A 144,179-nucleotide genomic window follows, 5' to 3' on the forward strand; every position below is an offset into this window, starting at 1 on the left:
AATGAATGAATGAATGAATGAACAGGAAGAAGGCAATGGCAACCATTGTAACTATGATGGGTAAAAATATCTCAGTGAGAGGAAGTGCCTAACACACAACTTCATATTCACAACACAATTGAAAGGTTTGGAGTTAGAACAAGCACTTATCAAGGGAAAACGACTTACCTTAAGTAAACAGGATTGTCTACTCAGCACACCAACTGCCAGGATGCAGAGTCAAGAAAACAAATGAGCCTTTCCCCCCGCTGATAACAGAGGACTCCTCATTTCAGTTGTTTACCCAGACCCTGATAATCAGATACTCTCTCTGGCTAAAACAAGGATGTTGTGTACCCTGTCCTGTCAGGCCCTGGATTCCTGAGCCGGCCCCAGTGGAGGCAGGCCTGGCCTGCAGCTGGTGCCTGCAAGGTAGGAGTGAAGTCTTGAAGAGCTCCTCCTCAAATGTCTGAGATTGGAGGTGGTGGGTGGTGGAGTGTGTAAGCCATCAGGAAAGGAATTGAGAAATGCTAGATTTTCATCTGCAGGACCTGATGGTACCCCTGACAGAGCTGGGATCTTAGGAAAGAAAACTGTCATGGAAAGGAATACACTCCAGTGAGGTTTGGACTTGTTGAGTTTCAGACATTTGGAAATTGGTTGGAGAGAGAGAATGTGACAACGCTGAGAGAGGGCCACAGCATCCTGGGTCGCCTTGCCTCCCAGTGTAGAGAACTCAGAGGTGTGTCGGAAAGAAAGAAGGTGTAGAGGTGATGAAGACACGGGTAACCCTCGATGGAAGAAACACAGGATGAGAAGACACTGCTGGGAGAAGGAAAAGCAATAACTGTTGTCATACCCAGATAATCTCTACAGCTTCCCCTGACACCATGGAGGCGCAGCCCTCAGATCTCAGCTCAAGAAAGAACTTCCAGTTAGCTGACTGGCCTCCAGCTGCTTCAGCACACCCCAAGGGAAGCCAGTGTGATTCACAATCCTGCTTACTCCTCCCTTTCTTTTCTTTCTTTTTTAATTGAAGTTTAATTGACATACAATATCCTATTAGTTTCGGGTGTACATCATAGTGATTCAATATTTTCACACTTTACAAAATGATCACCATGATAAGTCTAGTTACTGTCTGGCACCATACAATGTTATTACAATATTTATTGGCTGTATCCCTATGCTGTACATTACATGCTCATCACTTATTAATTTTATAGCTGGAAGTTTGTATCTCTTAATCCCCTTCACCCATTTCACCACCCCCTCTTCCTCCCCTCGTCTGGTTACCACCAGTTTGTTCTCTGAATCTATGAGTCTGTTTCTGTTTTGTTTTGTTTGTCCATTTGTTTTGTTTTTTAGATTCAACATATAAGTGAAATCATATGGTACATGTCTTTCTCTGTCTGACTATCTCATTTAGCATAATGCCCTCTAGGTCCATCCAGGTTGTTGCAACTGGTAAGATCAAGTGGTCTTCCTCACCCAATCCTGCTTCTTCCTTTTCTAGTTTTCACAAGCGTCTCCCCCCAATAAACCTGCACTTTTAATTTTATTCCAGTGTCTGATTCTTGCAGGATCTGAACTGACACACTTCCCAAATCTCTGAGGGTGACATTTGTTTTTTAAGATGCAGAGAAAATCCTAGCGTCATGTCCTCTGGTTATCTTTAGGAAACTAGTACTCAACATTAATGGTTTATTGACTCATTCAATTAATTATTTATTTGATCAATGACTTCACTAGGTATTAATTAAGCTCCCACCATGGGCCAGAAATGGCACTGGGTCCTGGGGATACAACAGCAAGCAAGGAAGACATAGTGACAATCTTGTCTAGACAACTTGGACAATGCAAGACCAGGAGGAGTCCAGGGAGGAAAATCTCTCTCTGAGTGTGGCTGAAACTTAGAGCAATATCTCCTCTCTGCTGAAAAAACACACAAAATGATTGTCCCATCAGACTTGTCATCCTCTCTTCAAATCTACCAACCTGACCTCTGCTGCAGCTGTGCCCCACCCACAGTGTTCATGCTCAGGTACCGCCACCAGCAACCACTGAGAAGGGCAACAGCACATCCATGGCCCACTCTGTGGTGGTCTAGAGGTTGGCATTTGCCAGCTGCCTTTTTGCTTTTAGCTCCCTCTCCCCCCTACCACCATCCCACACCCAAGAGTCAGGCCAAACACCTCCACTTGGTGGAGCTACCATGAACTTGGTTTTACATAAAGTGCCCCAAAAGTCACCCCAGTTGAACAAGCTCCAGGCCAGAGAAGGAGCTGACCAGGAGCTGGTGTCCAGCAGAAGGTGAAAGGTCGTGTGGATGCCTGCCAGAATGATATCACACCTGAAGTGAGTTCACTCACCCATTGCACAGCAAGCCAATCTCTGACACTGGGTGTAGTAGAAGAAAGTAGGAATTTTATTATTGCACAGTGTTGAGGAAGGAGAGAGGGCAGCTAATGCTGAAATCCAAAACTCCCCGAAAAACTAAAAGTAAGGGTTTTTATTTGGGGTTTTAGGTAGGGGAGGGGGAGCATATGGCTTTGCTGGTCAGAGCTTTCCCACCAGCCTGTGTTTGGCCTTGAGACTACTTGCAGAGAGGAGGGAGCCCGTGACCTTGCTGGCCAGCAGCTTTCCCACCAGCCTGTAGCTCCTTGGTGGGGAGGAAGAGGAGGAGATAACTAATGCAGGTGCTTGTCCTTGGTGGTGTCTGTCTCCATGGAGGATAGTGGACTCTGGAGCCCGGAAGCCAGGGAGTAAGCAGGGAATGAGTGTTTTGGTTTTAACCCCATATATGCTGGGTTTAATGTAGGGAAACTGAGATCAGGGTTGGTATCAAGACCAGGACAAGGGAGGCCCCACAGAGCCCTGGGCCAGACCAAGAGGCTGTCCCTGTAAACTGGCTCTCCGGGGGATGTTGACTGAGTCCCACCTCCCCAGTCCCCCTGCATCTAAGTGATGCAAGGAGGCCAGAGGCCCCTGCAGCCCGAGAAGCTCTTGGAGAAGAGCAGCTGCAGAGCTAGAGGGGCATGTCTGAGGAAGCAGAGCTGTGCTTAGGGCTGTGGCGTAAGGCTGGGGCTCATGGGGAGGGTGTGGTTTGAATCCCAACTCTGCCATCCCCATCCTGTGACAAAGAGCAAGTCCTTTACCTTCTCTAGGCCTCCGTTTCCTCTGCTATAAAGGGGGGAGAACAGCTGCACCTACCTCATGGGGTTGTTGTGAGGATGAAATGAGATAATGTCTAGAAAGCACTCAGCACTGTGCAAGGCAACTCGGAAGTGCACAATGGTTGGTTATTACTATTCCTGTGTGCTTGGCTCTCGCCATTGTGCTGACTTCAATCGCCTCTAACTATGTATCATTCCACACTGACCCACTTCCTCAGAAAAACGAGACAACTAAAATATAAATTTCCTCCCATTTTCAGGAAGGGTTTTCTGAAATTACACCCATCTTGAGGATTCCAGGGCTGCTGGACTCTCTTTGTAGACACACTAGTCAAGCTCATGGAGAAAATGGCCCATGAGCCCCGGATGCCACTACAAGGGATCTCTGCTTCATCCACGCACACTGACCCTGGAAGAGGCGAGGGCCTCAGACAGAACAATAGGATGGATTGTGCCTTTTATAGGAATTCCACCTGTGGCTCTGAGTAACAGGTTTTGATCTCAGGCTGAGTGCCAGTTAGGAAGTGAAACCTTTTCTGATACAGTTGCTGTTTTGTTGGTTTTCCCCCTGGAGATCTAATGATTTTACCTAGAAAATTTTCACTGATGAGCTGTGCTCAGTACAGAGTAAACTCCTGTAAAAACTGACAAGATATTTCATGGGCTCCCTAATACTCTTCCATGTGAGGGGGGACACTGTGGCCTCCCCCAGATGACTAGACCACCCCTCCTCCATAAAGGGTCCATTTCCTGTCGTCTGAGGAACTCTGGGCTAGCCACATGGCAGCAGTAGTCACCCTGAGAGCTGTGTTGCATCAGTCTTCTTTTGTAACCCAAAGGCCTAAAGGAGAGGATGCAAAAGAAAAAAGGGCCATTGTTTCTGCTGACAGGTTTGTATTAAGAATCTGGAGAGCAAAGCTGGTTTCAGTGTGAGGGCCTCTGGGCAGGCTTGGTGCTGGGAGCAGAGGCTGAGGGAGCTTCCCAGAGCTTCCTGCATCCACCATGAGCAGGAGTGACTGTAACCCAGCAGTTCTGCAGATGGCTGCGCAGTCCTCCATGTGGTAGGGTTCTCTTGGGCAAACAGCTTATTTTGGACCCATGGAAAAACAATGGGAAATCTTTTCCCATGACCTTCATTTTGCCCTTGTTAGAAATTCCATTGTATTTGCAACTTCAGATAAGGGCATTAATTTCTGCAACTCTTCGGGGAGGACAGCTGGGCCATCTCCACGTCAGCCTCCCAATCTTTCCCCTCTTGTCAACCAGTGGTGCTGGGATCCTCAGGGCGCGTATGAGAACCAAGGAGGAACCAGTCGGCAAAGGCGGCTATAAATATTCTTCTTGGCCGCTGGCTTCCCTGGGGAGCGGCTGAGGGGCAGGGCCCTGGGAAGCACCTGCATCTCTTCAGGGCACATCCACGCTGGGCCAGGCTTCCCGCCCTCAGCCTTTGAGTGGCACTTTCCCTGGACATTTCCCAGATCTGAGGAAGCCACGTGGTAACCAGGCTCCAAGGGGCCAACTTCCTTTCAACTCAGTGTCTGAGTTTCATCTTCTCTGGGGTTGATGAAATTGAGGTTGAGATGAGGAGGGGGGAGGGGAGAAGAAAGGAAAGGAGCCTTTTCATAGAATGCTCTTCTCTTCCCAATTTCACTTGTGTGGGGAAGCATGAAACAACCACTAATCAGTCAGGCCTCTTTCCCCCTGATGAGGTGAAAGCTTGACAATTGAGAATGTTTCCCAAAAAAACTAGTGACTATTTCCTTTTGTCAGTTGTATTTATAAAGCATGAACTAAGAGATTCATTATGGGCATTTTAAATAACAGCAGCAAGTCACAACAGCTAACGGTCGGTTGTAAACGGAGTTCGGTGTGTGGTTATCATTCAAAATGAGACGGAATTTAAAAGCCACTTTGTATGTGAGATGAGGGAGAGCTTAAAAACCCTTTGGACAATGATTCTCGCACTTCAGTGAACTGAAGAATTGCCTGGAATGCTTGTTTAGAAGACACATCCCTGGTGCCCATCCCCTGTTGCCCTCATTAGAAATTCCATTGTATTTGCAACTTCAGATAAGGGCATTAATTTCTGCAACTCTTCGGGGAGGACAGCTGGGCCATCTCCACGTCAGCCTCCCAATCTTTCCCCTCTTGTCAACCAGTGGTGCTGGGATCCTCAGGGCGCGTATGAGAACCAAGGAGGAACCAGTCGGCAAAGGCGGCTATAAATATTCTTCTTGGCCGCTGGCTTCCCTGGGGCACCATCCTCATGATCTATTTGTCTGGGCCTGGGCCTCAAAATCTGCATTTGAGTCCATAAGTAATTGACTTAAATATCCTGGGTCTGACTGCACTTTGAGAAACAATGCTCTGAGACAGCAGTTTACACAGTGAGGGCCCCCAGCAGCAGCAGCAGCAGCAGCAGGAAATTTGTTAGAAATGCATATTCTCAGGCAACTCCAGACTTAATGAATCAGAAACTCTGTGGCCAGGGCCCAGTAATCTGTTTCACAAACCTCCGGGTGATTCTGAAGGTTGAGAAACACTGCCGTAGGAGGTGTCTTATCAACCAGGAGCGCAAACCCTGGAACAATGGTGTTTATAACATGCAGCCACCATTGAGAACCACTGCTCTGGGTCTATTGGAATATAAATGCTAATGTCACCTCCATAGCCCCTATTTTCTGAGCATCTACACTTTTTTTTTTTTTAAGGAAGATTAGCCCTGAGCTAACATCTCCTGCCAATCCTCCTATTTGTGCTGAGGAAGACTGGCCCTGAGTTAACATCCATGCCCATCTTCCTCTCTTTTATGGGGGACACCTGCCACAGTATGGCTTGGCAAGTGGTGTGTAGGTCCACACCTGGGATCCAAACCGGTGAACCCCAGGCCACTGAGGCAGAACATGTGACTTAACTGCTGTGCCACCATGCTGGCACCCTGAGCATCCACATTTTTGAGCCAGGTTTAGAGTCAATGACATGAAGGGGAGAGAACGTGGGCTTTATTTCAGATAGACAAGGACTCAAGTCTTGGTCCCAAAGTTAAATTCCCTGAGCCTCAACGCTTTGACCTGTGAAATGGAAGGACTCATACTGACCGTGCAGTGGTGCTGTGAGGACTGACGAGACAGTATTTGGGAGAGTGCTTAGCCAGTGTTGGGCACATTGGAGGAACTTGATTTTCCTCTGTGTCTTTTTGCAATCGTTATTTCCCTTAGTTTAATTGGGGTCTGGAATGAGATTCTTAATCTTTATAGAAATATGGCTTGAGGGTTTACTCTCCAGAGAGCATCAAAAAACTCATTTTAAAATTCATCTCTCTTATTAGTGTAAATGTATGAAGAGCTCAGTGAGCAATCCTGATTTTAAAGACTGATGGTGTGAGTTTAGAAGCAGTTCTAATGCTGCCTAACCTGATTTGACTCTGCAACCATAGTCACTTTCTTTGATCCATAAATGTTTCGGTGATGGGCAAAACCTTATAATCTTATTATTAGGTACCCTGCAAAGCATTTCACTTTCTCAGTTGATCTCCATTGCTTATAAAATGCCAGGTGAACTACCACCAGTTTGGTGACAAAGATCTGTCATCAAGTGGTGTAAAGAAATCACTTTGTGTGTGTGTGTACTGGTCAGCTTGCAATTTGATTGGTTGGAATATCAGCCAGTACTCTACACTTACAAGAAAGCAGATTCAGTAACCACTCTGGCATGAGGCTATGTTGCCTGTGTTTTTTATTTTATATAATACATAATGGTTTTATTGACCTTAAACAAATACTTCACAATGACTCTACTTCAATAGGTTCTAAAGATGAAATGCCTGCAAACCTGTCTCCCCATGAGGCAATGACTGAAGCACTTGCTTTCGGCAGTCTGAAGCCCACACAGACCACATTTGTGGGAGTGGAGAGGGAACACGTCCATGTGCCACGATCAGATGTTCTACATACCTGCATGAGGATGGAAGGTCTCGTCCATGATCAAGACCTGTGGCCGCATGCAGCACTAGATGGCCAACTAGTTTAGCTTATGGTAGAGAAACTGGAAGCCCTTAGGTTGGGGAGAAGTAGAGATACCCAAAGGTCGTTGCCAACTAGTACTTCAGTTTTAGCTGCAACAAGCATTTACTGCGGGACTGCCATGTGCTAAGCATGTTTACATACACAATCTTGTCTAAGGCTCACAAATAGTTATCACCATCCACTTTCTACAGATGAGGAAATTGAAGCATAGAGACAGAAAGGCATTTGATAAATGTCATGCAACCAGTTACTAGCAAAACCAATACATCGACCCAGGTCTTCTGTCTCCAAGACGGTGTTGTTCTACTATGCCACAGTTGTTTCCCTCCAAAAGGTAAAATGAATATTCAAACTGTCACTGATTGGGAATTTCTAAATCCATTTTACAGATGACAAAATAAAAACAAGACACAGGCTTTAAGTAAATGCATTATTATAAGCTTTTCATCCAGCCATAGGTTATTCTAACATAAAGACAAGGGAGAGACTTCGGCTGACCTGGCTCCTGATCTGGGCCCCAGTGTTAAGGGCACGATAGTTTTTGCCTTTTTCCATAGGCGTGTTTCCCCAAGAAGAGATGCTGAGAAATTGAACCTGAGCAAAGAAAAGGGATGTTGTTCTCATTTATCCTAGAAGGGATTTCTTGCTTTCCATTGCTGATTGACGTATTCATTCACTTAGTCATTCACTCATCCTGTCAGTCTTCATTCATTCATAGTTTATTACAAGGGAAGCAACTATTTTTCATTTTATTTTATTATTACTATTATTTTTATTATGGTAACATTGGTTTATAACATTATATAAATTTCAGGTGTCCATCTTTTACACTTCGCCCTCTGTGTAGATTACATCATGCTCACAACCCAAAGACTAATTACAACCCATCACCACACACATGTGGCTAATCACCCTTTTTGCCCTCTTCCTTACAGCCTTTCCCTCTGGTAACCACCAATCCAATCTCTGTCTCTATGTGTTTGTTTGTTGTTTTTATTTTCTATTTATGGGTAAGATCATAGGGTGTTGACTTTTTCCCTCTGACTTATTTCACTTAGCAGAATACCCTCCAGGTCCAGATTTCATCTTTTTTTATGGCTGAGTAGTATATATTGTGTATGTATACCACTTCTTCTTTATCCATTCATCCCTTGTTGGGCACCTTGATTTCTTCCAAATCTTGGCTATTGTGAATAATGCTGCCATGATCATAGGGGTGCATGTATCTTTACACATTTGTGTTTTCATGTTCTTTGGATAAATACCCAGCAGTGGAATAGCTGGATCATATGGTAGTTCTATTCTTAATTTTTTGAGGAATCTCTATACTGTTTTCCAAGGAGGCTACACCAGTTTGTACTCTCATCAGCAGTGTATGAGGGCTCCCTTTTCTCCATTTCCTCTACAACCCTTGTTATTTCCTGTCTTGTTAATTACAGCCATTCTGACAGGCGTGAGGTGATATCTCATTGTAGTTTTGATTTGCATTTCCCTGATAATTAGTGATCGTGAACATCTTTTCGTATGCCTGTTGGCCATCTGTATATCTTCTTTGGAGAAATGTCTGTTCAGATCTTTTGCCCAGTTTTTAACTGGCTTGTTAGTTATTTTGTTGTTAAGCTGTATGAGTTCTTTGTATATTTTGGATATTAACCCCTTATCAGATATATGGTTTGCAAATATCTCCTCCCAATTGTTAGGTTGTCTTTTCGTTTTGTGGATGGTTTCCTTGGCTGTGCAGAAGCTTTTGAGTTTGATGTAGTCCCATTTGTTCATTTTTTCTATTGTTTCTCTTGCCTGGTCAGACATGGTACTTGAAAATATGCTGCTAAAGATTGACGTCAAAGAGCAAACTGCCTATGTTTTCTTTTAGAAGTTTCATGGTTTCAGGTCTTACATTCAAGTGTGTAATCCACTTTGAGTTAATTTATGCATATAGTGTAAGATAATGGCCTACTTTCATTCTTCCACATGTGGCTGACCAGTTTTCCCAACACTATTTATTGAAGAGACTTTCCTTTCTCCATTGTATGTTTTTGGCTCTCTTGTTGAAAATTAGCTGCCCATAGATGTGTGAGTTTAATTCTGGGCTCTTGACTCAGTTCCATTGATCTGTGTGTCTGTTTCTGTGCCAGTACCATGCTGTTTTGGTTACTATGGCTTTGTAGTATATTTTGAAATCCAGGAGTGTGATAGCTTCAGCTTTCTTTTTTCTCAGGATTTCTTTGGCTATTCAGGGTCTTTTGTTGTTCCATAGAAATTTTAGGATTCTTTGTTCTATTCCTGTGAAAAATGTCATTGAAACTTTGATAGGAATTGCATTGAATCTGTAGATTGCTTTAGGAAGTAAGGACATTTTAAAAGGGCAAAAGATTTATACGATCTGAAGAGAAACCAGAGTACAGGACATATTAACTATGTTAATTCTTCCAATCCAAGAGCACAGAATATCTTTCCATTTCTTTGTGTCTTTTTCTATTTCTTTCAACATGTTTTATAGTTTCCAGTGTACAGGTCTTTCACCTCCTTGGTTAAGTTTATTCCTAGGTATTTCATTCTTTTTGTTGCAATTCTAAATGGGATTGTATTCTTAATTTCTCTTTCTGCTACTTCGTTGTTAGTATATAGGAATGCAACTGACCACTTGTATGTTGATTTTGCACCCTGCAATGCTACCATATTCATTTATTACTTCTAAAAGTATTTGGTGGATTCTTTATGGTTTCCTATATGTAAAATCATGTCAGCTGCAAATAGTGACAGTTTCACTTCTTCCTTCCTAATTTGGATCCCTTTCAATTCTTTTTGTTGCCTGATTGCTCTGGCTAGGACTTCCAATGCTATGTTAAATAAGAGCGGTGAAAGTGGGCATCCTTGTCTGGTTCCTGTTCTTAGAGAGATAGCTTTCAGTTTTTCTCTACTGAGAATGATATTAGCTTTGGGTTTGTCTTATGTGGCCTTTATTATGTTGAGGTACTTTCCTTCTATATCCACTTTATTCACACTTTTTATCATAAATGGATGCTATACCTTGTTGAATGCTTTCTCTGCATCTATTGAGATGATCATGTTTTTTCAATTCTTCATTTTATTAATGTGGTGTATCATGTTGATTGATTTGCAGATGTTGGACCATCCCTGCATCCTTGGAATAAATCACACTTGATGATGGTGTATGATCTTTTTAATGTATTGTTGTATTCAATTTGCTAGTATTTTGTTGAGGATTTTTGCATCGATGTTCCTCAGTGATATTGGCCTGTACTTTTCTTTTTTGTGTTGTCCTTCTCTGGTTTTGGTATTAGGGTAATCTTGGCTTCATAGAATGAGGTAGGAAGCTTTCCCTCCTCTTCAATTTTTTGGAAGAGTTTGAGAAGGATAGGTATTATGTCTTCTTTGAATATTTGGTAGAATTCACCAGAGAAGCCATCTGGTCCTGGACTTTTGGTTTTTGGGAGGTTTTTGATTACTGTTTTGGTCTCCTTACTGGTGATTGGTCTATTCAAATTCTCTATTTCTTCTTGATTCAGTTTTGGAAGGTTGTATGATTCTAGGAATTTATCCATTGCTTCTAGATTATCCAATTTGTTGGTGTATAGTCTTTTCTAGTATTCTCTTATAATCTTTTGTATTTCTGAGGTATCTGTTGTAATTTCTCCTTTGTCATTTCTGATTTTATTTATTTTTAAAAGTAGTCATTTTATTTTATTTTTTATTTTATTGTATTTTTTTTAAAGATTGGCACCTGAGCTAACAACTGTTGCCATCTTTCTTTTTTTTTTCTGCTTTTTCTCCCCAAGTCCCCCCAGTATATAGTTGTATATTTTAGTTGTGGGTCCTTCTAGTTGTGGTACATGGGACACTGCCTCAACGTGGCCTGATGAGTGCTGCCATGTCTGTGCCCAGGATCTGAACCAGTGAAACCCTGGGCCGCTGTAGTGGAGCACGTGAACTTAACCGCTTGGCCACAGGGCTGGCCCCATGATTTTATTTATTTGATCCTTCTCTCTTTTTGTCTTGGTGAGTTTAACTAAAAGTTTGCCAATTTTGTTTGTCTTTCAAAGAACCAGCTCTTAGTTTCACTGATTTTTTTCTATAGCTTTTTTAGTCTCTATTTCATTTATTTCTGCTCTGATTTTTATTATTTCCTTCCTTCTACTGATTTTGGGCTTCATTTATTCTTCTTTTTCCAGTTCCTTTAAGTGCACTGTTAGATTGTTTGAGAATTTTCTTGTTTGTTGAGGTAGGCCTGTATTACTATCAACTTCCCTCTTAGAACTTCTTTTGCTGTATCCCATAAATTTGGCATGTCATATTTTCATTTTCATTTGTCTCCAGGTATTTTTTTATTTATCCTTTGATTTCTTCATTGATCCAATCGTTGTTCAGTAGCATTTTGTTTAATCTCCACATATTTGTGGCTTTTCTGATTTTCTTCCTGTAGTTGATTTCTAGTGTCATACCATTGTGGTCAGAAAAGATGCTTGGTATGATTTCAATCTTCTTAAATTTACTGAGACTTGTTTTGTAGCCTAATATGTGATCTATCCTGGAGAATGTTCCATGTGCATTTGAAAAGAATGTGTACTTAGCAGTTTTTGGATGGAATGTTCTGTATGTACGTACTAAATCCATCTGGTCTAATGTGTCATTTAAGGCCAATATTTCCCTATTGATCTTCTGTTTGGATGATATATCCATTGGTGTAAGTGGAATGTTAAAGTCTCCTACTATTATTATGTTACTGTCTATTTCTCCTTTTATGTCTGTTAATAATTGCTTTATATATTTAGGTGCCCCTATGTTGGGTACATAGATATTTACAAGTGCTATATATCCTCTTGTTGGATTGTTTCCTTTATCATTGTGTATTGCCATTCTTTGTTTCTTGTTACAGTTTTTGTTTTAAAGTCTATTTTGTCTGATCTAAGTATTGCTACCCCAGCTTTCTTTTCTTTGCCATTTGCATGGAATATCTTTTTCCATCCCTTCACTTTCAGTTTGTGAGTGTCTTTAGATCTGAATTGTGTCTTTTGTATGCAGCGTATATATGGGTCTTTTTTTTATCCAATTGGCCACCCTATACCTTTTGATTGGAGCATTTAGTCCATCAACATTTAAAGTAGCTATTGATAAGAATGTACTTATGCCATTTTGTTAGTTTTTTTCTTGGTGTTTTAATAGTTCTTCTCTGTTCCTTTCTTCTTCTCTTGCTCTCTTCCTTTGTGGTTTGATGACATTCTTTAGTATTACGTTTGGACTAGTTTCTCTTAGTTTTTTGTGTATTTATTATATCTTTTTGGTTTGCGATTATCATGAGGCTCATATATAGTAATCTACATATATAGCAATCTATATTAAGTTGATGGTGTCTTTAGTTTGACTTCTTGATAAAAGTTCTACTCTTTTACTCCCCCCTCCCACATTTTATGTTTTTGATATAATATCTAACTTCTTTTTTTGTGCATGTGTATCCATTACCCTCTTATCATGGAAATAGACTATTTTAGTCCTTTTGTCTTTTGACCTTAATATTAACTTCATAGGTGGTTGATCTGCTACCTTTACTGTATATTTGCCTTTACCAGTGATTTTATTGCTTTTTTTGGATAGTTTTCTTATTCCTATTTGTTGTCTTCTCTTTTTCAGTTAAATAAAGCCCTTAAGCATTCCTTGTAAGGCTGGTTTCTTGGTGATAAACTCCTCTAGTTTTAGCTTGTCTGGGAAAGTCTTTATCTTTCCTTTCATTCTGAATGATAATCTTGCCAGGTAGAGCATTCTTGGTTGTGGGTTTCTTCCTTTCAGCACTTTAAACATATTGTGCCTCTCCCTTCTAGCCTGTAAGGTTTCTGCTGACAAGTCAGCTAATAGCCTTATGGGGTTTCTTTTGTATATAACTTGTTGCCTTTTCTTTTTTTGCAGCATTTAGGATTCTCTATCTTTAATTCTTGACATTTTAATTATAATGTGTCTTGATGTGGGCCTCTTTGGGTTTATCTTGTTTGGTGCTCTCTGTGCTTCCTGTAACTGGTTGTCTGTTTCCTTCCTTAGGTTAGGAAAGTTTTCAGCTATTATTTCTTTAAATAGATTTTCTGTCCCTTTGTCACTCTCCTCTCCTCCTGGGACACCTATAATACAGATGTTAGTGTGCTTAATGTTGTCCCACAGGTCCCTTAGACTGTCCTCATTCTTTTTAATTCTTTTTTCTTTTATCTATTCAGCTTGGGTGATTTCCTGTAGTCTTTCACCCAGCTCACTGATCTGTTCTTCTGTATCATATACTCTGCTATTGAGTCCCTCTAGTGAATTTTTCATTTCCAGTATTGTATTCTTCATTTCTGATTGGTTATTTTTTATATTTTCCAATTCTTTGTTGAGGTTCCCACTGAGCTCACCCATTCTTCTCCCAGGATCAGTGAGCATCCTTATGACTCTCAATTTGTACTCTTTGTCAGGTAGATTGTTTATCTCTATTTTATTTAGTTCTTTACTGGGGTTTTGTCCTCTTCCCTTACTTGGAACATATTCCTTTGTCTCCTCTTTTTTTTTTTTTTTAAAGATTTTATTTTTTCCTTTTTCTCCCCAAAGCCCCCCAGTACATAGTTGTATATTCTTCGTTGTGGGTCCTTCCAGTTGTGGCATGCGGGACGCTGCCTCAGCATGGCCCGATGAGCAGTGCCATGTCTGCGCCCAGGATTCGAACCAACGAAACACTGGGCCCCCTGCAGCGGAGTGCGCGAACCCAACCACTCGGCCACGGGGCCAGCCCCTCTTTGTCTCCTCATTTTGCCTCCTTCTCTATATTTATATCTATGTATGAGGTAGGTCAGGTATGTCTCCCGATCTTGGAGAGGTGACCTTACGTAAGAGATGCCTTATGAGACCCAGCAGTGTGCTTCCCTCTTGTCACCAGTTCCAAATGTTCCAGGAGTGTCCCCTGTCTGGGCTACATGTGTCCTTCTGTTGTGGCAGGGTTGCTCTTGCTGCAGGTTCCAGGGGAGGCTAGGCTGTCCCCCTGGCTGGCTGGTTGTAATGCTCAGCTGTACGTGACTGGTATGGACCCTTCAGATGCTTATTGGATATGGGAAGCCCCAGAATAGTTGGCTGCAAGGTCTAATAGCATATTCCTGTTGCAGTTTTTCTGTTAAGTGAGTAGGCTCCCAGCATGGCTGGTTGCTAGGCTCAGGTGCTTACAGCTGCTGTAGACCTCTGGCCTGAAAGGCTGCTAGTTCTCTCAGGATTGCAGCTGTGTGGGGTTGGCCCTAGGCATGGGAGCACCCAACTGTTTCAGGCTTCTTAAGGTGGGGCTGATCCCCTATGTGGCTATTTGAGAAGTACAAGTCTTCTGCAGCTGACAAGCCCCAACACCTGCAGGTCCACACAACCCATCAACACAGTTCCCCACCCCTCCCCCCACCACATGTGTGCATTGACCTACTGAAGCAAACTTAGTCACCCTACTGCAGAGGCTCCACACACTCCACCAACACAGGCCTGCCCCTTGTGTATGCCCTACCTGGCAGAGGTGGACCCACTCATCTGGCTGCAGTGGTTCCAGGCAACCCCCTGTTTAGGCCCACAAGTTGCCCAAGGGCTTGCTGTTGGGTGTCCCTAGGGCAGGCTGCTTGACCTGGCTGAGCTGGATTAAATCAGTGCTCCAGTGGATGGGGCAGACCCCTGCACCTATAGGCTAGGGGAAGAATTCCAGTGGTGTCTGCCAGTGTCTTTCTCAGCATGCCTGTACCAGGTCATGATAATGGCTGCTGCCAATGTCTCAGTCCCTGGGGAGGTCTCACCTCTTGCTGAGATGCACCCAGAGCTTACCAAGTGAGTCTCTTTCCACCAAAGGACTGTGCACCTTTCTTTCTGGTGATTTTAGTTTGCTTTCTGAAAAGGATGAATTTGTGCATGGACCCATTAAGAACAGGGGTTTTTTCCCTTTTTATGTCTGATAGCTTTTCTCAGGGTATTCTCCATTATTGTTAGTAGCCAGCAAAGCCAGATATTATGACACTTGTGCTGAGTCTAAATGTTGCCTATTATGGTAATGCTCCCTCACTCAGATCCCCAACTCCTCCAGGGAAGGCTTTGTATGTTAAGATTGCTCCCAGCTGGCCATGAGGTGCCGCAGCTCAAAGGTGGCTTTTTTCTCTCCAGTAAGGAATTTTTGCTTCTTCCACCCAAGTCAGCACTGTCCCTTGCTGTGGGGGTTCCTTTTATCCAGTTTTCAGTTCTCTCTTAGGGGTAATTGTTCCAAGAGTAGTTGTAAATTTGTTGTCTCCACGGGAGGAGGTGAGTTCAGAATCTGCTTAAACTGCCATCTTGACACCATCTCAGCAATTTTGTTTATTCATGTATCTCCTAAAACATCTTGGGAAAATTACATACCCTCTTGAACTTTTTAAAGATGAAATATAAAGTTTCTCTTTCTGTATTTAAATAGTTGCAAAGAATGTAATTCTGGTGCATAATCAATATAGACAATTTAAAACAACAATGTTATTGCATGCTTTTATATATATCCAAAGGACTGTAGATACCATAGTAAATTTATACTTATCATCACCTAAAATCTAAAAATACACAAATGATCTTTTAAGAGTAAGAACTTTTAGTGTTTCTTTTCTTCCTTGAATTCATATTTCCATTCCATTTCCCCAATTTTACCCTCTTGTAATATAGTTCATGCTTGAAAATCTCTTATTAATCACCCTAGCATAATTCTATATAAAAATAACACACTATAAATCAAAATGATTTTTTAATTTCCTATAGTCTTAAGCCTTTAGATGTTAAAATCTTTCTTCTGGATTGAGTTATTGTTAAAATTAGAACAAAATTAATGAACATAAATAAATATACTACAACTTTAGACGATGCACCATAAAATCAGGGAGAAATGAGAGGAATGCGGTTTTTTTGAAAGTGGAAGGCGAGCTTAGAAAGAAGAATATTTTTCATGGGATACCCCCGCAGGCTTGTTCTCAGACTGATCCAAACAGGAAAGAGTGCATATGGAAGTCTAGGATCTGGAAATTAATTCCCTGAAATATATCCAATCTAATATATTCCAGCTGGAAGGCTGCTCCCCTTGGAGCCAAAAGCACAGAGTCTCCTTAAGGGGCACTGGGACATATACATATCAACAACCATGACACAAGTCAGGTGTATCTGTTAGGGACCAGTCAAGAGACAAGCCCCACTAGTAATTTGAACGTGGGACATCTATTATGAAGAATTGTTAACTAGGCAAAAGACGATTAACTACTAAAAGGGATAAAAGAGACCTGTAAGGTGTTGCTGAAGTAGAAACTCAGAAGGCAGCTACCATCCCTAAGGCTGAGGGAAAAGTAAATGAGGAATTTAGAAATGTAGAGAAGGATCCCACAAGGCTAAGATGCAGACTCTTGAAGAGAGGGCATGGTTGCTGCAGCAAAGAAGAAACAGGATGCTGGCAGTGCTCACTGCAGCACCTTAGAGTTGTCACCACTGCGGTGGACACTGTTGGGAGCCTCTGCACCCCAATTTGCTAGCAACTGCACAGAAAACAGCACATGGAACAAAAGCTTCCATTCCTTCCGCTTCCACTTTGCAGCCCTCTATCGCTAGAGTGGGACATTGAGCTGGCTGTCAAAGCAGAAATCTAACAGGCAGAGTCCTGCTCCAGGGTGACAGAGCAGGACAGAAAAAGAGTGGATTTGGAGCTGAAAGTCAATTAATTAACAACTGGCACAAGCGTTGAGAGAAAATTACAGTTAAAGGATTACATGAGTCCAGAGAAAGGGGAAATGACTTTTAACCTCCTCTCTCCCCAAATCAATGGACTGATGGACTCTACAGTAGGTCCTGAGTCTTTGGTCTCAGTTATATTTGCAGTTTTTAAGGGAGAGTAACCAGAAGCTAAAAGATCCCTTGCAGTGATGCCCAGGGCTAAGAATCTTACCCCGAGCTCACAAAATCTTAGCTTTGCTTCTGTGTGTGTGCAAAGGGAGCCGGTTTTCTCACATGTTCAGGAAGCATGACCAGGATTCTCCAGGGGCGAACTGCGTGTCTGTCTCTGTGGCATTGCTCATCCTGACACCAGCCCATGGAGACTGCTTTTACTGCTGAGTTTCTTCTCCTTTGATTCCTGCCCAAGAAGAGTAGGAAGGCAGGGAGCTGGGGATCATCTATTTTGATTTCTGGTATTTCTGCTCTCTGTTTTGAAGTGAAATGATTTCATACAGCCACCAAATTGGCACCAACTTCTCCTTTTCACCAACTCCCCTGCAGTCTTTATCACTGCAGTCAAGAAGATATTATAAAAAAAATTCGTCAGTGCCAACCAACTGTGACAGGATTTTATTTCAAAATCATTCTCTGTTGGCTTTACTTGTACAAAACTCTCTGCCATATTCTATAAAACACCTCATTACTCATCTCATGTCTTTAGAAAGAAGCCCTCTGAAAAACCACATGATGGAGCAGGAAGTACACTGGTTGGGAATAGAAGGCTGAGGCATTCTATTTCCATCACTAACTAGCCGTATACACCAGAAAATCACTGGGTTTCTCATCACCTCCTCAGCTTCTCCTGCTGAGGGCTGCAGAGTTCGGGACCATATTTACCGTCATCAGCCTCCGGGGACGACTGGAGAATACCACACTCACGTTGTTGAGCATTGTTGAGGTGGAGGGGCCAAGGAACTCAGCTAGGGGAGTTCTTGTCTACACAGCTCTACACCCACAGCCCTTTTTATGACCATATCTACATTCCTTTTTAGTTTTGTTTTTGTTTTTTTTAGGAAGGTATAACAGACATACAGTAAAGTGCACAAATTGATGACTTCTTACATAAATATACACCTATGTAAATACCTTTTGTTCAAGACACAAATATTTCAAATATCCCTGCCAAATCCCTGTGCCCTTTCTTAGTCAAAGCCACTCCTGCCCCTAGAAGTAACTACTGTTCTGACTCCTGTCACCACAGAATTGTTTTGCCTCTTCTTGGACTTCGTATATATGAAATCTTACAGAATACACTCTTGCATCTGGCTTCTTTCACTCAACACTGTCTGTGAGATCCATCCACAGGTAGCTCCTTCCTTTTCCTTGCAGAGTAGTATTCCATTGTGTGAATGTACTGCAATTTACCTATCCAGTCTGCTGTTGATGGACATTTGGGTGGTTTCCAGTTTTTGGCTATTATGAATCAAACTTCTATGAACACTCTTGCACACGTCTTTTGGTGGACAGCCAGTCAGCCCTCCCTATCCACAGGCCCCACATTCATGGATTCAACCAAAGGGGGATTGAGAGGCCTACAATGGTTGCACATACTGAACACGTATTGACCTTTTTTTTTCTTATCATTATTCCCTAAACAATACAGTGTAGCAATTATTTACATAGCATTTACATTGCATTAGGTATTATAAGTAATAAGTAGTATTATAAGTAAAATTTAAAGTATACAGGCGGATGTGCATAGTTATGTGCAAACACTACCCCATTTTATAAAGGGACTTGAGCATCTGAAGATTTTGGTTTCTGCGGGGGTCCTGGAAACAATCCCCCACAGATAGTGAGGGACGACTGTATATAGTTTTCTTGGGCACCATATCAGTCCAATCAGAAGAGCAAAACCACATGATAATTTGAATAGGAAAAGTTTAATATAAAGAATATTTAACTATAATGGAAGTAACAAGGGACTGGCTAGTAAGAAGTAAAGAGAAATCTAAAGAATACAGAAAAAGCAAATATACGGAGAGGTTACCAACAGCAGGGCTGAGATAGAGCATCCCAAGAAGACCCACCCCATCCTATCCCTGCCCTCAGGGCATGGTCTGAGACACTGACCTTGTTAGGACACAGCCATGGCTCACTGAGTAGCAGAGAAGTCACTGTATTGTTGCACTGGTGGAACCTTCCAGAAACCTGCCCTGTGGAAGTTGCTGGAAACCCATCTTCCAGGATGCCAGGGAAAGCTATTCACAGGGCAGTGTCATAACTGAGGCACTTTACTACAAAACTGACTAAAGTGGTTGCTCCGGGAAGCTGCAAGCTACCAGGTACTGCTGGCCGCCATGACTGCAGGGACTCAGAACTGGAGAAGCCACATGTGCTGCAGGAGCTGGACTCCAGAGAGGCCATGTGCACTGCAGGGGAGCTGCTCATCCTGCAGCAGCTGGATGCTGGAGAAGCACATTGCAGGAGCCTGAGGAGCAGCACACTGGAACCAGGAAGCAAAAACTCTTCCTCCTGCAATTTCTCACCAGCAGCCTCTACTGACCAAGCTTCAGTACCAGCTGGCAAAACAAAAAATATTTAAAGGGCCTAGATCCATCAGAGCAGTCACAGAACCAGCTGATTGCTGAGACAGTAAATCAGGAACCGGCACAGGTATATACCTAGGAACAGAGCTGCTGGGTCATAGAGTTGCCTCAAATTTAGCTTTAGCAGATTCTGTCCCACAGTTTTCCAGAGGGTTGCACCAACAATATACAAATATACAAGTTGCAATATACAAAAATGCCAGTTGCTTCATATACTTGCCAACACTTCATATTGTTAGTCTTTCTAACCTTAGAGATTCTAGTGAGTATGAAGTGGAATTTCATTATGATTTTATTTAGGATTTCCTTGATGACTGAAGATGTTGAGCACTTTTTCATATGCTTATTGGACATTGAGAAATTCTCTTTTTGAAGAACATTCAAACGTTGCCCATTTTTTATTGTCTTTTTTCTGATTGATTTATAGGAGTATTTTTTTTTTTTTGAGGAAGATTAGCCCTGAGCTAACTGCTGCCAATCCTCCTCTTTTTGCTGAGGAAGACTGGCCCTGAGCTAACATCTGTGCCCATCTTCCTCTACTTTATATGTGGGACGCCTACGACAGCGTGGCTTGCCAAGTGGTGCCATGTCTGCACCTGGGATCCAAACCGGCGAACCCTGGGCCACTCAAGCAGAACATGTGCACTTAACCACTGCGCCACCAGGCCGGCCCCTGCAGGAGTATTTTTTATATGCTGGATATGAGTCATTTATCAGATATGTGTATTGCAAATATTTTCTCCCAATCTGTGGGTTGCCTACATTAATTTTTTCTTAATATTCATAGAGACAGAAGATCCTAATACTGAATCTTCCAATATGCTGGCTCTTTTAGGATACATATCAATGGCGAAAGAGTCATGGTGACATGCTTATATAATTGGAACAAAGTAAATTAATCTTCTGGAGTTGGTCTTTGCACTTGCCTAAAAAGACAAACATATTTTAAAGTCATCCTAATCCATTTAAATTAATTGTTCTTTTTTCCCTCTGCCAGTTCAATTGTTGAAGTCAAAGATTTCTAAAGCTGAAGAAAAGATTCAGGGTTTGAATTTATTATAGAAGCTTCTGCGAGACCAAATCAGATTGTCTTGCTCAGTTTGCAGGGGAGATATCCTGCTTACAAATCCACAGTGGAACGGTGCCCCTTGCAAGCTCCGGGGGCACCCACCCTTCCCTGTCACGGTGCCTTATAATTATGTGCTTGGCTATCCGTTTTCCTTCTCAACATTAAGTTCTTTTAAAGCAAGAATCAAACATTCTCATTCATCTGTATAACCCCAGGGCCAGCCCAGGAACTGGTGTGCCCTACACACTCAAGGAACATTCCTTGAATGTCTTGATTCAATCACAGCAATAATCTAGTCCAGATGTGGGATGAGACGCAAACTGGGTCTTTACTTATGTCCAGTTTTCACTGATGTTGGGGCTGATGGTGGCTAATAAATGGAAAGATGGGAATCTAGAAGAAAAGTCTGATTCCCTGAGCCATGAAAAATGGGAAACTGGAAGCCCCAGAACAATCCTCTGGAGATGGGGACTGACTAGAGAGCGGGCAAACACAGCCTGGTTCATACCAAGAAGGGATCAGAAGGGATCTGATGATGTGGTACCGGAAGGATGGCTGGTTGGAAGAGAAAACAGAGCTGAGGGTAGGAACCAGTAAGGAGCCCTTTGAACAGCTCGCCAAGTCCAGCTGCACGTTAGACTCACCCAGTGCTCAGGCCTCACCGCAGATCAGCTGATCAACGGAGGGTGGAGCAGGCATCTGTACTTTTAAAAAAAGTATCCCAGGTGATTCTGATGATGGAGAAGGTTGAGAACACCTGCTCTAGAGCAAAGTGAGGCTGAAGGGCTTCTCTCCAACATTGACCCTGCGGTCTGTGTTAAGAAAAGGCTGATTGGGGCCGCCCCGTGGCGTAATGGTTGAGTTTGCATGCTCCACTTTGGCGGCCCGGGGTTCACCGGTTCAGATCTGGGCACGAACCTACACATCACTCATCAGGCCATGTTGTAGCATTACCCCACATACAAAAAAAATATAGGGAGGAAGATTAGCACGGATGTAGCTCAGGGCCAATTTTCAAGGAAGGAAGGCAGAAAGGAAGGAAGAGAGGGAGGGAGGGAGAAAGGAAGGATGGAAGGAAGGAAAGAAAGGAAAAGGGCTGATTCATATAAATTCCCTTGGAAGGATCCAGAGGATCACCAATTAAAGGTTTGGGTGCTGCAAGGTGAGCAGTTTTAACCTAGATCTGAGGGCTAGACCTAGGCTTCCCGTGCTGAGGATTTCACTTCCTTTCACTGTTGAAAGAAAAGCAAAAAAGGAGTTCTGACTTTGAACTTGAGTAGAAAACAAAGTGAATTAGGAAGGAGAAAAGGTGACCACCCTAAGTAAAAAGCCACATTAGCCAATTGTATCCCTTTTTGCTATAATTACTACCTTGAGCCAATTGTATCCCTTTCGTACCCTAAGGTGCCACACACTGCAGTAAAGTTGTTTCAGTGATTAAAAGGTTGAGACTAGAGCATGGAGGGCCTTGAATGCCAAAGTAAGGAGAGTGAATGCCTTCCAGTGGTGGCACCCATCGGGCATAACTGCAGACTAGGGAATGCGTTCCTGGGGCAGGTGGCTTCACTAGTAAGTCAGTCTTAACTCCAGAAGCCTAGAATTCTAGGATAGACGGTCATCCCTTGGTATTTGGAGGGGACTGGTTCCAGGACCCCTGTGGACACCCAAATCCACACATGCTCAAGTCCCTTACATAAAATGGCAGAGTATTTGCATATAACCTGCACATCCTCTGATATACTTTAAATCATCTCTAGATTACGTATAATACCTAATACAATGGAAACACTATGTAAATAGTCGTCATACTGTATCGTTTAGAGAATAATGACAAGAAAACAAGTCTGTACATGTTCAGCACAGATGCAACTGTCGTAGGCCTTTAGACCTGCGGTTGGTTGAATGCGCGGGTGCAGAACCCATGGATAGGGTGGGCCGACTGTACATTATTGGCAAGAAGCAAAGTAAGTACTAGTTATTTTTGAATCTGAGTTTTCTTCACATATATCTTGCAAATGCCAACTTGCATTAGTAACTCTCATTTTCCATGTGAGTGCAACTGGCAGTTGCTGGTGGGGCTTAGGTCAAGCACAGAGAACTAGCAAACCTATGGGAAAGTTTTAAGCCTTGTAAATCTGAGGTTTAGAAAGAAAGTGCAAAGTCAACTGCAAGGTCCCCGCCTGCCTGTTTAATGACATGGTATTAGAAAAAGAAAGTACATGAGGTTGGAAGGCATTGTAATTATCGGGGTTGCTCTATGCTGAAATCCGGGGGTTCTGTGCCACAAAGAACAAGTTGGAGAAACCATCTCTCCAGCCATTTCCCATCCCAACCAAACTCTCACCCAGCCACACCTTTACAGCTCCTGTCAAACAAGTCCAGATGAGCCATTCCAACTGGTTGTTTGGATAAAACTTACTGCTAAGAACATTAGACAATATAATCCAGCTGAAGGAGAAAAAATTACATCGCTTGGGCAAGGGGGAGCTATACTTAGTCATTCAAGAAACATTTTCAGGTGACAACTATGTGCCAGGCACTGTGCTAGGTGCCAAAAAAACAGATGAAAAACTGTGATCCCTGTCTTCATGGAGCTGAGTGGGAACATCCTGTTTACAACCACTAAAGCCTCTCCTTGATAATAAATAATAAACCTCTTATACAACCTGAATTGAGATTAGATTGAAGAAAATTTGCACCTAAAACCACCCTCAAAGCCAAAAATAAAACAAAAAGCAAAATAAATTTTAAAAAATTAATTTTTTTAAAATACAAAAAGTTTAGTCTCAGCACCCAGATTTCCCACCACAACAGCATAATTTGGTTCAGGTAGGTGGTCTACGGAAGGTGTAGTGGTTTAGGTCCGATCAGAAGATAGAAACCACATAGCGGGTTAAACAGGGGAGTTTAATACAAAGAATTATTAGCTATGAAAAAAGACTGTAAGATATAGGAAACTCTATATGGAACCTAGGGTTGAGGGAGAAGACCCCAGGAAGGACAAACTTGGAAGGGGTTCGCTAGTGGGAGAACGAGGGTTCTGCCCACCACATAGCAGAGAAGTTTACTGTGGAGGTCTGAACTGCCAGGCAAATAATAGGCCATTGTCTGGGGTGCAGGTTGGGGGGGCCGGCCATCAGAACTGGTGGCCTCAGTGTGCGATGGTGTTCAGGTGCAGGTGGGGTTAGCGGGGTTTCCGGTTTTCGTTAGAGACAGCTGCAGAAAGGTTATTGCCAGACCGAGGCTGCAAAGTTGCAGAGGGACCATGTTCTGGGCCTAAGGCTGGGACAGGTTCCACCAGATGTCCTCTCACCCACACCACCAACCCCTGGCCCACCCAGAAACCACAGGAGAACCTCTTCCTCCTGCAGGGCCCCTCCAGTGCCTGCTACTGAAAAAGCTTAACACTTTAAGCTCACTTACTTTTAAAATTGTATTTATTATACTGTGTTTGTGTGTCTATATATATTATAAAAATATAATTTTACTTTATTGCTGACTTTAAAGGAGAAATACTTAAAGGAATCCCATTGTGTATCCCAGAGCATAATGAAGGGTGTATTTGGAGCTGAGAAGCAATAAATTGATAGCTGACACAGGCAGTCAAACATTCTAAGGGGAACTGAAAAATGTGGTCATTCTCCGGGCTGTTTTAGCTCCACTACTGAACAGCTAGCTGTGCTGGATTTCATAACGCATCCCCAGACCCTGAGAAATTGCTTAATGCTCATTCTGGGTATCAACTTGGGGCACTTGGCTAGTTTGCAGCTCTAAAGAGGGTCAGCTCAGTTTCTGCCGTGGCTTCAGTGTGACAGCTCTGTGCTCTCCTTCTTTCCTTCCAGCTGCTGTGTGCGCTGTCTGGGAAGTTCTACTCCAGCATTCGACTGACCTTCCCCAGCACACTCACAGGTCATTGTTCTGGGACACTCACATTTCCCACAGTTCCAGACCAGTGGGTTATACCACATGCTCCACTTTCCACTGTCTCTCTTTGGGGAAAAAAAAATCAGGCTCTTCCATGGTTGTTTAATTTTCTTGATGGTGCAAACAGCTTCTGTCACGAGAGATCATTTTTAGGAGACCAGGTTCTAGAATCAGACATCCCCCAGTGCCAGCATTTAGTTAAGTTGTGCATCAAGTCTTGAAACCTGTTTTCTCATCTGTAAAATGGGGATAAAGAACACCTGTTCATGTGATTGTTAGAAGCATTAAATAGGATAATCTGCGTTAAGTACGTAGAAAGTACCAGTAGCATAGTAAATAGTTGGTAATAGTTACCGTTATTATGCTGTGCAAATGGGCAAAACTCAACAGGGAAATAACTCAAAACTCCCAGAGAAATAGCCAGCTATGCTTTTCCTTCCTCAAAATGCTAAAAATTTAACAGTCATTTATATTGATCATGATTTTGAGTATCCTTATTACCCAGCTAAAAAGGAAATGAGGTTTGATGGAATGTTTTTCACTCTCCCCTGGCTTCACTCCCAGCGTGGAGAATTTGCAAGGATTTGCCTATGATTTTTCTTTTCTCTTTTTAATTCAGCTGATGCTGTTGTTCATTATCCACTTGAGGTGGTATTAGAATAAATTAATATTAAAATATTTAAATATAGAACAATGTGTTTGAAATGCCGTTAGGAAGATTTATCACCTGCAATGAGAAATCAGTGCTCCATTAGCTACAATCTCCTCTCCAGTAAGTTTGGAGACCTGCGGCTCGGATCATTACCCAGCACCTCTCTCTCCCTCTTTGTCCCCTGATGCTGTGTGGACGGCTGTTCTTGGGTTTACTAAGGGTTTGTTCTGCTGACTCGTTAGCACCTCAGACACCTGTGTCTGACTCGATGCGCTTTAATACCACCTGCCTAGACAGCAAGCTGAGGCCAATGAACAATACACGGAAAGGCAAAACGCACTTGCTCCACCAGTCGTGAAAGATAATGCAAAGTGTACTTGAGAAAAGCAGACTGACTGAGAGCCACATTTCCAACGCAGAGGACAGAGCTGTGAGAGGGAATCCCTTTGTACCTTGTGGTTGTTGAGAGAGTCGACTCTGGGGCCAAACTGCCCGGGTTCAGACCCCAGCCCTGCCACTTGCTGGTGGTGCCATCTTGAGCAGGTTACTTTACCTCTCTGTGCCTTGATGTCCTCATCTGAAAAATGAGGATGATGACAACACCTGCCTTGTAGGGTTGTTGTAAGGATTACGTGAGTTAATAAATGTAAAGGGCTTCAAACATCTGGCACGTAGTTGATGCTGTGGAAGTACTGACTGTTCTTACCTGGTCTTTGAAAAAGACTTAAGAGGAAATATAATTACAGCTTCTTCCAATCAATTAAGTACCTGCCAGCATTCCAGAAGACCCCTTATTTATAAGATCCCTTTCCTTGGCTCAGACTTGTCTCCCTTGGCCAAATTTATTCAAAAGGATAACGACCTACTTTTAAGCAGAAAACCCTGAGGAAGTCATTTTGAGAGGAAACTTCTCAGGAAATTCCCAAGTAATCTGCTGGGGAAAAAATATCAGTATGTTAAACCTGTTTAAAAGCCAGCCAGCCCCAGACTAGCCTACTGCCTCACAAGTCAGGATAGCGGGTTAGCAACGCGCTGTTTCTTAATCTGGTGCCAGGCCCCGGGTGTGCTGGCTGTGTGAAAAGGGATCCAGCTGCGCGCTTGTGCTGTGTTCACGTTTTTGCACGTATATTCAACTTCAATACAAATCTGACTTAAAACAAATACCCTACCAGGAGATAGAGTGCAAGCTCACCCGAGAACCTCTGAATCTCTTCTACCTCTTCTTCATGGGTATTTGAAAATTCCTTTGGTGAAGAGCCCTGATCCTTTTGGACCTAGGCTGAGGCATGAGAATAAGTGGCCTCTAAATGGGACCCCTAAAACATCGGAAAAATAGTTTTTTAGTATAAATATGTTCCACGTAATATTTGGGACGTATTTATACTAAAAAATACTTGTTTACCTGAAATTCAAATTTAACTGGGTGTTCTGTATTTTTATTTGCTAAATTCAAATTTTGGATAACTATTTTTTAGGGAATCTCAAATATTACATGGAATGTATTTCTACTAATAAAATATTTATCTGAAATTCAAATTTAACTAGATGTCCTGTTCTGACAACCCTATTCTGGATGCTTTACATACATTGGCTCATTCAACTCTCATACAACTGAATGAGGAACTATTACCACCTCCATTTACAGATGAGAAAACTGAGGAAAAGAGGCTAAGTAGTTTGCCTAAAAGATCCGGCAATACCAAGTACTGGCAAAGATGCAGAGCATTGGAAGTCTCATATACTGCTCGTGGAAATGCAAAATGGTAGAGTTACTTTGGAAAATCATTTGGCAGCTTCTTAAAAGTTAACAGACGCCTACTATATGACCCTACCTACAATATCACCTAACAAAACACTTTGAAAAAGTTTTGATACTGTGAAGCTAAGGTCAAAAATAACTGCACACACACACATGGTACTCTAGTGGGTAAATCTGTTTCTCATACTGTTTGTATGCTCGAGAGGAAAAAATACATATATTGCAAATAATTACTCCCAATTTCTCATTAATGGAAAAAGAAGTTACAACTAAGGAAAGTAAGAAGGCTAGAATAAACCCTCAGGTGCTGGATTGGACTCAGAAGTATCAATATTGACTCGTGTCTTAAAAGATACAAACATACAGATAAATAGACACAGAAATAAAAATAGAGGTGTACAGTATATGCTGAGTTAGTATACATACATGTCTTAGCTAATTCTATCTACTGAGACAGGCTAGAAACACCACCCACCCAGGAGCAAATGAGTACACTTACTGCCCATGGCTTGGATTCTTCTACCATTTTCTAGTCAAAGGAACCAAGGCTCCTTGGAGAACTGGTTGATTCTAGGGTTGGAGAAAAAAAAGTAAGATAAACCTAGAGTATCTTATGGTGCCAGAAAGCAAGAAGTACTAAAAAATAAAAGATGGCAGCACACCCAAGGGACACAGAAGTCACCTGAAAGAGCTCCCATAGGCCAAAGTTGGAACCACTTGAGGAACAAATAAATGACAGGATTGGATTATAACCCAAAGAATAAGATAAATATCTATGAGCCCATGAGCTGCTATAAATAAGTACCAATAAATAAATGAGGGAGAACTGACAAGTCTTCTTTACAGAAGAATCCCAATCAACAGAGGTAGGAGGAATGAGGAAAGGAGAAAATCACATTAGACCACCACAGGAACCATGGCCGAGAGCAAGATCCACCAAAGGATGCTAAAATCAGGGGGCAAGAGTTTAAGCATAAACAGGATACTTGTATGGGCTCAAAGTATCTCTCCTCAAATGTTTAATAATTATAAGAGAAAATATTAAGTTTATGGTGGAGAATCCTGACAAATACCACCTTAACCAAGCAATCAAGGTTAACATCACCAGCAACACATCAAAATTATGTACCTCACTACGATGCACCGAGAAGAGCAATCTTCTGTTGGATCCTTCCTCAAACTATATAACCTTAATCTCATCATGAGGAAACATAAGATTAACCCAGACTGAGGGACATTCTATAAAATAACTGACCAGTGCTCTTCAAAAGCATCAAGGTCATTGAAGACAAGGACAGACTGAGGAACTGTCACAGATGGGGGAAGGCTAAGGAGACATGACAACTAAATGAAACGTGGGATTCCTGGAACAGAAAAAAGAACAGTGGTGGAAAAAATGGTGAAATCCAAATAAAGTCTGCAGTTTAACTAATATTATTGTACCAAGGTTGATTTCTTAGTTTTCATAAATATTCTCTGGTTATGTAAGATGTTAACACAGTGGGGAGTGGGTGAAACATACACAGCAACTCTGTATTATTTTCGCAACTTTTCTGAGTTAAAAATTATCTAAAAATTGAAAATATTACCCAAAAAACATAGAACTCTAATTTCTCCCTGACAATCCCTTTCTCTAGTAAAAGAAAAAAAGCCATTAAAGAGCCAATTTGGGCTGCAAGAATAGGGTGAGCCTACCACATTTTGGACTATTAAATGATTTTCCTGGTCCTCCTCTCATCTCTAAATTGGGTCAGGAATCCTAAAGTGTCTATTTGTTCCCCCTCTTTCCTTCTTCGAATTTCTAAATCAGGATTTCCTACTGAATGCAGCTGGCGCTCTCCCTCTCCCACACAGCTCAGTGCCTCACATGGCGGCATGGCCCAACTGGTGGGCTGTGCCCCTCAGACTCTGCTACAGTTATGCTTTCTAAATGTGGGTTAGGGAAGATAGGTTCCCTGGAGGTGCCACTTGTAGTTAAATGTCTGCAAACCCTTCTAGAATTTTTTGAGGAAAGCAATGTAGAAAAATCTCACCCAAAGAAAGAGTTGCAAGGTCTGGTCTTAAGGATCCCCAGTTGCCTCATTTTTTGAGGAAAGTAATTCCCATCTCTGAATATATAAATAAACTATTAGTGGGTTAAAAAGTAAAAACCATCTGCCGCCATCTGAAGATGCTGCCAAACTGTGACATTTCATAGGACTGTCTACATCTTCCGTCTTTCCATAAGGCAGAGTTTTTAAAAACTTTTACCTAAAACCAGACTTTTACCTCATTTAGGTGTTAGATTTTGTATGAGAAATAGATTCGTCTCTGACTCTTCAGTTAGCTCACAGGTAAACCTACTTTGATTGATATAAAATGTTTGCATATTGATAATATGAATCTTAGAGGTAACTAAGAGGATATGTTTCCAACTAATGGAAGAAGAGGCTACCTACGAAAAAAGAAAGAAAGAAAGAAAGAAACCACTACCACCCAAAACCAGATACTCAGAGGACGCCATCGAGGAGGGAATACCTTCAATAGACTCAGGACACATTGAAACTATTTATCTTTTGAGGTTCAGGGATTATTGGGACATCTGGGATGAGAGACCCAGTGTCATTTTCCCTTTCTCCAGGTGTTAGGCCAGCCTCTTAAGACCTCAGAAGTACACACCTAAGTTCATGGTAGTTGTGAGTCCACCAACTTGATTACAGCAACTTATTAAGCAAGCATGTTCACTGGGCATGTTGGGATTTTTCTGGAAGTCTTGCAAGGAGAAACTGCAACTCAGAGCAATCCTTGGAGGGGAAAATAGAGGTGCTCTCTTTATCTCCTATTTCCAGCTGATCAATGGTTGTCTCTTCCAGTGTCTTGGTCTCTCAGAAAACCATGGTCCATGCTCCGAATGGGTTCATTTCCTCTCAACCTAGATGTACAAGGGCAACTCGGGATGGGTGAGGTGACAAACAAGAGAAGAAAGAAATAGTCAAGGGAATCTGAGAAGGTGCACGGGATTTTCATTTAGTATATTAATTTCAATGCCACTTCCACCATCCAACCTTCTTATAAATGCAGCAAAGGTGAATGAGACAACATGAAATCTGTGTCTGGAGTCCAAGGGTAGTACTGAAACAATATAAAATGTTTGTTTGGAAAAACTCAAAAACCTATCTCCTACAGTCTGACTGATGTTCATTCTGTTGCCTGGTCCCCAACCCCAAGGATAATAACTCAGTGGGTTTAGGGGGAGACTGGATTCTTCAGTTTTAAGATGGTGGGGCAAAGTCGGGGCCGAGACCACCAGTGTTAGCTCCTGCACCATTCCAGGATGGAGGTCCTGCAGTCTCTCAAGCAACCCAGGTTCTGAGTGCTGGCTGGGTGCTCTGGAAGCCCTGTCATGGCAGAGCAGTATGTAGACCAGTCCATACCATGAGTTCGAGCCTGGAATCACAATGGTGGCGATGGCAAACAGAACAAGAGGAAAGTATAGTTCTGCTCCACTGCTAAAAACCTGCCTAGGACCTACTAGAAAGTGCCCATCCCTGTGGCTGTACGTCAAGAGTTAACTCCAAAGGCAGGAGATACGTGTATAAACCCATTGGTCACCAATGAATGGTTTGCTTTATGTTAAAGCCCAAGGGGGTTGAACAGTTTGGGGATGCTAAAGTCATTGAATTCTCCGTTGATGGAGTTCTAGCCACGTGCCTAGCACAATACCTATCACTTTGAAGGGAGATATATATAATTTCTGTATCTATAGATATAAATAAATCAATCTATAGATCTCCCTTCAAAGATATATATCCCTTCAAAGTGAATATATATATATTCAAATATAAATGATGTCCAGGGATCAGTCAGCTTCAGGCCATGCTAGAGATGATGTAGAAAAGACCCTTTATTTCAGTGTTTCTCACACTTGGCTGCACCTTGGAATCACTTGAGGAGCTTAAAAAAATACGGATGTGGGGCTGGCCCTGTGGTGGAGTGGATAAGTTCGGTAAGCTCCACTTTTGCAGCCTGAGTTTGTGGGTTTGGATCCTGGGCACAGACCTAAACTACTCATCAGCCATGCTGTGGCAGTGACCCACATACAAAATAGAGGAATACTGGCACAGATGTTAGCTTGGGGCTAATCTTCCTCAAGCAAAAAAAGAGGAAGATTGGCGGCAGATGTTAGCTCAGGGTGAATCTTCCTCAGCAAAAAAAGAAACAAACAAAAAAACCTGGATGTCTGGTCTCCACCCCCAGGGATTTTGATGTTACTCATCTGATGTATGGCCAGGACATAATGTGCATCCAAGGTTGAGAATCACAGTTTTATTGGAGTCTAAAGGTCCCAATTGTAGTCCTGTTAATTTCTATGGGAAACTAATAAAAGCTAGCTTCCTGTGTGGCTAACAATGACCACTGTGGGAGCTAAGCATGGTCTATTGACAGCTAATGAAGAGAAATATCCACGAAGCTGATGTACATTGCCCTGGGACATATCAAAGATTAGCTAAAACTCCATTGTGTACAGGCTGCAGCCCTTGATGGGCTTCTGAGTGAGATGCTGGAGCAGGGCTAAGGCTTACACAGCCATGAGCTCAAATAAGATAATACAGATACCCATAGACGGCTGTAAGTTTTGTGTTACTTGTAGCACCTGGGCATCCCTCAACCTGGCTAGAGAGCTCTGAACACCTCTGCCCAATAGCTCCCCCATCTCAGTGAAGAGCATAAGTCCCAGACTGGTGGTCAGGTGAACTTCCACCCTATGAGATGACAGAGAATTTGTAATTATAGGTTTAGATTTCTGAATCCAAATTAGAAACCTCTCCTGATTGCTTAACAACTAGTCATACCTCCTTTGAATGAACTGTCATATTTGGAAGTAAGGTCAACCCCCTGTATCTGTCTCTTTGATTATCCCACACGCCTCTTGATATCCTCATCTCTTGGAGGAGGAGAATAATAATGTCTACCTGAACACCTCCAGGCTCAAAGGCAGGGGCTCATATACACCAACTCACTTCATCCACCCCTTACCTTAAGAAGAGAGTCCTATCCTGGACTGTGTGTGGCTGCTCCTAATGGGCGTCTGGCCATCTCTCTGTCAGCTTCAGCCAGTGGGTAGGTGGTGGTCAGGACATCGGCAGCTCCTGCCTTTTTTGTGTGTGTGTGTGCTGAGGAAGATTCACCCTGAGCTAACATCTGTTGCCAATCTTCTTCTTTTTGTATGGGAACCGCTGCCACAGAATGGCCACCGACAGATGAGTGGTGTAGGTCCATGTTGGGAACCGAACCCAGGCCGCTGGAGCAGAGCATGCCAAACCTAACCAGTAGGCCATGGCGGCCGGCCCAGCTCCTGCCTTTTAAACAGAATTGTTTAAAGAGTCACATCAGCCCGGAGCCAAGCATGGAGGTTCCAGTCACTCTGTTGCAAGGCAACACTGTGCCCCTGCTGCGTGCATCCATGGCAGGCCAGCCTGGGATCCTGGGCTGCTTTTCCCGTAGGGCCTTGAATCGCTGGATCTTTACGTCCTCCTTCAGGCAGCTGATGGGAATCTCTCCCCAAACTCAGTATATTCATTCTCTATTGCTACATAACATATTACCACACATGTAGTGGCTTAAGCAAAACCCATTTATGGTCTCACAGTTTCCATGGGTCAGGAGTCTGACCACAGCCTGGCTGGGTCTTCTGCTCAGGGTCTCAGAGGCTACTATCAAGGTGTCAGATGGGTTGGGTTCTCATCTGGAGACTTGACGAGGGAAGAATCTGATTCCAGGCTTATTCAAACAGTTGGCAGAACCCATCTCTTTGTGGCTGCAGGACTCAGGGTCGTGGCTTTCTGCTAGGGGCCATTCTCAGCTCCTAGAGGTCACCCACAATTCCCTGCCATGTGGTCTTCTCACAACGTGGCAGCTTACTTCTTCAAAGTGAGAGAGAGACAGAAAGAGAGAGACAGAGCCTCTTTCTCCAGTCTGCTATTACCTAACCAAGGGAGTGACATCCACCACCTTTGCCACATAATGTAACCCAATCAAGGGAGTGACATCAATAGCCTCTGTCATCTTCTATGGGTTAGAAGCAAGTTACAGGTTCCACCTGCACTCGGGAGAAGGTGATATACAAAGACATGACTCATTGGGGGTCACTGTAAGGTACGTCTGCCACACTCGTCACTTGCTTTCTGTATTTGACACTGACTATAGGATTAGATTTCCTCTTTGATCCTTCTTGCCAAGCCTGAACTTGGCCAAAGTTTTTGTTACTGATCCCTGACTGCTTCCCACTAATTCCTCCCACTCTTCCTCCCTCCAGATGCTCTTGGATGATGTCGTTGAATGTGTTGGTGGCAATCAGCCTTGACAAATAGATGCCATCCAACCTCTGAGGAAATTGATTGAGAAAGGTTAAGTGTCTTGTCCAAGGTCACACAGATTACAGTACAGATGGAATCTGAGCCTGGGTCTATTTGATTCCCAAGCCCATGACCTTCTAGTCTGCTTGGCCTACGTGGTAGTGATAATCCCACTCATGGACCAGGACCGATAAAGAAATAACGCATGGAACAGTACTTTGTAAATTGAAGAGTACTATGCAAATATTTAGTAAGAATTTCACTCATTAAAATCACGGATTTTAGCCTTCTTAACAAAATGGATTCTCGCTTGCATTTGCCCTTTCCAAACTCCACATCTAGGAAAAATTTTGTTTACATAGCTTTGTGGCACATTAACAAGAGCTAAATCTTTTTAAATGCTTCCAGTATAATCCATCGTGTAGCCTACAAAGCATAAATGGGGAAAAATTAATCAAAGGAAAAGTCTTTAATCTCTTCTTCTTAGTCTTTCTCTGTTCTTTTCTGCTTTTTCTCAGCTGGTTTCCTACTTAGACCTGTGAGTTCCATGAACGAGCCACCGATCTCGGGAGAAGCAGGGCATCTGTTCAGACGCCCTTGACACCCAGAAGCAGAGGGAAAAGCACAGACGCCTCCTTCCCACTTCACTTGGGGTCCTGCCCTGCCCGTCTGAGCCCTGAGCTCTAATTGCAGTCAGCAAGGCTTGGGAGCTGAGGCTGCTGGGAGGGCCTGGGATGGGGGCTGGGGCGGGACGCTGAGACTCAGGCCCAGACAGGTCCCTGTTATAGCACCAAACTGGTGAGACCTGAATCTGGTCACAGTTAGGCTTCCATCTATCTGCTGGATAACTGACGCTGTTCTTAAAAGCAGAGAGGTGAACAACCACACTATTGTTTGAGAAGCTTGGGCTTTATCTTCGGTTATTTAAGGCAATGAGGACAGACCACGGAGATTCCCACATCTCTCTGGCGCTGAGACTAGTAGCTAATGAGGCAAAAATGCCTGCTCTCACAGCCCGCCACTCAAAGATAAGAAGTCATTCTTTCAGTTATCGAATCCTCTCTCTCTCTGTTGTAATTGCAACGTTCTCACAGGATATTCTGAATGTTTCTTTAAGGCGGTCTTAAGATAGCCACACACTGGTGCAGAGGTGAGGACCCTTGTAAGCCCTGAGGTCTATGTGACCAGCGGTCAGAGAGACCCGGATTGAAAACCTCAACTCAGCCAGTGGGTCCCTGGTTAACCTGAAGCCTCTCTGGGCTTTCGTTCCTTCTCTCTAAAGTGATGATACTACTCCTACTCAACTCATGGGTATGCTGTAAAAACTAAATGGGCTAATGCACGTACAATCTTACCATGGGGCTTGGTCTAGACCAGCACTGACCCACAGAACTTGCTGCAATGATGGAAATGTTCTAGACATTTCCAATACAGTAGCACGAGCAATGTGCGGCTGTTGAGCACTTAAAACGTGGCTAGTTTGGGTGTTGTTCCCTGAATGTTTTCCCCCCTCAATTCCAGGAAGGAAGACAGGCCATTGCATTCTCTTACTTCAGGGGCACAAAGACCACCTCACTTTCTGTCTGTGGTTTCAGCCAAGCTGAGCTCTCTGAGGGGTCACCCTGGGCAGACAGGGGCAGCTGGGATGGAGTGGAGAGTGGAGGCCACTCTGCAGCTCCAGGATCTTTGCCTTCTCCCCTGGTTGTACCACAGGAGCGGCAGGATCTCAGAGGAGCAGCACTGAGCACCGCACCCAAGAGGCAGCCTGCCAAAATACCTGAGATTAAACTCCCGACCAGCTTGGCAATTTTGTTTAAAGAAAATAAAGACATTTCTTCACACCCAAGGGGACTAAGAATCATCCGTGCTACATTATTATATAACATCATTTCTACCGGGAAAGAATTCCTGGAGCTTCCCTGGGTGGGTCTGAATCATAGGCTGGGGTGGGGAACAGAGAGAAGGTAGATGAGTAAAAGAAGAGAGAGGGCAAAATGTGATACCCATGCAGGATGGAGGGAGTCCAATCTCCCAACCGAGAACTCTCTCTGCCTGTCCTTAATAGAATCACGTTACACTACATCTTTACAATTTGCAGCCTTGTTCACTAATAGTCTCTGAACCATAACAACCAATTCTTTCTGCTAGGCAAGTCGAAAAGACTGAAGATTTAATTCATTACATTATCATCCTTGTAGAGTAACCTCCCATGGAGTGAGCAGGCAAATAGGGAAAACCAGTGATGGCTGGCCAATATTTTATACTTAATTTGCCGACTTCAGATTCTCCTACTATTCCCTCTGCTAACTGTAAGCCTCCCGAGACTTCGATGCATAATTCTTTCTCTCTCTAGAACTTTGCTCTGCAAGACAGTAGCCACTAGCCACGTGTGGCTATTTAAGTTAAATAGATAATTGGAATTCACTAAAATTAAAAATTCTATCCTCAGCCACACAAGACACATTTCCAGTGCTCCAGAGCCACATTGGGCTACCCTCTACCCTATTGCACAGGGCAGACCTAGAACATTTCCATCATTGCAGCAGCTTCTACCAGACAGTGCTGCCCTAGAAAAGAAGATTATTGAATCCACATCTAGAACAGTGTTTTAAATGACCTTGGTTGTTATGAGTAATAATTTATTTTATACTTGAATAATGAGAACAAACCTCACCCTGTTCCAAATCCTAAAGAATCATAATCTAGTCATAATTTTATGTATCACTCACAGCTGAAAAGAAAAAGCAAAGTCTTTCCACATACACAGCACTCTTCCTTCTTTTGGAAGCTCTGAGTGTTTTGCTTCCTGCAGACCGGTGAAATTCTGATACTGTCAAGAGTGTCCGTGAGTGGCAGTGCCTTTTATGTACCGAGACCTGGTCGTTCCACAAAGGTGACAAGAATATGGGGACCCACGCTCAGGGTGGATGTAGTTAACGCCCTGCTGCCAAGATGGAATGGATTTACGGCAATTTATGCTCGCCCCAGGGAGACTCAGTTTGTTAAAGCCAAGTGACATGGGGAGTTGCCATAAGGACGCAAGTTATGAAGGCATTAAGCCATCAGCTCTACTGAAGCAAAAAAGGGGCTCGGGGCTGAATTGTTTGGGTATACTGTCTACACTAGCTGATTATTCCCACAATGGCCTGGTGTTCCCCTCCATTTTCCCTGTGAAGACGTCCCTTTAGTGGCAGGGATTGTTGCTGCTACATTTGAGCATTGGAGTATAATGCTGCCTGCCTCCCTTTAGAAGCCTGTATTGTTTTTAATAGGTGCCAGCTGCAGCATGCCTACACAGACTTCTAGAAGTTGCAGGACCAGAACATGATCATTTAAGCTCCATCCTAAAGGAACAGAAGCTGCTGCAAGACAATGAGTAAAAGCAGACAGTGAGAGGAAAGGACTGCATTCGAGTGCAGGCCAGCCCGGGGCCACAGCAAGTCCTTCACAGTGCATTGCCTTGCTTGCACCAGGACAACTGTCTGAGGTTACAGTAACAATAACTAGTCATCAGGTGTTTCCTCTGACAGCCTCAGTACTAAGCACTTAACATGGATTATGCCACGGAACTCTCCAACAGCTCTGTGAGGGGGTCCCTCTTACGACCCCAACTCAGTGACATAAACAAGTTAGTGACATCCAAGCTCGTGCAGTGACAGGTAGTAGCTGAACTTGAACCCAGGTGATCTGGCCACAGCTACAGCCAGTCTCTTGGCCCAGTGTCCTGTCAATTCACCTATACACCTGTCCAGTCCACCCAGTCTTTTAATCAGCTTCCCCATCGCCTGATTTTGTGGTAAAGTTCATGGGCCCTGGGGCCAGATCACCCGGTTTTAAATCCCAGCTCTGCTGTTAGCCACCTGTGTGCTCGTCTGGGCTGGTTTTTCATCTATAAAAAGAGGAGGGTTTGGGGGCCAGCCCAGCAGCATAGTGGTTAAGTTCAAGCCCTCTGCTTCAGTGGCCGGGGATTTGAGGGTTCGGATCCCAGGTGGGGACCTACACACCGCTCATCAAGCCATGCTGTGGCGGCATCCCACATACAAAACAGAGGAAAATTGGCACAGATATTAGCTCAATGACAGTCTTCCTCAAGTAAAAAGAGGAAGATTGGTAATGGATGTTAGCTCAGGGCCAATCATCATCACCAAAAAATAATTTTAACAAAGAAGATGATATTGATGTCTAGCATCACCTGAGAGCTGTCAGAAATACAGAATTTCAGGCCCACCACAGACTGAGTCAGAACCTGCATTTTAACAAGATCCCCAAATTAGCACATTGGAGTTTGATATCATTATCCTATACTAGAAAATAGTGCACTGCAACGAATTATTTCATAAGATACGTAAGACTCCCAGATGAGTCCGTTTTACAAAGCCAAACACACATCACAGGGCCAGTTCAACTTCACACGTGCACTTTGAGAGCTATGGCACTCCTCAGATGAACACGGCCACGTGAGACCAGAGGAGTATTGTGTTGAAAGATGAGGAAATGAAGCTAAATCGTCGCTGTTAGGACTCAAGTCAATGAGGTAACATTAGCAGTACAGTTCCTGTAATCCATGAGAGCTGGGAAGGAAGCATCATTTAAGAAAAATAAAATCTTTTTGCATCTATTCCCACTGACATTTCATGCTTAATTAGGTCAAGCCCAGGAAAGCTGAATCCTGCTCTGGGGAGACTGGGTGGCCATTGTGTTCTCTCAGGGGACCAATTGTTCCCAACAGGGGCCAGGCAGAACTCCCTCTGGGTCTGGTCCTCAGAGTCCCAGAGTTCTGCTTGCAAGAGAAGCTGCTTACAGGCCACTCACCAGGTGGTTTTGAATAAAGGGTCCTGAGTGGCTCAAATTGTGTCTATTCCTTTCCTACTTCCTCCCCCCACCCCCGACTTTCTTAGGAGGTTCCCAAAAGCAGAGCTTGAGACAGGAGCTCTTGTTCAACTGATTTATTGGGGGCATGCTCTGGGAAGAAGGGGTACAAGCAGAGTTGCAGATAGGATACAGGATGCCTAGTTCAATTTTAATTTCAGAAAACCAACAAATAACTTTAGTGCAAACATGGCCCAAATATTTCATGGAACACACTTATGCTAACGTTATTCGTTGGTTATCTGAATTTAAATGGAACTGGGTGTTGTTATTTTTATTTACTAGATCTGGTAACACTGGGTGTAAGGGAAGCAGCCAGGCAGGGAAGAGAGCTAAGTGGACAGGGAGGTAGGCTCAGCTGGAACCTGGCTTCAGCCTGAGCCCACCGGGAACCCAAAATGGCAGAATGTACTAAAGAAATAGTGCTGTCTCGGGGCGGGGGAGCTGGCATTCTGCACGCTCGTGCCGCTCAGTCAATGGCCATGGTCTGCCCCTGGGCAGGTGGTTTGGGAGGTGCCGTTCATGGGCAAGAGTGGTGAGGTGGATCCCATTTGGTTAAGGGCAATTCTTCAGAGACCAAGGAGCCCCGGGAGCTGTTGGCAGCCAGTACCCAATCAGGGTGGGGTGACAACAGCATCCACAATACTCTCCCCCCATCACACACACTCCTGCTGGCAATCTTCAGGCCTTTGAGAAGTCAACATCTGTTTTTCCTTTTTTTTTTTTTGAGGAAGATTAGCCCTGAACTAACTTCTATGCCCATCTTCCTCTACTTTACATGTGGGATGCACGCCACAGCATGGCTTGATACATGGTGCATAGGTCCACGGCCAGGATCCAAACCTGTGAACCCCGGGCCGCTAAAGCAGAGCACATGAACGTAACCACTACACCACCAGGCCGGCCCCTAGAAGTCAACATCTTTGGTGGTTTTAAACTGGAGGAGCTTCCCTGGATCTATTATCCCTGTTTCACAATCGATCCATAAATAGGGCTTTCAAATAAAATAGAATAGGAGCACACTTGTTCCACTAACTGCCAGATCTGCATCATCAGCATATTATCAGGCAAACTTTGATTTATTCTGGGTGTTTCCGAGAGCTGGACTGAGCATTTTCTTTCCATGGTACTTGTAGAACAAAGTCATTATTTCACTAGAATGGGAAGCAGGGGTGAGGGGAAGAGCTTCCTCTGCATAGTCCCTCCTTCCAGGCAGTAAAGACTTGGCAGTCTCCTCTCCAGGCTGGCTCAGCCGGCGTTACTTTAGGAATATAAAATGACATGACGGCTTATGGATAGGGCATAAATTGTACATAAGCAGCTAAAGAGATTCCTGGTGCTGTGTTTGAGATGCACTTGTGCATTTAAAGCCCAGCAGAAAACTAGAGGTGAAAAGTACTCAGGAGCAAAGACTTCGAGCCAGTAGGAAAAGAGGGAAGGTGTTGCCCATTTACTCAGCAAGGAGGCCATAGGATCTATATTCCCAAACTCCAGAATCCCCTCTTTCCTCATTGACACTGCTAGTTATCGCTAGTTCCTTGCCAGCCACAACCAGATCAGTCTTCCCAGAATGTGGTCCATGGAACACCAGGCTTGTATACACCCCTTGTAAGTGAGATTCTGTGTTTAAGAGTTAGGAAAACTCTGCACACTGTAGCTATTTCATTGGAGTTTCACAAGGCCCATTTGAATTGTAAATGCCCTGAGAAGTCCTGCAGTAAACAAACCCGGCTTTTTGCTGATGTACCTGTTTGCAGAACAGCAGGAGTTTTGTAGGATAGGCACCAGGAAGTGCTGAGCAAGGCCCACCATTCAAGGGACAAAGGACACGGAGGCCAAAAGCAGTTACCTGAAGAGGGGGAGGGGGTCCCCCTCCGACATTTACACGAGGGAGCCAGCTTCCGTTCCTCTCATTCCCCCATTACTAGTTTCTTCTGGATAAGAAATTGAAGGTAGTTAAAAGGTTAACTGGAATCAGGAGGGATAACACTTTGCTACTGTCACGACTGTTATCCCAAAGATCCCTCACACCACGCCTTGCCTCCTCGAGCTGACATCCACACCTGGAACAAATTGAGGGGAGCAGAGCAAGAGCGCCCCCGTTTTCGCAGAAGCTACCGCATGGGGGAGCTCTTAGAACGTAAGAGAAATGGCAGCTGGTCCTGCAGGCTCAGGAATTGGCAGAGCGTAGCTTTTGCCTTTCGTACAAAACATCAAACTCTATCCCTCACACTGAGGAGAAAGGACAAAACGCATGCTGCTCATTGTGACTCTTGGGAGAAAAGAGTCATCTTAGAAGGAAGTAATCACCAGTGTTCTGTTTTGACGTGTTTAACAGATTTTTATTCTATAGAAGGATAAGGCGTACAGACAGCACATGCTCACTTTTGCTCCAGTTAAAAGGGTAGGAAAGGTGAGAGTTGCCTGTGGGTATTATCTGGGAGTCAATGAGAGGATCCTTCTGTCTCCAACACATTTCTGAACATAACTTACTGATACCTGAAATTTCACTATTAGAGATTTATTCCTTAAATCAGTGGTTCTCAACTAGAGATGATTTTCCCTCTCATTCAAATAGATTGCTAGGTCCCACCCCCAGAGTTTGATTCAGTAGGAACCAGAGAATTACACGTCTAACAAGTTCCCAGGGAATGCTGACGCTGCTGGTTCGGGGACCCCGCTTTGAGAACCACCAGTTAAAAGGCCTGAATGAGATAATGCATGTACATAGCTATTAGTATAATGCCTGGCTTATATAAGCCTGCCACGGTCAATGGTCCCGCACCCCAGTTAGATCAGAATCGCTGGGGCGGATTCCAGATATCACCGCTTTTTGAAGCTCCCAGGCGATTTCAGTGTATATAGCCGTGGCGCAGATGCGCCGCAGTCAACGTCAGCTTCTAATATCCACTGAGGGAAGCAGATGACAAAGGCTCACGTGTATCAGTGCCACCGTGGGGCGAGTTCTGCAGCTGGACACACCCAGGCTGAGACGCGCATGCGCTGCCCTTCATGCGCAGTCACGTAGTTCAAGAGTTTCCAAACTGGGCCCCATACCTTTGCTCCTACCTCATCACTGATGGTCTCCACCTCCTCTGAATAGGCCTGGCTTTATCGCCTCCACCTCCCACCTACGCCAATCTTCTCCATGCTGAGTCCCAAAGGACTTCTCCAGCACTCACCCACTCACCTCTCAGCACAGTCTATAGCCTGATCCCCACCCCATGTGCTGCTATTCTCAGAGAAGCGCCTGCAAGCACCGCCCCAGCAGGCAGCTCTCTGGGCATCAGCTGTGGGATGCCCAACCTTTCCTAGCCCCTGGATGGCTTGGGCGTCAGTTCACTTCTTTTCTAGCCCAATGGACCAGCGTGGTCAGATCCTGACCAGTCTTCATCTGACATCTACAAATTCGTGTGCACTGGTCCCCCTACCTTGAGTGATCCTCAGCTCCCTTCCTGTCTGCCCTCTACTCTGCAAAGGAGTTATCCTGCTAAGACAGAGCCAATTGCCTCACTCCCTCATGCAAACCTGCCAGTTGGTTCCACCCTTTCTTTCTAGCCACACTGGCTGTTTGTACTTGCAGTCCCTCCTCTCTGGGCTGTCACACAGGTGCCCCAGGGACTGAGACACTCTCACACCCTCTGATTCCTGCTCAGCCCTCTCAGCTCACTCAGCCCCTCCCCAGGAAGTTGTCCCTGAAGCTGTGCTCCCCTCCCTAAAGGCTGGGTTATGGAAGAGGCTGTTACTATAAATAGTAAGAGGTATCATAATTGTTGGTTTGTCTCTCCAACTAGTTGGAAGAAGGGGGAAAATCTTCATTAATAATGAGAAGTACCATTTATTTATGCAGTGTCCATCATTTGTTTTTCAGCCATGCAGATACAAAATGAGAAAATGACCCCTGCTCCAAGGAATTTACATCTGATTGATCTGAGAGCTTCCTAAAATGTCACCACAATCTTAGGTCCAGCCCTAACTAAAAGTCAGGACTAAGAGTTTGATAAGAGATTTCGTTCAGTTATATAGCTATTTGTTTGAAAACTCTTACAAAAGGTATAAAAATTAAAGCACAACTTTCTTACACATTTACCACATTGCCTTTCCAAAGTAGGAAAGTAATACAGGTAAAGAAATACAAAACTGGGCAAATTATACCAATACCTATGTCTATTTGAGTAATTGGGATCAGGAGTGGCCCAGAACCAGCCCCAGCAACCCCACCAATGGTTACAGTCATCCTAACCCACTCCGGAGGTTGGAAATCCATGAAAGGACTACTCCACTCCCAGAGGCCACCACAGAGAGGCTGCTGCTGTATAAACCTCCAGCCACATCTGAAACAGGTGGCCGCACACCGTCCCTGAACTCTGCTTCCCTTCCTTCCTTGCCCTTCCTCCACTGGCCCCTCCCAGGAGCAGCTGGCCTGTCCTTGTGCCTCCAGGCCCCTGCAGCTTGCCCAAGCAGATGTTATTTCCTCTTCATCCCCTGCCCCACCTATCCTTCCCACAGCGCAGGATTCCTTCCCCACGTTTCCTGGGGAGCTGTGCATTTGTTGTGTTTGTGTTTGAAGGGGGAGAGAAGAAAGGAAGAGCTTTATTCTCTGAGCCAGAGCCTTCAGGAACGCACCTTCCTGCCATCTGTTATCCTACAAGCCAGAGCAAAGGAGAGCACTCCTGACAACCTGGTCACCAAGTGGGCCCTATGCCCACAGTGGGAATCAGAGTGTTTGAATAGGAGGACCCCACCCCACCCTCCTCCTCACCCTGACTAGTGCTGCACGAGACCCTTCCTCAAAAATATTAAAGTCAACCTTGAAATGGAGACCCAGCTGGTAATTTGAAATACACACCTTAGCTCTAACAAAAGGTGAGCACAGGAACTACATGCATGCTAGGCCAGGCCATGCTTCACAGGAGCCACATCATCACAGAGGATAATCCCAGCAGCCCACTGAGCAGAAACTACTGCTGACTGCTGCCCAGCAGGCCAGAAGCAGTGTGGGGCCATATGACCATGTGGACTTGAACTGCACAGGCCTTGTGCCTAACTTTCCAAGCACACAGTCTTCAGCCTGCTGTCCTGAGTCAGTACCCACAAAGGAGGAGGCTGAGAAGAGTCCTGGAGAAAAGCCCACAAGGTTTTACTTTTGCCACAGAAATGTCCCCAAATGGATTGCACAGTTGAGTGAATGAGAAAATGATGAGCAGTTGCAAAGCTGCGGGGAGCAGTAGCCTCAGATAAATTTTCTCATTCAATGAATGTATTGTTAGTTCTTCTACCCAAGGGTTTTTATTGAGAGTGAAGAACCACAGAGCAGGCAACAGCGACACCTACCGTTTGGAACAGATTAAAACCGGGTAAGGAGAAACCGGAAACCAGACTTCTGGCCATAGAGGTGGCATCACTTACCCTTAAATTCCACAAAAGAAACAGATCCGGGGTCTTTCACTATCTTTCTATTTGTTGTTTGGGGATTTCCCAGTTACCTGGTACAATTAGGGAAGCTATTGTTCAGCTAATAACATATTTTAATTAGCAGTGATTACAAGATTCTTGGAACAGTTTTCAGAGAACACAATACAGCCAAAGCACGGTACTTAAACAGTATTAAACTCTTCCTCACATTGTAAATTGCCTCTTCTCAGTACTATAAAGGTGTAGAACCTTCAATAAATAAAGCTGATATGTCTGATAATAGAGCACCATTATGGGTTGAATTGCATCCTCCAAAAAGATGTTATAGACCTAACCCCCAGTACCTGTGAATGTGACCTTAATGGGAAATAGGGTCCTCACAGATGGTCAAGTTAATATGAAGTCATTAGGGCAGGCCCTATGCCAATAGTACTGGTGTCCTTATAACAAGGGGGAATTTGGACACAGAGAGAGACATGGACACGGGACGAACACTACGTGAAGATGAAGGCAGAGATGAGGGTGAGGCACCTTCAAGCCAAGAAATGCCAAAGATTGCCAGCAAAGCACCAGAAACTGGGAGGGAGTCGTGGAACAGATTTTCTTTCAGGGAGAAACCAACCTTGCTGCCACCTTGATCTCAGACTTCTCACCTTCAAAACTGTGAGACAATAAATTTCGGTTGTTCTAAGCCAACCAGTTTGTGGGACTTTGTTATGGCAGCCCTAATTTTAATTTGAAGAGTCTGCTTACATTGTCGCCTCAACTGGACAGAAGCATTTTGATACACCCAAAGAACACAAGTGGGTTCTAATCTTACTAACCAGCTGTGTGACTTTAAAGTTCAGAGATGCCCAGCAACTTACTTACCCAGTTGCCTTGTCTATGAACTGGGAATACCACCAACCTCCTTCGAGTTGATTTGTATCCTTGATGAGCTTATGCACATGAGCAAGGCCTGTAAATTGGAAAGGGTGAGAGTTAGACATTGTTATCACAAGGAATATTATTTTTCCTTCATCTGACCCAGGCATGGACAGACTGGCCTGCCCTGCTCAGAATAAGGCCATTCATGTGCCCTTCCAACCACCTTGCTCTTTGCCTTGGGAGGTTGCCCTGTTGGGAATGCACCAATGGCCCCTTTCTCCTTGGCTGTCAGTTGGGATTGGCCAAGGGGAGACAGCAGCAGGAGATCAGATGGCAGGAGAAGAGAGAGGTCAAGGCTTTTATCCCCTTGGCTCCTGCCCCATTGGGTCACCAGGAGCTGACTGTATCATCTGTAGAAGGCTTCCACTACTGTCAGGTAACTACCCCATACGGCTACCCTCCGAGGGTTCCAGAAATTCTGGCCTTCCCTTGTCCTGTCAGGCTTAGGATGTAACAACTCCCTGCAAGTGCTAACTCCAGGAGACTGTACTAAATGTGACCAATGACTCTAATTCTGCCTACAGCTTGGTAGATAATCCCTTTAGTAAACTTTCCTCAGAGTATCCAGTTTGAGTATGCCGTCTTTGGCCTGCCAGGACTCTAACTGACTCAGTAATTCATTTGGGAAGTGTCCCTAGGAAACAGCCTCAAAATGCAATTATGAGCATGTTTTACTCATGGAAAACTCCTTTGTTGAGGGAAATGGAGCACAAGTTATTCATACCATGTGGTGGCATCATGGTTATCTGAATTATTCACCAGAGGTTGCATGGGGTGAAGTGGAGTATAAGTGGAGTATAAGACATTGGGAAGTCAAGTGATTGTGTCCCTTCTTTACTACAGCAAAGATAGGGATTGTGTAGACCAAAAAAAAAGGGGGGGGGCAGGAGGCACAGGAATACCACTAAGGCGTAAAAAGGAAGGAAATCCTGCCGTTTATGACAACATGGATGGACCTTGAGGGCATTATGCTAAAGGAAGCATCAGAGAGAGAAAGACAAATACTGTATGATCTCACTTATATGGAGACTCTAACAAACCGAATTCAGAGAAACAGAGATCAGGTTTGTGGTTGCCAGAGGTAGGGTGGGGGAGAACTGAGTGAAGGTGGTTAAAAGGTACAAACTTCAGTTATAAGATGAGTTCCAAGGATCTAATGTACAGCAAGGTGACTATGGTTAACAATACTGTATTTTATATTTGAAAGTTGCTAAGAGAATAGATCTTGAAAGTTTTCATCACAAGGAAAAGTAATTTGTAACTATTTGTGGTGATGGATGTTAACTTATTGTGGTGATCACTGAGCAATATCAAATCATTACATTTTAACCTTAAACTTAGATGATGTTATGTCAATTATATATCAATAAAACTGGAAAGGGGCCAGCCTGGTGGCACAGCGGTTAAGTGCACCCGTTCCGCTTTGGCGGCCCAGGGTTCACTGGTTTGGATCCCCAGTGAGGACATGGTACCACTTGGCAAGCCATGCTGTCGTAGGCAGCCCACATATAAAGTGGAGGAAGATGGGCAGGGATGTTAGCTCAGGGCCAGTCTTCCTCAGCAAAAAGAGGAGGATTGGCAGCAGATGTTAGCTCAGGGCTAATCTTCCTCAATAAATAAATAAATTTAAAAAAATAAAACTGGAAAAACATGGACACAGTAATTGGCAGCTCCTCCTATCAAGAGGTAGAGTTTATTTCTGCCCCCTGATTCTGGCCTTAGCTGTCCTTTCCTTAGGCTCTTGGGATGCTAACAAATGTGACACAAGTAGAAGCTGCAGAAGTGCTCGTGCGTTTGTGGCTTGCCCCTCTCTTGCTGCTCTTTGGCAGTCCGCGGGCCACCACATGAGAACACCTGGGCTAGCCAGCTGGAGGATGAGACCGCATGAAGAGAGGCCCTAGCCATCCCAGGCATCTCCAGCATCCCAGCTGAGGCCCCAGTCATGTTGTTCTAGACCGTCCAACACCAGTCAAGCCGTTCAGATTTGAAAAGAGCGACCAGCTGACCCACAGAATTGTAAGTAAATAAAATGATTGTTTTCTTAAGCCATTCTATTTTATGGTGGTTTGTTATACTTCAAAGGCTAACTGAAGTAGTGATTATAGAGATTGTAGGGTCAGCTGACTTTTTTTAATGGAACTAGAGAGAGTGCAGAGGGAAAAGGAAAAGTGAAGGCTGTGAATGTCCAACTGAGAACAGAACTGGAAAGTCAGCAGCCTCTCTGGCAGCTTTGAAGGCATCTCGCATCTCCTGTAATCCCAGGCAGATGTGGCTGTGAGCCAAGCCCAACACCTGGTTGTCATGGTTGCAAAACTGCAATAAATATTCAAACCCACCAGGGCTCTCAAACTAAGACAGTTTAAAAGTGTAGTTCCACACCAGCAGCAACGGTGTCGGCTAGAGACTTGTTAAAAATGCAGATTGTCAGGCTCCGCCCAAGGCCTATTGAATCAGACACTCTGGGGATGGGGCCCAGGACCCGAGTTTTATCAAGTCCTCCAGATAATTCTGATGCAGGTTTTGAGAACCACCGAACTCATGTAGGGCTCTGATGGGAAAGGAGTGGGACTCTGAGATGGCGCTATTTTTTTTTTTTTTTAAAGATTTTATTTTTTCCTTTTTCTCCCCAAAGCCCCCGGGTACACAGTTGTATACTCTTCGTTGTGGGTCCTTCTAGTTATGGCATGTGGGACGCTGCCTCAGCGTGGTTTGATGAGCACTGCCATGTCTGCGCCCAGGATTCGAACCAACGAAACACTGGGCCACCTACAGCGGAGCGTGCGAACTTAACCACTCGGCCACAGGGCCGGCCCCGAGATGGCGCTATTTGAGCAGACAGGGATGGAGCTGAGAATTCTAAACCCCCTATTCCCCTTAAATCTGCCTTGTCCTCAGAGGTAGTCCCTCTCACATGGAAGGAAACTACCTACACCTGCATAAAACCTTTCAACAGCCACCAGGATGTGCCTCCGGGCCTACAAGAAGAATTGATCCCAATGTAGCCCAGATAAACACTGGGCCTGCACTGACCTCATCCATTTGTGTGCAGGAGTCCAGGGAGCACATATAAGAATGCAATCTAAGGATGATGGATGAAAGAGGATGAAATGTAAGTGTTGGTTTTCAAGAGCTGGCTAAAATCAGCTTGTGAGAGCCAATTGTTAAATTTTCAAGGATTTTATGAAATATTTGTAAAACATAGCCCTTATTAAAACGTAAATCACATAAACTTACAATCAGTACATAAAAATAAAGGTCATACTTAAATCATCACTCCCACTTATCTTCACTACACTTTACTATTATCTACGCTTTTGAGATTATTTGGCTTTACTGTATCTATATGAGGGAAATACTACATAATAGTGGGCTACTCTACATCTCTTCCCAAATCTGTGTTCAGTAATAAGATGTTTATAGCTTGAAGTGAGTAATGGTGAGAATATTTGCAACTTGGAAATAGGCTAACATAATAAATCAGGGCTTTTCTTTTTACCCCCTTGGATTCCTGATTGTTAAACATTTATCAGTACACCACTGACAATAAGGCCTGATAAGGCTAAATTTATTTTCATGAGTATCCTCATCTGAGATTCAGGATGTAATATGTTGACTCTAGAACCTGGGAGTAACATTAAATTGAAACTCGGATTCAGTGGGAGCTGTATTCCTATTGCTGCTGTGACAAATTACCACACACTTAGTGGCTTAAAACAACATAAACAATATAAAGTACTATCTAGAACTTCCTAAGTTCAGGAGGTCAGAAGTTCAAAATGGGTCTCCCTGGGCTAAAGTCAAGGTGTTGGCAGGACTGCATTCCTTTCTGGAGGTTCCAGGGGAGAATCTGTTTTACTCCTTCCAGGTGCCCTTCCACCATCTTCAAAGCCAGCAACAGCCAGTAGAATCCTTCTCACAATGCCTTCTTTCTCAACTGACTTTTCTGCTTCCCTCTTCTCCATTTAAGAACCTTTGTGATTATTTTGGGACCACCCTGATGACCCAGGATCCTCTCCTTAAGGTCAGCTGATTAGCACCTTAATTCCATCTGCAACTATGCTGCCTTCCACAGTTGCCTACATTCAGAGGGAATCATCAGAACCTTCCTGCAAAGGCTCAAGGAGACAGGGACATCAAGATGAACCTACTATGTGCAACCTGCTCAGCAGCCCCCACACCTACTCCCACCACCACACACACACCCACTTGTACCCTACTGGCAGATCCCGGAGCACTCTCCACACACAAAAGCATTGAAAAGTATGCTGGGGATGGGACAACTGTACAACATATATTGGCAGAAAAAAATGTGGATTGGTGGGCAGAAACCTAAATCAAATTATCCTAGAGGGATGCATGGCCTCTTTCCCAGTTCACAGACCTGGACCCTAGAATGAATGCCCAAGCATAGAGGATAATGCAGCCATAGAGCATAATAAGGATTTTCTTCCAAAGCTTTCCCAGAGCAAACTGTGGCCATTTACTCCGGTACCTGGAACTAGAGAAAGGAAAATATACAAACCTCCCAGGAGTTATTAGATACTGGCTCTGAACTGACATGAAACCCCAGAGACCTGAAATATCACCTTGGACCACCACTCAGAATGGGAGCTCACAGAGGTCAGGTGATGGACTGTGTGCTGGACCAAGTCCTTCTCACAGTAGGTTCAACATGGACACTTACTGCGGTTATTTCCTCAATCCCAAGATGTACAGAAGAAATAGATAAACTTGGCAACTGGCAAAATGCTCACATTGGATCCCTGACCTACGGGATAAAGGCCATTATGGCTGGAGGGGCCAAATGGAGTCCCCTGGAACTGACCCCTCTGCATCCTTGAGAATTGCCAAGATTAGTGCTGAGGTCAAGGACTGGAAAGATGCAGGGGTGGTGATTTCTACTGCATCCTCAGCCTGCTTGGCTGGTGCAAATTCTAGAGGGGTCGTGGAGAATGACTGTACTTTCACTGATTAGGTACTTTTGGCTTTTTAATATACATTTGTGGTCTCTACCTTGGGGAAAGGAAAGGTTTTTCAAAAGAAGACCTAAAACCAAGAATCCATAAAAACAAAGATTGATCAATTGGACATATAAAGGTAAAAATTTTCTGTATGAAAGACCTACATGAAAAGATAACAAAAAAAAAAGATTTTTGCAACACAGATAACAAAGGCCTCATTTACTTGACATATAAAGAACACTTGCAAATTAATAAGGAAGACCTAAAATAGAATAGAAAACTGGGAAAGAAGCATAAATAGAAAAAGAAATCCAAATGGCTCGTAATTAAATAAACGGAACTACGACAAGGAGAAACCACTCTTCTTTGCCTTGCACATTGACAAAATATTTAAAAGTTTTAAAAATACAAGATGTTAGCAAGGATGTAGAAAATGCACATTTTAATATATTATGTAAATTGCAACAACCTCTTTAAATTATAATTTGGCAATATTCTATCAAATGTAAAATGCACATAATCTTTGACATAACAGTTGCACTTCAAAGGATCTACCCTGCCCAATAATTTTTGCATGTGTGTGGGGAGATGCTACTGAAGCAATAATTGGTTAGGCCAAAAACTGGAAGGAGTCTAAATTGGAAGATGGAGTGAAGTAGAAAATTGAAAGCTCAAATACTTTGATTCAATCTTGGTTAAAATTACAGTTTGAAACTATGGACCACAAGTTTCAAACGTATCGTGAAAACTTTGAATGAAGATGTTGTTCATGTAAGTGCTTTCCATGAGAGAAGCATCTGGTTAGCCGTGATCCGTTGCTTAAAAAGATAAGAAGGCAGGCTGGGGCTGGCCCCGTGGCCGAGTGGTTAAGTTCACGCGCTCCGCCGCAGGCGGCCCAGTGTTTCGTTGGTTCGAATCCTGGGCGCGGACATGGCACTGCTCGTCAGACCACGCTGAGGCAGCGTCCCACATGCCACAACTAGAAGAACCCACAACGAAGAATACACAACTATGTACCGGGGGGCTTTGGGGAGAAAAAGGAAAAAATAAAATCTTTAAAAAAAAAAAAAAAAAAAAAAAAAAAAAAGATAAGAAGGCAGTTAGAGAATATTTGCCAACTAATTACTGTAACACTAAAATAAGTCCTTACCTATTCATATCCTGTGCAGATGAAACTGAGTTTCTGTTAAAATCAGTTTACTAAAAAGAGCAAGAAGCTGTCCTAATATTTAGAGGCCTGTTTTCATAGTTATCTATCAAAATGTTGACCTGTAACTTTGAAATCATGTGTTTGTCATCGGAAACTGCATAGAAATGCTTATTTTAGAGGATTATGTTGTTCGCTTGCAAGCTATGTTTGCACAACAGATTTAACTGCTTATCAACCTGAGACACTTCACCACCAACTGTGACCTCATGGGTCTTGTAATAATAAACAAACCCATGTGAAAACCATGAAGTTTCTCTTGGGGTTAAGAATGTATCTTTATTTTGGCTTTCTCCTCTCACTGGGTTATGTAAGTAAGATCATCTTTAAGTGGTGTTAATATCAGATTTACTATTTAAAACAATTCAAAATATTTTATCTTTTTAATTAGCTAAATGAATTATGGCACACCAAAACAATGAACAGCCCCCTGCCCCCAGGGGGGTTCTCAAATCTGAGCACAGAGGGCTTGTTCAAACAGTCACCAGCAAGCCCCAGCTGGCGGTTTCTGATTCAATTGGTCTGGAAGGGGGCCTAAGAACGTGCATTTCTAACAAATTCCCTGATGATGCTGGTGTAGCCGGCCTGGGGACTACACTCAGAGAACCATTGCTTTAAAGGCATGAAGGAGCTCTCTATACGCTGATGTGGAAAGATTCCACAAGACACAATAGATTAAAAGAACAAACAAAAGACCGATAGGTATGTCTCATTTGCTTACATAGACAAATAGACTTAACCATGCTTGGGAAATGGCTGGAAGGAAATATGAGGTCGGGGACGTTTTCTTCCAGGCAAAGGTGGGAGAGAGACGCACCTATATTGTACATCGTTTGATACTGCTTCTGTTTACCACGTATATGGATTAGATTTTTAAAAATTAAAATAATTTCTAAAAACCAAAATTAGTAAAAGAGACTGTCGAGTCTGGAACTGGCCCAATGTATCTACCGAATGCATCCCCTTGTGGTGATGAGCCCAAGCAGGCATCCCAAGCTCAAACCATCTTGATGGTTAAGTTCTTTTCCCAGAAGGTGCCCTGGCGGGACCTGGAGGTAAACACACAGGAAAATATGCCCAGCTGTAGCCGGTTCATTTCTCATCCCGGAGAGCTGTGGGAAGCCGGCAGAAACTAGCCAAAGGGGCGGGGCGATGGAGCTGAGTCGCTTGCGTCTGTGGGAACGGGAATCTGCGAGCCTGCCTACGCATAGTGGCCCCCTTCCCGGAGCAAGGGATAGAAAAGAAACTGTCGCTGGCCTCAGAGTCAGGGAAGGACAGGGGCGATGGTGCTGCGGCTGCGGGGACGTCGCAGGGGCTGCGGGGCGGGAGGGCTAGTGCGGGGAAGGAGAGAGTTGGGGGTGCGACAAAAAAAGCCCGAGCCAAAGGCTCTGGTTGCCCCCCAGTTTACTTTCAGGCCTGACCCTCCGGGGCGGGGGGGGCGGGGCGCGAGGAGGGAAGGTATCTGACAGGCACCTGCGCAGTGGGTAGAGGTACTTGGCACCTGAGCGTAGGTGTGGCACCTCGCAAGGCACCTAAGTGGGAGGCAGGAGGAAGGAGACCTCCACCACACTCATGTCCCCAAAAACCCTGCGGCCCCAGAGCAAATGCCGCCCTCCCCCACCCCCCGCACGTGCGCACCTGTTTCCTAGTAGTAGATGAGGCCGGACGCTGCGGCCCCAGGGAAATGGCAACGACAAAAGCGGCAGCTACCTTCAGAGCGGCCGGCCGGGAGGGGCAATGTGCTTTGCCGCAAATGAAGGTAGCAGCTTTAGCCAGTGGAGGGCGCGGTTGATCACCGGTTTTGCAAAAAAGGAGCGGGCAGCCCTCCCACGCTCAGCAAGGGAAAGGACTGGGAGAGACTGGGGTGTAGCCACTTGGCTGGTAGGAATTCAAGCCCCGGACTGTGGTGGAGTCGTGGTTGGTTGGTTTGATTTTGGTCAGTATTTTTGCCAGCTGTCACCTTATCCTCCGCCTTTTTTTTTTTTGCTTATAGTGTTGCTTGCATAGAATTCACCAGTTTTAAGCATACAGTTGGATAAATTTTGGTAATTGTATAGCGTCGTTTAACCACCATCACAATCAAGACATAGAACAGCCCCAACATCCTAAAAGTTCCTGGTACCCCTTTGCTCTTCATCTTCTCCCCTGACCACTGGCCCCACCCAGCCCCAGGCAACCCCTCAGCTGCCTTCTGTTACTAGTCTCTCTTTTTCCAGAATGTCATATAAATGGAATCAGGCTTTTAAGTCTTGCTTCTTTCACTTAGCGGGTTTTGAAATTCAACCATGTCCTTGTGTGTCTTCTTACCTTGCTCCTTTCTATTACCAGGTAGTTGTCCTTTGTATGTGGCCACCACAATTTTTAATCTATTCACCACTCCAACATTTGAGTTGTTTCTACTTTTGGGGTTTGAGGAATAAAGCTGCTATGAACAATATTGTGCACATTTTTATGAGCATAGGATTTTACTTGTCTTTGGTAAATACTTAAGGTGTACAATTGCTGGGACAAATGGTAAATATCTGGCTAACTTTATGAGTACTGCAGACTGTTTTCCAAAAAGGCTGTACAATTTTACACTTCCACCAGTAATATATGAGGGTTCCAGTTTCCCCACATCCTCACCACACTTGGTATTGTCAATCTTTTTAACTTTAGCCATTGTTGTGGATGTGTCCCACATCAGTTTTGATTTTTATTCCGTTAGGTCCTGGGGACCCAGAGACACAGCAGTTTCAGGATGCTCCCACCACATTGCTTTGGCAGCATGAAGGGCTGCTAAGGAGTCTGTGAGCTCCAGAAGGCCACGTTCTATGTGTTGTAAACTTTGTCTCAGGCCTCCCAAGGCTTCTGAGCATCGGTAGCCATTGTAAAACAAAGTTCCAATACACAGATTATAGGGGGTGTCCCCATGCAGAGAAGTAGGGAATGAATGCCAGCAATACCCAAAAGTTTCTGGATCGCTGGATATTTTTGCAGTCAAAGGAGGGTTGTCAACTGAAAAATGGCCTTGGCCTTGCAGAGACCCATATGGAAGTGTCTTACTTGTAATAGAGAAACCTCAGAAATTACTTATATCATGCCAAATGCATAATTTTATATAAGTAGTGCTCATATTATTTGCTCTTCTGTGTGTTCCAACCTCCCTTGCAGTTAGGTTGGGACCCTGTGATTAAGTTATGGTCAATGGGAGGTGAGCAGAGAAGCTCCAGGCCAGGCCCTCACAGATATTCCAAGGGACCCTCCATCTCTCTGTTCACCTGCCAAGGCGAATCTATAGGGTACCAACCCCCCCCCCCACCCCCAGAAAGTGAACTTAAAGATGAAGGAGGCCCGTCTGATTCCACTGGGCTTCAGATGGATAAGAAATACATCTTTTCTGGGGGGACTGGCCCTGTGGCCAAGTGGTTAAGTTCACGCGCTCCACTTTGGTGGCCCAGGATTTCGCCAGTTCGGATCCTGGGCGCGGACATGGCACTGCTCATTAGGCCATGCTGAGGTGGCATCCCACATGTCACAACTAGAAGGACCCACAACTAAATATACAACTATGTTCTGGGGGGATTTGGGGAGAAAAAGCAGGAAAAGAAAAAAGATTGGCAACGGTTATTAGCTCAGGTGCCAATCTTTAGAAAAAAAAGAAAGAAATACATCTTTTCTGTGGTAAGCAACTGAACTCTGGGAATTTTTTTGGTTACTAGAGCGTAGCCTAGCCTAGCCTCACTCGGATGTTTAACCAATTCCCCCATTCTTCTAATGTCCCCACAACAGCAACTTGGACATGTTGCTAAGACCTCATTTTGATAGTGGCAAAAATCACTGTCATGGAAAAAAGGATGTTGGGAGGGCGAGTCTCTCATTTCTCCAAGTAGACTAAGAACCCTCATCACTTCCCTCACTCTTCTCTTGTGTTCTAATCTGTCTTGTAGTTAGAACAACAGCACAAATTCTGACCTTTTTGAGATGAGGGAAAATGAGAAATTGTACCTGTAATATCTTGATTCTGTAAAACCAACGCTCCCGGAAATAGAAATCCATACATAACCTCCCACACCTCATTTTAGGGGATGATTTTCATAGCCCTCACGAGGTTTCCATGTCCAAGTTGCGGATACATTGATACAGAAATTTATTTCCAGTTTCATCTCCTTCATTTTCCTCTTCTCTTACACAAAGGGCAGCTGGCAATAGGAGAGAAAGAATGATCAAGTTCTTTGGTCCCAGCAATGAAAATATATGCTTTGCATTGATTTCACGATTCCAGTTGGGCATACTCAATCAAATTTAGTAGGAAAAACCCTGCTCTTAGTTATTATCCATTAAAAGGATATTAAGAAGTCCCATGATGGTCAAGGCAAAGGATTGAGGACTAGATGGTAGGACAAGTCTCACCTGAAGGCAGGTGGAGAGAAGAGGAAGTAAGTGTCTTGCAGCCCCTGGACAGTGTTACTGCTTGCGCTGTGTCACGACCTTTAAGAAGCTGGAGACTGAAAATTGGGATGTGTTGAACTGGATGCTGAGAAGTCAGCAAAAGCTGGAGATGGACTTTCTTTGTTCAGGAAAAGAAAAACAAAAGATATTTTCAGACGCATTTTTTTCTTTTGATTTTTCTCATATCCCTAACAATATTTGGCTTGTTGTCAGAACCTCAAATTAGTTCTGAAAAGCTCCAAGAAAATCTTCAAAACATATTTCCCTTGGATCTGATCATTGACCTCTCTGGACTTGCTCTCCTCATTCTTGTGTAAGTCAAGGGCCTTCTTCCTATGGCTCTCCCAGCCCTGCCACTCTGGGATTCTGGGTCCATCAGTTATGAGCAAGGAGCCTAGGACAGCTCAAACTTTTGACTGAAGTCAGGAAAAGGTGAAATCAGACTGTCTCCTCCCACCTGTGTCTCACGTCCCGCCTCTGCCTGCCGTAGACCTCACCCTTCCTATGGCCATGGGAGGCAAGTGAATAATTCTGCCAAGCTTTGTTAAACTGTGAAGCAAGGCCCCCTCAAATACCCCGAGGATGAAGACTAAGGCACTCCTGAGAAACAGGCAGCTCATGAGGGTTTTCCTGGAAGCTGGCACCATCTGACCCGTGTCTTATTCTGCCAGGGTTGTCTCATCTCTTCTACTTCAACTTACGTGATTAGTCTCAGCATTGAAGCACCTTGTTGCTTTAACATCAAATTCTTTTTATTCAGCTTTATTTACTTGTGCTTCCAAACAAGGAGCTAACTGACAATAATGATTGGTGAGAATATTAAAAGTTAAAAAGAAAAGCCCTTTGGTATTAGAGTATTGCTAAATTCACTCTCCATCATACAGTTCATGTCACCTGATATTTGTTACTCTGCCTACGTGGTATTGTGGAGCCCTGAGCTTCAGCCTATAGAAGTTTCATTGTGTGCTTTCTACATGATGGGATCTAGAGCATTTTTCTTATTAATCAGTGGATAATAATTAATAATTTTCCATTAATAAGTCACTAAGTGTTCCAAAGATATCTTCTAGCGATTATTAATAATGATCCACTAGTTATGTCACAGCAATTCTTGTTATGAAAATTTCATCAGTACGAATATTAACTTTTATTAATATATGGATATATTAAGATACCACAAATGCCAAGATAAAACACTAAGCTATTAAATTATTTATCCTAGATGCCAGAAATATTTTTAAATTTAGGATTAGAAAACATAAAATGGAGAACTATGAAAGAAGAAGATGAAGAAAAATTATTTAGATGAACATATTTTTGGAGAAAATACAAGAAATGCCAGAAGGAAAGGGAGGAAACTAAGAGGTCCTGGTTTTAATGGAGGGTGGCAAGCGTAAGTCATGACTGGGTACCCTCTACCTCTGTGTCAGTCATACTGAGAAATAGTAATAGCAGCAGCAATAAAGGCAGGAAGAGATAAAACTCCCATGAAATCGTGACATTGAATATACTTCCTTTAATCCAGGTACATAACCATGTAATTTTCGTGTTATACAGTGGGACACTCTTGTTGAAAATTATTCATCTCTGAAAAGTAACTTTTACCTTCCAGAGACAATAATAGGTATGGAGTTTGGGGAAACTTATTACACTCAAATTTTTCCAAATGGTGAAAACAAAATCACTAGATTCTTGCTATTTTATTCTACCTTGAAATAGTCGGTGTCGTCTCCATTATAAACTCTTTGTGGGTGAATAAAATAACTGAAGCCTGAGGGTGCTCGAAAGACTGGCAGAAGGCAGCACAGATTCTCAGCAAACACAACAAAAAGAAAACGCACACCAGTGGTAGGACTGCATATTCAAAAGTGAAATCTTACTGGACAATACATAACTGTCAATGCTGAAGCACAGTGACACATAAAAAGAAGAAAATACACCTGTGAGCTTCTGTTGAACACGTAATAGGCATAATCCAATTTGAAGCCATATCTGACGATTAAGGAATCGTCCACAACACTGCATGGCTGTGATAATGTCTATTGTCTTCATTTGGCAGAAACCAGAGCAAATATTGATAATATTGTAGCGGCACATTTGTGCAGAATATAAAATCAATTCCAAATAATACTTCACTTTATTTAGAGGACAAAACATAGAGCTGAAGAATGAAAAAATAACAGATGTGATGGATTGAATCATTTTGAATAAGAGAAGAAATATTTTCTAAAAAACATTCAGTTATATTGGATGCAAGTACTGATGCAAACTTTATAGAACAGATAACTCTCATCAGGTTGCTCACTCCCCCCAGCAACTATCCCTCTGTATGCACACTTGATCTCTCAAAGGGCTCACAGACACAAGGATATTGCATGTTTTCAGTAGACCACTTATAAAAGCTGCTTCTCAACAAAACATAATTTAAAGTCCAGGAATATTATAATGCTGCAGATATATGCAGAAAACAATGACTTGCAACAGAAAATCCTCTAAAATACTTCTAGGACATTCTACATTTCTTATTCTGTATTTACTTGATAGTGAATAATGCAGCAAAAATCTCTTTTGACATTTTGAGTTTTTAAAATATTGCCCAAGACCTTTACAGCTACGTGAAATATAGAATTGCATTAAAAAACATTTACCAAACCTGAATATGAGGCCATTTTCAAAGGCTCAGTGGAAAGGGTGAGTTGAAAGAGCGGTATGCAATACTCATTTCAAAACTGTTGATGATTTTTTGGATACAGACTTTAGAATGCAAGCCAAAGGTATATCAACTTTAAATTTTATTTACTCAGTACTGATTTTAGATGATATATTAAGTAAAATTAGTGATACAAGCCTAATGATGCAGGAACCGAATTCAATGGGTATAATGCTCTTGACAGCATCAAAGGATTTAAAAACTCTTTGGAAAAAACCATTGATCATGTTTTCAAACATCTGTTATTGATGCTAAATAAATTGCAGAATCTCTTGATTTTGACACTAACTTCTCCACCATTTAAAAAAAGTGTAAAAAGGAGGAAGAAGGTCTTCAGCTGAAAATCTTGTGGCCTTCCATGACCCCAAACTAGATTTTTTTTTTAAAGAATTGGAACCTGAGCCAACATCTGTTGCCAATCTTCTTTCTTTTTCTCCCCCTCCTCCCCCCCCTTCTCCCCAAAGTCCCCCAGTACGTAGTTGTATATTCTGGTTGTGAGTGCCTCTGGTTGTGCTATGTGGGACACTGCCTCAGCGTGGCCTGATGAGCGGTGCCATGTCAGTGCCCAGGATCCAAATCTGTGAAACCCTGGGCTGCTGAACCACTCGGCCATGGAGCCAGACCCTAGATTTTAAAATCAATTTCTTTTTTCTACATCAGATATGGTAATTTCATTTTTAAAAGAAAGGTTTACAATACTGAGGAATATCACAAATATCCCAGTTTTCTGGATGACATATAATTGTAAAAATTAAGATAGAGATAAACTACTTTAACTATATACAAATTTGTTATTGAAATTAAGTGATAAACATAGTAAGAGATGTATGTGATATCGATCGATGGGTCACCAAGTATGAGGAACTGAAAACCTTAAATTGCTTTCTAAGTTCTAATATGAATCTCTTTTAGACATTGCAGTATATCTACAGCAATAATTCATCAGGAATTTCCTAATAATACTTTTGTAACTTTCAGGATATAGTTAACTTGGCCAGTGGGGAATATGGCCTCTCAAAATTAAACTTTATTTTTATAAAACTACCTAAGTTTATACAATATCTGAGGATTATAATGTCACAGAAAGACTGTCAAATATAGCGATTATCTCTACAGAAAATGAGATATTGGGGCAAGTAAGCATTGAAACTGCCAAAATATATTGCTTCTGTGAAAGAAAGACAAATAACTATTTTAAAATAAGGTATTATGTCCTAATGATATTGAATTCCTAATTATTCTGATGAAAATTTCAGGTTTTTTATTATTGGGTCATCAAAAATTTGACTTGTTTAATTTGTACAGAACTAATATAAACTTTGTTTATTGTAATATTGAAATAATTTTTATTATTGAAAAATTAAAAATATGCTAATTAAAAAACAATTTTACTTGAGTAAAAGCACCTTTTTCTAATCTAGACAAAGATACTGTATAGGCACCAGTATTCTAAAACTCACCAAGACTAATCAGGACATAGATCCTTAAACTAGAGTGTGTCTCCCTTGACACGGTACACAAGAAGGATGGACCATGCTTTACTCCTCCCCATTCGTCTACCCCTACCCCCACCTCCCAGGATTTGGAACAGGGGTCCAACTTTAAGTGGTCTGTGAACTCTCCTAAAGTGGTTGCAAAAGTGTGGATGTATGTGCATTTGTACCTTTTTCCTAGGGCAACTATGTCTCTAAAAGATCGAGAATCATTATTTTAGGTTGCAGCAGTGGTTCTCACACTTTGGCGTGCATTAGAATCATATGAAGAGCTTGTTAACCACAGATTACTGGACCCACTCTCAGAGTTTCTAGTTCAGTAGATCTGGAGTAGGGCTCAAAGATTTTCATTGGTAACGAGTACTCAGGGCAGGCTATTGCTGCTCATCTAGGAACGATATTTGAGAACCGCTGCTTTACAATGTCAGGAGTGGCCACGATCAGCAGGCCGGCACGGGCAGAACCCTGTGTGTAAACTGCACCCATCTTTACCAGCAGAGGGCAAGCCTAAGTTTATTTCAATGTGTCAATAGCGCCTCCCATCACTAGGTGGCAGCACATGCATACAAATCTCTATATACAGCTCTCCCGTAAATTAAAAAACCTAATCACAAAAGCAAGATAAGGAAGCCACGTGAAGAGCGTTTTTCCACAAACTGGGTGATAATCTAATCCTGACAAATGATCAAAATGTTTCTCTCTTAAGAATACATACCTATGCAAATCAGGCTTCTGGTAACGAGTAAAATACACCATTTGACAGACAGTAAAAGACGCTGGAGACTGTGTGGCCCCCAGCCTCTGGGCCTGACATTCCTGGATGGGGTTTCATACTTCTCTGTCTGGTGACTTGGAAATGTCCCTTTGTGGAAAGTCCTGGGCTGGATCAGCTGCAAAATTACCCTTGGAGCTCATTAAAAATGCAGATTCCCCTCCCTCCACCCCCCATTCTAATTAAGTAGATCTTAATTATTAAGAGGCACAGGCCGTCATATTTTTTAGCAGGCATTCCAGTCAATTCTGAGGCCCAGTCATGCTTTGGCCACCTGCATCTGTACATTTAATAAACATAAACCAATGCTTAGGTATGAATATTTGGATATTTCTGCCATTCGTTCACAAAGTGGTTCTTTCTAGCTGCAGACGTCACAACAGGTTCAAATGCAGGAGACCTACGCTGTGCGATACGGTAGCCTCTAGCCACATGTGGCTGTTGAGCATCTGAAATATGGCTGGTCTGAATTGAGACGTGCTGTAGGCGTTAAATAACAGCAGATTTCAAAGACTTAGTAGGAAAAAGAAAGATGAAATACTTTTAATGTGACTACTAGAAAAATCAAATTACATATGTGGCTCATAATCTATTTCTATTGGAATCACTAGTTAGAGAATGTAAATAATTTTGACAAGGGAAAAAAATGAGTGGGAAGCAGAGCATAGCAGGGCTCAGGGGAAGACGTTTTGACTGGCCAGCATTCTAACAGCATTCCTGGCAGTTTGGCCTGGAAAAGAAACATCCCTCAGCCAGCAGTGCTACAAGAGCTTATCCGTGAATGAGTTTCCAAGTTCAGCTCAGGCTGACTGCAAACATTCAGGAAACGTTCATTCTCCAAATAGGCTGAGTCTGAAACAGACTGGGTGTCAGCCACTTGCCAGAACTCAGAGGGCAGTTTCACATAGGAAAAAAGTCTGGTTACTATAAATGGTTGTTGGTATGTGGGCCAACCCACCAGGACCTATGTGACCTGTACATTTGCTGAGAAACTCTACTTTTGAAATAAAGAAAAACTCAACCACTGATAATTAAACAAAACCGTTAGTTGTTTATTTGGTTATTAGAATTAGAATGTGTTCAAATAGCCTCTCTGCGATACCAGTACTGTGCTCCAAGAAAGACAGGTTGATCCTTAGCAGTGGTCCTCAAGTGTAGTCCTCTGAGCCAGTAGCACCAGCATCGTCCGGGAACTTCTTAGAAATGCAAATTCTCAGGTTCCACTGCAGACCTAAGGAATCAGAGATTCTGGAGGCGGGGACTAGCAATCTGGACTTTGACCAGCCATCCCGGTGATGGTGTGGATGCACCCTAAGACAGAGAATCCCTGATCTAGAGAAAGAGGAGGCCATATAAAGGGAAGCCCCAAGGGCATTGAGAGAAGTTGATGGAATTTGCTTTCTGTTTCCTCTGCTGTCATTGGGAAGCTGAGTGGTGAGCCAGTGAAGAGCCCAGATTTTGGAGTCAGGACTAACCTAGGTTCACAGGGAGCTCCAATCCCTACTGAGTGACCTGGAGTAGTTACTCAACTTCCCAGAGCCTGTCCTGCCATTGGAAAGGTGGGGAAAATAATACATCCTGTGTATGATTATTGTTGAGAGTAAATGAGCTAATGTATGGAAAAGACTGCACGTGATTCTTGGTACAGAGCAGGGGAGCATTATTAGTTTTGCGAAAGTAAGACAGCTATAATGTTAGGAATAAATGACCTGAGAGCTTCCGTGGTATCACTCTGTCCACTGTTATTATCTTATCTGTGCCCATAGCATTCTTGCTCTTTTCATGGAAATGACTTATTTTCCATGATTAGTCAGTGAATCTACACCAATTTTATCTAATCTCATTCTTGCTTCATTGACTCAAAGTTTTATCTCCTGCATCTTACTGAATCAGATCTGACCTTGGTGAACTCCCCGTGTGGTTTTGGGGTTGCTACTCTCCTGCCTTCTCACAATATGGCTTCAGAGGCTGGTTTGATCAAGTGAAATGAGTTTGCCTAGTATAAACGCTCATCCCTGGGTTTTGCTGCTTTTCTAAGTCTATCTCATAAAACGAATACTGCTCCAATATCATGGATGTTTGTTGACATGACTGTGACTTTGGGATATGGAAGGATCCATCCAAGGTCTAGAAGCAGCAGGCTTTACTCATAGGCTTTTCTTTCCGGGTCTTTGAAGGAGAAGCATTGCATGGAAGAGGTCCCGTATCAGGAAATACCATTCAAAGGACCTGAGATGGGCTGAGTCATCAGCAAATACGCATCCCAGTGGCTCTCCGCAACATGCACTACCAGTTGGGCAACTTCTCTGATTTGTCTAACATGCAGCAGAAACACCTCGGATCAGACCAAATTAGGAATCTGAAACCAAGAATCTCCTGGCTCTCACCTTTCACTGGTTCCCTCTGTCAGGTAGTGAGTGTCTATTCATCATCAGTGATCTACTTTCCATACTCCGTGTGTAGGGCGGATATCATTGGTGCTAAGACTTTTTCACCTAAGGGCATCTCAAGTGAGCAGTAAAACCATGGGCTTCACCTTCAGAAAGGGGAGAAAATGCACTTCCCATTTCCTCGCTGCCAGCTCTGACTGTTGGGGCTGTGGTTGGAGGAGGAAGCCGAGGACTCAGCTCCTTTCCTGTCTCCCCAGAGTCAGGCAGGGCTGGGCTTCAGATAAGCAAGAGAGAGAAGGCGGTAACTGCACTGGGGCGTGGGGGAGAACGAGAGCCCTGTTCCTGGGAAGTTCCAGGCCTTGAGAAAGACACCATGCCCTCCAACCATGCAGTTTCAGCAAGGAGGGCTGCTCAAAGCTGCATTGACCCTTTCCCGGGGCACGGACGGTGGAGAAGGCCTATTTATAATCATTGAACTATCTCACAAGCGAACTCCAGTCAACTGGTATTGCCCTGGATCCATAGGTCTGAAGCCATCCTCAGCTTGAGCAGAAGGAGGGTGGTGATTGGTTATCAATTTCTGCCCAAGGCAAAATGTGATGAACAATAACCTGACTGTAGGACATTTGCCATCTCTCTTCCAGGGCAATTCTTCAGGTTCTCAGCCTCTGCACAGGAGGGCTCCTTTAGGCTACTTACTTCAGCCACACCTTGCTACAACAAACAAAATAATGATAACTGTTACAATAGATTGGGTTCCTGCTATGTGAATCACTGTCTCAGGTATTTTCCACATATCATCTATGATCTTCACACAGCTCCTCAAGGAACATATCATAATGACCTCTTTGGAGAAGACCGCTGAGACCCAAGGAGGGTCAGCAACACCTCAAGGCAACACTGCTGGGGCCAGGATTTGAACCCAAGCCAGCCTGAGTCATCAACTGCTGCTATTTCCCCCACCCTAACCCTTGTACTCTCTCTGGACCTCTCATTCTCAGGCTATGTCTTGTTTCTTCAACATAATATGAATAAACATACTGTATTGTTAATTCATGAAGAAACAAAGTGCAGGAGATATGGGAGTCACACAGTAAGTGAATATTGACTGGATGAGTGGACTGAGCCATATCAGCTCCCTCTCTGCTCACAGGCTTAGCTGAAAGCGCCCCTAAATCCTGGGCCTTGGAGTGTGTGCCCTCAAGGGTGAGCCCAGGTTCTGCACTCCAGACCAGTTCTTCCCTCCCATGACCTTATAGGACCAAGTGGAACTAAGGCTTCGGGTGGTTCCACGCCTCCTGCCAAGTTTTGCCCAGAAACCAAACTTTGGTTTCCCTTTGTCTGGAGCCCATGTGGTGATGCTGCCAAACCCAGCTCCTTGGGGATCCAGTCCAAACAAGAGAACATGGACAGGAGGCATGAAAGAGTAGGAAAAAAGTTTAATGAGTGGACTGTTTTAGGTCATAAATACAGTAGGAACAGCTTGGAAGCACCAAGGACTCCAGACATCTGGAAAATGCATTTTGGAGGCAGAAGATGGTGAAAGTGTTGATAAACACAAGGAGAGCTTTGGTTTTAATCTCAAATTTGTTCATTGAGGCCCCAGATATATATTTTTTTTCCTATAAAATTAGGAAAGTGAAAATAAGACACATCTGAGGAGTGTCTATAGCACGACCTAACATTTCAAAATTGATCCTTAGATTCAAGGATTTTGGGGAAATGGAGATCATGATTGTTTTGTTAAACAAATTCCAGCCTGGTTAGAAACCACATATACACAGCAAATGAAGAAGTGGGTTAATGACTAACTGATGTTGCTAAAATCTCCTCCATTCATCACTGAATTCACACGGTCCTTCTCACAGAGCCCTCTTATGCAAATTGCTTAAACAGTCTTTTTTCTCCTCATGGCAGGAAAAGAGAAGCTGTTTCTCTCCCTTAAAACTGTTTTGCCTGATTAACTCCTGACTCCTAGACGCTGAGTAAGGCACAGATAAGACTTTCACTGGGGGTGTGGCTATCCCTGAGAACAAGCAGACAACAGGACGCTCCTCCAAGATCCACACGCTCCGCTTGCCTCCAGAACCCCACACTCTCTCTGCCTCCTCCTGCTGTGGCTGCTCCTTCTGTCTCCTTGGCTGCCTCTTCCCAACCTCTTAACACTGATGGGCCTACAGTCAGTTCTCAGTCCTCTTCTCCTCTTTGTCTCACTTGCTTGGTGATTTCATCCAGTCTCATGGCCTTGCATAGGACTCCCAAACTTGTACCTGAGCCCAGAGCTCTCTTCTGAACACCAGCCCACATCTCTAAGTCCCATCTTCACCTCTCCACCTTGATGCCTAATGGCCTCCCCTGACTTAATAGGCCTAAAACAGAATGCCTGGTCTTCCCCCAAATGATTCCATAGGAAGTCTCCCTATCACAGTTAATAGCATTTCCATCCTCCCAGGTGCTCCAACTGAAGACCATAGAGTGGTCCTTGAGGCTTTTCCTTGTCTGATACCCAAACTACTGTCTATCAGAACATCTGTTCACTTCAAAATGTATCCAGAATCAAATTCTTTCTCAATACCTCCATTACTTCCCTCCCTATTTCACTCAAAGGAAAAGCCAAAGGCTTTGCGTTGTCTGCAGAGCCCTATAAGGCTTCTTCTCTCTGACGTCACCTCTACTTCCTCTCCAGCCACACTGGCTTCCTGGCTGTTCCCAAAGCACACCAGACACCTCCCACCTTAGAACCTTGGCACTGGCTATTCTCACTTCCTTTAGGACTTGGTTCAAATGTCACCTGCTCAGTGAGGCCCACCTGACCCCCTACTTAAATCCAAGCTCAGGTCCACATGCCCACACTCCCAGTTCCTTACTGGCAATACTTTTTCATGGGTCTCATCTTATGCTCTCTGTTTGTTGCCTATGTCACTCACAATAATGTAAGCTCTGTGAGAGCAAGGGTAGTTTTCCTGTTTTGTTCACTGTGTATCCCAAAGGCCTAGAACAGTTTCCAGGCACATAGTAGGTGCTTAATAAGTGTCTATGGAATGAGTGAATGAACACTACACACACAGCTTACATTTGAATCTTAATGAGGGAAATGACCACCTGGGGATTCTTACTAGGATGATCAGACCCTCTAAACACAACCAAAGCTACTCTTCCATGTAACCCTGATGTCAGTCATTGCAGAAACAGCCCCGTATGTCTGGAATGAAGCTGAAAGAAAGTGTGATAATTTCATTTCTGCCTCTTGAACACCCAGCTTACCACTCTCTGACAACTCTCCTGACCTAGCTTTGCCAGGAGCCACTACCCACTTTGAGGAGCAGTATCCATCCTGAACCGTGGGTCAGGCATGTTTGGTCACTGATTCTGCTTGGCCCAAATAACTATGGACTGACCTCAATTCTCACGAATTTTCTTGCATTACAAACTTCTTTTTTTTTTGGTAATCGGTTCCCATAGGGTGTATGGTATTTAAACTGACTGTGTTTGAATTTTGACTTCAGCAAGATTAAGTTTCTTAATCTCTTTTTGTCTCAGTTTCCTCATCTGTAAAATGAAGATTATGGTAATAGTACCTGCACCTCAGAGGGCTGTGGTGAGGATCGACAGAGTGAATAGGTACAAAGTGCTCAGGACAGCACAGAGCATGCAGGAAGTGCTCAATAAATGTTAGCCACTATCATCAGCATTGTCAATAGCATTACTGACGTTGAACACAGTCTCTCACTTGGCTTTTTATTCCCGGAACCTAGTACAGTGCCTGGGATATGGGAAGTGCTTAGGCAGATAGATGATACATGAATGAATGAATGAATGAATGAAGATGAGCTATTTCAGTGCAGTGGGTATACGTTTTCACTTCTGTTTAGCACAGAGCTGGCACTTAATAATTCTCAGGAAAATCTTGTTGAATTTTGAATAAATGGCACACAGGAAGCTTTCTGCACATATTCTGTACTGTACAGAAAATTTTGGAAAAGCATAAAAAAACAAAACTGGTGAGGGCATTGAGAGAGTCGGGGTGGTGCTGAAGAAGTACTGGGGGATAAATAGGCCAAGTCTGCGACTTTGGGCAAACTTTTTTAACTTTTCTGGGTCTCAGTGTTCTCCTCTACCAACTGGGGCTGACTAGTCTCTGTGGACTAAGAAGACTAAACCAGACAATGCCTGCAAAATGCACAGTTCAGGGCCTGGCACCCGGTAATATTCATTCCATAAATGTTGGCTTTAAAACCACGTGGCAAGAGTGGCTGACACGTGCCCTCCTGCACATGAGGCCCAAGGGCTTTAAGGGAAGGTGAGGTGTCTGGCTTTACGGGACAAGAGCTAAGTCTCCAGGGACCCGTCTTTCTATCCCCATGTCTCTTCATGTTTGTGTATATAGACACCTTCACCAAAGGTGTCCCTTTCTTGGCCCCTCCTGCCTATGACCCCAGGGACCATCTAGATAAGTTCCTGCTTCTATAACCAGAACTTCTCCATTTGTCATGTTTTTGAGGTATTTCTCCAAAATTTTTCAAACAAGTCCAGACAGGTCTTATCCCTTCGAGAGAGTTGAGAATGAAAACTGGGCATTTTCCACTGGTTTTCTCTCCCCCACTTCCTCCCCTGGAACATCGCCAAGACTACGCAAGCAAGTGGATGCCCTAAAGGAGACTCTGAGTGTGATGAAGCAAGCACTTAATCACAGATGGCATTCATCTTCATCTTACCCAACATGGACCGAACTTTTGCCATAGTTGGTTTAAATCCAGAAAATACCCAGCAGTTTACAATTTATTATCACTGACCACCACTCTGTGAGGTCTGTGATTAATCTTTTGTTTTTTCAAATGTCATATGATATTTCGAAACGATTGACTTCTCTGAAAATTTATGGTTATTATTTGAGAGAAAAAAGTTGAGAGAAAGTTTTCTTGCAGTTGGATGAGAAGGGGGAGTCGTCTGCATTGTTGGTGCTTTGGAGCATCTGAACCAGGGGAATTGGGAGAAAGATGGAGACAGAGCTTCTCTCTTTGCCTCTCAAAATGAATAATTGAAAGCTAATTATATTACAACGTTAAGGAGTTAGAATAATACCAAACCAAGCAACTAAGTTTATGCTCCTCACATGAGCTTTGAAAAGCAAGCTTAAAAGTTCTCAAGCTTGGGGCTGGCCCCGTGGCCGAGCGGTTAAGTTCGCGCACTCTGCTGCAGGCAGCCCAGTGTTTTGTTAGTTCGAATCCTGGGCGCGGACATGACACTGCTCATCAGACCACGCTGAGGCAGCGTCCCACATGCCACAACTAGAAGGACCCACAACGAAGAATATACAACTATGTACCGGGGGGCTTTGGGGAGAAAAAGGAAAAAATAAAATCTTAAAAAAATAATAATAATAATTATAAAAAAAAAGTTCTCAAGCTTAAAATTTGAAAGAGGAAAATGAAAACAAAAGTGTGGAATGACAGGAGGGATATAATTCCTACAGTTTTGAAAATGTCCCCATGTTTTTCCATTCCATGCTATAAATGAAAAAGCCATTAAAGGAAAATAATACCATTTGTAGAGTGCTCAGCAGCTCAGTAATCATCAAGTATCTTTAGTATCTTCATTTTGATTATAATAAATGAATTAAAAGTCTATATCTGGGGATTAAGTGATATATTTGACATATGTATGTACTTATGTATGTAAGTATGTGTGTGTATATACATATATATTTGGTGACTAACTCTTTAAGAATCAGCTTGAAAATATTATTGGGAGCAGGAGTTGTTGGAGAGGATGGTAGGAAAATAACAAGAACTCAATCTTGTTTCCTGCCAAATCTCAACACTGAGATGTATACTCAGTAAATGTTTGTTGGCTAAATGAATAAATGAAGTGGTACACTTAACCAAAATTACATATTTAAATATGGTGGTAGTGTGGACAATATTAGAGGAAGGAAATTCAAGCAACCAGGAGGCAGCTTCTGCAATGATCCATGACTTTCCAATACCAACATTCTGTGGTAGCTGACATTTTGATGTTCACGCCAATTTTTAATTCCCAACCACAAATGATTGACCTTTCAACTTTTTTTTTTTTTTAGATTGGCACCTGGGCTAATGACTGTTGCCAATCTTTTTTTTTTTTTTTCTGCTTTATCTCCCCAAAAGCCCCCTGTACACAGTTGTATATCTTAGTTGCAGGTCCTTCTAGTTGTGGGATGTGGGACGCCGTCTCAACGTGGCCTGATGAGCAGTGCCATGTCCGCGTCCAGGATCCGAACCCTGGGCCGCTGCAGCGGAGCTCACAAACTTAACCACTCGGCCACAGAGCTGGCACCTCAACTTCTTTTTATTATCATGAAATCTGTGCACTAGATGCCCTCACCCCATCGCTCACCCATCGCCCAATTAGCCTTACTTGGTCCCTAATCCACAGCCCATCCTTGTCTCTCACTTCATCTCTCCTTAGATCCTCTTATCCTTTACCCTATCCTTTCAAAGGTGCCCCCAAATCAAAATATTCTTGGTGTCCAAACAGTGTCACCTAATGTCCATACATGGGGCACCAATGGCCTAATCAAGGGTGCTGTTAGTGGACATATAAGGCAAGGAAGTGTGAGAAGCAATAGGAAGGAGCAATCCACGAAACTTGGCAACAAAGTAGATGTAGCAGGAGGGATGCAGAAAGTGGCTAAAGATGACTCTCTGATCAGCATGTGATGAGAAGAATGAAGACACTGGGGAAGTGGGAAGCAGAGGAGGGTGTCAGAACAGCAGAAGAGGATGAGCTTGGACTGGGGCATGCCAAGGCCAGTAGCAATATAAAAGCCCTGAGTAGCTTCACATTGTTGCACATTAGAGACAGCATAGATGGTACAAGATGCATGGAACCAATACACATTGGGGTCAGGTTCTGACAGGGCTGAAGAGCAGAAGGAAAAGTCTCTGAGAAGGAGACCCCTGAATGAGGGCTGTGTTGAGGCTGCAGGGGCCTGGCTCCCATGCACACCAGGCCACACTCCCTGGTTCACCACTGAGCGGACCAAACACTTCTCCTCATTTATATTGAAGGCCTTTTCGGTCTGAAGGTGGAGGGAGGAGCCAATCTCATAAGCTATGTGTAGATGAGGGAGTGGTGAGAGCTTTTCCAGAGGGAAATGTTCATTATTCTTCATATTTTTTCAAAGAACTCCTGAGAATTCTTCCCTGAAGGAAAGTTCTCTCTCCTGAGAGAAAATGGGGTTATGATTTGGAAACTTGAAGGCAAGTTTCCTAGGGCTGCTGTAACAAAGTACCACCGACTGGGTGACTTAAGCAGCAGAGATTTATTTTCTCACAGTTCCAGAGGTGAGAAGTCTAAAATCAAGGTTTGTTCCTTCTGAGGGCTGTCAAGGGAGGATCTGTTCCAGGCCTCTCTCCTTGGCTTATAGACATCTGTCCTCATAGTCACGTGGTGTTCTCCCCGCACCTTCACATTGTCTTCCCTCTGTATATATCTCTCTGCATACCAGTCCTACTGGGTTAGCACCCACCCTAAAATGACCTCACTGTAACTTGATTACCTCTGTAAAGATCCTGTCTCCAAACAAAGTCACATTCCAAGGTACTGGTGGTTAGGACTTCAACATATGAATTTCGGGGGGACACAATTCAACCCATAACAGCAACTCAGAGGGAAGGAACAAGTGCATGAGGAAGTACATGTTCTAGGAGAACTCTGTCTAAGTGTGCAGGGTTGACAGTCATCAGCTTAGCCTCAGACCTTTGGAAATCCCCTGTATTTGGTTTTCCCAGTTCTCGTAATCTCATCCCACCAAAAAGACATCTAAATACATTCCACGCATTTCTAGTGAGAAACTCACTCTGCTGCACTTTATGCAACGTGCTAATTAAGTTTTAACTAGAGTGGTTTAAGTGGTTCGGTTAAACTAAGATCTCCCAGGCATTTTACCCATTCCTTAAGCCTAAACAAATTCTGATCCAGGTGTTTAAGACATTGCACCATATTAGACCACCTGAAGCTCCGTCTACTTGGGGCAAATCAGGATGGTGATGAAAGCGTTTGGTGACCTTTTCCCTTCTTGTCATTGCAAAGAAACCCTATCTTGTGTTCCTCCAAACTGAGGGGACACCACGAGGTGAGACAAAGGGTTTGCACTCAGGACAGGTAAATATGAGCTCAGGTACAGATTCTGGTGGAGCCTCAACAATGTACCAGATACTGTGCTAAGCCTGAGGAATCACCTGTGAACAGAACAGTCTTCTGGGTGGGAGAGGGAATTGTCACGTTCCCACAGACAGATGGAATTTACAAGTAGGAGGGCCTAGAAGCTCAGAACAGTGGAATGGAAACTGTTGATTTCATCCGCAATCTTTGCTTACTGGTTGTGCAAACATTTGATTGGGGGGTTTCCATACCCTACCAGTTGCTAAATACTTTTAGATTACCTTTGTGCATGAGCACACTGTTGGAGGGCACCTGGGAAGCGGGGGAAGGTGGTAACTAGCTTAGGCGAAAGAGACAGACTTTAGATGGTTACAGACTTAGAGAATTAGCTTGAGAAAAATGAGCCAGGATTTACGCAGCAATTCTCAAACATTTTAGCGTCAGGACTCTTTTCCACTCTGAAAAATTATTGAGGACTTTAAAAAGCTACTGCTTATGTGGTTTATATCAGGTTAATGTTTACCATGTTAGAAATGAAAACCAAGACATTTCTGTGACATGTATTCATTCATTTAATATAATAATAACCAACCCTTTATACATTAACATAAATAACGTATTTTTTTATAAAAATTAACTATATTTCCTCCCCCAAAAATGTAGTGAGAAGACTGTCATTCTGTTATATTTCTGGGAATTTATTCAATGTCTGGCCTCAGAGAAGACAGCTAGAATCTCATATCTACTTTTGCATTCAATCTGTTAGTTACGCTGTTTTAGCTGAAGTATATGAAGAAAATCCAGCCTTACACAGATGTGTAGTTGGAGAGGCAGGCCTTTGTGGGTTTCCTGACAAGAACGCAGGGCCCCCCAGGGGTCCGCCGGCCACACTTTGAGAACCACTGGACTAGGGGTTTTATGAGGCAATCTTTTTTTTTATTTTTTTTATTTTTTTCCTTTTTCTCCCCAAAGCCCCCCAGTACATAGTTGTGTATTCTTCGTTGTAGGTTCTTCTAGTTGTGGCATGTGGGACGCTGCCTCAGCGTGGTCTGATGAGCAGTGCCATGTCCACGCCCAGGATTCGAACTAACGAAACACTGGGCCGCCTGCAGCGGAGCGCGAGAACTTAACCACTCGGCCACGGGGCCAGCCCCTGGACTAGGGGTTTTATTATCCTGTTACATCCTGATTGGACTTCCTCTTCTAACTATACTGTTACAAGGAAATTCAAACCTCAGGATTTTTAATCTATAATACAAAAATTTGTCTATGTCATGCACACACTTATAAAGTCTTAACTCTTTCTTCCTCTGCATTTGAAAAGTCAGCTTTGTGCCAAAAGTCACTATCTTTTAGTTTGTTCACAGGGAGAAAGTTAGTTTAAAAAAATTAGAAAGAAAACACAATTACCCAATACCTATATTTAATTACCAGATATAGTTCTTTTAATGCTTCCAACTCTGAAGACCCCAACACTCTTAACTATGCACTTATAAATGATATTAAAATATGTATCCATAAGCCATAGACAACAGGAAGTATTTTGTTAATTTTGTTCTGCTATCTTTTTTTCTTGCTCTTTCGAGGAACTATGTCATATGAATCATGATGACCACTAACAATGCAAAGGAAGATAAAGGAAATTGGTTCGTTGCCCAGCTGTTTCAAGTCCAACCCTGATTAGCAAATTGTGGTCTCCATGCTGACAAAGGGGCTTGACCCTAACAAGACTCTGGGTGGAGCCACAGGAGACTGACCCTCACAGATCATAGCTGAGGTGTAGACAGTCTTACCTTGAAAGCAGCCCACAAATTGTTTTTCTAAGCCAGTGGTTTGCAGAATATCATGTGCTATGTAATACGTTTAACACAGGTGACTGGGTTTGAAGAGATCCGTCCACAGATACCAAAAATGCTAAAGAAGCCCTCCATGAAGTTAAAACTTGGGACCATTAGTTCTAGATTAGGTTTTAGATCTTGGGAACAGAAGGAGGGAAGAAGTGGGGGAAGAGGCACACTCCCTCCTCCTCCTCCTGAAAATAGGGCTGACCATGGACTATACTTTCCTCGAAAGGCCTGCCTCCACCAACCTTCTTCACCCTTTGCCACCTTGAAAGTTCCCTCTCCCTGAATGCCCAGTGCTTCCCACTGCCCTTGTCCTATGTCACTCAGGTCCATGATTTCCCCAGTGTCGTCCCCCCACCTCAGCTCCCCTTCTCTTCAGCCTCACTATCCAAACTCTGGTGCCTCACCTGGAAGTCCCAACAAGATCACTCTCCTACAGACATTCAAGCTTCAAGCTTTCAGTACATGTTTCCTGAGGCCTGCCTTGGCCCTGTTCTCTGTGCTTAGCCCTGGGATGAAATCAGTGTTCTTGCCACCTCAACTCCTTTGCCAGGGCCATTTGCATCTTTAGAAGTAGGCTAAATTGGTGGTCCTTGGGTAGTGTGTCACAAAGAGAAATGAAAACACTCTGGTGCTGTGAGGGGAAATGCTGGGGATTGGGGAGAGGTCATGAGGACATCTCGCACTCCCACCCCGAAGCTACTTTAAACTATTCCTGTCAAGAGAGAAGGGTCAACTTTACCTCTGTGACTACCGTGATTTGGTCACATCTTCAGGTCTCGGATTTGGTGTGAATTCCCCTACTCCCTTTGCTAGAAAAGAGGGTGAAATATTTTTTCTAGATTTATTTGAAGAAAACTAATAGTAGTCTTCTGGCTTCAAATAAGGATTTTTAATGCACAGCCTGTAATATCTGGCATTGCTACCCCAGGTCTGCTGATGGGGTTCAAAGAAGAGGTGAGGAGGCCTCAGTAGGGTGTTGCCAACTGAGTGTCAATCAATGTTCATGCAACAATGACAGAATGACAAGGTGCTCTTGCACTTGCTAGGGAAAGGATACCTTTCTTTCTGCCTCTTTGCAAATCATTGAACTCATGGCAATGTCTGTCAGGCTGGACTTTTCCAACACCACATTCTCCTTTCCTCTGGTTTGCTTTTTCATGTAATGATTCCATTCCATAGTTTTCCTTTTGGGTTAACATCTCTCCTGGATGTCATGTAGCAATCCAAAGTCGAGTATGACTCTCCACTCCATCCTAATAAGGATGGTATTGATCTTCGTCTTCACTATGTCCATTAATACATTGATGACCAGACAGATTCCATATGGAGTAAAACTGGCTGTCTGGGTTTTTTGAGATGACAGATTGATGTGGACTCATGGAAAATTTTATATCCCCAGCTAGACCGTGGAGAAGGTCTCCTGTGCCAGTCAAAGGGTGCAGGAGATATTTTATTCTCAATGTTAATGTCCCATTAAGAAGGTTAGGCAGACACAAAGGAGAAACTACTGTGTTTACTTTTAAAGAAATGTTAAAGCAATTATAATTATTGGATTGCATACATGGATTAAGCTGTGGAATAGGAATAATAGGACCTTAAGAGATAATGTGGTTTATTTAAAAGCGTAAACACACATACACTCATATTTTATGGAGCAATAGAGGAAAATTTCTTCTGAAAGAGCAAATAAGCTTAGGAAAACCAGACTCATAAATGCACATTCCTGGCTTTATGACCCCATGGGTTTATTAGGTTAATGTTAACTTTCCACACTTGGCTACCAAAATAGCTTTCCATTCTGAGGCTGTTACTGCAAAGTAAGTAGCTTAAGTTTTCCTCTCACACCTCACCGGATATTAATCTTTCAGAGGTCTTGCCCTCCCTTTTGCAATGTTCCTAATTCTCATACTTCCTATTGAGAAACTGCGGCACACACTGAGGATATCCTGCTTGGTCAGCAGGGTCAGTTGTTCTGAGTGGCAATTCTCAGCAGATATGCCTCCACTATTCCCCCTGATTGTTGCTGTGGGTGACATGCCTTGTGCCTTAGTAGTTATGAGGTTTGTCGGATCCAATCATTCACCCTGACTAATCATGGTTATGAGCAAGAGTTTTTGTTCAAAGTTTGTTCTCTCGTGGAATTGCTATGGCTAGGCAATCATTTCTTATTTAGAAGCATTAGACATTTAGAGAGGTGATTCTCTGGTGATTATGCAGTTTTACATTAGGTTATACAGGAAAACATCTTAGGAGCCCCAGATACTGAATGAAGCACCATCACATTGAGTCGAAACAATTGTGAGTGGAAAGGTGATTTAAGGTCATAATGATCCCAGCAGGATATGTTTTTGAACCGTGACTTACAGTACTTCATGAATTGTTCTGCTGGTGCTGGGAAATCTGATCTGGGAGAAACATAGGCAATTTTCCTAAGGCTCATATCATTGAAGGATATCTCTTTATTTGAGGGGGACAGTTTGTTCCACATTGGGGGAAGTTGAGAAAATAGTCTGTAGGACTTAAATCCTAACTCTGTTGCTGTGTCAGTTATCTATTACCACCTACCAACCATCTTAAAATTTAGTGGCTTCAAACAAAAATCATGTTATCGTTCGTGATGCTGTGGGTCAGGGATTCAGACTGGGCTCAGTGGGGATGCTCCACCTCTGCTTCACACGGTGTTGTCTGAGGCAGGTCTACCGGAAGATGCGACATGGCCTCATGCTCGTGCTTAGGGCATTGGTGCTGGCTGGTGATGGGGGTACCTCCCTTATCCTCCAAGTGCCCGTCTCTCCCCCTGTGGTCTCTCACCATTCAGGAGTCACATTTACTTTGAGATAGCTGGCTCTCCAAAGGAAATGGAAATCCTCCTATGCCCAGAAGTCACACAGTGTCACACCTCCCACATCCTGTTGATCAAGGTAAATCACTTAGAGGTAAATCACAAAGGGTCAACTTAGATTCAAGCCAAAGGAAAACAGACTCCACTCTTGGCTGGAAGAGCATCAAGGCTGCATAGGAATTGCTAGTGGCCTTTTATTTATTTATTTATTTATTTTTGAGGAAGACTGGCCCTGAGCTAACTTCTGCCAATCCTCCTCTTTTTGCTGAGGAAGACTGACCCTGAGCTAACATCCATGCCCATCTTCCTCTACTTTATATCTGGGATGCCTACCACAGCATGGCATGCCAAGCGGTGCCATGTCCGCACCTGGCCTCTAAACCAGCGAACCCCGGGCCACCGAAGCGGAAGGTGCGCACTTAACCGCTGCACCACTGGGCCAGCCCCTTTTATTTAGTTTTTGATGAAAAGCTACTACAGCGGCTGACTCCTAACAAAGTGCTTCAAATTCCTTTACTTAACAAATTAATATTAGACAATTGCCTGAAAAAACAGAGAGAGTTACCTTATTTTGTTGTTTCCAAAATGCCATCAATTGTAAGATGTACTTTGTTTTATGTTTCATTTAAAAAGAAAAAGACCATCGTTTAAAAAGAAAAAAAGCAAACCATGATATAAAATGGTAAGATGCACCTCAATTTCAGAGATATTAGAAGGGGAGGGAAATGTGCATATTAGAGTTAATAAAAAATGGTAAATATCTGATATATAACTCAACAGAGTTCTGAGATGAATGCATAAAAATCCAAGGTTTAAAAACTAGTCATTAGGGGCTGACCCAGTGGCATAGTGGTTAAGTTTGCACGCTTCGCTTCAGCAGCCCGGGGTTCACAGGTTTGGAGCCCAGGTGCGGACCTGGCACCACCCATCAGGCCATGATGTGGCAGCATCCCACATAAAATGGAGGAAGATTGGCACAGATGTTAGCTCAGGGCCAATCTTCCTCACCAAAAATAAATAAATAAAATAAAAATTAAAACATTTTTTAGAAAAAAAACCTAGTCATTATTTTGATCACTGACTCTATTAATTGAGTATCAATTTGCATAGTTCTCATCCTGACTAAGGTACTCCTCCTGGCCATGGTCTGATAGAACAGGGCCTTAAAGGATCATTATTTCTCTTTTACCTCCTCATCAAACCATGAGGAAAGGCAACGCATGGGAATCCAGAGAACAATTAAATATTTGTAGCTCAGATTGTAAAGCAACACTCTACTGGGAGGTTGACCCCTTCCCAGTAGTTACTTTGGTTGCTTTGCACCACTCAGCTCAACCAATACACCTTCTACTGGTTTCTTTAATTCACTCACTGAAGGGTTTTCACCTTTGAATAAGTAAGTTCTCAGTACTTTCACAATGGCTTTCTAGATGAGAGGGTTTCCAGCAATGCACTGAGTCATAAGAGCAGGGATTACCGTATTTCCAAATTTAATCAATGCTTATTGGGTCTTTATTGTGTGCCATACAGTGTGCTAGATGCAACAATGGTCAAAAAGACAGACAGACAGACAGACTTCTGTCTTCTAACTTACAGCCTGATGAGGGAAGCAGGCAGTGGACAAGTAAAATAAACGTCTTAAGTCATGAGAGATCCTGTGCTATGAGGGAAATAAATAAGGTGATGAGGTATAAGAGGAACCTCCTTTAGACAGATGTGATCATGGAAGGGCGTTCTGAAGAAAAGACGTTCAAGCAGAGACCCAAAGATTAAACAAGATGAGCCATGCAAAAAGCCAAGGGGAGGTGTTCTAGCTCAGACAGAGGTCACAGCAAGCACAAAGGTGCTGAGGCAGGAAAGAGCTTGGCATGTTCTTGGAACTGAAAGTAGACTGGTAATAATTGGAGCACGAGGAGCAAATTTCTCTAAAAACCATAAAACACACTTAGAAACGTCTGTTCAAATTTCTTCTACACAGGGAAAACAAAAAAATCTTTAAAAAACAAAACAACAACAAAAAACAACTGAACCCAGAATTTTACAAGACTATGAAGATCTCTGGGAGGAAAAAATGGGCCCTAGAGTGCTTTTTTTCTCTCTACTTTCTTCTTAGAAGATAATGAGATTGTTTCTTGGGTTTATAGAAGTTTATTCACTAAGTCAGTGTTTCTTAAACATGAGTAATGAAGCAACCCTTTTAAAAGAAAAATATCTTAAATTGTCAGTGTTGAGTAAAATCATTTGAATTATAATGTTTCTTTAAGATGAACTATAAATGCCTTATGCTCATAGCTCTTGTGCAAATCTAAAGCTAAAGCAAGTTTGCAAATAAATACAAACTAAGCTACATACCCACTAAAATGTAAATTATCAACATTAATTTGGAGTGATGGATGATGTTATTTGCTGCCACTAAATTGCCCTGGTTTGGTTTATTAGTAGAATATGCACTGACGTATTTCATCTCACTTGCTGCAAACTTGAACTATCATTTGAGCTATTACTGTTATCATCCTCATCGCTCATCTTTTTTAAAACTAAGCATTCTTTTAACACTGTATCCATTATCTTGAAAGGCCAATTAGCACACTCCAAAATACAATATTGAAATTAAAAAATACTGTTTAACAAAAACATCTTTGTTTTTTTTACTACCGGATTTACTGCTATCCAATCATTGCTAATGTGTGTATACAAAGATAAGATTTCACAATATAGCCACTGACTTTGTAAACATGTACTGATGGCCAGCTCTGAGGCTTTTAGTTTCACATGCCAATGATATGGGCCATTCCATCCCCTCACTACTTTTCTCTATGGAATGACTGCAAAACTTCAGAGTGTATGTTGTCATGTAATTTGGCTTTACTTGGTACTAACATACCATACGTTCGATGCAAATGCCACAATGAAATTGCATGGAGTACTTCAGTAAAATAAGATAGTCCAGGAGTTCCAGAATGTGATTATATTACTTTCAGATTATTATAAATATGAAAATTCATAAATGTTTAATTCCTCTAGATTTTGTGGACCCAGGAAATATGTCAGAAGACTTCAGGTTGAGAAATGGTGCGCACATTAATAATAGGGTTAGATGGAAGAATGGGTCATCTGAACTGTTTTACAGCATCAGAAACATTCAACCCAATGTGAATATAGCCAGATTAATACTTGCCACAGAGACACAGCATGGGACATCTATCCAGTTTAGCAAAAATGTGAATAATGAAACTTAGAAAAAATGTAATAGGTAGTAGTAATGATTAATACTTATTGTCTACAGTAGTAGGCATTGTGTTAAGCAATTAATCAATATTAATGATGATAAAAGGAGAATGCAGTTCATTTATTAGCTACCACAGAAATAACCAACAGATTAATATAGTTCCAACTAAGTCATTCTTTAAAAAAAGGCGGGAGGGCCATTTGTTTCTAATTTAACAACGTGAGGTCTAACAATCTAAACAAAGATCTCTGAAAGAAATTTCCTGCCCAATTTCCAAACCCAATCTCTCCTTGAGTTCCAGACTTGAATATCAATACACATCTCTAACTTACAATGTCAGTGATAGATGGTGTCTGAAGATGGCTGCCAACAGCTCCTTTCCCCCCTCTACATGTATGCTGCTCTTTTCATCAAGAGGTGAAGTCCTACTCCCCTTCCCTTGAGTAAGTGCTGGCCTTAGTGGCTGGCTTGACCCATAAAATACAGCAGAAGTAACATTTGGGCACTTGTAAAGCTAAGTCATAAGAATCCTCGGAATGTCCACATGGCTTTTGCAGAATGTAACTGCTTGGGATACTCCCTCTTGGAACTCAGATGCCCTACGGTAAGAAAACCAAGCAACCGGTATTGGCACTGCCATTGACAGCTCTAGCTGAGCTCCCAGTGAATGGCCAGCATCAATTGCCAACCATATGCCAACCATATCTGGGGCTCTGAGTGAGCCCCAGATGTCTCACCACAACTGCCAGAGAAAACCAACCAAGAATCACTCAGCTGAGCTCAGTCAACGTACAGAAACATGAAAGCTAATAATAAATTGTAGTTTTAAGTCTTGGGGTGGTTTGTTACACAGCCATAGGTGACTATAATAGTAGCCCAAACCAAATCCTTTATTTCCCCTCACAAAACCCGCTCCTCCTTTGTGTGTCCCATCTCAGGAAAAAACTTCCACTTGATTAGGTCAAAATCTTGGAGTCATCCTTGATCCTCTCTTCTGTTCAAATGCCATATCCAGTCCATTGGCAAATCCTGTTGGCTCAATCTCTAAATCCTATCTCAAATGTTTTCATTTATCAGTTCTTCTGCCCCTCCCGTCCTTATCCAAGCTACAGTTCCCTCTCACCAGAGCTTCTGCAGTAACTGCTTAACTGGTCTTCCTGCTTCTATCCCTGCCTCCAGTGTTTCTTCTCCACAGAGCAGCTACTTGATTTATCATCCTTTAAAAATGGAAATCAAGTCTCCACTCAAAATCCTCTTGTCACACTTAGAAGAAACACAAAGTCCTAGCCTTGGCCTAAAATGTACTCCAGGATCTGGCTCCTGCTTCCTTGAGGCTTCATTTCCTACTGCTCTCTCCTTTGCAAACTTGTCAGCCAGACATGCCCTCTTGCTGTTTCTTGAATGTGCCAATCACACCCCTCCTCAGGTTCTTTACATTCACTCCTCCCTCAGCCTAGAATACTCTTCCTTGAGATATTATCGTGATCCCTTTATTCGTGTCTCTGTGTACATTTCTTCCCCTCCAGGAAGCCCTTCCCTGAACACCCTTGCTAAAATAGCACCCTTGCCTTTCTCCATCCCCTGACATTGCTTTAGTTTTCTTCATCATATTTACATCACCCACCTTTGCTGTTGGTCTCTTTGTTTACTGTCTATTTTGTCCCACTTGAATGGAGGCTCCATAAAGATGAGGATTTTGTCTGCTTTGTTCACTGATATATCACTGGTGCCTAGAATAATGTCTGGCACATAGTAGGCCCTCAATAAATATTTATTGAATGAATAAATGATCCCTGGACCTGTTCCCCAAAGTGTCAAGAAGTACTGACATACATCTGCCTTCCTGACACCTGAGCTAACATTTTCCATACTTGCTTCAGCTTGGAACATTAAGACACATGACTTTTCCAGGTTGAAATGGGGTGAAAAGGAGGACTTGTCAGCCCCATGTATTCCACTCCACTTCTACTTGGCCTCAATACCATTTGAGTACTAGGTTTTTTCAGCGTGTGATCCTAAATCCTTCTTCCAATTCTAACTTCTTGGAGCTCAAGTTCAGACTAGACTTTGTGTAGGAGCCCATGCAAGTCCAGATGGCCAACCCTGGTCATTCATCTATTTAATAAATGTTGGTAGATTCCCTACTGTGTCCCACGACTATACAAATGACTGGTGATATGTTAGTGAATAAGACAGACTGGGCTCCATCTACTCAAAGCGGGCATTTTAAGGGATGACTGAAAGATAAGGTAGCTGAGAGTGCCAAGGTGCCAAGGAGGTTGCCTAGAAGAACAGCTTCTGGGTGTGAAATGGAGCTCACAGCTCTCCCAGTTAAGTCCAGACTAGACTCTGTGGTGTGCCTCAGAGCGCCCCTGTATCCTCAAAGGTCCTTCAGCCTTCCATCAGCCAGAGACTAGACCACATTTCCTGCCATAATCACCTTTTGTAGATAATAAAACCTCACATTTGTATGGTACTCTGAGGAAAGATAATAGCCAGCATCTATTGGTGTCAACCAGGTACCGTGAAGGGCACCCAACAGCATCTCATTCTTACTCATCCTCCCAATTAACTTGGAAGTGGGGAGCTATTGTCCCTATTTTACAGTTAAAAACCAGAAGCTCACAGAGGTTCAATGATTTGGCACACAGTTAACATAGGGTAGACAGAATTCATATCTGCTTGACTCCAAAACTTATGCATTTTCTTTAAGGCTGCATTGCTACCTATTAAAAATTACAATAAAATGAAATGCCCTGGGGTCAACACTTTTAAAAGTCCATGTCTATTATCTGGTTTTGTCATTATATTTCCTTTTGAGTCAGCAAAGTCAAGTCTTGTTATCCCCATTTTACAGAAGAGAAAATTCAATCTAATTAGACGAGTATAATGGAAGTCATTTAAGACTGCCATGCAGGACTAACTATGTATTCAAAAGTATTTCCCACATTGGCTGCCATCGTACCCAATGTTCTACCATAAGATTTATTTTTTTGGCTAATGATCTGTTTAAGTCTCTCATTGCTTCTTAATGTGGGTACTCTTAAAAGAGTTTTACCCCAAGCAAACTGTTAGGTACCATCTTGTCAGGGACTGTCTGAGAATTGGCAGAGAGGGTTACTGCTTTCAAAGTAAGGCATCCATGGGGAGCATTCTAGGCAGAAACTCTGTCTTCAGGAAACCACCTCGATTGGATCCTAACTGGAGCTGCTGCATGACTGGCAGTGGTCACACAACTATGTTAGCAAGTGAGCCAAGCACACCCAGAACCCCTGGCTTCCTGACTCCAGAGCTTCTGTCTCTATATGACTTGGCCACTGCCCTGAGCTCACTCTAGTCTGAACCCATCATCTTGGCACTCTTGGGGGACCCTTACAGTGCCTGAGAATGTACAGCAAACCAGGACAGACCCAGAGAAATAGCTAGACAGCTCTCAGATTCCATCTGGTACAAGGATTTGTGTTCTTTTGAAGTTTGTTCCCTTACTCTGTAAATACTTGGACTTTAATGTGTGTTACTGGGATGGAATCATTTGCAGTAAATAGGAGAACCACCAACAGAAGCTACTTAAGTCTCTCTGCTAGAAGTCAGAAGCACCAACCAAGAATGTGTTCCAAATCCCTGGGACAGACACATGTGCGGCTTGGGGGGTCCTTTCTTGGTAGTGATACCTAGATGACACTGGATGCAGCCAGCACACTTGCTGAGTGCCACATAACCTAGACTGCTTTGCCCACACACCACGAAGGCCCTGGGAAACCCTGTGTCAGAGCCAAACAGCTGTAACTCTTCAGGCCTTTCAAAGCATTTCTAAAGCCCCAAAGGGCAGTGTATTATCTGTATTTACCCAGCACAACGAAGGCAAAAACCACACTCATGAATATTTTCAGCAGTTGGGACTGTCAGAAGAGCAAGACACACGACTAAATATATCCAGGCGGCTTCCCTGCACTACTAGGCAGGGCTTGTTTTTGCTTCATTTTGTTTCTGTTTTTAAACCCTATTACCTTCAAACAGCAGTCATATTGAAGGAAATAAGCACTATGATGATAAACAACCCTTCTACGCCATGAATTATTATAGAAATTTTATATTTATTTTCTCTAGAATTCCTAAATTCCCCTGGAACACACTTCTAATACCATTTTCAGTTGGTGGGATCTTTTATGAAGATTCAGGGCTGTGGGTCACCAGCTCACATAAGAAAGTAGATGTAATTTCCCACAACCATTAAAGTCCTCTTTATACTTCTTACATATATTAGGTCCTCTAGCTAAACTCATCCATCATCTTCTTTTTCAAAAAGAATAAGGATCATTTAACAACATCTGACATGTATTAAATCCTCAGTGCGTTAAGTCTTTACATGTATTATCTCATTGAATTCTCACAACAACCTTGTCAGGTAAACATCATCATCTCCGTTTTACAGATGAAGACACAAAGTACACAGTATGTTTTAGTAACTAGCCCAAGGTCCACAGCAGGTAACTAACTGTAGAATTGGGAATCAAATCAGAATCCATCTGACTGCAGAGGCAGCAAGCATAACCACTGCACTCTTTAAATTTGCTTCAGAGGTTGACATCACAATAGGCACAGTATCTGACAGCAAATAGGGGCAGTTCCCAACTTTTGGTTCTCCAACTTACTAATAACACGTATATGGACACTCAACTGCAGAACCTCCCTCCACCCTTATTTCCCCTACCCTTGACGCTTCTGCAAAGGGAGCCCCCATTCCTCCTACCAGAGGATGGCCCCTCTCCTCTGATTCCCCTCCCTCCACCATGCCCCTCTCTCTAACCGCATCCCCGCGGTTGCCCTCTAGCGGCTGGTGAGGGAACTGCTAAAGTGGCGGTCAACTCCTGGATCTGCCCTAGCAGAGAACTGCAATGTTTATTACCAGCGCTGCAGTTTACTGACATTAAGGGTCCCATTGTCCATCCTGAAATCTTCTCTCCAACAGTATGATTTTCCATAGAAAAAAAAGTGTTAGTTGCAAACAATCGACCTACAACTGAGCCCTACCCATTCGAACTGTCTAAGATTGTTTTGCAGCGAAAATTCCTATCTAACCACATCTCTCCAACCCTAATAGTGAAAACTGTGCTTTGAGGTATGTAAGAATGAAGTCAAAATTTCCTGTTTCACTTTTTACTGTACTTATGTAAATCGACCATTAGTGCACTGTTTCCTAATGCCAGATACTATTAGTCATTTCAGTGTTTAATGGCACATTTTGTGAAATCCTCTCCAGTGCAAAACCACACAGCATCTGGGTTATCTGTTCTGTAGTTCCTTCCAAACTTCACTATTTTGAAATGATCTGGTGCTTGTTTTCCACTTCTGTTCTTTATTGGCAGCATTTCCATTCATCCTTTTGTGTTTTTTTTAAAGATTGGCACCTGAGCTAACAACTGTTGCCAATCTTTTCTTTTCATTCTTCTCCCTAAAGCCCCCAAGTACATAGTTGTGTATTCTAGTTGTGAGTGCTTCTGGTTGTGCTATGTGGGACTCCGCCTCAGAGTGGCCTGATGAGCGGTGCCATGTCCATGACCAGGATCCAAACTGGTGAAAGCCTGGGCCGCCGAAGCAGAGTGCATGAACTTAACCACTAGGCCATGGGGCTGGCCCCCAGCATTTTCATTCCTCACCCTTTTCTTGTCCTTATATTCTTTTAGGCTAATCTTTGAAATGTCAGTCTTGGTCCACAGAAACGAAAATTTGAAAAAAGGAAAAAAGGGAACGCTATAATTTCTTTCAAGTTGTAAAAGTAATACACACATAAAAATTACTAACTTTTTTACCAATAAAAAATCATCTTTTGGCCTTCAATCTAACAAACTAATCAGAAAAGAAAATTGCATCAGTCATTCTGAAAATGCCTTTTTTGCATAAAATGTTACCCTCTTAGAATAATAATGCAGCAGTTCTCAAACTTGAGCACATTTCAGAATTACCTGGAAGGCTTGTAGAAGCACAAATTACTGGACCTCACCTCTGGAGTTTTTGATTTAATAGGTCTGGGGTGGGGCCCAAGAACTGGCATTTCTGACAAGTCCCCAAGTTGAAGTTGATGCTGCTAGTCATTGGACCAAATTTGAGAACCGCTGGTGAAATATTAGAGCTCAAAAAAGACTTAAGGATCATTTCTGCCTTATTTAAAGCTCTATTGGTTGCAACTGACAAACTCCCACCTGAGAATAGACTTTATTGGAAGCAGCTGGGGTATCTGCCAGACTCCAAGATAAAGTTGGACAGTCAGGCCAGCCAACAAGCAGATTGAGGAGTGCAGCAACAACAGGGAGGGAGCCTCCTCTGTGTCTCTCCCTGTCTCTCTTTCTCTCCACTCCCAAATCGAAGCTTGGGGTTGCTTTGTTCAGATAATCAAGGAAGAAATCTGATTGGCAACTGGCCAGCTAATGAATGGACTCTTCCCATGGGGTCGAAGTTCTCCCCTGCTCAGGCCACAGGTGCAGAGTCTCTTAACCCAAATATGGTACCAGGAGGGAGAAGGGAGCAGTTCTCAGAGAAGAGTGGTGTAGACTTGGCAAAGACTTTAATCAGTGTCTACTGGATCATATGAACAATTTTTCAAAAGAGAGAACTGTGGTTTGGGGAAAGTAAAACACCTGCCAAGGAGCATGTGTCAAAGAAGTGGCAAAGCTGAAGCCCATCTTTTTGTTGGAGGGGTGGGCATGTGGACCCAAAGCTGGCCCCGAAGTGGCAAGTAGAGATTTGTTTCTCAGTCAGTAGTAGGCTGGAGCTGCTGGTACCAGCTCCAGAGAGCTGAATGTTAAATATTCAGGAATTTTACCATCAGATCAACCATTGGGAGCTGGAAATTTGCCATAGTTGGAGTATTCACACCATGAAAATTGGCTAATGTTACAAACCAGCACTTTTTTTTTCTTTCCAAAGGGCCAGTTTACTAGCACACCATTGCCTAGAGCCATGTGGGGAGAATTTACGATTAATGTAGATGACACATTTCAGATGAGAGAAAATGTTTGCACTTTTTTCCAGTATTTGCCATTCCTAACCCTACCATTAGCTGATTGTACAGGGGCTGCCAGCTAGAACCCACTTTGCATGTCCAATCCCTTATCCTCTCTCCCATAGTGGCTGGCATTCTTTCTCTCTGATACTCATGTGCAAAATAAACTCACTGTCTCATTGACTTTGTGCCACTCTTGTTCCCAGATTCAAAGCTGGCTCCTTCCTAACTGTTGAACGGTAGAACTTCAATTACAAAAATAAGACAAGCCTGAGCAAGCATATAAGACAGAGAGAAGTGTCTTTAAGAGATTTACTTTAAAAAAAAACAAAACTAGTAAGGCAGCCAATAAGCAAATGCCCCCAGGGATATTGACTTACTGTGTAGTTATTTAAAGAAGGAAATTCGTGTGCAAATTGCCCAAGACGTCTTTCTCCAGCTCCTGTTGTGTGGCTTGGCTGTCCACTACCTCATTCCCATCAGCAGACAAAGGCTGGGAGAGAAAGAAACCTCCGTGACTGTAAGTGATTCCCCAGGCCCCTGGCCTCTGCCACCTGTCACCGAGCCTGCTGACGCACCTCCACTGTCACATTGGCAGCGCTCCACGCAGCCTCCTGTCCCACATTTCTTAAGAGACACAAATGGCATTTACTTTACTGACCACAAGACAGCACTGGGAGCTGGGGGTGGGGTGGAGTGGTTCCATCCAATAATGCTTCCTGGGCCAGAGAGGCTAAAACAACATAAAGCAAAGCTCTGGCCTTCCAGAGGAATGTTGGGGGGAAAATATTGCTGCAGCGCCCGCTGCAGTGACTACAGCATAATTTCCTGGAACACGATGTCGTCGTGAGATTTCCCATGGCAGACCTGGAGTTACTGGTGTGCTTATTAGAAAAATATGAGGATGCCAAGACAAATTAAGTCCTGGCACTTACATCTATGGAGATGGAAGCACTTTACAAATTTTGATGCTCTATTGCCTTTCTTTCTTTTTCCTTTCTTCTTCCTTCTTCTGTGTCCTCATCCCCCTCCTTTCCCCCACTCAACTGTACCTCTCCTCATTTGCTAAGTAGTCATTGAACCTCCACCGTGAATTTTCACAACATATTAAACTAGGTACTTTGAGAAACATAAATATGTGCATTGAGGTGACAAGAATGCAGTGCATGGATCCAGCCGCCTCCCTCTCTAAGAACAACCTGCCTCATCTTACTCCTTGTTTGCTCAACAATCCATGTTGAGTGCACTGTTCTTAGTGATTGTAAGCATAACATTCTCCCCGCCCCTATCATCTCCTGGAGGAACAGATACTTGGAAAATTAGGGAGAACCTGGAGAAATGCCTGCTACAAAGTGGTACATACAAAGCGCTAAGATCATTGCAGCTAGCTTTGAGTCACAAAGTGCTTTCACTAGTTTAGTGCATTATATAATATAATCTTTACAACAACCCTCAGACGTAGGCAGGGGAAGAACATTATTCGTTTTTTGGTCTATCTGCCCCTCCAGGACTGGGAGCTCCCCGTGGGAGGGACTTTGTTATGGAGTCAGAAAATCCCATAGTTGAAGGAACTATAGAAGAAAGACATCCAGCTCAGCACCTGCCTTATACACGCAAGGAAGCCGAGGTAGGAAGGCAGCATGAGGTAGTGACAAAAGCAGGGAATTTTACCTGGCCAGCTGGGTTCCTGTCCCAGCTCTCAGCCATATGCTAGACACGTGATTTTGCACATGATCTCATTATGCCTTGATATCCTCTTTTGTAAAATGGAATTGACACTATTTCTCTGCCCATCTTAGTGGGCCGTTATGAACATTAAATAAGGTAATGGATGTGAAAACACTTTGTGAAACATTAAACACTATTACAAATATGGTAGTTCTTTGTCCTTCTCTCTCTTAAAGCCTGTGTAACTCTATAACTAACTTACACTTAGTTTAAAATGTGGTTGTGTGGGATCAGAGGGTGAGCTCATTGGAGGCAGGGGACAAGTTGTACTGATGTTTGTATCACCAGCAGTTAGTACAGTGCCTGATAAAATTTGCTTTAAACATATTTGTTAAACAATGATTACTGGGTGGGTGGATAAAATGTAAATACATCTTGCATGAGGGCAGTTTTGAATGTCTCGAGAGTTATTTCAGGGATAACTCATGAACATGCCCTCTAAGGAATTTCTCTTCCATCTCTAATTCAGTTCCTATGATATGACTACATCAGGGCAAGACAATCACCGTGTCCCCACTTCAGCAGAAAGATCACTAGTGTTTCCTACCATAGTGTTAGCGAGGGTGAGAGTGAAGACTTGCCACTCCGAGACCTCACTCTCAAGAGGGCATTTTCCATTTTCCTTTTGTAAATTCCATTCCAATTATGTTGAATGTTGACCAAAGACCTGAGGCTGGTGTCCTGTAGGCAGTGCCACTGGGATGGATTGACAGTCATGGGAATGGAGCCACGGGGTCTCCAAGAGGTAACAGAGCCACTGAGACAGTCTCTGCTCCAGGTTACGGATCCACTGTTGAGCACACATCCCTGCTCACATCCAGATGCAGATCTACTGGGAATTCTAGCTACTCCTATGAGACGCTCCCCGGAAATGATGTGCTCATCCTCATTAGCTACTTGATTAAATTAATTCAGAAGTGTTTGTCTGTAAAGCGTTTGCTCTGTCCTGTGCTTTAATTACTGATGTAGAAGTTCATCATGAGAGTGAATGCCCTCAGGGAGGGTGTGTGAGTAAACTGGAGTGACAGAGGAAACTTACAGTTGGTAATTGGGGTGAGGAAGAGGAAGTAGAAAAGGGAAAAGAGAGAAAGTGAGAGAAGGAGAGTGAGGGAGTGACAGTGGGAAAGGGACATATCCAATGGGTCATCAAAAAGAACTCTGCTGAAAGACTATTAGATGTGGCAATAAAGGGGTCATTAGTAAGATGTGGGAGAAAAGGTTCAGCTGTGTAGTGAGTCAGAAGAAAGCTAGGGAAGATATAGCTGCCCAGGAAAGTGATGCTGTGCTGGCAGTTCATGTATTCAAGGATGTGGACAGGAAAGAATTATTAATCTGTGATGAGGAAAGGTATAAGGATCAAATAAAGATCTTTTCAATTTGAGCAAATCTCAGCACACTTGATGATAGGAGGAAAAGAGTCAGAAGGGAGGATGTGAAATAATTAAATATCTCTGCCCCTGATTCCTGGCACAGATCTCCTAAAATCCTTGTAATTTCCTAAGTGATAAGAACACTAGGAACATCTTTTGTTTTAATATTTGGTCTTTGAGCCCAGTTCCTGACACAGAGCTCCTAAATCCCTTGGAATTTCCTGGGTGATAGGACTGTCTTTTGTTCTAATGAGGCAACTCTTCGTTGGCTTGTGGAGAGCTTCAGGATGGAGGCGGTCACCAGAAAGACCAAACCATGATAAGAATCTTGGAACATTCCACTCCATCTCCCAACCTCCAGGAAGGGAAGAGGGACTAGAGACCAGGTTAATGATCTATCATGCCTATGTGATGAAGCCTCCATAAAAATCCCAAAAGTATGGAGTCCAGAGAGCTTCCAGGCTGGTGGAAGTGCTAGGAGAGTGGTGTGCCCCTTCCCATTCACCTTGCCCCATGTATCTCTTCACTGGCTGTTCATCTGTATCCATTATTATATTCTTTGGAATAAACTAGGAAACATAAGTAAGCACTCGCCTGAATTCTGTGACCTATTTTAGCAAATTATCAAACCCACGTAAGGGGTTGTGGGAATTCCAATTTAAAGGCTGTTGGTCAGAAGTATAGGTGACAACTTGGAACTTGCAATTGGCATCTGAAGTGGAGGAAGTCTTGTGGGACTGAGCCCTTGACTTGTGGGATCTGTGCTATCTCCAGGTAGATAGAGTCAGAATTGAATTGAATTATAGGACACCCAGCTGGTGTTGTAGAAAATTGTTTGATGTGTGGAAAACCCACACATCTGGTGTCAGAAGTATTGTGAATGTGTGAGTAAAGGAAGACGGGAGAGGTTTTCCTAGACAGAAGGGAAGGTTCCAAAGGAGAGAATGACTAGGAGATCAGGATTTACAGGAAAGGAAAGGATGGGATTCATGTCACAGAGATCAGAAACCTCTTCCTCCTAACCTAAAGGAGTGAAATGAGGGTGCAGGTAAAGGGCCAGTGAAGTTACATTATCAAAAGCCAACTCCCCTAAAAGACAACAGAAAAACTTGTTAATCAAGCAAAGCTAGGGGAAAGATACTTACAGAATTTGGATGTCTGAGATCAAATGATTTAAGGTGGGTCTTTTAAGGGGAGATCTGATTGGGACTGAGCAAAATTCATAACATAATAGTTTAGTATTGGTGAAGGTCAAGTCTTGGGTAAGTAAACAGTTGTTTGACAACTGAACTGTTTGCCCAGGTAAACAATGTATTGTCCTGAGAAGAGAGCTGTTGGGCTGGATGAGCAAACTATTTGCCTAGACAAAGCAAATAGGGAAGTTATTTATTGGTTTACAGCTTTTACTTCCTAGACAAGAATTTCCTGGAAAGAATAGTTGTCATGTTGACAAAGATGGTCTTAGGCTCAGTCCTGACATTTAACTTCTGTCAATGCTCAACATTGAAGGCCTCCTTAAGAGTGACCATGAACCAGAAACACTACAGTAGTGGTTCCAAACTCTGCTGAACATTGGAATCACCTGAAGATAAAAAAAAGTAATGATGTAGGGGGCTGGCCCAGTGGCATAATGGTAAAGTTTGCATGCTCCACTTCGGCGGCCCTGGGTTCATAGGTTTGGATCCCAGGCACGGACCTAGCTCTTCTCCTCAAGCCACGCTGTGGCAGCATCCCACATAAAATAGAGGAAGATTGGCACAGATGTTAGCTAAGTGACAATCTTCCTCAAGCACAAAGAGGAAGACTGACAACAGATGTTAGCTCAGGTCCAATCTTCCTCACACACACACACACACACAAATAGTGATGTCTGGTTCCCACCCCTAAACATTCTGATTTAGTTGGTATGTGGTGCAAGTTGGGCAGCAGGACTTCTAAACACCCCCAAGGTGATTTTAAAATGCAAGGCTTGGGAAACACTTCACTAGAGTTAAAGGATAAAAATAGGGATGAAATAATTATTTGAGTGATGCTCTGGGGATTTGAGAAAAGAAGAATCAAAAACTGATAAGCCATAGTATATGACGAGCTGAAATCAGACAGCACTACTCCAGAATAAGCCTGGTCTGTAGCTCCACCACAGAAGAGGTAGAAGGAGGTGATGATGAAGAAATGCCACAGGGGGAAGATCTGGGGCAGAGCTGAGTGTGGCAACCTCAATGGGAGGTTAGATGGAGGGGACTGAGGCCCTGAGCATTCTCTGTGGTGATCAGAGTGGGGAGCATAGACTTGAGCAAAGAGAAGAGCAGACAGCTGGGAGATGTGATGCGAGAGGGAGAAGCCTGAAGTGTGGATTTCAGAAGTGGGGGATTCCATAGGGGTCTTTAGAAGGAGGAGCCCCAGGGTGTGAGGGTGGTGCTTCCCTACTATGTGAAACAAATGTGGAGGCCTGAAGCATCATGGAGAAGAATAGAGTTGTGGAATGATGGAGGATGATGGGTGCCCTGCATGGGGAGAAGAAAGAACACTGTGAAGATGTGTGGAAGTGTCTGTGAGCAGACAGGAGCTACAGTATCTTGGATTTGAAGAGAACATCATGGATAGATGACATGGCATCCAAAAGATAAAATGTAATGGAAGACACCTGTATTTTGACAGCCTAGAAATGGTGCCGGGGAATGAGGAAATCCTGCCCAACTCCCTTCACTGCTGAAGAGAAGAAGGGGTCTATGAGGAGGTGAGGACTGCCTGGGAAAGTGCAGCAGGGGACCCAGGAGACTGAGAGCCGGATTAACCATAGGACCAAGAGAGGGAGGGAAAGAAAAGCCTTTGGTTAGAATTAAGGCTTGTCTCTACAAAGCAGCAGTTTCACAGAACACAAAACACATGGGAGGTGGTGGGAAGGACATGGGTGGGAAGATGTGTGTGAAGTTGGGAGGAGAATTGTAGGAGACAGTGGAGTGAGAGCAGAGAGTCAGAATGCTGGTTGTGGAGAGGAAGGAGCAGGCACAGGACAGCACTGGGCTGACTGACAGCTGCCTTCTCTTCAGGCCAGGAGATCAGTGAACTCAGGCAAGACTGAAGGCATCACCAGGAGCTATCTAGATATTTTTTTATTTCTTAAAAACTTATTTAATTTTCAATAGGCTATCAAGAAGGGTATTAAAAGGGATATAGTCAAAAACCTCCCTTCTACTTCTGCCCGTTAGTCCAGCTCCCACCTCTCCAATAGCTAACCGTTATTATTAGTTTCTCACCTGACATTCACAGAGTAAAGGTTGTATACACATATGTAAGCATTGATGAGTACCTGTTCCCCCTTCTATTTATATACTAATGGCATATTATCAGGGCAGCCATTGTTGCACAACTCTAGGGGCTGCCATTTACATAGAATACAATGTGAACAGTACCCCTGGAGTTGTTCAACATGGAAGAATTCCATGATATATACAGTTTTTTCATCCAGCAGTATGTCTTGGATATCTTTCCACATCAGTCCTGAAAACAAATATTTATCCCTTTCTACAGCCACTACTATGTGTTGGTGTGGATGTACCATAATTTCTTAAACGTTCTACCATGACATTTTGGTCATTCCTAAATTATTTATATGCTTTATAAACAGTGCTCAGAATTTCATTTTGCACATGTCCAAGTACATAAATAAATTGCTCAAACTGTAGTTACTGGTCAAAGGGTTTCTGCTAGAAGTAGATAGGCAAATGTTTTCTGTAAAGGGACAACTAGTAAATATTTTAGGTTTTACAGGCCATATGGTCTCTATCTCAACCTTAACTCTGCCACTGTAGTTGTGAAAGCAGCCATAGAAAATACAGAAATGAATGAGCATAGTTGCGTTCCAATGAAACTTTACTTACGGACACTGGAATTTGAATTTCAAATCATTTTCATGTGTTATGAAATACCATTGTTCTCTTGATTTTTGCTTCAACCATTTTAAAATGTAAAAACCATTCTTATCTCATGAGCTATACAAAGATAGACAGCTGCCCATGTGCTTTAGTTTGTCCACTTTTGGCTTATGCAGTAGAAATTTTACGAAGTTCTACTGAATTAACCTTCATATAGGTTACATCACTTCATACTTCCAATAGCAATGCATAAGTTTCTATTTTCCCCTCAGCCTACTGTTCTCATGGTTGAAAATGTAAAGAAAATGTAAAGAAAAGAAAAAAGTATGACTCATAATCTCACTCCCAGGAATACTTACTTCTTTTACATTTATGTGTCTATTTTTTCAGACCATTTTCCAGACATTTGTATACAGACATGGTTTTAGAAAAAAATGATTCATTCAACAAATATTTATTATGTTATGAGTATTACAAGGGTCATAGGACATATACCATTTTGTAACTTGCTTTTTTCTTAACGATGGATCATGGAAATTTTGTTCTTAGCCTGTCAGTTCAGACAGTTGAGTAACAAAGTATAAAATACAATTCAACAAGCAATAATACAGTTTATCTCATCCTCTCTGGGCCACTGCATCTGCCTGTTCTGACAGAGATGCTGATCGAACCGGTGACATGGATTGACAGAGTAGTGTTACAAAGCTAGATGGACCCCACCTCTTCGCTCAGCTAAACAGATGGAGCCACTTGCCCAACAAGTATTTATTGAGGACCTATTGTGTACCAGACTCTGTTCCAAACACTGGGAAAGTAACAGGAAAAAGGTTGGGCAAGTTCCTTGATCTCATGCGGCTCAGTGAAGGAGACAGGTAATAAGCAAGAGAATCTCAGAGTGAGATACGCGTTATGAAGAAAACAAAAGCCAGTGATGTGACAGAGATCAATGGGGAAGGTGCTTTAGGCTGGGTGGACAGAGAAGGTCGACTAGGGAGGAGACACATGAGTTGAGATCTGATTGACAAGAAGGAGCCAGTCACGTAAAGCTCTGGGGAAGAGAATTCTAGGTCAAGGGAATAGCATGTCCAATCAACTTGACTGGATCTAGGAACAGGAAGGGGGAGAGTGAGACTAGAAGAGTGAGAGAATGGTATGGCTAAGGCTGGAGAGGTAGACAGTGTCAGTCCATGGAAGCCTTGGCAGGCCAACCCATGGAGTTTGGCCTTTATTTAGAAAGCAATGGGAAGTCACTGGTGGATTGATGTGATCTGATCTACATTTTTAAAGAGATGATTCTATTTCAGTGTTGCCAGGTAAAATACAGGATACTCAGTTAAATTTGAATTTCGGGTAAACAATGAATAATTTTTAGTATTAAAAACAATTTTTAATAATATTTTATATAGCTAAAAAATTACTCATTGTTAATCTGAAATTCAGATTTAACTAGGTGTCCTGTATTTTTATTTGCTAAATCTAGCAACCCTATTCTAGCTGTTGCAGAGACATTTGTGAGGGTTGGGGAGATAGGAGCTGAGCAATCCTTAAGAGGCTTTTGAGAAGTCCAGGAAGCTAGAGTAGTGGCCCTGGAAACCGAGGAAAGTGGGTGGATACAGAATCTATTTTGGAGATAGAGCCAAAAGGCCTTACTGACAGATTGCTGTGGGGTAGGAAGGAAGGTGAGGCATCGAGGATGACTCCCAGGTTTTTGATACCTAGGTGGATAATTGCAGAGAGATTGTGATTTTCCCTGTGTTTGTTCTACAAAGTCTGCAGATAATAGAGTAAATGAGGAAACAAAATAAGAAGCAAAGTGGTTTGAAGCAAGAGTAAGGAACTTCTTTGTTAATTGAGAACCACGAACCCTCCTTCTCCGTCTCCCAAAATCAACTGAGATCAATACTCTTAAAGCCAGCTCATTTATCCTCTTTGTTTCTTAGAAAGACAGCATTAAAATTTCTACTTGGATTAAGACAAAGAAGGAACATAAAATGTTATTCAATAAGTAGAATGAGTGCTAATTATATTTTGGCTCCATCAAAGCGACAGTTTCCTGCTATAAGTACAGCAAGGAGTAAATGATAGTGAGGAGAAAGGTGTGTGTGGAGTAGAAAGAACTAAGGCATGGTGGAGAGATGCTAAAAGGAACAAGATGACAGCAGAATAGATGAGCGAGTCAATGGGGTTGGCTTCTAAACTGCCTAGTGGAACATTTTCAGTTGGTTAATCCTAAAGTATCTAAATCAGAGGCTTAAATCAGCTCACAATAGCAGTTTACTAATCTAAGGAGTAGGAAAGAAGGACTGTTTCTTGAGCCCTTACTAGATACCAAGTGCTTTACATACGTTTTCTCAATTTTCGTAACAACCTGTGGTTTATAGGTATGTTTATTCCTGTTTTACAGAAGTTGGTAATTTGCCCAAGGACACAGAGTAAATGGTTATTAGACTCAGATTTGAAGGCAGGTCTGTCAACTGCCTGAATCTCAAGCATGTGGTCTTTCCACTACTCCATCTTCCTTCACATGGTTTAAAGAGTTTGAATAATAATTATAAGAATTTCTTTGTTGGCTCTTTTCTCTTTTACAGATTCTCTAATTCCAGAGACAGCCATTCTTTTTTTTTTTTTTCTTGTCTCATTGAATATAATTAAGGACATTGTATGCAGCAGAGAAGTAAATATTTCAAAATGGTTTTTTTTTCAAACAAAAATCTGCCTACAGATTGTGGCTGTTGCTAAGTGGGAGTAGTAGATTCATCTTAGAGGAAAACACCTCTTTTTGTTAAAAAAAAGCTTTAAAGAAATTGTTGGTTGTCTAAGATAGGGTGTAGGCTAATTTGAAATGGGGAAAATTGTTAGAAAACTTTAACTTTGGCTTAATAAAGTAAAAAAGAGTCTTCCTTAAGCAGAGAGTTGTGGGTTGGGTTTCCAGGGAAGTGATTTTTGTTTTTGTTGCTAGTTTGCTTTAATTTATGGATTTTCATTTTCCTCTGCAGAGTTTGGGACCTGGGATTTGGGAGAAGAGCAAAGATGTGAGTGAAACAATAGTTCCAGCGACCAGCCAGAACCCAAGGAGAAACGGAGAAGAAAGGAGTCATTGTGAAATGGAATCGCTCAAGAGGACCATGATATTTGAGAGCTTCATGTTTTTCTCTGGTGCTTTGTAATTCTCTTTGCTATCTTCATCTTTAGGAAACTGATTAACCACTGCAATTTAGGTTGTGTTAGCAATGCCTTAGGAAATGAAGGAGGAACAATCTTCTTGGAGCAAAGCCAGGAGAGAGAAGCAGAAGCCTTCAGAAGCTGTTACAAGGTGGTAAGAAATCACTCTCTAGAGTCCTCTGCTGAAATACTCTGAAAGAGAAAGGATTTCCTGCTGTTGTGCAGGATGAGGGTTTGAGTAATTTAATTTAGTTATCAAAGGAAGGCTGGAAGATGGGGGGTGATCAGATTATAGCACGTCTGGGAAAATTCGCTTAGCACTATGTGTCCAAGGCAGGAAATTAGATACAAGATAAAATCCAAGAAGGTCCTGTGGTTGGGTTTCTCCCACAGAAAGAAGAGAAAATCCCTGCATCCCTAGTTATGCAAATACTATGCAAATTAGGGCAATTACATATTTGCTTAGAAACTTTCAGTTACCTCATTTTGGCTTTAAGAGGAGTTGGGACACCGAAAGGGAATGTTTGTCAACAGTCCGGAGTTGTTAGATTTCTTTCAGGGGAAAGAAAAGGGTAAATTTCTTATCAAACAAATGCCAAATTTTAAACAAGTTTTTCAAATGCCTTAATGTCTCTCTTCCACAAAGCATACCAAGAAATAGTTATGAAATGATCAGAATGTGAGGCACAAATGGGAAATTCTTTTCTCCCCCATTCATTTTACTGTATGGTACTTTTTCTCCTTTTCCTGGCTCAACAATGTGAAAAAAGGGCTTAAATTTTTCCCTGAAGAGGATTTCTGCTATCATTTCTAGCCGTTTCTCTAAGTCTGAGCTTCAAGTCTGCCACTTAGGAATGCTGTAGAATGCCCATCTGATGTGACGATGTGTGAGGCTGACAGCAACAAACAAACGAACCAGCTGCTTCCATAGCTGGATCTGTGACACACCCAGTGGTGCCCAGGCAGGACGGCAGAGACACACCTAAAAAAAGGTGGATGTCACTGCCCCAGGGGGCTTGGAAAGGAATCAGAACCACTGCCTCTCCAAAGACAATCTAAAATTGGGCAAAATCTGCCTTAGATCTAATTAAAAATCTTTTCTGAACATTAGCTGACCCGATTAGGAGTTAGGCATCCCTCCTTCTTTCAGCAGAAGACTCTAGAATACATCTTCCAGCGACAGGGATATTTTGCCATTTTAGAGTAGGACGTTCTCATAAAGGACACCTATTCTGCTGCCCACAGTCCTCCCAAAAACTACGAGAAAAGGGTCACAGTCAGAACAAACTTAGACGTTGGCCTTCAGTTTCAAAGCATGGTCCTAATAAGGCAACAATTCCAAGACCTGGATTAAGCTAACTAAACTGAGTTAACCAGATTTTTCTGAGTGTCTCCCTACTTCTATTAAAGGCAACACCATCACACCAGCTGCTGGCTTCAAAACCTTCGTATCATCTGTGTCTTCCTTCCCTCTCCTCTTTGCTCTGTCTCTCTGTTTCTCTGGCTCTGCTTCTGTCTAATCTCTTGCTCCTTCTCTGGTCCCTAATCCCTTTTCAACATCTGTCTTTCAACCTTGCTCTTTCCCTTCTTCATTCCTACCCCTGCAACCATCTCAGGTCAAGTGCTATCAGATCTACCCCTGCAGTCTCTCAAATCTTCCCTCTACCTCCACCCTCAGCCCTAGTTCCAGGTCCGGGTATTTCCTTACCCTTCCTGTGCACAATAAAGCTGGTTTTCTTGGCTCACATTTGTAGATTATATTAAATTTCTATTGCACAGAGCTACTCTGGAGCAGTGGTTTTCCAGAGCAGCAGCAGCAGCAGCAGCAGCACCAGAGAACTCCTTAGAAACGCAAATCCTCTGGCCCTACTCCAGACCTACTAGTGAGAAACGCTGGTAGGGCCCAGCAATCTGTATTTAACAAGCTCTCCAGGTGATCCTGATTCACACTGAAGTCTGAGTGCCACTGCTGAGGAATGTAATCTCCAAAAGATGGAAAATGAGATCTGGAGCACAATAGGATTTCCATAAATTTTGTTTAATGATTTAATCTCGATGGTACCTTTTAAGCTCAAAATTCTTCTGTAAGTCTGTCAGTCAATCAATGAGTAATAAAGTAAATAATAATATTTGCTCCTAACTGTGCAGAAACAGCTTGCCGACAACTTCGAAAGTTGCTACTACCAGGCAGGAAGAATTGCAAGTCATTATCAGGACATCTTTAAAAATTCCCAGAGGAAATGTAATGAATATAATAGATATGCCAGAAGCAAGAGACAGTCAGACATGAAATCAATGTAGAGAAAAATAAAAACATGCTAATTTATAATATAAAACAGCTCCGGGTGCTAAACCAGGCTGACTGTCCAAGATGCTTTGCAGTGGAGAAACTGGAGCTGAACACTTGCCTCCTCCCATACTTGTGCCTTGTTGGACAAAGATGGCCACAGCCTCAGTCCCTCTTGGACAGCCACCAACATGTCTTGATCACCTGGGATTTCTCTGGTACAGCTCTCAAGAGCCTGTAGTCCTTGCATATCTCAAATTGACCTGTTTAGGCATCCTGAAATTCACCACAAGAGTTTATCCCTCATAGCACGACATGCCATTATAAAGATTCATTAATTCATGACTGTGCTTGAAGAACACTACCGTAACATATGCCAGTCACATGACAAAGCATATCATACAGAAGTGCGAGTGATGATTAGAATGGAGCAGGAGGAAAACTGTTACAGCCAACTTGCTTTGGACACCCTCTAAGTGAAATAATGTTCACCCAGCAGTCTCTTAGGAACTGATACTATGCTTAACATATTTTGTGGTTTTATAAATATCATCTGCGTACTTATTAAATGTAATTCATGCCAATTTTTAAAAAAATTAAACAATACAGAAGTGGATAAAGTAGGATGAGAAAGTTCTCTTCCCTGATTCAATTCCATCCCTAAACTATTCTGGATTTGAAAATACAGATATTGATATTGATACATACAAGTAGATATACTTTTTACATGAGATCATATGTGCATCCAATTTTGTAACTTGCCTTTTTCACTCATCAGTATATTGTGGACACTTTCAATGTCATATGTGTAGATTTTCCTTTTTCCATTTAATAGTTGCACAGGATTCTATTGTATGAATAGTTTATTTAACCATAGTTTATTTTAACAGTAGTATCTGAAACATAGAAAGCTCTCAACAAATGTTTGCTATTATTACTTATATTCATACAAATTTTTCCATATCTCCTTATTTATACTTTCTCATTCCTAAAATTATTTATTTGTATTTTCTCTTCTTATTTTAATGTAAAAATTTCCAGAAATACGTATATTTTAAAGAATAAACTCTGGCTTTTATTTATCAAGCCAACATTTTAATTTTTGTCTTTATTACTATGTTCTATTTTCTTTGGTTTAATTTTGATGTTCTTAGTGCCTCCCTAGTGCAGTAGGCAGGACTTCAGTCTGTAATTTTGATGCTCTTCTTGTACCTTCTTAAGTATATAGTTATGTTTATTTTTTCTCCTGTTTTCTAAAAAGGCATTCTAAAACCATCTAAGGAAAGTATTTGAATGTGGCTTTGGCTGCATCCCTGTGTTTTAATACATAGTAGCCTCACTATCAGTTTATTTAAGTAAATCTTAATTTCAGTTTTGAGTTTCTTTTAATTCAAGAATTATTTAGAATAGCGTTTTTATATTTCCAAATATAAATATTTTTTATTGTTATTGCTAAGTTCGAGTTTTATTGCATTGTGTTTGGGGAATGTGGACCATATGCTTTCTATTTTTAAGAAACCTCTGAGATTTTCTTTGTCATAGAAGGGGCATTTCTTCTACCACATGTGTTTTCATTGTGCTGATGAGATATAATGCAACCCATTAATCAGAGAACATGATGCAGTACACTCTGCTGTTATTTATAATGAGTTTGCCATCTGGAAGAGGCTCTGTGCATACAGGAAATGAACCATTGCTTGCTCCATGCTGGAATGCATACCTCCTTTGCTAGGTGAGTTGCTCAGCTAGAATCATAATCCAATGTTTACTGTTAATGTTCGCAAACTGTGATACCAGCAAACTGCAAGGTCAATAACAAAGATGATAGCTGTGACTGAGAAATTCCCACTGTGTAAACTGAAGGGCAAATGAGAACATGCCATGCTTTTTGGGCCAATTTTGATCAACCAAATTATTACTTTTTGCTAGCAATGATATCCTCAGCTGATCACCCTGCCTTATATCCTAGAGCTGTATGCCAATATAGTAGCCACTAGACATATATGGCTATTTAAATTTAAATTAATTAAAATTAAATAAAATTCAAAATTCAGTTCCTCAATTGCACTAGGCACCGTGTTCAACAGCCATATGTGCCTAGTGGTTGTTGTATTAGACAATGCAGCTATAAAATATTTCCATTGTGACAAAATTTTCTATTAGATAGCACAGCTCTAGAGGTAAAAATAGATAGTATGATGGCCTTTTCATGTGTGCACTTGGCTAGGCTACAGTCCTCAGCTGTTCAATCAAATACTAACCTAGGGGTTGCTATGAAGGTATTTAGTAGATGTGATTAAAATCCATAATCAGTTGACTTTTGCTAAGGGAGATTATCCTAGATATTTTGGGTGGGCTGATACAATCAGTAGGAAAGCCTTAAGAATAGAACTGAGGTTTGCTTGATTAAGAAGAAATTCTTCCCGTGGATGTTTCAGCCCATGCCCGAGAGTTCCTACTAGCCCTTCCCCATGGCCTGCCCTACAGATTTTGGAGTTGTTCTACATATATAAATACATATAAAATCTCCTATTGAATCTGCTTCTCTGGTTGAACCCTGACTAACACAGATGGGAACTCTCTCATCTGCACAATCTAAAACTACATACAGACCTGCCCCCAAATCATCTTCACCTGTTCTCCTGTCTCAAAACACAGGAAATATCCTTCGTCCTTTATCAGCCTGTCTTTGCACAGTACTCTGAGTCCCACCTCCTCTCACCTTCTCAGCGGCCTTGCTCCATCAGTTCTCCCTTCCCTCTTCTGTGTCTTCATCTTTCCTTTTCTACTGGATCCTTCCCGCCGTGCTCTAGTATGAGTCGAAAGCTCGCATACAGGTAGGTGGTTTATCTAGCAGTGATCCTAGCACGGGGAAGAGAGGCAAAAGAGGGAAAGAAGTAAAGCCAATACATAGATGCAGATTTTCTTTTACCACCTTTAAAGGCACCTGATGTTCGTCCAATGGGTTCTTCTGAATAGACTTATGAAGTGTCTCAAAATCATCCACCCGAAGGAGGAAAGGTGAAAGTGTTTATCCATCAGCTCCCATTGCCCTCTCATCAAGGTTCGTCTTTGGATGTTATCTCCCCTGGTTTCTGAGTGGTACAGGCATGAGTGCTCAAAAAGTTCCCTCAGGTGTTCCCAGCCACAAAGCAAGGAAGCCCCAAAGTAGGGAAGTGCCCAAGGTAGGCACTGTCAAGTTAAACCTTTGGGAAGCTAATTGACTGCTGATCAGAGCTTATCAAGGCAGTGGCTGGCGTAAAAAGTGGAGCCAAGATTTAAAGTGACATACAAGAGGTGTCTAATACAGTCCCTCTCCTTATGCTAACTTATCTTCCCATGTTCCCTCATAGTCACACTACTTGGAAGATTTGTGTGCATATGTTACCTCCAGTCCTTCATCTTCTATTCACAATTAATTACCGTAAACTAGCTTTGTCCCTCCTTTCTCTCCCAAACTATATTCTCAAGGTCATAATGATCTTCATGTTGCCAAATCAATGGACCTTTCTCAGGCTTATTTTACTCAATATCTCAGCATCATTCAACACAGTTAGCAACCACTTTCTTCTCAAAACATTCTCTTCTCTTGACTTTAATGGCACCACACTTCTAGGATTTTCTCCTAGACTCTCCTTCTCAGTGTCCTTTTCTGGCTCTTCCTTTTCTAATGTTGAATGTCCGCAGGGTTTCATCCTGGGGCCTTTTCTCTTCCTACTATATACTCTCCCTCTTGGTTAATTCATTAGTTCTAATGAATTTAAATACGCTTTCTGTTCTTTATATTCCCACATTTGCTTATCCAATCTTGATTGCTCTTTCACCTCGAGACCCATAGAACCAACCGTACACAATTACACAGGAATCTTTACATGTCCAAATGGGACTCCTGATCTTTTCTTGAAAATGTCATCTTCTGCCAGCCTGTCCCATTCAGTAAATGGTACCAACATTCACCTAGTTGCTCAAGGCAGAAACCTAGGAGTAATCCTTGATTTCACCTTTCTCTCATCATATCTAACATAACACCAAGTTCTTTTTATTCTACCACTAAAATATCTCTCAAATCCACCCACTTCTCTCCATTTCTACTGCCATTCCCTTGTTCAAGCCACCTCTCACTGAAATTCCTGAAAAATCTCTTAATGGTTCTTCCTGCATCCATTCTTGTTCCTATTCCAATCCTTTCTCCTTATAGCAGTCAAGGACATAGACTTATAATGTCAATCAAATCATTTTATTCTCTGGCTCAAAACTCTTCAACAAGGGTCAGCCCCCTGGCCAAGTGGTTAAGTTCGTGCACTCCACTTTGGTGGCCTGAGGTTTCGCAGGTTTGGATTCTGGGCACAGACATGGCACTGCTCGTCAGTCCATGCTGAGGTGGCATCCCACATAGCACAACCAGAGGCACTCACAACTAGAATATACAACTATGTACTAGAGGGCTTTGGGGAGAAGAAAAAAAAAAAAAGAAGATTGGCAACAGTTGTTAGCTCTGGTGCCAATCTTTAAAAAAAAAAAAAAACTCTTCAACAGATTCCATGGTCTGTGGGTTAACATCTAAGATTAGTAACAATACCTAAAGGGCCTATAATGGCTTGGCCTCCATGTGTTTCTCCAGTCCCATGTTGTACCCCAGTCCCCTTCCCTCATACGTCCACCCATATCAACCTCCTTTCATTTTCTCATAGATACCAGGCCCTTTTTTGCTATGGGTCTGTTGTACATGCTATTCCTGTACACTGAAATGCTCTTTTCCCAGCTTCCCCTGGGGAAATACGATTCTTTAGGTCTCAACTCAATTTGTTACTTTGTCAAAGAAGGCTGCCCTGGTCTACCTCTTTATAATTTAGTAACTTGCATTTTTTCTTCAAGGAATTCATCACAGTTAGTACCCATATATTTATTCATGTGCTTATTTGTTCTCGTCTGTCTCCCCATTCCACTGGAGGAGGAACAACATCTATGCTGTTCTTTACAGTGTCTTCGGTGCCCCAGCTCAGTGGCTGAGACTCAAAAAACGCTAACTGAATGAGTGAAGGGAAGGAAAGAGGGAAGAAGGAAGGAATAAATTACTGTATTAAAATCTTGTAAGGAAATTAAATTTTATTGTGAGTCTGAAATACTCTAGCTTCAACCCCATCTTCCCCATTGAAATACCTGTGTACTGAACACTGTTCTTGCCGTGTGGACATCCAGTCTCTTCCTTCCAACTTCTGTGTCCACCACATTTTGCCTTCCATTCTCCAGCAATGGATACTCAGATTGCTTCCACCTCTCTCATCATCATAAACAATAGCCAAGGTTTAAAATGCTACTTTTGAAATGCCTCAATATGCTTTTAATAAACTTGAGTTAGAGTGAGTCATAAACTATCAGAGAGTTTTTAAGGATATCTTTCATAATGACTTAAGCACCTAAATTTGGTATTTCCTGCAATCCCCAAAATATGATATTTACAGGCCTTTAGAAAAAATACAAGCATAAAAAAAGGTATATCATCTCCAATATGGTGGATAACAAAAGAAATTGATTAAATAATGTAGGCTGAATCAGGAACTTGAACAATTGAAGCAAAACCATAAGCAGGATGGATCCTTCTCATTTAATAATCTATTCTCAAAGAGAAATAGAGGAGACAGCATAGGTAGTCACATTAAACATTTACCTAATTTCTCAAGCCAGAAACCTAGGAGTTATCCTTGATTCATATATAATATTATTTCATCATCTGGGGAAAATTCCAGCCATTTAACATTTTTTTCCTGATGTTATTACTACTCAATTCATACAACCTCTGAACTATGATGATTGGCAGGTTCAAAATGAAACTAGCCATAAAACTATCAGAGAATTTTGGCTTTCTGCCAGTTCTACAGATATGTGGGCATTTCACAACAGTTGTTTCCAGATTTCCTTTAATGTGTCCCTCATTTTGCCCACATCCTCCTCAATCCCTTCCAATTAATTTTTACACAGCAGCCAGAATGATCATTTTAAAACTTGAATTTGATTCTGTTACACTATAGCTTAAAAAGCCCTAGATGGCCTCTCAGACAAAATCTGTAACCTGCTCACAAGGGCCAGCCCTGCCTGCTGTCTCGTCTGCCTCCTACCCTGCTCCTCATCCATCTCTGCTCTCCCATGGCATACTAGATTTCCAGTTCCTCAAATGCACTGGAGCCCAGCATGCCCTGCTCTCTGCCTGGAAGCTTCTTCTTGATTTCTCCTCCCTGACACCCCCACTCTTAGCCTTCTGATCTCAGAGCAAGCATCAGTTCCTCTGGGAAAGACTCCCCTAGCCTCCCATTAACTGTGCTCATAGACCCTCCCACCTCTTCTTTGGAGCACTTAAAACAATTGTAAATTACATACAGCTGTGTGAGGCCTTTTAATTAGTTTCCCATCATCCTTGAGAGACCGGAGGATCCAAGATCAGGGACTTTCTAATGTTGCTCACCATTGGGCTCATGGCCCCCAGAAGAAACCAGCAGAGAATCAGTACTCAGAAAATATTTTAAGTGAATAAATAAATGAATAATTAGGTAATTCATATTTTTAAGTAAACTGTCCTATTCACTGTGACCAAAGCTCAATTCCAGTTAAAAAATCTTTGTGAACTACTTGTAATGATGCCCTGAGCTTTACGTTTTCCCATTGGTTGGGTTCTCTTTCTCTTTACACAGAGATTTGGGTTTGTAAGATTGTTACTGGATGTGTGGTGTCAGGAGAGGATAGTGAGGGATTGGTGATAACAGCCAAACTGGAGGACCCAGAGACTCTTGTCTTGGTGAGAGTGAATCTCCTGAACAGTGGATGTTAGAAGGGAGATGAGAATTTCAGTCACAACTGTGTTCATCCAAGTGGGTCTATTGTCCAAAAGTCAGAAACCAGGACTGGACTGATATTTCAGGGTACAACTACTTGGGTTGCTGTGTAGTTTATGAACACTGACCTGAAGCGGTCTTGTCTGCATAATGCAATGCCACACCTCTATCCAGAGCTGACTGACCCACAGTTAGATCTGAGTTGGTCAAATTCTCTCTCCTGGGAATTTGAAATCAGAGATAGAAAAAAAGGAGATTGGGAATTACTGGTATTAAGTTCATGTATTGTTGGTGGACCCTAGAGCCATTTCTGGTCATGATAGTTCAACTCTTGATTCTGTGAGATATCTCTGTGACCTTCTAATAAATTTCCCCTTCTTTTTTGCATCCAGTCAGAGCTGGTTTCTGTTATTAGTAACTCAAAGAACCCCTTAACTACAAATATAGAGAAGATACCTCTGCACAGGTGGTAGCTGAAACTACGGCTGTGGTGAAGTCATTTTACAAATTACAGCAGAGAGAATAGGAGGGAGAAAGGGACACTGCATGTGAGAACGTGAGAATGAAAGAAAGAAAGAGGGAGAAAACGTGAGTAAATAAGAGAGAAGGGGCAAGGGCTAGATGAGAGTGAGAGCTGGAGTGTGAAAGGTGCGAAGAGCAAGCAGAGCAAGACAGAGACAGAGACTGAGACAGACAGAAAGACAGGGACATGAAGGGAGTGGGTGGAGGAGACTGGAGATTAGAATAAGAGAAAAGTACTGGGATTTGGGGATATCTAGCAAGGGCGGAGACTGAAAAGTGAAGTTCTGCTGGGAAAGTCACATAAAGGCCCAAACTTAGGAAATAAGTCAGGCTAAATAAATAAAATCAAACATTTAGTAGAAAAAAATCAATTAAAAATGGGGAGAAAATCAGCCTGTGTTAATACTGACACAGTTAGCAACCTCAGTTCCTATCTTGAGGAACTGAGAATGGGAAAACATCGAATGTGCTTCCTGAGGGGGTTGGGATTTATTTTTTCTGATGGGGTTTTATATTTTTTTTCCCCACTTTGGCTTAACCTAGCTTATGAAAGGACTTGCAGGGAAATGGGGGGTAGGGGAAGACAGAGGTGAGGAGGAAACACCTTTGTGACCACAGACGCGAATAAATTTGTTTGAAGACTAAGATGACAGAGGCTTCATCAATCCTGTGAAGCATGGCACAGGCGCATAAGTGCTCATTTGCTCATTTTCGGAGAGAGATGACGTCTGGTCTAGCGATTTCTTCACTGAAAAGTCTACTGGATTTACAGGAAGAGATGGCTTTGGTCATGTTTATAGTGTAGATTTATTGGGCCACTTTTGACTTCCCAAGCCTGACTAAATATCCATAGCAGCTTTATGCAAAGAAATTTTTTTAAATTATTTTATTAATAATCATATATTAAAGAATTTCATGGGTAGTGCTTAAAAAAACCTTCTTACTTACTTAGGCTGAATAGATAAGCAACTCCTTACAAGTCTGATATAACGATAGAAATGAGCAACGCCGGACTGAGTAGGGCAGAGCTTACAGAATGATGGTGTCTTATTTCCTGCAAGGCACTGCTCACTTGCCCATCTCTTCTTGAACCGGCTCTCATCACACTCTGCACTCCCACCACACTGGGGTTCTTCCGTCTCCTCAAGCCCTTAGGAAGTGTGTCACCTGTTCTCTCTGCTGGGACCCTGCTGTGTCCCAGACCTCTATCCTCTCCTTCCTCAGCTTCCCTTATTTCATGTTTTCATAGTGGGGGGTTTACTTCCTTCAGAGCATCCCCCTCAGGTTATAGTGCACGTTCATTGGTGTGATTTATTTGATAGATGCATCTCTAAAGCATCTAGACTAAAGTCTCTGTGAGGGCAAGGACTGGGTCCTTTTTTCATGAAATGTCATATCCCCATGGTCTAGCAAAATGCCTGGCACATAGTAGGTACTCAATAAACATAAGTTAGTGAGTGGACATGGCTAAATAATAACTCCTGCTCCCTTTTCACCTTAATATGCCATTTCTAAGAAGAGCAGACAGGCATTTCTTTATTCTGGCCTATGAACACTTGGGCGGGTGGAGTCACCGGCTCTTCCCCTTTCTTCCTGCTACAGCTACTCAGGACGAAATCTCGTCAATGCTGCTTCTGTAATGTCTCTCACATCTTCCCACTCCTCTCCTCTCTCAGGGTCACTGTCCCAGTAACAACATCACATGGGCAACTGCAAAACCTATTCATTCATTTTCTTGTTCCCCCCACTTGAATCCCACCTCCGTGGAGTTACTCTGTTCAAATTCAGCCTGGGTTTCCAGTTTAAAATCGTGCCCCACTAGTCCCTACTGCAGCTTCTTCCAACCACTAACTAAAACCTTGTATACCCTGGAATCACCCATGGAGCTTTGTAGATTATACGAGTTCTAATCCAGACACAGATGGATGGAGAATAGCCTACCTGGTTTTACACCAACTTATTTCATTTATCTGAGTAAAGACAGGGAGGTACTTCAAATTTGTTCCCCCCCGTAGACCACTGACTCAGAGAGCCAGCCATGAACCCACAAGGAAGCACATCAGTCATCCCCTGGCCCACTGGTGTCACTCTCTGGGATGACCACTGTTCCTCAGTCCATGTCACCATCTGGCAGACATGGAAAACCCCAGAAAACAACAGGGCCAGAAGTAAAGTGGGAGGTGTGTTCTGGCATTAGTGTCTAACCTCCTGAGAAAAGAGGTCCCCACAAGGAAAGCCCTACGGGTGGATGACAGAGAAAAACAGAATGGTAAGAGTGAATCTTGGGAAAGTTTAAGTACATTGTGTCCAATTGGCGTGTGAGAAGGCCAGGCAAATAGGGGTGGAAGATATTTCCTCATAAAGCAACACAACGTGAAGAGGAAGGCTTCTAGACTTTTGGAACTGGACTGACAGATGGGAATGTTTACAACTGTACTGCAGAGGGGATTTGAGAAAAGTAACCATCTGTCATCTTCCTTGCCTGAGAGTGGGGCCAATGAGATCAGTTTTGCCTTATTTGAGATGAGTAAAATGAAGAAAGCATGTACACACAAAACCACAATAACAACCACAAGAATAAGGGTCTGACAAAAAATGCTACAGAAAAAAGGGAAAGAGAGTATCATTCTGGAGATATAGAAGAAAAGCAAGCCTCCAAAAATGATCTCCTGCAAAATATAAAAGAAAATTTCAGAAAACTGTTTTATAAGTTGTAAAATGACTCCCCTCCATAGTGAAAGAGGGGAAAGCTGTAAGAAGAGATCAGCTGGCATAAAGAGACCACACAATAAGATAAAAGGGAGATGACAGGTGAGAAAGGATGGCAAAATATCTAAAAATATGAAAGCAAAATTTTAATCCACATTGATAGGAATAAAGAACAAACTTGACACTGCTGTAAACTGACAGTGCAGTTGGCAAACCCGAGAATTTCTCACACGAAGCAGAAAAAGTGTGTTGATGCCCAAGCTCCATTCCCAGAAATTCTGATTTAATTTACCTAGAGGAGAGCTCAAGTGTATTTGTTGTTGTTGTTTTGCTTTTAATCCTGATATTTAATCCTGATATTAAGGCCACATCTCCGACCAATTATATCAGAATCGCTGGGGATGTGACCCAGGCATCAGTATTTTTCAAATCTCCCAGGAGATGACATTGTGCATGTAAGCTTGAGAACAATTGCTCTAGAGGTTTGGGGGCAAAAATTATCAGCCTGAGGATTTCAAAGCTATTTCTCATTCATGAAGAGAACTGGAGACATAGTCAGGCAAGCAAGTACCTACAACATATCAATATGTCTTCTAGAAAAAACAACTTGAAGTCTTCCTTCAACTGACCAGAACATGAAGCAAAAAAGGGAACAAAAACTAGTAAAATCATGGTATAAAACGTGTGGATCTAGTTTAAAATGTCAATATTGCTCTTGAAAAAGAATAATGTAATTTAAAAGCATAATTAAAAAAATAATAAGTCCCTATATTGTATTAATAATGACTGAAAAGAGAGGGTAGAACAAAAATATAGTTATTATATACATACATACATATACATATATACATACACATATATGTATTTGTACATATATATGTGAAAAAGACAATATAAGTAAGATAAAATTATTATTAAGGTATTCATAAAACTTCTTCATATTCAAAATGCCACAGCTCTGAATCAGTTTTGTACCCAGTAGCCTGGTCATACTGCCAGAAATAACAGTGTAATAAGTATGCTTCCCTCTGTGAAAAAGAGAACAAATTTATTTAATTTTCTGTGTCAAATTTAATCTTGTTTAAATACCACCCACAAAAATGGGGGATCTTCTTTCCTACCTTTGGATCACACAAGAGTTTATATCCTGGAAAATGAAAGAGTCTCGGCATTCAGTTAATTTTGATTACTACTAGCTATGGTTATTGCTGCAAGCTTACATGGTCCATTCAAAAGCTACCGTTCATTTTACCAACTTTCCTCCCCACGTCAAGTCTAGCAATAGCTCCCAAGTCTGTGCTACTTATTGGTCAGTGCCTCTGCAATTGAGAGCCCAAGTCTGGACCACCAACGTAAACTTCCACCCCCTGGAATCCAAGCACTGGAGGCAGGCTATGGCCCTTTTCAGTTCTTGAAGTTGTAACCATACTGGGGGGCTTTTACCCTCAAAACACGAGGATTAGCATACTTCTATTCCTAAGTATAATGTAGTAGGTCATGGCAGACTAGAATTCCCATTGCAACAACTAGAAAGAGCCAGACAGATTACAAAAGTTACATTTTTAAGGGTCTCAGAAAATGAGGAAGAAATGTGGACTACACAAATTACCAGTTTTTTCCTTCTATGGGGACATTTGACAATTCTGGGCATGGACTGAAAATTAAACATGTTTTGTAAAGAATTTTCTTGGGGAAAGAGAAACCAGAGAGGTTTTTGATAGTCACATGGGGTGGTGAGAGAAACTAGAAACTTGAGAAGTACTAAACACACAGCTGGTTTTCCCCATGGGACATCTTCTAAGTTCAGGGGCTATGCAAAGAAGTCTGGGAAGTTTGCCTGAAGGCTTCCAAAAGGCATAATACAATCTCCTCTAGTTTCAGAGTGCTAAGGAGAAGAATTCTAACTAGAGAAAGGGGTCCTGCCATTCAAACACATAGCCAGGCACCCGTCTGGACATCTTCCATATTTTGAAGTTGTGATGGGGCAAGAAGTGGAAGGATAAAGAACCAAGTTTAAAATCTCTAAAGTACAGCACTAAATTCCCCAGTGTTTCAGGAGTGAGAAGACAGAGATCTTGCAGGCTCTAATTAAAAGCTTAGTAGAGCTATTTTGAAAAACATGAAAAACCAGAAGTAGACTAAAGCCTTACTAAAGCTTCAATGTAACCCCTACCCATCTCAAAGATAAATCCCTCACCCTGTTTCCTAATAGGGAAAGTGGAAACCCTCTTGAGCGTAAGGCATCATCTGGAGCCTCTGCAGTGCTTTTGTATACAATGTCTGACAAACAATAAAAAAAAAATACTAGACTTGCTGAGAAACAGGAAAATGTGACTGATATTCATAATCAAGAGAAAAGATAAACAATAGAATCAGACCTATAGATAATCCAGGTACTGAAGCTAGCAGACAAGGACTTTAACTGATTAATATATCACAGGAAATAGAAGAAAAGAGGAAAAAATAGATGAAAAGATAAGGAATATCAACAGAGAACTGAAATCTTCATAAAAAATCAAATGGACATTCTCTAAATGAAAAATACAATATCTGAAGATAAGAACACATTGGATGCATTTAACAGCAGACTTGACAGAGAAAACAAGATCATTAGACTCTAAGCTATGGCAACAGAAAATATACAAATTCAAGCACAGACAGAAAGAACATATAAAAATAAAACAGAGAATTGGATACATATGGGACAAAGTTAAAAAGTCTATCATATTTCATTGGAATTCCAGAAGAAGAAGAGAAATAAATTAGAACAAAAACAAATTTGAAGAAATAATGGCCAAAACTTTTCCAAAGTTGATAAGACATCACCCCACAAATTCAAGAAGCTCAGCAAATTCTGAGCAGGATAAATAAAAAGAAAACCACACTTGGATATATTTTTGTCAAACTTCGAATAATCAAGAATTGAGAGAAAAACTTAAAAGCAGTCAGAGAAAAAAGATACATTAACTTCAAAGGAGCAGCAATAAAACTAATGGTTGACTTCTCAACATGTTATGGAAGCCTGGAGGTAACGGAATAACATCTTCAAAGTGCTAAAATAAAAGATTGCCAACCTAGAATTCTATACTCCTTTAAAATATCATTCAAAAATGAAGGCAAAATAAAGAAATTTTCAGAAAAATAAAAATGAGAGAAGTTTTCACCAGCAGACCCATACTACCAAAACAATGAAAGAAATGATCATATGAAAGCATGGAACTAAAAGAAGGAATGAAGAGCATCAGAAAATGAAAAATATGTGGGTAAAAATAAAATACTATTGATTATTTCATGTAACAATAATAATTTCTTGTGGAATTTATAACATATATAAATAAAATATATGACAACAACAGCACAAAGGTTAAAATGGACTGTATTAAATCAAGGATACAAATTATAATCTCCAGAGAAATCCTGAAAGAAAAATACAATCATTTATAATTAACTATCTATTAATGGGGTAGAGAAATGAAATCATAAAAACACTTGATTAATCATAAAGAAGGAATAAATGAACAAAGAACAGAGGAACAAATAAAAAAATAAATAGCAAGATGGTGGACTTAAACCCAACTATATCAGTTATTCCATTTAACATAAATGAGCCAAACAATCACGCTTTTTAAAAAAAGATTACTAGGTTAAATAAATTGTTTAAAAACCCAACTATATCCTGTTGACAACAGAATCACTTTAAATATAGAGATACAGAAAGAGTGAAAAGGAAAGGATAGTAAAAGACATGTCATGTAGACATTAACTGAAAGAGAGCTGATGTCATTATGTTAATAGTAGACATTAACAAAATACACTCTATGCTAGCCTTAAGGAAAGTCTTAAATTGTTTTCAAAGGATTCAAATCATATGGAAGATGTTCTTTGACTACAATGGAATTAAGATATAAACCAATAATATGAGATAATTAGAAAATTCTCCAATATTTGGAAATTATGTAATACACTTCTAAATGACTCAAGGACCAAGAAATCAAATAAAATTAGAAAATATTATGAACTGAATTATAATGAAAGCGACATATTAAACAGTGATGCCAAAAAGGAAATTTATAGTTCCAAATATATATTGGGGTGGGGTAGGGGAGAAATATTGAAAAACAATAAACTTAATTACCATTTCAGACAAATCAAATCTAAAGAAAATAGAAGAAAGGAAATATTAATGAGCAGAAATCAAGAAACACAAAAGAGAAAAGTTAAAAAGTCAAAAGTTGGTTCTTTGAAAATATTAACACAATTGATAAACCTTTGGTAAAATTGATAAAAAAATAAAAAGAGAAGCAAAACAAAAATGACCAATATCAGGTATAAAAAGTGATCATTACAGGATCTGCCCTATGCGTAGTGATTAAGTTTGGTGCACTCTGCTTCAGTGGCCTGGGTTCATGGGTTCAGATCCCAGGTGTGGGCATATACCACTCGTCCTCCATGCTGTGGCAGTGACCCATATACAAAATAGAGGAAGACTGGAACTGATGTTAGCTCGGGGGCAATCTTCCTCAAGCATAAAAAAAGAGTCTTCCTCAGCAAAAAAAAAAAAAAAAAAGTGATAATTACAGACATTTACTAGATAGAAGAACATTATAAACAACCTTATGTCACTTTATTTAAAAATTTTAGATAAAATGAATAGTCTTTTTTAAAAAACTTACCAAAATAGACACACGAGCAAATAAAAAATCTCACTATTTCTATATCTATTAAAGAAATTAAATCTTCTATATGTTGAGTTGTTCTGTGTCTAAGAGATTGAATAGTTCCATAACTTCTAAAAAAATTGAAAGAATTTAAAAATCTTTTTACAAAGACTTAAATGGTAAATCACAAATATTTATGGAAGAAATGATATCAATATTACACAAACTCTTCTACCTCACTTTACTATATTTCTTTATGCTTGGCTAGACAATTTAGGAATTTAGTCTAAAAGAAAAAAAAATGTAGACAAATGTTCTTAGGGCTATCACCAAAGTGATCTACAACCTTTCAGCAAATTTTCTCACTTGATCAGAAATAGCACATTTTAAAGAAGGTTTACTTCCATGGGGGCAAGGAGGGTTCATGTATTTATAATCCTATTTTTTATTTCTGTGCATTGGGGGTAAAGGGTGAAGAGAAAGAGATGCTTTTTTGTTCATTGTAAATATACAGCTGAAAAAATTGAAAGATACAAGTGAACTTTTTCAATAAGTTCATCAGCTCCATGGTAATACAAAGTGCTTTGGACAGTACCTAGTGCATAGCAGTTATTCAATTCATGTTTCTTTAGTTCCATTCTCATTTTAGCTTTCAAATGCATATATTAGTGACTGGTAGTAGATACTTTTTTTGCCCCTAGCTTCCACTCTATCTTCTTGGGCAATAGTCCTGCAATTTTCCTATGGAAAGACTATCTTACCCTATTTATAACACATATATAAAGGACCCTATGCTTGGACTTCAGAGGTGCAAAAAGCAGCATGGGCCAATGAAGGGCATGAGAGTGTGATGGTTAATTTTGTGTGTCAACTTGACTGGACCATGGGAGGCCCAGATATTTGGTCAAATATTATTTTGGGTGTTTTGGTGATGATATTTTTGGATGAGATTAACATTTAAATCAGCAGACTGAGCAAAGCAGATTGTCCTTCCTAATGTGGCTGGTCTTCATCCAAACAGTTGACAGTCTGAATAGAACAAAAAGGCTAATGCTACCCTGAGTAAGAAAGAATTTCTCCTCCCTGATTGCATTCAAACTGACACATCAGCTCTTGTTGGTCTGGAGCCTGCCGGCCTTCTGACTGGAACTACACCATCCGTTCTCCTGGGTCTTGAGCTTGCTGAGTCATCCTGCAGATCTTGAGACTCATCAGGCTCCACAATTGTGTGAGTCAGTTCATTGTAATAATCTCTTTATCTTACATTGTTTCATGAGATTATGAAGGCTGATAAGTCTCAATTTCAAGATGAGGCAGGTGGTTCTGAAGGAACTGAGCTTACCTGACTGAGTTTTATGACAATGTGTGCTTAATGCTGCTGACGTGGAATTAAGAGTCCATAGGCAGAGCTAAAAGTGGAGCCAGCTCAGAGGATGGAGAGCAGAGAGAGGGATCCTGGAGGCACTGGCTAAGCCCTCAGTTAGGCTGCTCCTGGAGTTCCCCTGTACCTTTCAACTTTTCAGCATACCTTAGCTAATATTTTCCTTTTCTCTTCTGTTGATTTGGGTTGAGTTTTTGTCACTTAGAACCAAAAGAATGTTTTCCTAACGAATACACACACACACACACACACGCTCTTGTTTTTTCTCTTTATTTTTGTTGTCTGATTAAAATATGCTTTACTTAATAAAGAGAATACTTTGTTTTCTTCTTTAAGACCCATATTAACCAGTTAAACTATCTGCAAGGATGGAAATGTTTTATATCTTCACTGTCCAGTAAAGTCCCGGGACTAGATACAATGGTTTAGGAAGAGAATCTGGACAGAGATACTAAGAGGCCAAGGATAGGGGCTGGTGGAGGGGGAAGAATTAGCAGATGAGAAAGGGCCAGTAGAGCAGGAAGAGCCCAGATAAATGTGTAGCACAGAAGCCTAGAGAAGAACATGTCTGAAGAAGGAGGAAATGGTCAACCACATCAAGTGCAGCTGAGAAAGCAAATACAATGGAGCTAGAGGACTGTTGATCCTGATAGGAGCCCATTCAGTGGTGTGGTGGAGACGAAAGCCCGTGGGAATGGACTGAAGAGAGAATGAGAGATGAAGAAACCTAGACCATGAGGTTAGCTAACTCTTTCAAAGAATTTCTCAGTGAAGGGAAATAGGGAACAGAGCAGTAACTAAAGGGGATATGGAATTTTTTTTTTTTTTACATTAGGTGATATTAAGTCATTTTTATATACTGCTGGGAAAGATCTGGTAGTAAAGGAGAAGTCAGTGATGCACCAGAGGAAGGAGACAACTGCGGACTGACATCCTAGAGAAGGTGAGAGGGGACGGGACTCAGAACATATAAAACTTCTCTGCAAGTTAGACCCTTTGTATTTAATACAGAACTGACTCAGCAAATAAACTGAAACTTGAAAAGGTGGAAACAGAAAGCAATAGTGTTCTTTCCCACCATCTCATGAAACTAACTCTCTCATCATTACTTCCCTGCTCCTGGGTAAAACCTCCAGAACATCTCATGGCTTTTACGGTTACTCTCAAATAGCAACAACAAAAACATCCATTGATGTGTTTAGCATGCAGTCTATTACGAAAACTCCAAAATTTATTTAACTGTAGGTATCTCCCATTCCCCAGCTCTGGCCTACCCCACACTAGGAAATTATCAGTGGCAGAGGGAGAAGGAGAAATTGTTTCTCCCTTCCTGCTTGCTCCACCTCACCTACCAGTCTGATCTGCTGGGTTTTGGCCCTTCCAGGGTTGGAGCCTGATAGGGAGGAAAACGAAGGGGAAGAAAGGCCTTATTTGATTGGTGAGTTGTAGTTTGGCATCAATGCCCTTATAGGGTACAGAATTTAACTGCTAATTCTCTCTCTTCAGAAGTATTTTTATGGACTCTTCAAAGACTTCCATAGGTAAGAATCTCCCAAAGACAGCAGCTGGACTCTTGCCCCAGCTGCTTCTGGGGCAGTGGTTTCTGATAAGTCACCTCCATCTGTTGGGGGTCACCTTTCCCCTCCAGGCAGTCCTTTTGGATAGAGTCCATTATTTTTCTCTTCCACGGGGTCCTCATCTGACCGAGGGGAAACATTCTTGCCCCACCAAACTCTGGAACTACAGCTCATGACCAATGAAACTCTCTACTCCATGGCTCTAGAGCAGCACGCTAGAGACAATCTCTCCTCTGCACTTTTTCGGTGTTCCCTCACATGCCAGAAGACAAATGACAACTTTTCTGTGAGCTTCTCCTACAGACTACCTTAATTAGCTTGAAATGGCAGAAACATTCCCTCTCCAACTCTCCCCACCTCCCCACTGACAACTCTCCCAAAGAAACTCTCAATCCTGGCATCTCATCACTTTCATTACATCACTCAGAGGTGGGCTGTGGACTAATGCCAGCAGAACAGAAGTCATAGTTTCTAAGCACATTCTGCATAGGTGGTCTAATACCTCTCTTTAGGATGCTGGAATATTTGGTTCTCAGACTTGGGTCCTCTGCCAAAACTCTGAGAGTGAAAGAGTTCCATTTTAACATTTTGTAGGAATTACATAAAAAGGAGGATGAGTGCATAAAGAGTCAGTGCAGCTGTCGTGACCAGACTCAGCACAATACTGCATTTGACTTTCATAAATTATTTCTTCCAGCACTTACCCATATCCTTCTTCCTAACCGTTCATCTTTCCTTTAGAGCAGAAGAAGTAGGAGGAAGCAGGGGTACCACATACCATTACAAAGGCTGTTCAGTGCACAAGGGCACCTGGCTGAGAGGGCAAGCAATGAGTGAAATATAAACCATGTTTCATCAGGGGCCCGAACTTGGGGCTGTGTTATCCCTGAGGGGCACTTGTTTTATTTAATTCGCTGAAAGGTGACTCATGGGTTAGCAGAGGCCCTTGGAAAGAAGTTACAAAAGCATAAGCGTTATCACTAGTACAAAGAGGATTATAATGACTCTGGGGTAAAAGAGAGAGCACTACAAAAATAGCGAGATTTTTATCTTTATTCAACTTGATGATGTGACCTAATAGAGAATATCCAGAAGCAACACTGACTAGAGTGTGGAGAGAAGGGGCGAGCAAAAGCAGGGTCAAATAAGAAGGAATGAGCAGTATTTGAACTAAATTAAAAAGTTAATTAGCTGCAGCCAGTTTAATTCAAATACCAAAGATAAGCCATATAAAATTATTTTCTCTAATTTTGAAATATTATTTTGCCTTGGTCTATTTTTTAAATGTTTAAATATGTTACAGAAATGCTTCCAAGCTCTTTTGCACTCACAGGATTCCAGACCCTGCCCACAGGTTTAGCAATGCGATTTGAGTACACCTCCCTCCCTCTCCTTTGCCTGGAATCTTTGACCTTCTGCGGTCAGCCAAAAGACCTGGCTCGGGAGATGGCTCAGGAATGACTTACATCTGTGTACATGAGTGGTGGATGATGGTTGCTTGCCTCTCCCTTAGGTTAATACTCAGAAAGGAATATAAATCTTAGGAAGGGAGTTTCTGATTGTAGTAATGGTAAACTACTATGGTTAGGTGTTTTCTAAGTGTGTCTGGACTGGTAAAAGAGAGAGAGAGAGTGGGAGGGAGGGACAGAAAAGAAAAGAGAACAGAACAGAAGAGAAGAAAAGAGATATTATGACATTTAGTCTCCTGAAAAATTCTTAGCTGCAGTATTGTCTTCTCTTGGATGTAACACGAAACAAGTTATCCCAAGTGAACATAGAATTTTTTTGATTCTCATTGTAGATTTTTTAAGTTGAGATAAAATTGACATATAACATTGTGAAAATGTGCTAATTTGATATATTTATATATTGCAATATGATTCATTGTAGCGTTAGCTAACATCTCTATCATGAACCTAGAATTTAAAAAATTCTAATCCATAAGAGATCAAAATAAAACACTAAGGTTAATTACTTTATTTATTAAAGAGTAAAAGTAGATCTGGAAATAGGTGCATTCTCTCCCAAGTCTGCATGGCATTTAGTGTTCCCAATAACCCATCATTTATGAAGTTACCCAGTGGCATCTTGGCATTAACCAAACCACTCAGACATCATCACATCATTTTCCTGGGAATTGCTCAGCTTCTTCCAGCCCCTCCCCTGTCAGCAGAAGTAGGGAGGTGCTGCCTCAAATCCAGCACAAAGGGGACATGTTTTTCCCCTCCAAGTTTCATCCTATTCCATATCCACATGGGATCCTGACAATTGAGGACAAAACCAGATGGCCTTTGGACAGATGAACTTTTGATGGGCTTGTCCCTAAAAATTTATTCAAGTTGTAGAGACCCAAATCAACTATAACGGAGGAGGGATCTGCCTCATAAGCAGAAAACAGAAGTTACTCTCACCCTAGACATAGGTTCTCAGCACTGCAGGGACAAAAACCATGAAGGGGTTGGGCTCCTTGCCTGATTCGAGAATTCCTCCGCAACATCCCTGTCAAGTTTTCGTCTACGGTCAGAAGAAGAACTGCAGGGCAGGAGGGAAAGCACATTAATATCTTTGAGAGATATTATCAAATTTCCCTCCAAAGAGGTTATGAGAATTACTCCTCCCATCAATGAGACTGTTTTCTCCTACTCTTACCAACATCAGACCTTCGACATCATCAGATTTAGTTTTGTCAACTCTGATTTGCAAAAAAAAAAGGATGAGCGTATTTGTACATCGATATCTATACAGATAAATTGGTGTTTTAATTTACATTTTTACATTAGCAGATTTACTGCTTATTAGTGTTTTTTCTCTAATTGGGCTTTTCTTTTTTCTTATTTTTTGGACAATAGACATATAAACCTTTTGATCTGCTATATGTGTTGCACATTTTCTCCCCACCTTTCATTTGTCCTTTAACTTTGTTCAGGGCATATTTTGCCAGGTAGATCTTTTAAGTTTTCATGTGGTCAAATCTGTTGCTCTTTTGTTTTAGGACCCCTTGGCTTTATGTTATACTTATGCCTTTCCCATCTCGCCATGATAAAATACTCATCCTTTTGGGTTGCTGTTTTTGTTTGACTTTCATCATCTGGAATTTGCTTAGCACAGTAAAGGGTGAATACAGGGATCTAACTTTTTTCTTTTCAAATATTTTAGAAGAGCTCTTACATCTCCCTTCTGCAATCTAAATGACTGAATGAATGAGTAAATGAAAAACAGGATTGGCAATTGGTCAAATAGTCTCTCATTTTTACTTCTCCTCTGGATCCAGGGCAAAGAGAAGGGATTGCAGACGTTACACTCCCCTCCTATTTTTTGTCACATCTTCTCTGAGTCCAAATAATGATCAGTTAGCAAAACAGCCTATTTGGAAAAATAACATCTCTCAGAGACCTGCCATACTATCTCAAGTATGTGCTGACTAAGGTTTTATCATAATTTTGTTAAGGAGTAGCTTTCTTCCCAATCTGGATTCCAGACCAATGATGTGATCTTTGGCAATCTACTCTGGAAGAAATAAAGTAACATTCCATTCCTAGCTGTATTTTGTTGAGGGCCTATGGAGTGTGGGTGTATTTGGGGCAATACAGAAGAAGGCAAGCCATGTAAGAATTATATCTGCTTAAAAAATGGATACATTTCAATTCCTGCAGATTCCAAGCACTGTTTTAAGGTATCTAAAAAATCATAAAAATATTTTATCCACATACCCCCAAACACTCTATCTTACTGTAGCCCTCTTGGACTTATACCAAAATGCTTGAGGATTACTTCCTGAACTTCTGCCAAATGTTCTAATAACACTTCAGCTTGGATTAATTCAAATTCCAAGGAAAATACTCAAGCAATTTGTGACAAGGAAAAAGAGACATATTTTAACTAAAAACATAGTCAATAGTAATTTATAAACTGAAGATAATTTTATGTCAATACTCAATTTGGGAAAAGCAACTCTGGCAGGAATTTCCCTTCTCTCCCCCAAGATACAAATAACCAGCCTGTTCATATGGACTGCGCCACTTACTGTAAATGGAAGACCTTGCATTTCACTTCTTAAAATAGGTAAGATATTCTGTAAAAGGAAATGTATCTCACACCAAATAGTCCCTTTTACTTTTTAAAAGTTATTTATATTTTATATTTTACCGTATAGACAATAATTATTTATGAGGTTAAAAAAAATGATGCATGAGTCACTAAACTTGGTTGGAACTGATCTGGAGTTAGACCTTGACTGAAAATTCCAAAATTCTAATCTATTTGAAAATGTCAAAACACCAAGTCAGCTTTTACCTTTGTAAGAATATTATTTTGTTGTTCACTGTGGTGAAAAATTAAAGCTCCTGTGTTCTTTTACTCACAGAAAAAAATGGCTACTTCAAAACACAATGGCAAACTTGGCACACTTTGACAGATTTTATTAGGCACTGTTTTTTCACCCAAGAGCATATATTTTTAAAATATTCACTCCTATTTTACCCAAGTAGTTAAATTCTTAGTGAGTTTTGTGCCCAAAATTTGCACACACACAAAAAATACAGGAAGACAGTGTATAATGGGAGAAAGGGAGGAGTAGGTTAAAGCTTAGAAATTAGAAAGAACAGTTCTGTTAAAACAAGCAAAAGCTTTAAAGCCACCATGTTCCTACAGTGGGAGGGTTGTGATACTGAATGAAAGGATTGTTTGGGCTATAACTGTACAAATCAGCTGGACTTGTCACTATCTGAAAATAGATTCCAAGCAAAAGAATAAAACTCCCTTTTCTGGAATTATTATCTATTCCAAATATTAGTTGTATTAGGCAGAATAATGGCCTCCCAAAGATGTCCAGGTCCTACTACCTGGGATGTGTGAATGTATTGCTTTCCACGGCAAAAGGAACTTTGCAGATGTGGTTAAGCTGAAGATCCTGAGATGTTGATATTATCCTGAATTCACTGGGTGGACCCAACATAATCACAAGCGACTTATAATAAAAGAGAGGCAGGAAGGTCCAAATGAGCATAGAAAATGTGGTGATGGAAGCAGAGAGAGATTTAAAGATGCTACACTACCAGCTTTGAAGATAGAGGAAGGAGCTTTAAGGCAAGGAATGAAGGCAGCCTCTAGAAGCTGGAAGGAAATGGACTCTCTCCTGGAGCCTCCAGAGGGAACGGAGTCCTGCCAACACCTTGATTTTAGCCCAGTGAAACTGACTTTGAACTTCTGACCTCGAGAACTATATGATAATAAATCTGTGTTTTTTATGTCACTAAATTTGTGATAATTTGTTACAGCAGCAGTAGGAAACTAATACATTAGTTTAGCCCAAATCAAGTGTGAAATGCATAAATTTTCATTCATTTAAAAAGGAGATCTCCGTGTGGGCCTCCCCTCTCTGGCTGAGGAGCTTTGTGTATGGAATTCTGGACAGGTGAATGCATGGGCCTCGCAGCCTGGAGTAAGTGTGGAAGGAAAAGAGCTGAGGAACACCTGATGGGCATGAGGGACCATATTTGCAGTAGAATAGACTCAAGGTAAGGAGGTGGGGGTCGCTGTGGGATATCAGTTCCTCCTGCAATGGAGGTTTCAAGGTGAAGGACATTAACTCCAGCAGACAGCTAGGTGGAGACCCTAATCCCTGACACTCATTTTAAAATTTTTTTCTCTTTCCTGACCAGCCAACAGCAAAAAATGTAAACAGATTTGCCCCACTTAGAAATGTCTCTAGAAATATGTACCGCATAATTTTAAAATGTGCCTGGGGGTGGTTTTCTGAGGGGTAAGACAAGCCCCATTAGTCTTCTTCTCGCTTCTTAGTGAGATGACCACAGTGGATCCCCAAGGGAGGGCTGGTGACAGTAAAGCTGCTCTCCTTGGAAGTTATTTAACACTCAGTGAGGGCCAGTACTACCGTCTGGGCCCAAGCAGGACCCAGGACCATGAGAGGAAAGCATGATGGCAGCTGCCTGGAACTGTGGGAAAGGAGGGAGCTTACCCACCCATGTGCTGGTCAGGCTGCCACAGAGTGCAGGAATCAAGGGCCACCTGACCTCTCGCTGCTCCTGCCTCCACATGCTCGTCCTTCCTGCCCACTGAAGTCACACAGGCCTTAGGGTGGCCACCTCCTGGTATCCCAGGCTCAGCTGTGTGTGGAATCCGTGGAAGCTGCTCCTCAGCTCAGGTGCACAGGGTGCCACAGTCCAGCCTCCTTTCTCCATGGCTGGTCTTTCCTGAAATTCCCTAGTTTGCCACACGGAATGTGGTAAAACTTATTTTAGCGAGATTTTGTATGTTAGACAGCTAAGGAGATTTCAGAGGCATGAAGAGGGGAGTTGTCTTGAAATGGGGCTCTGCTGCCAGGCTGCTTGGCGTCAACTTCTTACTGTGTGGCCTTGAGCAAATCACCAATCATCTGAGGGCCTCACCTTTTTCATTAGTAAAAGGGGACCAATTGCTACTACGATTAGCATCTAATTCAATCTAATTCATGTGATTGTTGTGAAGTTCTTAGCCTGGAACATTTTAAGGGCTCAATTAATGTTAGTTGCTATCATTATCGTCATTGTCGTTGTTGTTACAGCTTTCCTGGGCTTTACTTTATCCATTCAGCAGAAATATATCGAATGCTCACTTACGTGCAGACACCAGGAACACAAAGGTAAATAAGTTCCCTCCCAGCCCAAGAAGAACTCACGTTTAGAAGAAGAGACACACATAAGTACACAATGATAGGCTGGCCACACCACCATCACAGAAGTACGGAAAAGGAAGTCTAAGTAAGCTGCAAATTGGTTACAGTTCTTTTGATTCAACCTTATAGATCACAACTGCAAACCGGGACTCACTGTCATATTGTGTGCAGTTTACTCCACTCAATGGTTTTTAAAAAATTACTTATTATAGGGGCCAGCCCAGAGGCATAGTGGTTAAGATCATGTGCTCTGCTTTGGTGACCCAGGATTCGTGGATTTGGATCTCGGGTGTGGCCCTACATGCCGCTCATCAAGCCATGCTGTGGCAGCATCGCACACACAAAATAGGGGAAGATTGGCACAGACATTAGCTCAGCAACAATCTTCCTCAAGTAAAAACAGAGAGATTGGCTAAGGGCCAATCTTCCTCACACACATACACACACACACACACACACACACGTACACACACAAACGAATAAATTACTTATTATAAAATGTTTTCAACCTACAGGCAAATACAAGGAATAGCATAACAAGCACACATATATCCAGCAACCAGATTAAATCATTGTTAACTTTTTACAGTGTATGTAGAGAGAGAAATAGAACAAAAGGAATTTTTAAGTAAATCACAGACATCATTACACTTCATGCTTAAATATCTCAGCATGCATCTCTCAAAAAATTTAAGAACTTCGCTTATATATTCACAATATCATCACACCCAGGTAAGCTAACTAGAAACTCCTAATATTATCTAATATCCAGCACATACTCAAATTTCCACAACTGTCCCCAAAATGTCTATTATAGGCGATTTTTTTCAAACCAGGCTCCAAAGACACTCATTGCATTTGGTTGTGAGGTCTGGTAAGTCTCTTTTAATCTTTCTCATTTACAACAGTCCTCCAGCCCTAGTCTTTTTTTGTTTTTTTTTAAATAACTTTGACTTATTAAAGGAACCAGGATGGTGTGTCTCGTAGGACAACCCATATTCTAGTTTGTTTCCTTTCAGTATACCCAATATATATAGAAAATATACTTTTGAATTAGTAGCCTACATTTAGAATTCAGGTAATTTTGCATAAAATTCTGGATTTCTGGCTTCTTTTGAAAAACATCAAAAGACCTTACAGTACTAGGCCTGTGCTACTGGCTGGTTACAATTTGTGGCACTATGCCTGAGCTACTGCCTTTGAGAAGACACCCACGCTGTCTTCCAATTAACCCCCAGCACACTTCATCCATCTGTGTGTTCCCTGAGGGCACTTGAGTTTATGACTGCATCAGTTAAGTTTCTCCAGAGAAACAGAACCAATAAGATAGTTACAAAGAGATTGATTGATTGATTGATTGATTGATTTTGAGGAAGATTAGCCTTGAGCTAATATCTGCCGCCAGTCCTCTTCTTTTTACTGAGGAAGACTGGCCCTGAGCTAACATCCGTGCCCATCTTCCTCTACTTTATATGTGAGACGCCTGCCACAGCATGGCTTGACAACAGGTACGTGGGTCCACACCCAGGAACCCAACCGGCAAACTCGGCGCCACTGGGGCCGAATGTGCAAACTTAACTGCTGCACCACTGGACTGGCTCCAGAAGAGATTTATTTTAAGGAATTGGCTCATGTGATTGTGGGGGCTGGCAAGTCTGAAATCCATATGGCAGGCTGGGATGCTGGAAACTCAGGCAGGATTTCGATGTTATAGTCTTTCAGAATTCCTTCTTCTCCAAGAAACCTCAGTTTTTCTCTTAAGGCCTTCAACTGATTGGATGAGGCCCACTCACATTATGGAGGGTAATCTCCTTTACCTAAACTCAATGGATGGCAAATATAACATCTACAAAACACCTTCACAACAACATCTAGACTAGGGTTTGACCAAACAACTGGGCACCCTAGTCTAGCCAAGTTGGCACATATAATTAACCATCACAATAACTTCGTTCTAAAACCAAACATAGGAATATGGGTTTTACTTAGCTTCCTTCTCCAAAAGCCTTTTTCCTCCTTCATATTAGTTTGCCACTGCTGTGTGAAGTAGAAAGTGTATGCCACAAACTTAGTGGATTAAAATAATACAGATTTATTATCTCACAATTTCTGTAGGTCAGAACTCTGGATACGGCTTGATTCTCACCTCAGGGTCTCAAGGTGTCAGGTGGGGCTGCATTCTCATCTAGAGTCCTTTTCCAAGCTCCCTTTTTTTTTTTTTTTTTTTTTTTGGCAGAAGTCACTTCTTTACAGTTGTGGGGATAAGGTCTGTCAGCCGGAAACCATGTTCAGCTCTTAGAGGTTGCCCACATTCCTTACCATGTGGCCCCCTCCATCCTCAGGTCAGCAACAAGACATCAAATTCTTCTCCTGCTTCGTATCTCTGCCTTCTTCCTCTGTGACCAGCTGGAGAAAACTCTCTGCTTTTAAATGGCTCATGTGATTAAGTCAGGCCCACCAGATAATTTCCCTTAATGTCAACTGTGCCATATACCATAACTACAGGAGTAAAACCCATCATATTCATAGTCCTGCATATTCATTATGCAGGGCATCTACATGGAAGGGAGAGGTGTAGAATCTTGGGGCCCATCTTAGAATTCTGCCTGCCTCATGCTTCTTCAAGTTATTTGCAAAATTTATTATTTTCCATATTTAGAGAAAACAGAATGACAGTGAGATGCTCAAAAATCAACTAGTGAGCAAAGACAATTTCCTACTGAGTACAAGAAGGTAGCTAGTAGCTGAACCATTCTTTTCCACATAGGACCAGGAGAACTTTTAAATAAAGCCTCGCTAAATCGTGCAGTCTCATAAAGTGTAAAGGGGCTCTCCCTTTCTACCTTTCCACAAACCCTGCCTTCAGAGCAAGAGTTTACTCATCTTTTCCCATTCTGGGCTTTATTGGTAGCTTCTTGTAAAACCAGTCTCAGTTGCACCCAGCCAAGCAGGCATAAAAGGTCTATGAAAGCAAAACCAGAGACCAAACAAAGAGCTGCCCAGGCTCTTTTGGCATTGCATTTTTAAATAATCACAAAAGGAGGAGGAAGGAAACAGTTCAAAATACACCCACCATGCACGCATTGGTTTCAAAGTAGCTCATGGTGTAAATCGTTTCTTGCACTCATTTCCTTGTACGTTGCTTTTTGGTGTATAGGGGAAGCAGGGTGAAAAGTAAAAAAAGGTAACCTTGAAGAACGGATGCAAAGACAAAATTCCAGACTAATAGAAATGGTGACTGGGCTACAGAATGTGCAGTCATGCTTATGGGCTTTATCTTTTCATAACTCCTTCTTGTGTTTACACCAGATCATTCTATAAGGAGAAGTCATGCATTTGTCTGACAAAAAATACATGAGCAGTGGCAGGAGCAGTGGCAGCAGCAGCAGCAGCAGCAATACACATTTGTCGAATTTCTACTTATGTAGATCTCTGCACTGGCCACACTGGCATTCCGTCCTTGCCCCCAGATATATTCCTGAAAACCTTTACAGGAAAGTTGAAAAAGAGAGAAAGCAGTGCTTTAATTCCTTTATTTGGTTTTTCTTCTTCTGGAAAACCTAGAAAAAGAACTTAGGCACCCCTGGGTGAGAAGGACTAATTTTTCTATGGGCTAAATTTATAATCCTATGCAACAGAGAGGGACCTAAAGCAAAAAAAAATTGTTCATGAGTATTGCTAATATACATATTTTAGCCCTTTTTATGATGCCCTGTGTTTGACCATAGACTCAGAGATCTCCTGAAATGAACTGTTGGAAGTCCCCCTCAGAAGAACTTTTCCTTCAGTGAGGAGCCACAAATGATACCTCTCTTGAAGTAACTGTGATTAAAAGAGTTTACAAGGAACTGAAATATTCTCATGAATTTAATGTTTGACTTAAGCTTTTCTTCCCCAAATGAAATCTAAACAGAAACCTTGCCAAATACCTCTGGTATCCAGGAGAACTAAGAACGCAATCTCCTGCCAAGTGCTTGGAGAGGTTGAGAATAATGCTGTCCATCTCAAGAAGGTTTTTCTTTTTTTTTTGAGGAATATTAGCCCTGAGCTAACATCTTCTGCCAATCCTCCTCTTTTTGCTGAGGAAGACTGGCCCTGAGCTAACATCTGTGCCCATCTTCCTCTGTTTTATATGTGGGATGCCTGCCTCAGCATGGCTTGATAAGCAGTGCATAGGTCTGTACCCGCGATCTGAACCAGCAAACCCTGGGCGGCTGAAGCGAAGCGTGTGAACTTAACCCCTATGTCACTGGGCCAGCCTCTCAAGAGAGTTTTTAGGTCATGAATTTTCCCTCCAATCTCAACTTTTTGGGGAGCTTTCAATTTTGTATGTCTAGGATGTTTCTTATTATATTTACATAATGATGGAGAGGAGAGGGGAGGTTAAAAAAAAAAATAACAACTTGGCTTTCTTGCATGTTGCAACCTAAAGAGAAAGACAGACATGAGATGATGAGGGCTAACATTGGGATCATAGCCCAACAGAGGCTGGGAGGAGTCACCAACAGCATTTAGCCAACCATCATCCCTATCCATAGAAAACCCCGAGTAGGGGTCTGGAATGAGAGTCTGTGATATTTTTGGATGTTGGAGCTCAGAGGCCATGGAACCAATTTTCTTGCTTTACCTATAAATTAAAGCAACTTTCATCACCCAGACTTTATTTCAAGAGAAAGTAAGAATGAGGATATTATAAACACAAGTCTTCCTGACAACATAAATTACAGTTCCCAGAAGTTTCCTTCATGTGTTCCAATGTTATCATTACCACTATTTACCACAATCTCAAGAAGCTCCCCCAGAGACATCTAGGAGATGAATTATTTAAATCAACACCTCCTACAAAGTAAATAACTTCTCAGCTCTCAGTTTTCATCCATTCAACAGTTCTTTCTGTATTGTACTCTCTCCTCTCCCTCTGGACTAAGGAAAATTAGATTCTCTTCTCTGACTTAGCATTAGTTTTGCATATGTGCTCACATCCTTTTCTTTTTCCCCCATGACAGCTCCATATCCAATAGGATCTCTTTTATGAGGGCAATTCTCTTTGACTGAAAGATGGAAATGTTTATTCAATGTCTACTATGTGTCTATGGCATTGGGTTAGAGACCAAGGCAGGGTTTCTCAACCATGACTGAAATTTTGAACTAGATAACCCATTTTTGTGGGGGCTGTCCTGTGCATTGTGGAATGTTCAGTGGCATTCCTGATCTCTATCCACTATATGCCAGTGATTCCCCCTTCCCTCATTGTGACAACCAAAAATATCTCCAAGCGTTGTTAAATGCTCCCTGGGGAGCTAAATTGTCCCTGGCTGAGAACCATTAGACTAAGGGAATTACAAGAGAAATATAAGACAGAGTCCCTTTCTTTGAGGAGTTCAAAATCTTATGGAGACATAGAGAGTTAGATATAGAGGCATCCCTAGAAATAATCTTGACCAATACATTTTTTTTTAAAATAAACTGGGCGAGGCACAGAGACATTAAATGAGTTGCTCAGTCAGTTGTACAATAGAAATATTTAGGAAAAAGCCGGATATAATCAACCCTAAATTGTGTTTGTATAGACTGCAGACATTATGAAAACCTAAAGAAGGGAGAGAATAATGTTAGCTAGCAGTGGCATGGAGGAGGTAGGACTGAGCCTCAAAGGATGAGCACTTGAAGGATGAGATGGGCAGAAAGAAGAGGGAAAGGGATGCTGGGCCTGATCATGCATGACCCACAGCATGAGCAAAAACTTAAAGGTAAGAGTAGAATATGGAACATGAGAGGAATGAGGCAGAGACTAACCTAGAATGGCAAGAGATAAGATTAGAGAGGTTGAGTGGGCCCAAATTCTGGAGGCCTCTGATTTCCTAGATCAAGTAATAGCTTTAGTTCAGAGACCTCCAAAAAAATGATTTCTGACATCCTCTTGGGGAAGGCAGAAAAATGAAAACACACAAAATGGGAGTCAAGAGATCTGAGTTTTAGTCTCAGCAATTCACTGACAGCTGTATCACTTTCACAAACCCCTTCATTTCCCTAGGTCTCAGTTCCTGAATCTGTAAAATGAGGGGGTAGAACTAGATGATCCCCAAGGTCCTTTCCAGCTCTCACATTGTTTGATTCAGTGAATGCTCACCCCTAAAAATCCCCCCCATGATGTTAGACATACCTGCTCTCACTTGCACTGCTGGCAAAAGAGCTGTTTGTCACTTGCCCTCACATGTCTCAGCTGGTTCCTTAAGGGTGCCGTGAGGTGAGGGGAATGTAACATCTGGCCCCACCGCACAACTTACATCCACATGCAAACAGCCTGACTGCAAGGAAATGTGTTGAAGTCCCAAATGTTCCTGATTAGTTATAATGTTTTCTGTTACAGAATAACACTTGCCATTTCCGGCAAAAAAGCATGACTTTTGTTAAACACATGATTGCACGGTTGACTGGGTTGAGAAAAAAATAATGTAGAACAGCTGAAGGACAAGTGAACAGAGAACAAGTTGTCTAACACGACATTGTCATATCATCTAGTAAACTCTGGCAAAGCCTGTAAAAGATGTTAGTACAGTTTGGCATGAATGAGGGAAAACAGAGAAGAAATGCAACAAATTAAGGATTTCTGTTCAATGAGAGACACTATGGACAAGGTTGAAGGGCAGCTGAAAAAAATGGGGAAAGATATTTGCAATGTCTAAAGCCAATGAGGGATTAACAGGTAGAATATATTTGGAATTCCTGAAGGTCAGTAAGGAAAAGAAAGCAGTCCCAGCAGGAAAGTCAGCAAAGATGATGAACAGGCAATTTCCAAAAGAGAAAGCCCAAAGAGTGAATAAGCATACCATGAGATACTCAAAATAAGAGATAATCAGGGAAATGGAAAATTAAAGAAATGATGAGATATTGCTTTATATCTATTAAGCTAGTTAAAATTAGAAAGCTGGACAATGCCAAATGTCGGCAGGGATGAAGGAACTTCTATGTACTCTTGTTGGGAGTGTAAGCTGATGCCATGAGCATGGAGAGAACCCTGGCAGATAATTAGTCAAATGAAGTACACTAATACCTATGACCTTCCCTGAGCAAACATCTTTATTAGGTTCTTAAGGCTGCCTTAGCAAATACCACAAACATGGTAGCTGAAAACAACAGAAATTTATTCTCTCCACAGTTCTGGAGGTCAGCAGTCTGAAATCAAGATATCAACAGGATCTCGCTCCCTCCAAAGGCTCTAGAGGAGAATTCTTCTTGTCTCTTTCAGATTCTGGTAGTTCCAGGTGTTCTTGGCTGCATAATTCCAATCTCTGCTTCTATCTCCACATGAACTTCTCCTCTTTTTCTGTGTCTTCTCCTCTTCTGCCTCTTTTAAAGACACCAGTCTTGGATTTAAAGCCCACCCTAATCCAGTAAGACCTCATCTTAACTTGATTACATTTTCAAATACTCTATTTCCAAATACAGTCACATTAATGGATTCCAGATAGATATGATTTTGGGAGGACGTTGTTCAATCTAGTACAGTCTACCCTCTGGTCCACTAAAATTTATATCCTTCCCATATGCAACATATATTCACTTAATGGCAACATCCCCCCAAATTTTAACCATTCCAGCATCAACTCTAAGTTCAAAATCTCATCTAAGTATCTTCAACTCAAAAAGTTCCAAATCTCATCATCTAAATCAGGTATATGTGAGACTTGAGGTATGGTCCCTCCTTGGGCAAAATTCCTCTTTATCTGTGGATCTGTGAAACTAAAACACAGGTTATCTGCTTCCAACATACAATGGTGGGACAGTTATAGGATAGACATTCCCATTCCAAAAGAGGAAAAATAAAAGAAATAAAGGGGCCACTGGTCCCAAGAAAGTCAAACCTAACAGGGCAAATTTCATTAGTTTCAAGGCCTGAGAAGAATCCTGTGACTCGATGCACCATCTAGGCCCATGGCAGCCCTGCCTCTGGGCCTGCAATGGTCCCTCCCTCTGGGCCTGTGATGGCTCCACCCTTTGGGCCTACAGTGGAACCTCAAAGTCATTCTTGCTTTTTCTTGAAATGTTGCAAACATTTGCAGTTGAGTGGTTCTATTGGCCAATTTCCTGTCTGTAGAATTTTGGAAGTCTCTCATTTTATCCTGTTTCTGTCTTATTTAGCCCAAGTTGGCATCGTTTCTGCTGATATAACATTCTCAAAAACCTTGCAGGTCTTTTGCATATGTCACAAGGGTCCATGCCGTTAGACAAGAGGGTCCTCCGCAGATCTTTCCTACATAACTCTATCTCTATTCCTAGTTTCTGTTGAGACAGTTGAGTGGAGCCATGAGTCACATGCTTGATTTCTTCAGCAAAAGGTTATCCAGTCACGCTCTCAGGCTTCTCTCTAGAGCACCTTTCCCAACAGTGATTTTTCTAATTTTAGCATTCTTTATAATCTGAGTAGACTGAGAACTTCCCCAATCAAAGTGCTGGTTTCTTTTTATTTAATAGTTCCTTCCTCAATTTATCTTTCCTCTTACATTTTACTATAAGCAGCAAGGAGAAACCAGGCTGCGCTTTCAACATCTTGCTTAGAAATCTCTTCAGCTAAATATCCAAGCTCATAGCTTACAAGTTCTGCTTTCCATGCAACAAAGAAAACACAATTTAGCCAAGTTTTCTACCACTATATAATGAGGATAAACTTCCCTCCAGGTTCCAATAACAAGTTTCACATGTCCTTCTGAGCTCTTGCCTGAAGCACCTTTAATGTTCATTTTTCTAACAACATTCTATGCATGGTAACATATGTATTCTCTAAGACCGTAGAGGGTTTCTCCACTGTGCTCCTCACTTTGTTATGAGTCCTCACCAGAATCTAGACTTTTTCTATAATGAGCCTCAAAATTCTTCTGTCCTCTGCCCATTACCCACCTCCACAGCCATTTCCACGGTTTTAGGTATGTGTTACAGCAGCACCCTTCTTCCAGGGAGCAAAATCTGTGTTAGGTTCCTAGGGCTGCCTTAACAAAGTACCACAAAACCGGTGACTTAAAACAATGAGATTTATTCTCTCCTAGTTTTGGAGGCCAGAAGTCTAAAATCAAGTCTGTGTTCCTCTGAAGGTTCTAGGGGAGAATCCTTCCTTGTCTCTTCCAGCTTCTTGTGGCTCCAGGTGTTCCTTGGATGTGATTGCATAACTCCAATCTCTGCCTCCATCTTCACATGGCCTTCTTCTCCTTGTCTATGTCTTCTCCTCTTCTGTGTCTTATAGGACACTTGTCATTGGATTTAGGACCCACCTGTATAATCCAGGCTGATCTCATCTGGAGATCTTTAGTAATTATATTTTCAAAGACAGTTTTCCCAAATAAGGTTACATTTACAGGTTCTAGGGCTTAGGATGTGGACATATCTTTTTGGGAGCCCCCTTGAACCCACTACAACATCCCAGAGAAATTCTCATCTAGGTTCATGCAGGTATAAGCCAAAGGTATTCACTGCAGCATTGTTTGTGGTGGTGGGAAGTGGGATGCCCGCCACTTGGATAGTATATAGATAAAATATAGTGGATGCTTACTATGTCAGAGATATTTACAGCTCACTGACCACCCATGTGCTCTCTACATTTCTCAGTTACCACACAGTTGGTCAGGGACATGTAACAGTTTTGGTCAATGTGCTATGAATGGCAGTGACTTGTCTTACTTCTAGTCTGAAGAAAGTAAGAGTGGGTATGAATTCTCCATGCTCTCTCCTTCCCTGCCTCAACAACCCTGAAAGTCATAGGTTCCCAGCAGTATAGCTATGAAACACAAGTGATGAGTTTCCCTGAATCACAATTTAGAAAGGAGCTGCCCTAAAGAACTGCCAGACCTACAGAGAATTCTGTGTGAATGAGAAATAAATTTTTATGTGTTAAGTCACTGTGATTTTGGGGTTGTTTGTTACTTGAGCATAGCCCAGCCTACCTTCAATAATATGTACACCATGAAATATTGTCATTTGTTAGGGGCAACAGATTAGAAATACATAGCCCCCAGGATAGATCTTAAAAACATAATGTTTAAAGAAAAATCAGAAAAGAGAACAGGATATACTAAAATGAATGCACAGAAATAAAAATTGACATTTCACAGGAACAGATCCAAATAAAAAAATACATTAAAATGGAAGTAGGGGAGAGTAATGAGAATGGGGTAATAAGGAAATCAACCCTTCTATCAAGTGAGAAAAGTGGCAGCTCTAATTATAATAATGTGCTAAGACCTGAGGAGGATGGTTAACCAGACACTCTGCTCCTCAAGGCCAAATAGGAAGCTGGAGTATGCTGGCCTACGGTAGCATCCCTGGAAGAGACAGGAGAAAAGTTTGGAGTCTGCTGAGAGTTAAGGGTTGAGGAGGAGAAAGAGAAGAACCAGCTAAGGAGCCTGAGGAGGAGGATGAGTCATAAAAGCTGGGAAGGTAAACAGTCCAGATGAAATGTATCAGGATCTTGACAAAGAATGTGGCTAGGAGAGTGGAAAGGAAGGTGTGGATAAAAGAGCTGGACTAAATAAAACACAATAAATCCAACACCTTTACCCTACAAATCCAACGTGATATAGCTCCCTTCATCTCTCCTTGACCCACTACTCTCCAGACAGTGTCTCTTAGATTTTAAACAGTGTCAGGTCCCAGACACTTGCAGCCCCCTTTTTCCCAAACAATCACCACTCTTTCCATAGCCCTTCTCCTTATTCAAGCAGCCCCTCTGAGAGGCTCTTTCTGATCACACTTTCTAAAGTAGCATTTCCCTTCACTGTCTCTCCCATTCCTTTACTTTATTCATAGCACTACTCACTATCTGAAAATATAATAATGTCTTTACTGTCTGTTCTCTCTCTCCCCATGTAAGCTCCATGAGAGCAGGCCCTTGTCTGGCTTACTCATCACTGTATGTACAGTGGTTGGAACAATGCGTGGTACATAGTATAGGTGCTCAATAAATATTTCCTCCAAGAATGGCCTGTGGAGAAGACTAAGTGGAATCTGATATGTTCAGCCCAAGTGATGGAAGGTATAGAGCTACTGTTAACAACTGAGATAGGAATGGAGAAAAGAAGAATGCTTTGAGAAATAGATGAGTTCAGTTTTGTAAATGTTTGTCTTTCAGGGAGCCAATGAGATATCCAGGTGGACATTTTTAAGATGTCATGAGTCAAAAACTGGACAAGACCAATAGACTTGAGAGCTGTTGGCAGGTTCTATTTGAAACTGTTGGGGAATAAAAAAACTTATTCTTCTACCCTCTTAAGTTCATTTACTGGGGTCCTGAAGATTAGACTGACAAAAGACAGATTAACAGGAGAAAAGGCATACAAATTTTGTTTATGCTAATTTTTATGTCACATGAGGGCCTTCCTGGAAAAGAAGTGAAGATTCAAAGAAGCAGATAGGCCTGAGACTTAGACACCAATTAACAAAGAATCATAAATTGTAGAGACGTAACAAGACAAAGAAGGGTTTTTAGGCTTCTAGGGGCTGCAAAATACGGGAAAGCAAATATAGGAAGAAAATTAATGGAAGATAAGGGTTATCTTAGTAAGGTTTGTTTGTGCAGGTCCATCTTGGTGACAAATTTCCATCTTCTTCATGGCCATAAAACTTTCCTAGGAGAGAGGATTTATGGCAGTGCTTGTTTCTCAGGAATTTCTACTTTTAGTCAGAAAAAGGAAGCTCCAGACAGGCTTCTTTCTGTTTCTGTTGAATCTCAAATGTCTTTAGCTCAAAATAATTCTTAAGCCAAATCGGCATATTTCGGGGTGGCATATTCTGATCCTCTTTAAAACCTTGAGGAGAGATGAGGTGGTAGAAGAGAGAAAATACCACAGTTGAATGAGGTCATAGTATGCAATGCTTGAGCCCCACTGTGGAGCCTAATCTCAGGGTCCATGAGATCTGGCTCTGAATTCCACTCCCAAGCAAAAAAGACAGCAGCAAGATTCCAGCACATTTGCTCATTGTCTGGCAAAGTGAGACAGACACAATCCCTGGCATCCAGGAAGCATAGGCTTAGCTAAAACATTCCATGTTTGCTGAATTTAGGGGAAGCCTGTCCCTGGAACACCAGCTTAAAGCCCCTGCTACCTAAAAAACCATTGTTCTGTCTTGGAGTCTCCGCAACACAGCCATCAGTCACCTGGGGCTGAAACATTGCAGTAGCCTGGGAACACATCATTTTTGAACAGACAGTGAACAGTTCTGTCCAGATCAAGATGGCCTTTAAATAATCCATATCCACCACAGGCTTTTTATGGAGCAGTTCTGGACCAGGGCAAATTGCCATGGACACACTGAAAGAAGAAGAGAATTGCTGAGCTGAAGTGCTAAACCAGTTCTCACCTCTGCTTGCACATAAGAATCATCAGGGGAACTTTAAAAACAAACGCACTGCCTGAGTCCTACTCCACACCCCAATTAAAGCAGAACCTCTGGGGGTATTTTCTTAAAACACTGTAGGTGGCTCTACTGTACAGCCACAGATGAGAAAAATGGTTTCAAACTAGAAAAATGCGTCACTGGAAAATCTTCCTTTCTCCCTCCTCTTCTCTCTTTCCTGGAAATAAATAGAGGCCATAAAAATGATCTCAGGTATACGTATACCTCACCCAGGTTGGACATTGGCCATCATCTCCTCTTGGAGCTTTGCCTAATTGTGGCAACTAAATGAATCAGTTGTGTCCCCGTTCCCAAAGAGCCAGTGGGAGAAAACGGTCCACTGAGGAATCTAGAGGGAAGGAGGGAGAGTAGATCAGGCCCCAGGGACAGCGGGACAGCTTTGGCAGCTGCTGACTCGTCCTGTTGGTATTTCCCTTCCCTCCTCCTTTGCCATTAAGGATGATCTTAAATACTCTATATACCATCAGTAAGGAGTCAGGTTCAGGGTTAGTTTTCAGACTTCTTCAAAGCAATGCATGCATTAAAATCCCATAAGTGGGAAACATGCTGGCCTTAAATACTGTGTTGAATGACAATTGAACGAAAGCATTTGACACAACCCCACACTACATCCTTCTTAAAGCCACCTTCCTAGTGACAGGACACTTTCCTGGCTGTTCTCCTATCTTTCTAAATAATGACTCCTTCTCCATTGCCTTCATGGCTCCTCTTCCTCCTCATACTAGCCTCACACTTTTCCTGGGTGGGTCTCTGAAGCATCTCTGTAGAGCTATAGCTTTCTCAGGACAGCTGGAAACATGATCCAGCCCTACTCCCTCATTTTACAGGACTGGAAATTGAAGTCCAAAGAGGGTGAGTGATTTGCCCAAAGTCACAGAGCTAATTAGTGACAGGGTTGGGACAGGACACAGGTTTCCAGATCTCCAACTGTGTTCACTGCTCAACTCACCCTACCACTGACTTGGACACAGGAGGAAAAATACCAAAGCATGTTGATCTGTATGAAGCTCTTTCTTTCCAGTCTTCTAAATCCTTGCTATTCAAAATATAGTCCGTGGAACAACAGTGTAGGCATCACCTAGGAACTTGTTAGAATCTCAGGCACCACTCAGACTTACTGAATGAATCAGAATATGCATTTTAACCAGATCACTAGGTGATTCTAATGCACATTAAAATTTGAGAAGCACTTTTCTAAATTACCATTTAGATATTCATTTATGCATAGATGCAAGTGTTTATTTAATACACACTGTGTAAAGCAGGAAGATAGGCATTAAGAAGGTTATACTACCAGAAAAAATATATATAAACAGAACTTAAAAATTTTAGAAATAATGGCAAATTAAGGTATTTAGTTGGATAGCACTGATATATGTGGGTATGATAGCCTGATTTCTATAACAAAATAATTTTATATTTAACTATTACAATAACTTAAGATAAAAATAAAAATCTAAACATCCATTATCCCACTATCAAGTGCATTTGTCCATTTCCAATGTTGCAAAACCACTTTTCATTGCTATCCAAAGCCTTTGCTTGAATCATAACCACCATGACGTAAGGTTGACTCTGTCCAAGCCAAGGACTGAGCACCAGTTCCATTCTCATTATTGTAAAACTCCTAGCACAGAATAATTTTACTACCCTAGTCATTGTTGCACCCTTCCCAATCTCCTTGATCTTCTTGGTGTTGTCAAAAAATCTTTTCCAGTGTAGATTTAAGCAGGTCCAAAGCACCTGATGTCTACCCTTCCTTACCCACTTTTTTTATTAACACTGAGTTTCACATCAAGAGCTTTGGCCTTTCCTTGTTTCTTGGCAACAAAGCTCCCAGAGGAAGTGCAAGAGCAAGGGCAGGGCATACACAAAGACTGCAACAGAACAAAGGCAGAGAGGATAAACACACACAAAGTGAAACACAAAACCTATGAATGTGAAAACAATGGGCCCCTTTGGTAAAATGAGAAAAGATTTATCCAACCCCAGGTGTCACAGCTCCTCTGCTCTCTGCTCTAGTGCTTCTTTGTGTGCTCAAATAACAGCATTTATAACATTCTAGTTGATGATTCTAACTGACTGCTGATTGTGAACAAGATCAAGTCCTAACTCTTGGAAATGAAAGTCTTTGGAATAAATATACTTGGGGAGGAAAGTAATACATGGACAAAACAGTAATATCAATGCAAGCCAGGATGTCACAGAGTAACCAAATGAGGGACAAAGATGAAATGTGTAACAGGTGTTCAAGGGAAAGGCCCAGACTGGAGGCAAGGAGAAAATTGTCCTTCTTGCTCTGCAGACTGGTCTTTTTTGCTTATCCATTTTCTTGGTGGGCAGAAGATGGCTACTCCACAGCTCCCAAGTTTACACATTATAGATGGAACTACAGCAAATGCTTGTTTCTCATGGTCAAGACTACAAATTCCCAACAGAGAAAGCAACTGGTCTGGTTTGGGGCTAGTCCTGTACCAATCAGCTATGGCCAGGATCTGTCAGCAATCCATGATTGCCTGTGGACCATTTGGGTGAGGGGGATCAATTCCTAGAATAGAGGATTTATTGGCTTGTGAGCTGGACAGATACCCCAAAATGTGCTTACCTGTGAGATATAGAGATGCAGTGACAACCCAAGTGTCAGCCAACAGCAGCACCAAGTCCAGGAGTGGCTGCCTGAGCTGGATGGGACCTTACTGTCAGAGTTGCCTACAGACAGGGTGGCAACGTTTTATAAGAATTCAGGTGGAACAGTTTCCCAAGGCTAAAACACTGGAACCCTCTCAGATGCCTTCCTTCACCTCTCAAGTCTGCTTTATATTTCATATCTGGTCATTTCCTATCACTTCAGTGCCTTCTTCTCCTGAAACTTACTCTGTCCCCCCCTTCACTGGGGCCACTACTCTTATAGTGCAGGTACCCATCTTTTGGTGCAAGTACATCTAGACCAGTGTCAGGAACAAGAAGCTGTCTAGCCTTTGGTCAGCTCTCTATTTCCTCATTCCAGTCCCTTCCTGGGGGTTATTTTCTAAAGGAAGAACAAACAAGGGATTAATCAAGTAAGGACTGAATGTTAAAGTGGAAGTTTCCCTGTGGTTCTAAGCAGGTGAGGCCTGAAGTGAATGTGGGTCATGCCCCAGACCAATTCTGATATTTTGATAAAGACATCACACAATAAACATGCTAACTTATGTAAATTATATGCTGATTATAGGTAATAAATTATATTGGCAATTCAATACCTTACACACTATGCTTTAATGGCCCTAATCAGTTGGCATAACTATGTGAGTTATGATAGGTGCTTTTGACTGCAAGTAAACAGAAAACAACCAAATGTAGTTCAAGTAATGAGAATAGTTATTATATCATATAACAAGGAATTACCTTGGTTGCAATTGGGTCTAGGGTTTCTGGAATTGGCGTTCTAATCTGATTAGATTTAAAGATGCTAGAGATTCCATTTCCAGAAGTAAATAGAGCACTGATAAATGGTAAACTCCATTTCCAGAAGTAAATAGGCATGAACTGTTTGTAGAGATACGTAAAATATCTGCATTGGATATGCCTAATCAACCACTTATAAGAAACAATGAGGTACTCTGTATATGACACTTTCAAACATTTTTTGAAAAACTAATGAATATAATGACACTGGTTGGTTGCTCCTAAAGTTACTGGCTTTTCTTTTCATGAAAGAAAAGCATGAGCTCAAGGATTTGAATTCCCAGCTCAAGTACCATGTAAATGACCTAAGAGCTTTTATGTGTGCCCTAAAGGAAACACTAGTTCCTGTAGCTGCAATGCTGAAATTACTTAAAATCAAACACAGAACCTCATCCTGCAACTGGTTGAATTACAACACAAGTTAAACCCTCAGACTCACAGGGAGTCTACTGTTAAAGGGAGGGCATTGATTGGGAAAGAATGGGATCCTGTAAATTGGGATGGGGACATGTGGGAAGACCTTGATGAAGCTGGGACAATTGAGTCCCTAAATTCTGATGAATCTTCTTTGCCAATGGAAGAGGTCTCCCCATCCTCAGTGGAATTGGCCTCACTCCCTTCAGTGGCAGCAGCATCTCCACCCATAGTGGTATAGGCCTTTGCACCGGAATCTAGGGGGATTAACCGCATTACCCAAGGAAATTATAAAGGCCTCCTCTGAGGCAGTTGCCATACAAGACCATACTACTTCTCCTCAGGACCCACCTCCACCACTCTTCTTTGCTTCCAGACCAAGACCTAGACGCAAGTCCCAACAGGCCCCTAAAGATGACATACAAAATGTGACCCATGAGGAAGTACACCACACTCCAAAAGAACTACTAGAGTTTTCTAATTTATACAGATGGAAATGAAGGGAACATTTAGTAGGAATAGATACTAAGGGTGTGGGAGAATGGTGGAAGGAACACAAAGGTGTATCAGGCTGAATTTATGGATTTGGGCTCACCAAGCAGAGATTCTGCATTTAATATTGCAACTTGGGGAGTTAGAAAGGGCTCTAAAAGTTTGTTTGGTGGTTGGCTGAAACATGGACCAAAAGATGGCTCACAGTGAGTGAACTAGAAATGCCTGACCTGCTTTATGTAATGAAGAGGAAGGTATTCAAGGCTTGGAGAGACTGAAATGTTAGAGTGGATTAGTATTTAAGACCTATTCACTCACACTGAGAAGGTGCAGAAGACATACCTTCCATCAAGACTGAGAGAAATAAGTTTATGAGGGGAGCCCCAGCATCCTTGAAGGGCTCCATGATTGCTCTTCTCTGCAGGCCAGACCTGAGGGTGGGAACGGCAGCCACTCCACTGGGAAACCTAAATTCAGTGAGAGTAATTGGAGCCTGAGGTAGCAGGGGCCAAGTGGCAGCACTCAACAGCCAAAGGCAAGATGGGCATGATTACCATAACAGACAAAAGAATCAAAGCAGTATTCAGAATAGTCTGACTCACAGTGACCTATGGCACTGGCTAGTTCATCATGGCGTTCTTACAAGTGAAATACACAGAAAGCCTTCAAAATTCTTACTCAATCTGTATAAGCAGAAACATTGTAAGCCAAGTGACTAAAAATTTAACCTGAACTATAAAAACAGAGTCACAGTCCCTCAATCAATTCCCAGATTTGAGCCCATTTACAGACCTAGAAGTCCTTAAATGAAGGGAAGGCTGGGTTCCCTTGAGAAAGGACCAGGTACACTACCAAAATTTTACACTGTTAATCTTTCTCTCAGCCTTCCCCAAAGGGACCTATGGACTTTTACCAGGGTGACTGTGCATTGGGGAAAAGAAAATCATCAGAACTTTCAGGGACGGCTGGACACTGGCTCTGGATTGCCACTAATTCCAGGATACCCCAAATGTCACTGTGGCCCACCGGTCAGAGTAGGGGTTTATGGAAGTTGGGTCATCCATAGAGTTTTAACTCAGGTCCCTCTCACAGTTGGTCCCATGGGTCCCCAAACCATCCTGTGATTATTTCCCCAGTTCCAGAATGCATAATTGGAATACATATACTCAGCAGCTGGTAGAATCCCCACATTGGTTCCCTGACCTGTGGAGAGAGGGCTATTATGGTGGGAAAGGCCAGATAGAAGACATTAGAACTTCCTCTACCTAAGAAAATAGTAAAATAGTAAATCAAAAGCAATACTGCATTTCTGGAGGGATTACAAAAATTAGTGCCACCATCAGGGACTCGAAGTATGCAGGGGTGGTGATTCCCACCACATCCCCATTCAACTGCCTATTTGACCTGTGCAGAAGACAGATGGATCTTGGAGAATGACAGTAGATTATTGTAAGCTGAACCAGGTGTTGACTCAAATTACAGTTGTTGTACCAGATGTGGTTTCATTCCTTGAGCAAATTAACACATCCCCTGGTACCTGGTATGCAGCTATTGATCTGGGAAATGCCTTTTTCTCCATCCCTGTCTACCAGGTCCACACAAAGCAATTTGCTTTCAGCTGACAAGGCTGGCAATACACCTACCTACTTCAGAGGTATATGAACTCTGCAGCCCTATGTCATAATTTAGTTCTCCAAGATCCTGATCCTCTTTCCCTTCCACTAGACATCACACTGATCCATTACACTGATGACATTGTGCTGATTGGACCTACTGAGCGAGAAGAACCAACTACTCTAGACTTCTTCGTAAGACATTTACATACCAGGGGGTGGGAAATAAGTCTGACTAAAATTCAGGAACCTTCTACCTCAGTTAAATTTGTAGGGATCCAGTGGCATGGGTCAAGTTGAGACTACCCTTTTCTTGTTATTGTTGAGGAAGATATGCCCTTAGCTAACATCTGTGCCAATCTTCCTCTACTTTGTATGTGGGTGACTGCCACAACATGGTCATCAACGAGTGATGTAGATCTGCACCTGGGAACCAAACCTGGACCACTAAAGTGGAGCACACTAAACTTAGCCAATAGGTCATGGGGCTGGCCCCAAGAGACATCCCTTTTAATGTGAAGGATAAGTTGTCACATCTGGCTCCTCCTACAACCAAGAAAGAAGCATAATGCTTAGTGGGCTTCTTTGAAGGCAACATATTCCTCATTTGGATGTGTTACTCCAGCCCAATTACCAAGTGACCTGAAAAGCTTCAGTTTTGAGGGGCCCAGGACAAGGGAAGGCTCTGCAACAGGTCCAGCCTGCTGTACAAGCTGTTCGGTCACTTGGACCATATGATCAGGCAGATCCAATGGTGTTTGAAGTGTCAGTGCAGATAGGGATGCTGTTTTGAGCCTTTGCCAGGCCCCTATAGGTAAATAGCAACACAGACTCTTAGGATTTTGGAGCAAAGTCCAGCCACCATCTTCAGATAACTTCTCTCTTTTTGAGAAACAGCTCTTGGCCTGCTACTGGGCCTTAGTAGAGACTGAACCCTTAACCATGGACCACCAAGTTTCCATCATGAAGTGGGGGTTATCTGGCTAAGCAAGTCATAAAGTTGGGTGTGCACAGCAGCACTCCATCAAATAGAAGTGGTATATATGTGATCAGGCCTGTAGGCCCTGAAGGCACAAGTATGTGACGTGAAGTACTGGCCCAAATGTACACTGTCCCCACTCCTGCTACATTACCTTCTCTCTCCCAGCCTGCACCTATGGTCTCAGGTGAGTTCCCTATGATCAGTTGACAGAGAGAGAAAACTCAGGCCTGGTTTACAGATTATTCTGAACAAAATGTAAGCACCACTTGAAAGTGGACAGCTACAGCACTATCATCCCTTTCTGGGACATACCTGAAGTGGTGAAGGGAAATCCTCCAATGGGCAGAAGTTTGGGCAGTGCACCTGGTTGTTCACTTTGCTAGGAAGGAGAAATGACCAAAACATGTGATTATATATTGATTCATGGGTTGTGGCCAATGGTTTGGCTGGATGATAAGGATCTGATCAAGGAACTCACTTCACAGCAAAAGAAGTGTGGCAATGGGTCCATGCTCATGGAATTCACTGGTCTTACCACGTTGCTCACCATCCTAAAGCCTCTGGCTTGATAGAACATTGGAATTGCCTTTTGAAGACTTAATTACAGTGCCAGCTGGGTGACAATACCTTGCAGGGCTGGAGCAAGGTTCCTTAGAAGGCTGTATATGCTCTCCATCAGCATCCAATACATGGTGCTGTTTCTCACAGAGCCAGGATTCATGGGTTCAGGAATCAAGGGGTGGAAATGGGAGTGGCACTACTTACTATTACCCTGAGTGATCCACTATCAAAATTTTTGCTTGTTGTTCCCACAACCTTAGGCTCTGTTGGCCTAGAGATGTTAGTTCCAAAGAGAGGAACACTCCATCAGGAGACACAACAATGAATTTAATCGAACTAGAAAGTGCCACCTGGCCAATTTGGACTCCTCACGCCTCTGAATCAACAGGCAAAGAAGGGGGTTACTGTTTTGGTTGGGGTGATTGATCTGGACTGTGAAGGGGAAATTGGACTACTACTCTACAATGGAAGTAAGGAAGAATATGTCCAGAATACAGAAGATCCCCTAGGGGATCTCTTAGTATTACCATGTCCTGTGGTTAAGGTTAACGGAAAACTACAACAACCCAATCCAGGCAAAACTACTAATGGCCCAGACCTTTCAGGAATGAAGGTTTGGCTCACCCACCCCACCCTAGCTAAGAAAATATGATCAGCTGAGGTACTTGCTGAAGGTAAAGGGAGTACAGAATGGGTAGTAGAAGAAGGAAGTTACAAATAACAGCCATGACCACATGGTCCGTTACAGAAACAATGACTGTCATTATCATGAGTATTTCCTCCTTATTTTGTTATGAATGCATTTGTGTTTGTGTACATGTGTATCTTTGTTCTCTTTCCTCTTATGTAAAATAAGATATATTGACTTTGTATCAGTATTTGAGTATTGTTAATTTTACGTCATAGTGTTTAAGTTATGGGAGATCAAAAGTAAACATCATTTACTCTTTTAAGAGACTTTACCTCCTCTTCTAGGGAAGGGGTAAGTTTGGTTTTGGTTTTATGCAAGATAATTATATCATATTAGGCAGAATTATGATCTTGTTATTGTCTTTATTTGGACATTAAATATGTTTTAAGGAGATGCGTGTCGGTGCCAACCTGACAAGAGTGGACTTGTGATGGTTATTTTTTTATGTCAACATGACTGGATTACACAGTGCCCAGATATTTGGTGTAAACATTATTTCTGGGTGTGTCTGTGAGGTGTTTCTGAACAAAATTAGCATTTGAACCAGTGGGCTCAGTAAAGCAGTTTGCCTGCCCCAGTGTGGGTGAGCATCATCCAATCATTCAGGGCCTGAACAGAACAAAAAGGTAGAGAAAGGAAGAATTTGACTCTTCTTGCCCAATTGCTTGAGCTGGGACATTGATCTTCTCCCACCCTCAGCACTCCTTGTTCTCAGACCTTGAAACCTGGATTGGAATCTACATCATTGGTTCGCCTGGTTCTGAGGCTTTTGGACTCAGACTGAATTATACCACTGGCTTCCCTGGGTCTCCAGCTCACAGAAAGCAGATTATGGGACTTCTCAGCCTCCATAATTGCATAAGCAATTCCTTATAATAAATCTTTTCCTATATGTATATCCTATTGGTCTGTTTCTCTAGAGAACCCTAATAATACCTGTTAGCTGGCTCTCTTCATGACCCCAAGATGGCTGTTCCCCTCATGAGCCTAAGACAGCTGCCACAGTCCTACAAGTTAAGTATAGGCAACATCCCCAGGATAGTTCCTCAGGAGAATTTCTTTTTATCAATGAGGAAAATATTTCCCAGAAGCCTCCAGCAAATTTCCCCTTATCTCACTGGCCAGAATTATATTATGTGCCCATGCTTAAATTAATCACAGGCAAGAGGGATAGAACCACCATGATTGGCTTAGGCCAATTAGAATTCACTCCCATAGTGGTCATCCTCTGTAGGACGAGGCTGATAGTAGTAGATGTTATACAGAAGTGGACTCATTGATAGCAACAGGGATGGTAGGATCTTGAAAAGAGGCCAGGTAGCCAAGTT

At 42.1% G+C, this 144,179-nt stretch overlaps 2 long non-coding RNA genes across 7 annotated transcripts; one reads left to right on the forward strand and one right to left on the reverse strand.

The window, feature by feature from the left end:
- Positions 1-22,361: 22,361 nt before the first annotated feature.
- Positions 22,362-100,757, reverse strand: LOC123283779 (uncharacterized). 6 transcript variants are annotated; one of them, XR_011503441.1, is made up of 9 exons: positions 100,622-100,757; positions 85,858-85,970; positions 55,011-55,167; positions 54,606-54,799; positions 44,394-44,481; positions 29,563-32,243; positions 27,404-27,474; positions 25,598-25,722; positions 22,362-24,729 (listed from the first exon to the last, which is right to left on the reverse strand). It is a non-coding gene; the product is annotated as an uncharacterized lncRNA (long non-coding RNA). The 6 variants fall into 6 exon arrangements; XR_011503446.1 differs by having other exon boundaries at positions 25,598-26,076; XR_011503445.1 differs by lacking the exons at positions 54,606-54,799; positions 55,011-55,167.
- Positions 85,908-98,881, forward strand: LOC139045322 (uncharacterized). Its single transcript, XR_011503457.1, has 3 exons — positions 85,908-85,997; positions 91,234-91,312; positions 95,447-98,881. It is a non-coding gene; the product is annotated as an uncharacterized lncRNA (long non-coding RNA).
- Positions 100,758-144,179: the final 43,422 nt, after the last annotated feature.

Source organism: Equus asinus, chromosome 1 (assembly GCF_041296235.1).
Source record: "Equus asinus isolate D_3611 breed Donkey chromosome 1, EquAss-T2T_v2, whole genome shotgun sequence".
Classification (NCBI taxonomy): domain Eukaryota; kingdom Metazoa; phylum Chordata; class Mammalia; order Perissodactyla; family Equidae; genus Equus; species Equus asinus.